This window comes from Oryctolagus cuniculus, chromosome 16, assembly GCF_964237555.1.
Source record: "Oryctolagus cuniculus chromosome 16, mOryCun1.1, whole genome shotgun sequence".
In the NCBI taxonomy this organism is placed as follows: domain Eukaryota; kingdom Metazoa; phylum Chordata; class Mammalia; order Lagomorpha; family Leporidae; genus Oryctolagus; species Oryctolagus cuniculus.
In genome coordinates this window covers 36,383,152-36,527,330 of record NC_091447.1, presented here as the reverse complement: position 1 = coordinate 36,527,330, position 144,179 = coordinate 36,383,152, and the positions used below count along the sequence as shown (strand labels likewise).

Sequence of the window (144,179 nt, the reverse complement as noted above, 5' to 3'; positions counted from 1 at the left end):
GCATTTCTGTAGGCTAATCCAAGGCCATGGAGCTGGCAGATTCTGAGTCTAGCGAGGGACTATTTTCTGGTTTATAGACAACACTTTCTCACTGTGTCCTTACATAGTAGAAGGGGTGAGGAGTCTTTTTCTGGCTTCATTTGTATAGTTGTTAATAACACACATGGGGGCTTTGTCCTTGTAACCTAATCACTGCTCAAAGGCCTCACATTTTAACACTTCCATGTGTGGTTCTAGCTTCTGCCTAAAGCAGACCCTGGGAGGCACTGGTGATGACTCTGGTAGTTGAATCTATGAAATCATATGGGAGACTTGCACTTAGTTCCTGGATCGGCCTGGCCTAACGCTGACAGTTGGTGCTTAATTAATGAATCAGAAGATGACAGTTCTCTTTCTTGCTCCTCATATAAACAAAAAGAAAATATAACAATGTGCTTCAACTCTATTTTCTCATTGAAAAATCAAAAGAAAAGTGGTACATAACACAAAGGGCTGTAATTCAAAGTAAATAATCCAACAAATTCTTTTAACTCAGTGTGTGACACACAATAAGTGTTCTATAGATGTTAGGTATTTTTTAATAGTTAACATAGTATGGGATTGTGATTAGAAATTAAGTCTTTTTTATAAAATAGAGTTAAAAAGTTCATAAAAAATGTAACTAGAATATTAGTTTACTTTGTTACAAAATATTTTTAAATCCAAGCATCGTTATTTCATAATACCGATTTTGCATGAAATTTTTAAAGACTTCTGAAACATGTGAATTTCAAGATTATTTAATTAAAATATTTCTTTTAATTCAATTTTAACAAAATTTTAAGGGTACGATTGTATAAGTATATAGCCCATCATCATTTTTATGACAAAGAGAGAAAAATCAAATCTGATTAAACGGAAAGGCATAATTATAATATACAGAACTTTTGCTAATTATGTTTTCTCTTCCTTGGGTACAGTGAACACAGAACAAGTAAACCAGTATCTTGTTTCATAGGCTAATTAAAAAGAAAAATAATATAATGTGTATTCTGTTTGGTATACTTAAGTAGCAAGTAGTCACTTCCTTGACTATAAAATCTGAGGATTGGATCTGCTGGGGAAACAGGCATTGGTCACTGGCCTTTGAGGGCGTGTGGATCTCCAGACTGTGAAGAGTGACTCAGCTCTGCAAACCAAAGAAATCTCTGTGTGTTTCCTGCATTTGGCTGCCTGTGAGAACTTTCTGGTGAGAGTTCCCACAAATACTGCCAGGAAATAAAGCAGCATAGATTTTTCTAATTAAAAGAACCCCTTGTTTTAGGAAGCATACCAATGAAGCCCTTGGTTTAAATTCCCTTTGAATAACTACCTTGTAATTTGGAATGCTCATCAGGAACTATGTGTCATTAAGCAGCACAATGTAACTTTGTAAAGGATCCATTTAGAAATTACATTCCATTCTCTGCTTGTCTTTTCTGGGAGGAGAACCCAATATTTAGGGGAAAGTTACTTTATTCCTTAAATTCTGCTCTAATATTTATTCTCAGGTGTGAGTACAAATTATTTTTCTTGTTTTGGTCTTTTTATAAAGATATAGATATACATTATGACAGTCCCAGATCTGATAATGATAATGTTAACTTTATATTTTCAACATCTGATAATTGTTGGAAACAGAATTGGTTTAATAGATTTGGGAACTCAGAGAAATGCTATATTATTTAATATTATAATTATATTTTTAGTTACATTAAGCACAATGAATGCGACAGAATTATTTTGAAAATGTATGTTTTTTTGGAAGGTAGAGACACACACATACATACATACATACACACATACAGAGGGAGAGGGAGAGAGAGAGTGGGCGGGGGAGAGAGAGAGAAAGAGAGAGAGAAAGAGGGAATATGAACCCGTATCCACTGGTTCACTCCCTAAATGATCAAAACAGCTATGGCTGGGCCAGGACATAGGTCAGAGCCATGAACTCAATCCAGATTTCCTACATGAGTGGCAGGGACTCAGGTACTTAACTCACTACCTGCTGTCTGCTGGGGCGCATTGGTAGGAAGCACATGATCAGAAGCAGAGCCAAGATTTGAACCAGGTACTGTGGTATGGGATGTCTGCATCCCAAATGGAATCTTCCCCTGTGCATCCCTTCCCCTGTGTTTTTGACATGCACACAAAATCAGATCTGTATCTATACTTTAAACCTCATCCATGAAATTAGATACTTCATCACTCTGCCTTTCTCTTTTTCTTGGTCAAGAATGACAAATACTAATATGCTCCCATATGACATTTTCCCTAATAGGACACAGAAAATTATAATCACAGTATTTACAACCATAGCTGTTTCTTATCTTTCTTTTCACTACAATCACTATTTCTATTTCTTTTTTAAAAGATTGATTTTATTTATTTGAAAAGCACAATTATATGGGGGAGGGGAATGAGAGAAAAGGAAAGAGAGAGATTGATCTTCATCAATCTTTCATGAACCTCTTTGGGGTTCACTCCCAAATAACCACAATGGCCATGGCTGGGCCACACTGGAGTCAAGATAAAGAAGCTTCTTCCCAGTCTCCCAGGTAGGTGTAGGGGTACAAACATTTGGGCCACCTTCCACTGTTTTCCCAGGCATATTAACAGCGAGCTGGTTTGGAAGGGGAACAGTCGGGATTTGAACTGGTGCCCATAGGAGATGCTGGCATCACAGCTGGCAGCTTTACCACTGTGCCACTACATTGTCCCCACTACTTCTAATCATTTACTTTCATCACTTTTGGGTATAATCAGGTATTTAAAATCAGAATTCAATGTGTATATTTAATACTGTTGAGACAATAGGAAGAATAATTTGCATATAGAAAATGTATTGGCTGGCGATGTGGCTCACTAGGCTAATCCTCCGCCTGTGGCGCCGGCACACCAGGTTCTAGTCCCAGTCGGGGCGCCGGATTCTGTCCCAGTTGCTCCTCTTCCAGTCCAGCTCTCTGCTGTGGCCCGGGAGTGCAGTGGAGGATGGCCCAAGTTCTTGGGCCCTGCACCCGCACAGGAGACCAGGAGAAGCACCTGGTCCCTGGATTTGGATCAGTGCAGCACGCAGGCCATAATGCACTGGCTGTAGTGGCCAATTAGGTGATGAACCAACGGAAAAGGAAGACCTTTCTCTCTGTCTCTCTCTCTCTCACTATCTAACTCTGCCTGTCAAAAAAAAAAAATTAAAAAAGAAAATGTATTGTATTTGCCATCAAAAGACCTTTTAGTCTTGCAAATAGTTAAAATTGCCCATTATAGCAATAGATAGTAGAAGGGAGATTTGTGGTGGGGGGCAGATTCTCAAGCCTCCTTTCCTCTTGGTTATATATGAAAAAAAAATAAAAAATAAATAAATAAAATTCCCCTATGTCACATAGGAACTAGCTGTCTTTCTCTGCTTAGTTTATTAAATTCATTATATCATGAAAAAATGATCATTGTTAACATAATAGCCCAGGAATACCATGTCTTCTAAACACTGATTTAATTACTCTGTTAGGAAAAGGCAGTCATTTCACCTAAAACATGAATCTCAATAAATTATTTTAAAGAATTACTGATTCTCGGGCCGGCGCCGCGGCTCACTAGGCTAATCCTCCACCTAGCGACGACGGCACACCGGGTTCTAGTCCCGGTCGGGGCGCCCGATTCTGTCCCGGTTGCCCCTCTTCCAGGCCAGCTCTCTGCTGTGGCCAGGGAATGCAGTGGAGGATGGCCCAAGTGCTTGGGCCCTGCACCCCATGGGAGACCAGGATAAGTACCTGGCTCCTGCCATCGGATCAGCGCGGTGCGCCGGCCGCAGCGCGCCAGCCGTGGCGGCCACTGGAGGGTGAACCAACAGCAAAAGGAAGACCTTTCTCTCTGTTTCTCTCTCTGACTATCCACTCTGCCTGTCAAAAACAAAAACAAAAACAAAAACAATAACAAAACAAAACAAAAAAAGAATTACTGATTCTCTTGTAAATACTGTGTTTCATTTCTTCATGGAGAATTAAACTTCTTTGGAAGTTTTCAAATTTGTCTTAGGCATTTCCAGAATAATAATGTAATATCATTAATTTTCTGAGTCTGTTCAAACAGTATAATAAATAGCTTACTCTTTCCACATTATCAGCACTTTACTATCCCCCAAATTGTGTGTGAAACCTAAGGGCAAACAAATACAACAATGAGTGTGTGTCTTGATTAACTCAACAAAACTTGCTATAAAAATAAAATTGTGATTCTAATTTTACGCTATTTTTGTCTGTATGGGAGAATCCTTATACTTTAACTTGTAGATGAAGTGAGTGGTATTATGCATTTATACATTTGTTTATATGTGAGAGAATCAATTTCTTTTGTTTTATGCCACATAGTATGTGGTAATTTGGTACAGCAGACTCAAGAAACTAATGCACTTGGCAAAAGGGACTTGGCAGAAGTGATTAATTTCAGGATTTTTAGAGGGTACGATTATCCTGAATTACCTGGGTGGGCTCAGGTAATTGCTGGGGTCTTTATAAGAGTGAGAAGGAAGCAGGGGAATCAGAAGAGATGATGGAAGCAGAGGTTGATGTGACCACTAACTAAGGGATTTAAGCAACCTCCAGAAGGAAGAAAAGATTTTCCTTTAGATTCCAAGAGGAATTTAGCTTTACTATGATTTTAGCTTAGTTTGATATACTTTTGATCTTGTAAGGTAATAAACTTTATCAGTTTTAGTTACTAAGTGTGTGGCTATGTTTCACAGCAGCAAAAGGAAACTAACACAGATTCCAAGATTCTCCTTCTATGGCCCTATATCCTTTCTGTCACCACTTGGGTCCCACTTGATTCCCATTACTCAAGAGTTGCTACGTTACACCAATAGCATTTTCTCATTGGTACTACATCTTATATAAAGTGATAATTTCAGTTTGCTTCACTGAGAGGGTAAAGAAGTAGCTGGAAATGCAGGTTTTCTCTCAGGGAATAGACATCAGGCAGCTGATTGTGCCTGTAGAGTGGAGGTTGGAATTGTAAAAGTGGTGGCAACTTTTCCTTCTCCCTTTGTGAAGTCATTCCTTAACTGTTTACCAGTTAATTAGCTAATTAAATAGTGTCTACATCAGATACGATGGGAGCTACTGGGCACATGAAGATGATTAATGCACATCTCTCCCTGGCCATGGGTTCATGGTGTGGTTGTGGGAGGAGGTGGTGGTTCACAGAGAGGCGAGCCACATGTTTGAAGTGAAATGAGGAATAACACGATGGAGACCATCAATTGAGTGCTGAGAAGCACAGTGTGGTCCACCTCGCCTCACTGCACCAGAGAGGGGTCGAAAACTTTCAGGAGGACTTTTCATTTGAGCTGAGTTCTAAACTGTGACAGACATTGACCAAATGTAAAGTCAAGGAAAAAGTTATGTTTCACCCTAGAATGGTAGGAGAACTGGGAGCAGTTGTGTATCACTGAAGTTTTGGATGCATGAGGAAATAGATAAAGAAAGAACACAGACACTAAAATCAATAACAGAGTATGAAGCTCTTGCTGGTCCTATTGCCAGATTTCTAAAGGAAATGAGAAACCGGTATCAATATAGCCCCAGCCTATTTGAATCTCTCAGCCCTTGTAGCTTTCCTTTTTATCCTTCTAAGATTCAGCTTGCAGTGTTTCTCGTAGAGCTCCTGAATTGCATCAAGCTTCTTACTGCTTTAGGACTCGTATGCATATGTCCCCTCCTCACACTCTCATTGTGTCCCCAGTGTCCCCGATGCATTTATCTAGATAATTCTCACTTACCACTCACAGTCAGTGTCTCATAACCTCAGATTGCCCATGTTAGCATGTTCATTCAGCTGAAACATTGATGTGAGCCCAGAAACTATGCTTATTTTGGGGTTATGATTTAGTATTGAAAGCAAGTCAATATGTATTTACTAACCCAGAAAAGGACTCTAAAGAAACAAAACAGGAAGTTACACATGGCTGTATTGAGCAAGTGACAAACTGAACTTCTGTGCATGGAAGGAAGCTGTTGGCATGAAGATGGTGAAAGCAAGTCCAGGTTGTTATCTTTGCCGAAGGAGAAGTTGTACTGGAATAGTCAATAGTCAAGGAAGAATTTACTTGAAGCAGAGTCGGGTAGAGAAATCTCAGCAAAATCTGTACTCAAGTCTTCAGAAGCAAAGGGTAGGAGACTTTTTTTTTTAAGGCTTTTATTTAATGAATACAAATGTCTATATGTGCAGCTTTTAGGGATATATAGTATTTCTTCCCCCTATTTCTACCTTCCCACCCACACTCTTCCTACCTCCCACTCCCTCTGCCATTGTATTTTCCATTAAGATTAGTTTTTAATTGACTTTATATACAGAAGAGCAACTGTTTACCAAGGAGAGATTTCAACTATTTGCACCCACACAGACACACAAGTATAAAGTACAGTTTTAAGATAAGTTTTACTGTTAGTTCTCATAGTATAACTGAGGATAGAGGTCCAGCATGGGGAACAAGTGCACAGTGACTCCTATTGTTGATTTAACAACTGACACTCTTATTTATGACGTTAGTGATCACCCGAGGCTCTTGACATGAGCTGCCAAGGCTATGGAAGCCTTTTGAGTTCACAAACTCTGTCGGTTTTTAGGGCCATAAGCAAGGTGGGAGTTCTCTCATCCCTTCAGAGAAAAGTGCGTCCTTCTTTGATGGCCCCTTCTTTCTACTGGGATCTCATAGAGATCCTTCATGCAGAACTGTTTTGCCACTATGTCTTGGCTTTCCATTCCTGAAATGCTCTCTTGGTGTTTGCAGTCAGGCCTTAGGGGCTGATTCTGAGGTCAGAGTGCTGTTTAGGGTGTTTGTTATTCTATGATTCTGCTGTGTGGACTGCTTCCCATGTTGGAATTTTCTCTCCTTTGTTAATTCTACCTATTATCATTACCAGGCACTTGGTCTAATTTATGTGATCCCTTTGGCTGATGGTTCTATGTATATGATCAATTTCATACTTAATATGACCACTTTATCACATAATATGGGATTAATGCCACCCAGATATATGGGATTTGGAATCCCATGGCAAGATTTTGAAACTAGATTTGATATGTGAATATAGCATTACATCACAAAATGACTTTTACCTACTTTCTCAAGTTTTTACCTCTTGTATATCCCTTATCTACTTATGTTAATTGAATACCTACTAACTAAGACATCTGACATGATTATTTTTATGATTACAATAATACTGAAAGGTTATCTTTATCCCCAACATACAAACAAGAAGCTTGGGACTTGGTGATTGAATTAGTGATGTGTAACCATACAATTAATAAATGAAAGTTTTAGCATCAAAGCAGAGTCTCCCTGGCACCAAATTTTTCTGTATCTCCACTTTCATATTTTACTTTTTTAAAAGATAAAAGGCTTAATTTCATTGCTATAAGTATATTTTAAGCTTCCTGAAAGTAGAATTTTCTCAAAACTTCTTTTCTGATTATGCACCCCCTTGCCTGCTTAGTTCAGTGTAATCCTACACAGATATGATTTATAAACTATGATATAAAGTATTCATTTGTGACTTTTATATTTTATAAGGGTTAGCAATATTGTTCTTTCCTGGAAAGAGGAAGATCTTTAGGAATGACTTCTAAAAGAAATACTGTGTTGACATTTTTATTTGCTACACACTTTAAACTTGAAATTCAATATTTTCTGCAAATATTTTTCATAAATGTCAAAATTAGCATTTGGCATAAAGTTATTTTGGAAATAATTAAGCAAGGTGGTGAACTGTGCGTAAAGGGTAATCAGTTTGCCAAAATATCATTGTTCCCTAGAACTTCAAATCTGACTTTGAAAATATTCTTTTATTTTTGATTATTCAGTATTTTCTGGCATAGACTTAAATAATATTTGCTTCCAAGAGCAAGCAAATGTGACTACATGTAACATGCAGATTAGTGACTTCCTTTTCCTACTTATCAAATCTCTTACTAAAATGGGATTCGGGGATTATTTTCATTTTTAAACTAAACTAAACCCTGGTTATTTGGAAGAACAACCATGACAGTAATGCAAATCTCATTGTATGTAATATGAAATCTTAAAATCTCATCTTATTAATTGATAAAGAAAGTCACTTGAAGAAGAGATTTAAGGATTAATTTTTAAATCACTTTTTAATCTTCTTTTTCATTTTTCATTACAGTGCAATGAAAATTTATAATGAAAAATACAGTCCTTAACCTTTAAAATCTATATTATTTCAAAATGTTTAATTCTGAGGAAGACAAAGTTGTATATACCAGAGAAACAGATAAAAATGCAGAAATTTATAGCCAACTAATTTTTAAACCACATACTATACTATTAAACTTTAAAACACAGAAATTTCAAGACAATGTTATTTAGATAAAAATTATGCATTGATATTGTGATAGAAGTTGCCATGGATATGGAAGAAGGTCTTTGACTAGACTTACCCAGTTTGCTTCTGTACAAAATGTGTGAGTCAAACTACATATTTGATGATATTTAATAACCTCCTATTATCTTAGAATGTACATATGTTCACTCCAAAAACACTCTAATTATCTGGCTAATACTGTTATAAAATATTCAACTGATATATATATATATAATTGATTAATATAAATTCAAACACTTTTTGAACTTGATATGTCTAATTTAACTTAAAACTGGCAATTTGGAAAGATCACATTGACAGCCTTGACAAACTGACTCCTTTCTGTCTTTAAACTAATGCTCTTGTTAGCAAAATGACAGCTATAACAGGAGATAAGGTTGTTTGTCAGACCTTTTAATTCATGACCTGTTAAGATTATCTGCCAGTCCATGAGATCCAGGTCATTGACAAAAATCAAATTAAAGTATTGCTCTCTCAAACAAGCTATTGTTTCCAATGGCTTTGTGCCATCATTAACTTGAGAGGGAACTGCATAGAGGTAAAGAAACAGTTTTCAGGCTGAAAATGTTTCTGGATGAGGTCTTTGACTCTTGGTACTTCACATGGATCTGTGGTTGGGGGTGATCTTACTTTCAAAGAGCTTTTGAAGGTATCACAAGCCTAGCTTGTTAAAGCCATGCCAATTTGACACACAAAGCTCTACTTTGCACTCAGATTTGTTCCTATATGTATCACTCTGGGAGAAATGTGCAGACCCACAATAAATACACTCTTAAAGACAACTTCTGTTATAAACACTAAGGATAAGTGATGCAGAAAATGTCTACATCTTCACATAACCTGTCAAGAAAAATTCAGATACCAACTCTGAACTGGTAAAATGACATCATTTTACTTGTATTTGTTTATCTTTGGTTTGTTTCAGTTAGAATAATGCCCTCCATCAGGTTCATCTATGTTTCTGCGTGTAAGCTCTTTCTTTATTAAGATGGAATAAACCATTGTATATACCACCACTTCTTTATCCTCTAGTGCATCAGTGGACACTTAGAATGGGGGGGGGTCCCAAGATGGTTGTATAGCAACAGGTCCATCCAAGTCATGTGGAGCAAAATAGATAGTTAAAAAGGAGAGAGGGTATACACCAGAGATAGAGCCATGGGAAATTGATGACAGGAAGTCCAGGAGAACAACAGGGATTGGACAGATCCATGCTGAAAGAGCAAATGAGAAAGGGAAGCAGCGGAGGCACAGTGGAGGCATGAAACAGGAAGGCTGGCCTCAGCCTCCAACAGAGCAGGTTAGATGGGAAATCGTGGGTCCACAGAGCTGCAGGTAGCAACGGAAGGGGAGCTTGGTGGACTGCATTTGAAGTTTCATGCAGGAAAAAAGAGAAGGTATAGAGGAACAAATACAGAGGTCGGGCACAATCCTACCCATCTATGTCCCCCAGCTCTCCCCAACTGGACCTGCAGCAGGCTGGGAAGCCATCGTTTGTTACATTTTTGAGTGTAAGCAGGGGACTGCTCTCTGCCTCCCATACACACACTCATCAATTGCAGGGGCTACCTTACCACGACCCCACCCAGGAATGAATACTACAACTTTTTAGAGTAATTTCTTCCCCACCATGCAAACTGTACAACAAGAAGTCATGAATACTGTAAACTTGAGCTCATTACATCCATTAGTGAGAAGCGAGCCTGGCCCAGTAAGCAGGGTTCCATGCACCAGAGCTCATACCTTCCCCCACCATGATTGAGAAGTGAGCTGGGCTCCAGTAGGAGAGGTTGCGTGCTTCTAGTTGAATTGCACAGGAGCAGCTCATTTCAGAGGGAAACCTCACTACAAACACAAGGACACAAATTAAAGTGAAAAGCAGCCATACAAAAAATTACACAAATGCCAAAAATAAAGGAAAAACCCTAAATAAGAATAAGGAAGACACTACGAGTTTCCCAAAGGAACACTACAGCACTTCTATGATAGAAGATGAAGATGAAGGTTGAGGATATACCAGAAATGGAATTCAAAAATTAGTCATATTACTTTGAGGAAATCAGAAGCAAATTCATGATCTAAATGAAGAGTGCTCCCAAGAAATTGAGATATTAAAGAGAAGTCATAATGAAATACTAGAAATGAATTCAATAGATCAAATAAAAATGCAGCGGAAAGCCTCAAGAACAGAATAGGTGAGACAAGTGAAAGAATATCAGAATTAGGAGATAAATTTCTGAAAATGTTATAAGCAGATCAAATAAAAGAAGAAGAAATTAGGATACTGCAAAACACAACTGGAGATCTAAAAGATTCTATCAAATGATCTAGCATATGGATCCTAGGAAATCCAGAAGGATTAGAAAGAGAGAAAGCATTAGAAGGCTTACTTCATGAAATAATAATAGAAGACTTCCCCAATCTGGAGAAAGAAAGAGACATCCGAGTACAGGAAGTACACAGAACTCCCGATAGACATGAAGAAAAAAAAATCTTCACCACAACACATTGTAGTAAAACATAAAGAAAAGATCTTAAAATGTGCACGAGAGAAATGCCAAATCACATTCAGAGGAAATCTGTGGGGAGCAACTCGGACTAGACTAAGTTACTCAAATGAAGACTTATTCTGTGCATCTGCTCTCCCCCAATATGGCGCTGAGAGAAAGAGACCAAACAACCTCTACGCAGCTGCCTCATCAGTTTGACAAGCTGCAGGAGCTGATCCTGCTCCTGATTGGAGGAGAGCAGCGTACTCGGCGTGTGGGTAGCAGAGTTGGGATTGGTGGAAGAGGACTATAAAGGAGGAGAGAGACAACATGCACCAGGGAACATCCAGATAACACCTGTGCAGCCCCCGAGAGAGCCGGCCGGCAGTGTGCCGCTCCCCCGCGGAAGTGGGGAAAGTGGCAGGGGGAGCCGCCCCTCCACGGAGGTGGAGGGGTTGGCAGCCAACCTGGGAAGGACCAGCAGCAAACACGGGAAGGGCCGAGCAGACGAAAGAACAGCGCAGGGTCTAGTGTCATTCCTCCGCGAAGAGGGGGAGCGACAAAATCCAATTAGACTCATTGCAGACTTCTCATCAGAAACTCTACAGGCAAGAAAAGAACAGTAACATATATTCCAAGTCCTAAGAGAAAAAAAAGCTGTCAACCCAGAATACTGTAACCTGCAGAAGTAAAAGTAAAGTTCTTCCACAACAAACAGAAATTGAAACAATTTGTAACTACTCACCCAGCCCGACAAAAGAAGCTTAAGGATGTGCTACACACAGAAATACAGAAACAGGAACACCACTACAAAATATGATGAATGCAGAAAATGACCCAGCAAAAGTACCAAGGAAACGTAAAATACAAAATTAGGACGATTTATGAAACATGGTAGGGCAAAGTCAGTACTAAACAATAGTCACCCTGAATATAAATGGTCTTAACTCCTCAGTTAAGACACAGACTGGCAGAATGTACTAAAAAGAAAACCCAACTCTTTGTTGCCTATAAAAAACACATCTTACCAACAAAGATGCATGCAGACTGAAAGTGAAAGTATGAAAAAAGATATTACATGCTATCAAAAACCAAAAAAGAGCTGGTGTGGCCATCGTAATATCAGATAAAATAGACTTCAACACAAAAACTATTAAAAGAGACAAAGAAGGACACTATATAATGATGAGAGTATCAATCAAACAGGAAGATGTGACCATTATAAAAGTATATACACCTGCCGGCGCCGTGGCTCACTAGGCTAATCCTCCACCTGTGGCACTGGTACCCCGCGATCTAGTCTCTAGTGGGGTGCTGGTTCTGTCCCAGTCACTCCTCTTCCAGTCCAGCTCTCTGCTATGGCCCGGGAAGGCAGTGGAGGATGGCCCAAGTGCTTGGGCCCTGCACCCGCATGGGAGACCAAGAGGAAGCACATGGCTCCTGGCTTCGAATCGGTCCAGCACTGGCTGTATTGGCTATTTGGGGGAAGGAAGACCTTTCTCTCTGTTTCACTGTCTAACTCTGCCTTTAAAAAAAAAAAGTATATACATCTAATTAAAGGGCACCTGGTTATCTAAAAAAATGTTGAAGAATTAAAAGGTGGATAAAGACCTAAATATAATAGTAATGTGGGTCTTTCAGCAATGGAGAGATCAACCGGACAGAAAATCAACAAGGAAAGAACAGAGTTAATTGACATTATATACTGAATATACCTGGCAGATATCTACAGAGCCTTCCACCCTACAACCACAGTGCATGGAACATTCTCTAGGATTGACCACAGGCTTGGCCATAAAGCAAGTCTCAGCAAATTCTCAGCAGTGCATGGAACATTCTCTAGGATTGACCACATGCTGGGTCATAAAGCAAGTCTCAGCAAATTCAAAAAACTCAAAGCCATACAATGTATCTTCTCAGACCACAGTGCAATGAAGCTTCAAATCAGCAACTTGGGAATCTCCAGAACATACACAAACACATGGAGACTGAACAACACACTCCTGAATAGAAGAAATTAAAACAGAAATCAAAAACTTTTTGGAAATAAATGAAGAAGACAATACAATATATCAAAACTTATGAGATACATCAAATGAAGTATTAAGAGGAAAGTTTATAGCAATTGGTGCCTACATCAAGAAATTGGAAAGGCACCAAATAAATGAAACATTAATGTATCTCAAGAATCTAGAAAAACAACACCAAACCAAAACCAAAAACTAGGAGAAAAGAAATAATTAAATTAGAATAGAAATCAACAAAATTGAAACACACAAAAATTACAAAGGATCAACAAAACTAAGAGCTGTTTTTTTGAAAATTTAAACAAAATTGACACACCATTGGCCCAACTAACCAAAAAAGTCAAGAGAAGACCTAAATCAATAAAATTAGAGATGAAAAAGGAAACGTAACAACACCCACTACAGAAATAAAAAGAATCATCAGAAACTACGACAAAGAGGTATATGCCAAGAAAATGGGCAACCTAGAAGAAATGGACACATAAACCTACCTGATTAAGCCATGAAGACATAGAAATCCTAAACAGATCTAATATGAAGATGGAAATTGAATCAGTAATAAAATCCCTCCCAACAAAGAAAAGCCTAGGACCAGATAGATGGTTTCACCACTGAATTCTACCAGACATTTAAAGAAGAACTAACTCCAATTCTTCTCAAGTTATTCAAAACAATTGAAAGGGAGGTGATCCTCCTAAATTCTTTCTATGAACCAACATCACCTTAATTCCTAAATCTGAAAAAAGATGCAACACAAAAGAGAACTACAGACCAATTTTCCTGGTGAACATAGACACAAAAATCCTCAACAAAATTATAGCCAGTTGAATCCAAAAACACATCAGAAAGATCATTCACCTGGAACAAGTGAGATTAGTGAGATTTATCTCTGAAATGCAGGGATGATTCAACATTCACAGATCAATTTGATACATCACATTTATAATCTACAGGACAAAAACCATCTTATTATCTCAATAAAGGCACAGAAAGCATTTTATAAAATACAGCACCCTTTCATGATGAAAACTGTAAGCCAATTGTGTTTAGAAGGAGTATCTTTCAACATAATCAAGGTAATTTATGACAAATCCACAGCCAGCTTCCTATTGAATAGGGTAAAGTTGGAAGCATCCCCACTGAGATCTGGAACTAGACAAGAATGCCCACTCTCACTACTGCTATTCAGTATTGTCCTGGAAGTTTTAGCCAGAGCCATTAGACAAGAAAAAGAAATAAAAAAGATTAAATCATTAAAGAGGAAGTCAAACTATCCCTATTTGTAGATGGCATGATTCTTTACATAGAGATTCTAAAAGATTCCAAGTAATTCCAAAATTATTGGAACTCATAGAAGAGTTTGGTAAAGTAGCAATATATAACATCAATACACAAAAATCAACAGCCTTTTTGTATATACTTATAATGCCACAGTTGAGAAAGAACTTCTAAGATCAATGCCATTCACACTAGCTAAAAAAATCCAAAACCTTGGAATAAATTTAACCAAGGATGTCAAAGATCTCAAAGATTTCTACAATGATAATTACAAGATATTAAAGAAAGAAATATGAGAAGATACAAAAAAAGGAACAAACTTGGAAAAATCAATATCATCAAAATGTCCATTCTTCCAAAAGCAATTTACAGATTCAATGTGATGCCAATCAAAATACCAAAGACATTCTTCTCAGATCTAGAAAAAATAATGCTGAAATTCATTTGGAATCACAGGAGACCTTAAATAGCTAAAGTAATCATATACAACATAAAAAAAGTTGGAGGCATCACAATAACAGATTGCAAGACATACTACAAGGCAATTATAATCAAAACAGCCTGGTACTCATACAAAAACAGATGGATAGACCAATGGAACAGAATAGAAACACAAATCAATCCAAGCATCTACAAACAACTTATATTTGGCCAAGGAGCTAAAGCCAATCCTTGGAGCAAAGACAGTCTCTTCAACAAATGCTCTGGAAAAACTGGATTTCCACATGCAGAAGTATGAAGCAGGACCCCTACCTTACAAAATAATCCATTCAAAATGGTTTAAAGACCTAAATCTACAACCTGATACCATCAAATTATTCGAGACACCCTGCAAGACATTGGCACAGGCAAAGAGTTCCTGGAAAGACTCCAGAAGGACAGGGAATAAAAGCCAAAATTGACAGATGGGATTACATCAAATTGAGAAGTTTCTGTACTGCAAAAGAAATAGTCAGGAAAGTGAAGAGACAACTGACAGAATGGGAGAAAATATTTGCAATTTATGCAACTAATGAAGGATTAATAACCAGGATATACAATAAGATCAAGAAACTCCACAACACAAACAACCCAGTTGAGAAATGGGCAATGACTTAAACAGTCATTTTTTTCAAAAGAAGAAATCAAAATGGCCAACAGACACATGAAAAGATGCTCAGGATTAGTAGCCATCAGGGAAATGCAAATCAAAACCACAATGAGGTTTCACCTCACCCTAGTTAAAATGGCTTACATACAGAAATCAACATACAACAAATGCTGGTGAGGATGTGGGGTAGAGGTACTCTAATCCACTGTTGGTGGGAATGTAAACTGGTAAAACTACTATAAGATAGCTTTTTTCCTCTTCCTTCTTAATACCATTGGTTGGACTTTTACTTAACAAAGAATTAATCACATTTGTATAAAGCCAAGTGAAATAGATTCCAGTAAAAAATAAGAGTGGGCCTAGGCTAATCCTCCGCCTAGCGGCGCCGGCACACTGGGTTCTAGTCCCGGTCGGGGCGCCGGATTCTGTCCCGGTTGCCCCTCTTCCAGGCCAGCTCTCTGCTGTGGCCAGGGAGTGCAGTGGAGGATGGCCCAGGTGCTTGGGCCCTGCACCCCATGGGAGACCAGGAAAAGCACCTGGCTCCTGGCTCCTGCCATCGGATCAGCGCGGTGCGCCGGCTGCAGCGCACTGGCCGCGGCGGCCATTGGAGGGTGAACCAATGGCAAAGGAAGACCTTTCTCTCTGTCTCTCTCTCTCACTGTCCACTCTGCCTGTCAAAAAAAAAAAAAAATAAGAGTGGGAATAAGAGAAGGAGGAGCTGTAAAGTTCTACATACATTCCTACAGACATACTTATACAGATATAGCTAAAATTGCCATGGGACTCCAAATAATCCATTAAGCTGGGTGGTAATAACGCCATCTTAAGTGTTAAAGTGACCATATTAAGTGTTAAAGGGATCATAAAGATAAGAATTAGTGCTAAAGGGATCATTTAAAAAGACCAAATGTCTGATAATAACAATACATAGAATTAAAAAGGAGAAAATATTCCAACATGGGAAGCAGCCCACATGGCAGATCATAGAATGACAATTGCTATAAATAGCACTCTACCTCAGAATTAGCATCTCTGGTATTCCCATCTGCTGAAAATCCCATGAGAGCATTTCAAGGATGGAAAGCCAAGACATCGTGGCTCAATGAGTTGTACTATTAATATTAACTGTAAAACTTGTTCTCAGCTTTTATATTTTGTGTATATGTATGCAAATTGTTGAAATCTTTACTTAGTATAGAGTTGGCTTTCTGTGTATAAACTTAATTGAAAATGAGTCTTAAAGGAGAATGGGACTGAGAATGGGAGAAGGGGGAGGAGGAGATGGGGTAGGAGTGGTGGTGGGAAGGTGGGCATGGTGGAAAGAATGTCTATATTCTTAAAGTTGTTCTTATGAAATTTGTACTCATTAAATAAAAGGTTTCTTTGGGAAAAAATGGACACTTAGATTGTTCCATATCTTGGCTATTTTGAATTGTATTTTGACCTCATGTTTGATCTGTATTTGCAAGAAAGTCTATAGGGATAGTGGGTGGAGAGGATGAAACAAATTTTAAAAGAATGAGAATAATTGTACAGTACTGGAAATAAAATAAGTTATGTTCTATTTGCGTGATTTTGGAGGAAGTTGTCATGATTATATCAAAAATGAAAACAAATCTAGTGTGAATGAGTTAGGCAGTCAAAGGAATATTTTTAGGGAGTAGGAGGAAGGTCAGGATCATAATTGTCTCAGGCTGGAGAAATGGCTGTGTTACAGTTTACTCTTTGAGCCAAAAACAAACAGAAAAGTGAAATATTCCTAAGTAAGAGAGTAGTTTACAATTAAATACTAAAAAAAGAGCAATCCCTGGAGACCTCAGATAGTTTATCTTGCCTTTATTCTTCTCTGGATGTCTAAGATGTTCATGGTTGTGTTATTTACTTGTTTAATGCATACATCACTCAGTTATTTGGAGGTGTGAATCCTTACATTGTTATTTTGCCTACTTTATCCTTCTGTAATTGTCCTTGATTTCCCACCTTCCCAGTTCAATGAATTTATGCACATATCAAACATACTTTGGGAAAAATTTTTTTCTTATGATTATTTTTCTGAGAACCATATCTGAACTTAAAATGTTGTCTTGCACATATTTGTTTGAATTTCTGTCTCTCAGATTCTAAAGCCAAAGATAACATTTGATTATTTGCTGATTCAGTACGTCCTATAAAAGTGATACATATGATCACAACAATTACTCTTTGTTTTATAGGCCAACTTATATTCAAAAAATTATCTCATTCTCATTTATTCCCTGATTATTACAGAAATCCCAACACTTCCCAAGGTAACTGATAGAAATATTGGTTCATAATATTAATTTTTGGTAATGCATCTCAGTTTTGTTGGGTAAATGCAATTATTATGAACAAAGTGTAAGCAAGAAAAAATATTTTTAAATTATATTGGATGAGTAGAAATTTACCCACAGAAGTTTTTCCTTGATCTGATTTCACTTTTTTAAACTTCCCTTAATGCATATATTTCTTGAAATTATACTTCACCATTTCTTCAACTGCCTAATTGTCCACTTATTCTTTGAGGCTTTTTTTCCCCTAATTTGACAACTATTCCTATTTTTTACCAAAACCATTCTCTCGTAGGCCAGGTATAACTTGCCAAACAGTACCATCATTAAGTATTTCACAGTATTTTGACATATTGTGGACTTCTGTTCTTATTTACTTGACCTTTGTAATCCTGTATTTCAAATATCTTTTCTATTTCTGTGGCATACAGGGAGATTCTCATGGGCTTATTTTGCTTTTACTCCTGTTTTTACTGAAATGAGCTTTAGTAGTTTTGTCTTCCAAGGATTTTGTCAATTTCATCTAAGTTGCGAAATGTTTTGTCATAAAGTTGTATGAAGTATTTTCTTATACTTTTAATATATGCAGAATATACAATAGCATCTCCTGTCTAATTTTTAAAGTTAATAATATTTTTCTTCATTTTTCCCTTGGGTACATAACTGAATAGAAGCTGAAACAATTAATGAGAGAAGATACAGATTGACAAATATGCCTGCTTCTCCCTTCTCAGTGGGATGATACTAAAATATTTCTAGGTAGTTTTCAAAGGTTTCCTAACAAGATTGAGCAGTTTATTATTCCTCTCAAAGTGTATTCTATTGGTCTTTATTTCTACTCTGTTTTAATTTTTGTACAAGCTTATTTGTGATAGTTTTATTTTTGGCTTTTAACTGAAAGTAAGACAAAATTTCATAACCAGTGTCAAGAAAATCCCAGTGATATCATTAAGTAAAAATAATAGAAAAAATAATTTCCAAAATTAACAAATCTCTTTTATACAATCCTTACTATGTTATACATGGAAGGGTCAATATCAGCAGTACTTACCCTATAGAAGCATAACAACCAAAAAGATAAGGCTATTTTAAGCTCACAAACTGGGATTCTGTTACTCAATGAAAGCATGGAAACTAGGCCAGCGCCGCGGCTCACTAGGCTAATCCTCCGCCTTGCGGTGCCAGCACACCAGGTTCTAGTCCCGGTCGGGGCGCCGGATTCTGTCCTGGTTGCCCTTCTTCCAGGCCAGCTCTCTGCTGTGGCCAGGGAGTGCAGTGGAGGATGGCCCAAGTGCTTGGGTCCTGCACCCCATGGGAGACCAGGAGAAGCACCTGGCTCCTGCCTTCGGATCAGCGTGGTGTGCCAGCCACAGCGCGCAGGCCGTGGTGGCCATTGGAGAGTGAACTAACAGCAAAGGAAGACCTTTCTCTCTGTTTCTCTCTCTCACTGTCCACTCTGCCTGTCAAAAAAAAAAAAAAAAAAGCATGGAAACTAAAAAATTATTTTAGAGTCAAACAAATATTTAGAGAAAGGCAAACAAACAAAAAACAAACAAATGGATAGAGAGCTCCTATCTGCTGGTTTACTCTCCAAAGAGCTGCAGTAGGTGGGGCTGGGCTAGGGCTTGAGTCAGGAGCCAGGACACAACCCAGCTCTCCTGTGAGGTTGGAGATGGAACCCAATTATTTGACATCTAATCACTGCCTATTCCTTCCCCAATGTCTGCACTGGCAGAAAGAACCCAGGCACTCAAAATATGGGACCCTTAGCCACTAGGTTAGATGCCTACTCCCTAAACCTAGTGATCTTTGAATAAAATAAATGTTTTGCTACTATTGTAATTGTCTGAAGGTGAAGTTTGTGATATGTAGAATCCAATTATTATATAACTCAAAACTATTTCAAATCCAGGGTTATTGTGGCTCAAGGAAGTTTGGTAACTCATCCATATTTACGTGCAGCCCATCCATAAATGATGTTAACACTGGTGATAAAACTGAGAATGAGAATTAAGGTTCTAAATTCTATGTCAAATTTTACATGAAAAGACAGGATTTCTCTTTTTTATTTATTTATTTATTTATTTTTTTGACAGGCAGAGTGGACAGTGAGAGAGAGAGACAGAGAGAAAGGTCTTCCTTTGCCGTTGGTTCACCCTCCAATGGCCGCCGCGGCCGGCGCGCTGCAGCCGGCGCACCGCGCTGATCTGATGGCAGGAACCAGGAGCCAGGTGCTTTTCCTGGTCTCCCATGGGGTGCAGGGCCCAAGCACTTGGGCCATCCTCCACTGCACTCCCTGGCCACAGCAGAGAGCTGGCCTGGAAGAGGGGCAACCGGGACAGAATCTGGCGCCCCAACCAGGCTAGAACCCAGTGTGCCGGCGCCGCAAGGGGGAGGATTAGCCTAGTGAGCCACGGCGCTGGCCAGGATTTCTCTTTGTTGGTCAGGGTATTTCAGTGTTTCATTCAATTCAAATACTAGATCCATAGATAGTTTACTCTGAGATCATATAAGTTACCTTTGTTTTCTGTTTAGACCATCATGGTAGAAGCTACAACTGTGTGTTGGAATTCAAAAGAATAACTACCTTAGTATAATATCATTTGGTTCAATGAAGTATTCACTGTTTTACTCTTTTTCTTTGCTCAAAGATAAATTGCAGGATTCAATACGAATTATGATTAAATGAGTCAATGGCAAGTGATTTGGAAAGTAATATGAGGGAAGTTTATTTGTGGAAAACTATGCTAAATATCATAATTGTTTTGTTAAATAAATGCTCTTGAGTATCTTTGGGAGAAAGAGAAATAAAATTGATAAAAAAATACACAACATAATTTTTTCTTTTTCCACAATATATAATGTAGGTTTTCTGGGCACATTGGCTTCTACCAACTTCTAACTCATTATTTAGCTCTGAGGAAAAAAGAAAAGACGTAGAGGTGACTATAATTCATCATTTAAAAATTACATTCTATTTAAATCCTGGTCATGGATTGGTAGAATTTACCTTCTGCTTCATTCTGATTTGCTTTTTCTTGGGTGGGGATAACAATGTTCATTTTACACTCAGCTCCAGCATATTTTGAAAACTTGCAGGAATTATTTATATGTTTGGAATGAGATGGGCTCAGTGCATGTGATACTCTTGAGAGGAAACAAAACAGAGTTATAGAACAGAGAGAGCTGTTCTAGCTTCCTGGCCGCCAGCCTTATTTACAGTAAAGATTTTTAGCTTTTCTTTCCTCAGAGTGCATTCAGAACCAAACCAGCTTAAGAGAATGAATTCATCTCCCTAAACTATGATTTATAAGCAGGTTACGATCACTCATTCAGACGTGGCTGCATCCTTTAAGCACAGCAGACAAGAATACAACCCTATGAATTTGCTACTGTTGAATATATAACAACAAACAAACAAAATAAGCCAATGATAAGTTGCCAATTGCTTCCATTTAAAAGCACTTAAAAGGAGCACTCTTGAATAAATTTTCAAGAATGAATTTGTCTACTATTGGCATTCACTTAAGTTTTGGGGACTTCAAAATGTACAATATTTAAATATTCAAAATAAGCATGAGTTTTAAATATACATAAGCACATATACCCAAATAAAAAGGCACATTTACTAATGTGCAAAAACATTGACAATCCAACATTAAATGCACATAATTCCATCATTATCTCTAAATAAAATCTGCATTAAAATATTTCAATATTTCTTGTGGTGAGAAAATCATTTTGCAGTAAAATGATAGATAAAAAGGGTTCTGGAGTGAGAAATTTGAAAGGCGACCCTGGTATATTTGTTGCTGTAGGTATGAGATAGCCCCTTGAGACTAACAGACACAGAACAAGTGTTTGGCACAGAGGTGAAGATGCCTCTCTGGACATATGCCACCCAGATGGAAGTCCCTTAGTTCTAGTCCTGGCTCAGCTTCTGATTCCAGCTTCCTGCTAATGTATACCCTAGAGGCACTAAGTTGTATCAAGTAGTTGGGTCGCTGTTACCTCTGTGGGAGATTGGGTTGAGTTCTGGGCTCCTGACTTCAGCTTGGCCCAGTCCCAGATATTGCAGACGTTTGTGGAGTGAACCAACAGATCTAAGATTTCTTTCTGCCTGTCTTTCTCTCTCTTCTTGCAAATAATAAAAAAGGTTTTAGTCATGTACCAAAAGGACACAACATCTGATGGAGGGCAGGTATTTAGCCTATCAGTTAAGATGCTAGTTAAGATACTAATTAAGGCATCTGTCTCTGGAGAAGGTACTTCATTTAGCGGTTAAGAATAGTGCATCCTATATCAAACTAACTGGGTCCAAGTACCCACTCTGCATCTGACCTGACTTCCTTAAAGTGCATACACGGGGAAGCAGCAAGTGTTGGTTTACTTAGTTGAGTCCCTATAGCCCATGTGGGAGACTGGGTTGAATTCTGGGCATCTGACTTTATCCTGGCCCAGCTCTGACTGTTGTGTGAGCATTTAGGGAGTGAACTATATATGGAAGATCTCTGTCTGTCTCTTTACCTCTCTAAATAAATAAATTTTAATAGATTTTTAAAATGTTTTTTCAAGGTCAAAATCACTTTTTTCTTAAGAAAAATTTATTTTTTATTTATTTGAAAGGCAGAGTTACAGAGAGAGAGAGAGAAAGAGAGGAAGTGAGAGAGGGAGAGAGAGGGCTCACATCAACTGGTTCACTCTCCAAATGGCCACAATGGCAGGAGCTGGGTCAGGTTTCAAGCCAGGAGCCAGAAGCTTCTCCTGAGTCTTCCACATGAGTGCAGATATCGAAGGACTTGAGCATCCTCTGCTGCTTTCTCAGGTGTCTTAGCAGGGAGCTGGATGAGAAGTGGAACAGCCAGGCCTAAAATCAGCAACCATATGGGATGCCAGCACTACAGAAGGTGGCTTTACTTGATATGCTACAATTCCAGCCTCCAGGATCACTTTTTAAAAATTTGTCAGCCTAAAAGATGATGGGGAAAGTCATTTCTTCTTGTTGAGCCAGGGAGTTCAAGATCTTCCATCTGCTGGTTTACTAACCAAATGCCCACAACACCTGGCTCTGGCCAAGCCAAAGCCAGGAACCTAGGTATCCGTCTGGGTCTCTCACATGGGTGGCAGAGACCCAGGTGCTTTGGTCTTCATCTGCTGCCTTCACAGGCACGTTAGCAGGAAGTTGGATCCAGAGCACGTTAGCAGGGACTTAAACTGGCACATCAGTATGGGATGGGGGTTTCCCAAGTTGTGCCTTAAATGCAACACTTCAGTGTCTGTCCCTTGCTTTTTTTTTTTTAAGATTGATTGATTTATTTGAAATTCAGAGTTACACAGAGAAAAGGGGAGGCAGAGTGAGGGAGAGGGAACGAAGTCTTCCATCTGCTGGTTCACTCCCCAGTTGGCCACATTGGCCAGAGCTGTGTGGATCCGAAGCCAGGAGTCAGGAGCTTCTTCCGGGTCTCCCACATGGGTGCAGGGTCCCAAGGGCTTGGACCATCTTCTACTGCTTTTCCAGGCCATAGCAGAGACCTGAATCGGAAATGGAGCAGCCGGGACTCGAACTGGTGCCTATATGGCATACTGGCACTGCAGGCAGTGGCTTTACCCACTATGCCACAGCGCCAACCCACCTTGTTTTTTTAAATAGATTTTTTTTTCTAGTGTTGAGATTTTTGAGCCTCTTCTATATCTGTGACATTAATGTTCTGCCAGATGGGTAGTTCACAATTATCTTTTCCTATTCTCTCTACTGTGTTTAATTCACTTGACTGTATACTTTGTTATGCTTCTTAGGTTGATATACTCCCATTTTTCTAATTTTTGCCTTTTTTCTTTGCTTTTGGGCAAAGAATTTATTTATATATATATATATATATATATATATATATATATATATAAATGATCTCTTGAGATGTTTTTCCTATATTTCCTTCTAGTAGTTTCATAGTTTCAGGCATTACAGTTTGGTCTTTGATATTGACTCTGAGTTGATGTTTAGATGGTGTGAAGTATTGAAGTGTCTGTCTTCCCATATTCACATCAAGTTTTCCAAGCACTGTTTGTTGAAGAGCTTATCTATTTCTAGTGTATGTTTTGCATGCCTTTGTAATCAGTTGCCTATAACTCCATGGATTGCTTCTGAGATTTATGTTCTATTCCATTGTTCTTTGTATGCAAGTACCATGACGATTGCTTTGTAATAGATCTATAGTATATCTTGAAGTCTGGTATTGTGATACTTCTAGCTTTGTTTTTTTGATCATGATTGTTTTGGCTACTTAGGAATAATCTCTCATATTCATGGACTTCTATTTTTTTCAGCAAAACACATTGATCTTTTATTCCAATCTGCACAAAATTTGTGCAGAACTCTCATATTTCATGATAACCAATCACTGATATTCATAATATAGAAGTACCTGTTTACAGAGACAGACCGTACCTGAACTAGGTCCTGAAAACCCATAGCTTGTGGGCAAGTAAGGCTGTCAAAGCTAATGGATGAAAAGAATGCACTTAGTGAGCTCAGAAAATGAACCATGTACATATTTTATAGAAATATCTCAGTATTTTAACTACAAAGTAGTGGTTGATTTTATTTTTTGAAGATGTATTGATATATTTGAAAGGTAGAGTGGCAGAGAGAGAGTGAAAGAGAGAGGTCTTCACTCCCCAAATGGCCACAACAGCCAGGTCTGAGCAAATTTAGAGCTGGGGGCTGGGAATTCCATCCTGGCCCACATACTTGGGCCATGTTCCTCTGATTTCTAGATACACTAGCAGAAAGCATGGGTCAGAAGCAGAGTAGCCAGGACTTGAACTGGCACTCCAACAAGGAATGTTGATATCTCAAGCAATGGCTCAATTCGCTGTGCCACAATGCTGGTCCCAGCAATATATTTTGATGTGTGATTTCATGTACTGAAACCAGAAATCTGGGTCTGAAATTTTTAAGGATATCATGGAAAAATGTCAGGAAAGTACACAAGACAGATAAGGCAGGTAATTAAAAAGGGGAACCATGTGTAATGCTACAGGCCATAAACTCAATAAAGGATAAACTACAAAAATCTGTAACAGGGAAAAATGAAATAATGACTATAAGAATGTAAATTAGAGAAATAGAAAGATACAAACAGAGGTTGCATTTGGCCTAGAAGTGAAGATACCGGTTATGATGTGCTTGCATCTCCTATTAGAGGGGCTGGGTTTTATGGCCAGTTCTGCTCCTGAATCTTGTTTTATAACAGTAGACCCTGGGTGGCAGCAGTGATGGCTAGGTGAGTGGGTTCCCTTATCTATCTGGATTGTGTTCCTGTATCCTAGGTTTGGTTCCTGATTGGGCCCACGGCCATTGTGGGAATTTGATAGTGAATCTGCACCTGGAAGTGGCCATGTTCTCACTCTTGCTCTCTCCATCTATCTCTGTTTGCCTCACAAATGAATAAAAATTTAAGAAAAAATTTTAAGACATACAACAGAACAAATTAAGAAGCCAGAAGCTGATTCACTGAAGAACTGAAAAAAAAAATAGGCAATAAAGAATAAAAAAACACTAATTATCAATATCAAGAATGAAAACATAAAGATATCACCCATGTAAGAGATATTGGAAAGTAATACATGCTCATTTATTGGACATTTATTTCATATTTTGGGTAAGCAATCAAAAATATATTTTTAGGGGCTGGCACTGTGGCACAGTGGGTTAACGCCCTGGCCTGAAGTGCCAGCATCCCATATAGGTGCTGGTTCAAGACCCGGATCCTCCACTTCCTGTCCAGCTTTCTGCTATGGCCCGGGAAAGCAGTAGAAGATGGCCCAAGTCCTTGGGCCCCTGCACTCACATGGGAGACCGGGAAGAAGCTCCTAGCTCCTGACTTCGGATCAGCACAGCTCCTGCCATTGCGGCCATCTGGGGAGTGAACCATCAGATGGAAAACCTCTCTTTTTCTCTCTCTCTGCGTATCCTCTCGCTGGGTAACTCTGACTTCCAAATAAATAAATAAATAAGTAAATCTTTTAAAAAAATATCGTTTTTTATAAATACATTTAAATAGTTGTTTGTAAAATCTGTAGTTGAAAGTTAAAATCCGTACTGAGTGATATTAAAAAAGAAGTGAAGGCTGGCGCCTCGGCTCACTAGGCTAATCCTCCACCTGCGGCGCCAGCACACCGGGTTCTAGTCCCGATTGTGGCGCCGGATTCTGTCCTGGTTGTTGCTCTCTGCTGTGGCCCTGGAAGGCAGTGGAGGATGGTCCAGGTCCTTGGGCCCTGCACCCGCACGGGAGACCAGGAGAGGCACCTGCCTCCTGGCTTCGGATCAGGTGGTGCGGCCGCAGCAGCCATTGGGGAGTGAACCAATGAAAAAGGAAGACCTTTCTCTCTGTCTTTCTCTCACTGTCCACTCTGCCTCTAAAAAAAAAAAAAAAGAAAAGAAAAAGAAAAAAAAAAAGAACTGAAGAAATCAAAATACCAGTGGGATTTATTTTATAAAATTAAAAACTCATAAATTTATATAGAAGGCAAAAGTAGTAGAGTGATTAAAAATAAAATCAGAACAAATATGTAGGACTTGCAATATGAACTTTTAAAAGTTATTATTATGCCGGCACCGCGGCTCACTAGGCTAATTCTCCGCCTTGCGGCACCGGCACACCGGGTTCTAGTCCCGATCGGGGCGCCGGATTCTGTCCCGGTTGCCCCTCTTCCAAGGCCAGCTCTCTGCTGTGGCCAGGGAGTGCAGTGGAGGATGGCCCAAGTGCTTGGGCCCTGCACCCCATGGGAGACCAGGAAAAGCACCTGGCTCCTGGCTCCTGCCATCGGATCAGCGTGGTGCGCTGGCCGCAGTGTGCCAGCTGCGGCGGTCATTTGAGGGTGAACCAACGGCAAAGGAAGACCTTTCTCTCTGTCTCTCTCTCTCACTGTCCACTCTGCCTGTCAAAAAAAAAAAAAAAGTTATTATTAAACATTTGTAATCAAGAGGAATGATATTTACAAAATTTTGAGTATGTCAAAGGAACAGATCATACTTTAATAATCTACACTTATTTGAAAAAATGATTTTGAACATAAATTGAAAAACAGTTCCTTGGAGAAAGGACTGATGAAGGAACATTTGTGCATTATATACGAAGAGCAGAATATTGATTCATTTTAAACTAAATAGAACAATTAAAATCGCTCACCGACATCAATTTAAAAGATAAAACTATAAACTTTGTTCACTAAAATGAGGGAAAAACAAAGGATAACAATATTTTTAGGTACAACACCAAACTTACTATTGATAAAATATAAAGTTGAACTTTTGGACTTCTTAAAATTAAAATTATTTTGCAATGTAATAAAATTGTTTTATACACAAAGAATTCTACAAACTCAATTATCAAGGTAATGCTGTTACCATAAAGTAAATTTTTACACTTAATATTTTCCATCTTCTGCATGTTTTGAGGGACTGATTATTATGTATATAAAGTAGTGCTTGAAAACCTTCGAGATTCTTGAACAAGTCGTACATTTAAATACTTATTTAAAACAAACTATAGCCAATGGTATGAGATACTAGGAGCACCCTAATGAAATCTTAATAGAAGACTAATAACAATTTTGAAATGGGCAAAAGACTCGAATAGGTATTTAACAACAAATACAAAGTGGTTAAAAAATAAGCACATGGACAAAAACCTACATCATCATTCTTAAGGAAATGTAAATTAATGTATGATGGGACATCACTAAATATTTTTTAAAATGACTTTGTTGCTTCTTTTTAAATTCAGCCAACAGTCATTAGATAATCCATTTAGCTAAGGCATTATTCCAGATATTATGGAAATACAAAAGTGAATAAAATGTATTTCTTGAAAAAATAATGTAGTTGATAATAAAAAAATGAAAAGAAACCTTGCAAAATGCTGGCAACAATGTGGGACAACTGGAATTCCCATACCCGTTTTAAGGAATTTCATTAAAATTATCACCTTGGTGTAGTTTTCTTCTGGTTCTTCTGATTGGGTTTTATTGAGCTTTCTTGATTCTGTGAGATTGTATTTTTCATCATATTTGGGAAATTCGGGTCAATATTTCTTCTAGCAATTTTTCTGTTCCCTCCACACTTCTCCCCTTGAATGGTTTCAATCATATGTCTTTTAAGGGGCTTGAAGTTGTTTGATAACTCACTAAAACAAACTTTTTCATCACTTTAGTATTTATCTTGAGTAATCTGTGTTACTCTCTTGTTACGTTCACTAACTCTTCTCCTGCAGTGTTAAATCTGCTGTAAATGTCAGTCCAGTGTATTTCCATCATCATAATTTCAATTTGGATGGTTTTTATGTCTTCCATATCTCTCTTTACCATAGTCAAGCCATATTTTACTCTATTTTTGAATGTGGATTGTAATTACAAGTTTTGAAAATGGGTTGTCCAATTGATCTCTAATTGGTGTAATTTCTCTGTCAATTTATTTGAGTAACACTCTTACCCACCGTGGATCATAGTTTCCTATTTTGTGCAGGTTTGTTAATTACTAAATACTACACATGTCAATTTTGCCTTTTTTGGTGCTGGATAATATTTGATTCTGTTTTCATTAAATTTGATTCTGGAAAATAACCAAGTACTTGGTGACATGGACCAGGGGATTGAAATAAAGGAGGAAGGATGATGTTTCATCCAGATAGCATAAGCCTTAAAAGAGAAAACTTTGTAGGCAAAGGCTAAGGATATCTGTGCATTGATGTATTTGTGTATTACTGAGAGAGTGACTCCATGTCTCAAATCTAATTATCTAGATCCTGGGAGAATGGAGTAAATGTACTTGGAGATAAAATAGTGAAAGCCATTTCCTTGTGGGATAAAATTTCATTCAACACAAAGAAATGGAAAAATATTTGAAGATGAGTGTTAGAAAGAAAGGAAATTAAATATGAATTTAATGTAAATTAATAGGTCAGATAAACCGAATAATATGAAAGACAAAATAAATAGAAAATCAAAGTACATTTTCTTCAGCTTTTTAAAAAATATTAAAATCAAAACTTGTCTGCGTTTATATATTTAATTTAAAATATATTTCTATAATTTTGTACATTCTTTAAGGTCATTCTTGAACAGATAAGATGTAAACATGTATTTTACACCTTAAAATTTTTCCCACCTACTACATAAGCAACTACATATACATAAATTTAATTATTTTGTAAACAAAATCAAGTATTATATAAGTAACATTATACATAAATTAATTAGGCAATAGTAAGTTAGAAGTTTATATAGTTTAGCCAAGATTAAAACTTTAAAGTGAAAACATTAGATTTGCTGCACTATACTTTCTTCAGCCAATTTCCAAAGAATCACATAAAAGATTACAAATTTAGGGAACTGTGGTGAAGTACAAACAATGTAAAGAAATAGAGTCCAAAATGAACGCTTAAAAAAGCAAAAATTTCTATTAAAAATAATTCCTTTTCAACAAAAACCAATGATTAAATTTGTCAGAGGCACTTGTAACACAGATCCTTTTAACTTTATTTCTCAATAAGAATTTCCCTAGGGGAATGCCTTACTGGGCCCCACTGGCAACTCTGCCCACTAGCATTGTAATGAACTGTACCAGAGGGTCTGCTCTGCTGTCTAGTTAATGCTTTCTTTGCCGGCCATCATGTATCATTGTTCAGCGAGTGACAGCAGTCAGGTTATTAAAGGTGTAGGTATTAAATTAACAACAGTAGTAAACATTGTAGCTGTACTTCACATCTCAGCAGAACCAATGAAGTGGGTGACACTGAATCCATGCTGATATGCTGCAATGACAGATGGGCGTCATTTAACACAATACATCAGTGGGCAACCCACGTACCACAGCTGTCCTCCACTAAATGAATTAGATCAGGGTAATTAATCTAAGGCAGAAAGTATTACTAAAATGGGTCCTAAGCAGAATTAGAGAAGAATGAAATCTCCTGCTGAGAAATTTAAAGAATTTATGCTTTAACAGTTTTAGTGCTGATAAGTTTTCCAGAAGGTATTTTACTTCTTGAAACATATTTCTTTTGTTGAGGAACAATACACCATTTGGATCTAGAATGAATGATACCTATTCCTTTATCTCTGGACTGCACACACACACACACACACATACACTACCTAGAAATAAGGATACAGATGGGATAGGTCAATGAGTTTTTTAAACTAAAATGGATTCCATAATCTTTTATCACATATGTTTGCTTCAGATACAACTATCTCAACACTGTTGGTTACATTGATAGAATATAATTCAGACATTAAATTCTCATTTTGTATAGATCCAGTTCAGACAGATGGATAGATAGAGGGATAGATGGATGGATAGATAGGTTCATTCTGACTAGACTTCCTGCCAGATAAGAGATTAGATTAAAAGGTGGGCTTTCGTGTGTGCAAGGCATACATTCTTAACCATTTAGAAGAATATAAATGTTCAATTTATTTTAAAAATCTAAGATATGTTTAAAATGTGTGCAATCACTTAGCATCTCCTTTTGCTCATTTATAGCATCTCTCATTTAGGACCAAAATACTTAGATTATAGTAAAGTTTCTTCCTAAAATTGCTGCCTAGTATTTTTATGATTTTAAATATCTTATTTTTGATATGTCTTTTAAAAAGAAAGTACTCTGTAAATTATGTTTAAAAGTTGCCAATAGATCAAACCCATGATGTCAACAAAATTCAAACACTATTATTTAAAATCATCAAGTAAATAAAAACATTCTTTCTAATGGTTGGCATTAAGTCAATGTGTGTCTAATTTTACTTTTATCAAACTTAAAAATCACAGATCGTAGACATAACTTTCTAATTCATGAATACCTACAGATTTAATCTCCGATGCTTCACTGTGCAAAGTTCTGATACTTTTCTACGAAGCCTATTTAGAACAGTTGTGACCATTGATCGAGCAGAGCATTGTCTGCTCTATTGTTAGGGTCCCCCTATAGTTGTTGCTATTTTTTAAATTTTCTTTCCAGAGGCTTCTTTGTTCCACCTATCATGCCAAGATGGAAAACCTGCTGCTAATTACTGCAGTTGGATTTTTTTAAACACAGCAGGGGCTATCCAAACACCACATCCTCCCGTTTTAGAGAATGTGATAGCTTCTTGTTCAGTTAGAAGCTCTCCACTCACCTGAAAAGTATTGTATGTTCATGGTAGAAGTATAGCAAGCTGCAGCCAAAAGAAGCTACCACATGCACAGTATCTGATTTTCAAACTTCATTATCTTGATTGTCCGTGATTAGAGTAAATTGTACACTAACTGCTGGTCACATTTTAGTACTAACATGGTAAAGACTTTTGTAGGACAGAAAAATACAAACACACCTCAGTATGGAAGGATATTTAGCCTTACTATTTAATTCCTAAAACTTAAAAATGCCCAGGCATGCCAAATTACAAGATAGTCATAATCAATTGCCTATCTATTTAAAACAAATAAATGATAAAGTCAAATGAAGGGACTAGACTATTGAATTCAATTCCACTGAATGAGAACTCTATTAGCTGTTATTTCAACATGCAATAGCTTTTATATAGTGACCAAAAATCATTTTGTGTTATTTTGAATTTCAATAAAGCAAACTTTTATGAATTTATGTTTCCTTTTTCTTCCTTGTATCTCCAATCTGCCTCGAAGTAATGGCTATGATATTTTGAGTTCCTCATTTTGAATGAGCCATGATCAGAAACAATTCAAAGATCAATTTTAGTTATTGCTACCTATTCTTTATGTTCAAGAGCTCTTAATCTATTGCATCCTCTAATGTCTCCATATAGTTTAAGTTCTGCCCTGTGATACATCGCAATAATAAAACAGTGCTAAAACTATCTTGATTGTTATAACTTGTCATGTGATAATATGGAGTACTGTCCATTGTATGCAAAGCTGACATTGAGTCACCAATATTATGATGCATATTTTTTGTCTTTTTCAAATCCTGAACTTTGTGTTTAAGAACTTTTCTGTTTTTTTTTTTTTTAAGATTTATTTATTTACTTGAAAGTCAAAGTTACACAGAGAGAAGGAGAGGCAGAGAGAAAGAGAGGTGTTCCATCCACTGGTTAACTTCCCAGATGGCTGCAATGGCCAGAGCTGCGCCAATCTGAAGCCAGGAGCCAGGAGCTTCCTCCGGGTCTCCCATGTGGATGTAGAGGCCCAAGAACTTGGGCCATCTTCTACTGCTTTCCCAAGCCATAGCAGAGAGCTGGATCAGAAGTGGAGTAGCCGGGACTTGAACAGGTGCCCATATGGGATGCTGGCACTGCAGGCGGTGGCTTTACCCGCTATACCACAGCACCGGCTCCTCTATTTTCTTATAATGACAATATTATTTTAACTAGCTGAATTTGAGTTTTCTTATCTATAAAATATGAAGAATAACCTTTCATAATGTTGAATCTCAAGGGAGAAAAAGAGCATGATTTTTCCATACTTTAATACTTTACTAGTTAATGAAGAGCAGTCTCATAAACATTTTTACTGCTGAAGACACAATGATTTGGGGCCGGCACTGTGGCATAGCTGGTGAAGCTGCTGCCTGCAGTGCCGGCATATCATATGGGCACTGATTCAAGCCACAGCTGCTCTAATTCGAATCCAGCTCTCTGCTATGGCCTGGGAAAGCAGTGGAAGATGCCCCAATTCTTTGGACCCTTGCACCTGTGTAGGAGACCCGGATAAAGCTCCTGGCTTTAGATCAGCTGAGCTCCAGCTGTTGAAGCCATCTGGGTACTGAATCAGCAGATGGAAGTCTCTCTCTCTCTTTTGCTCTCTCTTCTTCTGCCTCTCTGTAGCTCTGCCTTTCAAATAAATAAATCTTTCAAAAAAAAAAAAAAAACCTCCACCCTGCTTGTAAAAAAATATAATGACTTGTGCAACACACATTTGTTAAATGGTTTTTGCATGGTGAAATATAAAACATCAAAAGACAATAACTGCTTTTTGCAAACCTGTTTTCCTTGGTGACCAAAACTGTAGCCTTCTTAAAAGATGCTGTCCTGTGTGAGAAGTTGTCACACAGTGACTATTGTTGTTTATTTAAAAAATACCACTCTTATGTATGACATCAGTAATCTTCCAAAGCTGTTGACATGAGCTGCCTTGGCTATGGAAGCCTTTTGAATCCAAGCTCAACAAGGCCTTAAGCAAAGTGAAAGTTCTCTCCTCCCTTCAGAGAAAAGTACCTCCTAAAGATGCATCACCCTTGGATTCTTCTTCAAAGAAAGTTGCTAAAAGGAAAGAAGGAGGAGGAAGGAAGCGAAAAGAGGAAGGGGAAAAAAAAAGCAAAATCACCTTCAAGAAGCAATAACAAAGAGCAGCCCTTGTATGACTGTTGAGGAACACTTCTCTTAGTTTTCTTTACTCCATTCGTTTGTTCTTTTCATTTTTCTTTCTTGGATAAAACAGAACAGGGGGCAGGAAGCGGGGTGGGGGAGAATCCATGGGAGGGTGGATATAATAGGAAGAATGACTATGTATGTGATGTTATATTTATGAGATGTAAATTTTTAAAAAAGATGCTTTCACCAACTGCACAGTCCTACCCTCCACTCCTACAAACCAAAAGCAGAATCAGATCGAGTTAAATGCAATTGTTACCTATCACAGTGCCATTTCAAAGACCAATGGTTACATTTCAGGTATATTTGATGCATATACGCTTATTTTCTTTATGGATAATAGCCATTAAAATGGTGCTTAAGCATAAAGGTTGATGAATGGAATCCCATTATGAAATGATTACATATGTAATAGTATTCATAATTCAGCAGGTAAGCTTTGAACTTCAAATTATTGGAGTACCAAAGACTGTTTTCAACTGCTGTGTCCTACAGCTTGATTTACCTAAACTGAGTAAGAAAAAGGTACCAGTTTCAGGCATTTTTTTTTGATATTTGCAGGTACTCCAAATTATCAACTCTTGCATATCACAAATGATAAAGATATCAGAAATAAGAAGATAGCATTTTACTGTAAAAAGTATAACTATGTGAGATATTAAATAAGTGAATTTGCTTAGCTATAACAGTCTCACTATCTATCTGTCTATTTATCTATATCAAAACATCATGTTCTATACCTTAAACATATATAATAACTTTGCCTCTCTGTCTCATTCTCTCTCTCCCTCTCTCTCTCTCTCTCTCTCTCTCTTTATCTCTCTCTCTCTCTCTCTCTCACACACACACACACAGGGAGAGAGAGAGAGAAAAGAGCCTCAAGAGGTAAACAGATGTAGGTTTGCATACTACCTGTATGATTGTGGGTAAAATATTTCTATATATTTGGTTCCATTGACTTACCCAGAAAATGAGAATAAGCAACTTGCAAGACCACTGTCAAGATAAAAGGACAATAATGTCAGTGTAGCACAGTCTGCAGATGTCTGACCTGTAAAAAGGTTCTGTAGCTATTGTTCATGATCTTTAAATACAGGGGTGAAACAGGGGTAAAGTTAGCAAGTGGGAAAAGCTTCCTTCTGTTGTGACATTACCAATGTTTCCAATCCCATTCCATATACCCATCGTTGTAGTCTTCTTACAAAATGTATATAGAGGTTGTCCACAAGGCATCTGAGTAGATGTGTGATGTCACCATAAACTGAGATAAGCAATGTCAGAAAAGAAGACTAAAAATAGAGAAGCCTGTTTTTAGTGAAGTAAAATATACATGTTTAGGTAGAATTATTAAACACACATTTATGGGTGTTGTGGAATATTAGTATATGTAGAAGTTTATAACGGCTTAGAAATAGATGGAATTATTCAGAGAAAGTACACAGAAAGCATAAAGAACTAGAGACCAAATTAGAAATATGGGTATCATACGTGGAAAGATGAAAATATATGTACATGTGTGTGATTTGATGGAGAGGTTGGTGCCATGAAGGGGAAGAATTGGTGTCCTGACCCTGAGAAAGGAAGCTAAAATGAAAAGGCCATTGTGACACTAAATTTAGAGAAGATAACTCAGAATTTCACCTAGGGTATTTTTAAACTTTTATTTAATAAACGTTAATTTTCAAAGTACAACTTTTGGATTATAGTGGCTTTTCCCCCCCAAAACCTCCCTCCCACCCGCAACCATCCCATCTCCCACTCCCTCTCCCATCCCAATACATAGGGTATTAAGAGCCAATTACATACGACAATATGAGGGATTATTATTGAGACTAAACGGCTGAAGGGGAAAGGACTAAAACGGTATTAGAGCAGCAATTAGAGTGCACACTGAGGACTTGCTCCATGGAGATGTGGAAAGGGTGAGACAGTAGAGCATAGTGCGCTGAGTTCATTGAAATAAAGAAGACAATGTCCTTTACATTGGTATTTATAACAATTTTGATGAGGAACTGAGAGCTATAGAAACAAAAAAATACCTGTTACATATCAACTTTGAAGTATGCTATTCCCGCAGTATATCACTCTGTTTGACCCTGAATTAAAAGAGATGATTACATATTTGCTGATTTTTATATGTTTAGATGACTTTTGAAGGAAAATATTTTAAGCGTAATTCATCATTTAAAATCTGCCAAAATATAATCATTAATCATTATAAAAATATTCAATTGTCATGCATGCAATTTTGAGAAAGATCAAGAATAAAATAATGGATACACTTGTATTAAAATAATATGAGTATTAAAAGCACCATTTACTCAAGCAGTTTAATTACTTGGGTTTGGCTATATATTCAATCAGTTTTGCTTATGTGTTCACGTGCTGTTGCTGGAGAAAGAGGAATACGATTATGAAAAGCAGATGTTTGATGAAGGCAGATGTGGTGTCTAGAGTTCAGCATCGCTTCCCTCTGCACATCTCTTATCTCTCACAAAATTTCACTTCTGAATCAACAACGATTTTCTGGTGATTGTTGACAAGAAGGAGTGAGCTATTTGTCTTAAAGTCAGTGGCCTGGGGACGGACTTCCAACCTTTAGAACATTCCGCATTCTTTATGTACAGTGAGTCAGGATCCTCAGGACTTACATTTCCTTTGTCTAAACTTTTAGGAGCATTCTTACCCAGTTATGATTCACATTAAAATGTTATTTCTGGTAAACTGTGTATTACACATAAAAAAGGAGTTAAGGAATGTTTAGTTGAAATAAAATTCCCAGTACATATACCAGAAAAAAATAGAATTTGTCTCTAGGTCTCGAGAGATAATTTTGCCTATTAAAATACTTTATAAAAGTATAAATCTAGGTATATCTACTTTAATAGTGTGTTTTGCAATATTATATATAGCCACTGATTATCACTTCAATTAAAACGCAAGTTAGTGATAAGTTAAAAATTTGTTCTCTTCAACTTGTGCTAAGGAGGTATAATAAAAAAAATCATTTCAGGTTAATAGGACAGGTGAGATGGACATTTTTCTTCCTAAAGATGTCTTTTGAATCTATACGAGTGCTTGTTTTTAATATCCATTAATAAAAGAAAGACCTGTGCAATGCAAAGGAAGTATCTTTACATACACGTATATAAATGTACATATACACATGTGAGTATATGTGGTTATATACAAATAAATATACTTGTATGAATATATGTGTGTGTATGTGTGTGTATATTCCTTGTAGGAACTGGAAATATGTATAAGAAAATATAATTTAGGGGTCAGCACTGTGGTGCAGTGTGTTGAAGCCCTGCCCTGCAGCGCTGGCATCCCACATGGGTACCAGTTAGAGTCTCGGCTGCACCACTTCCAATCCAGCTTCCTGCTAATGTACCTGGAAAAGCAGTAGAGGATGGCTGAAGTCATTGGGCTCCTGCACCCACATGGGAAACTTGGAAGAAACTTCTGGATCCTAGCTTCAGATCAGCTCAGCTCTGGCCATGTAGCCATCTTGGGACTAAACCAGTGGATAAAAGACCTTTCTCTCTCTGTAATTCTTTCAAATAAATAAAATAAATCTTTAAAAAAGAAAATGTACTGTCGCTCCCCTTCTTCGCGGAGGAACGACACAGGACCCTGCGCTGTTCTTTCGTCTGCTCGGCCCTCCCCGGGTTTGCTGCTGGTCCTTCCCGGGTTGGCTGCCGATCCTTCCACCTCCGTGGAAGGGCGGTTCCCCCTGCCACTTTCCCCACTTCCGCGGGGGAGCGGCACACCGCCGGCTGGCGCTCTCGGGGGCTGCACAGGTGTTCCTTCAGATAGATGTTCCTGGTGCATGTTGTCTCTCTCCTCCTTTATAGTCCTCTTCCGCCAATCCCAACTCTGCTACCCACACGCCGAGTACGCTGCTCTCCTCCAATCAGGAGCAGGTCCTGCTGTTTATTGGTTGAACTGGAGGCAGCTGTGTAGAAGCTGTTTCCTCCTCTCCCAGCGCCATATTGTGGGAGAGCAGATGCATAGAATAAGTCTTAATTCCAGTAACAGTCTAGTCCGAGTTGCTCCCCACAATGTACCTTCTTACTTTAGGAAGTTAACTGAGAACAGTAATCAAATCTTCCCATCTTCCTTTGAGGACATTAAAGAATATGAGAAATTAAATAGCATCCTTATACAATTTACGTAGCTCATGAAGAAGTGCTGCTATTGAATGTTCCATCTTCAGAACAATTGCTGGCATTGACAACCTTGTAAACTAATTGGGGGTACACTCAGGGAGAAACAGGCTTAGAAAGCTTGATCGTCTCAACAAAGCCAATGGAAATTTTTGCAATAGAAAGGTACTTCAAGAAGTTTGTGGAAAATGAAATTAAAAGTATGATTTTTGTGCAAAAGAATTCTGAAGTCCATGCATAAGAGAGGCATGCAAAAGTTCATGTAAAGTGCATATTAATTTTCATTATTTGTCAGAAATGTGATCCTAGGTTATTTTACCATGCTGTCCATAAGTTCTCTCATTGTCCAATGCATTTGTTTATATATATATATATATATTTTATTTTTTGACAGGCAGAGTGGACAGTGAGAGAGAGACAGAGAGAAAGGTCTTCCTTTGCCGTTGGTTCACCTTCCAATGGAACCGTGGCTGGCGCGCTGCGGCCAGCGCACCACGCTGATCCGATGGCAGGAGCCAGGTGCTTCTCCTGGTCTCCCATGGGGTGCAGGGCTCAAGCACTTGGGCCATCCTCCACTGCACTCCCGGGCCACAGCAGAGAGCTGGACTGGAAGAGGGGCAACTGGGACAGAATCGGGCGCCCCGACCGGGACTAGAACCCGGTGTGCCGGCGCCGCAAGGTGGAGGATTAGCCTAGTGAGCCAAGGTGCCGGCCTAAATGGATTTGTTTTATTTCATTACCATCAAAAAATTAAACATGAATATACGTATTTATGCAATTCCACTAGCATAAGTTCTAAGATACAATAGGAGCTCAAAAAAAGGAGATTCCATTCTGCTTCTGTCCTTTCCCTAAATGATAGTTAAGTTGTGAATTATCGGTGATCCCAAAAAGCTCAGTGACAAATAGAAATTGTGTCACTAATAAACGTGAAAAATTCACAAGCATTTACAATTTCATGTAATATGCAATTATATTAAAACTATTTCCATCAGAATCCTTCCTATTAACTTCTGGCTTTTTTTTTTTTTTTTTTCCTTTTGATTGGTTCCCTTCAGCACAGATTTGACCTGATTGCTCATTGCCATAGCATGGTAAGTAACTTAGCTAGTTCGTTATGTCTTTTTCTCTTGAAGGGCGTTACGCCAACCTATAGCTACAATGCAGAGAATTTGTTTTCTCCTTCTTGATCAACTCTATCTAGGTGACAACATGTTTAAATTCATGGTCTGTTATATTCTTTTATATGCATAATGAAGGATTTCATTCTGATAGCTTATTATTAAATTGGTATTAATGCAAATTAAATAAGAACGCATTGAGTACTTTCTGTAAGCTTGATAATCTACTAAAATCTTGATCCTGAGTGTATCACAGTCTACAGTTACTTTTGTTTCAATTTCCATATTATTAATTAATCTACTTCCTTACCATAACTATGTAGGTAAGCAATACTGTGCATTTACTCAATATGTGCTGTAGAGCAGGACTTTTATTCTCTGAAAAACAGTGCTGGTAAGACTGGTGTAGCTGTTGAATCACACACACATACAGATCTATCATGTTGTATTTAATTCTTTTCTTCTAAGGTAACCTAAAGGCACTATATTTTTTACAGAGAGATTAACTTGTTGGAAAACAGAAGCTATTAATCTCTCCCATAACAGGCTGCTGAATCATTCACATTCATTCTGTCAATGTAATTTTACAACTGTTTCTACAGTTCTTGCCAGAATAAGATGTATAAGCATTGGAAATGCTAATAGTTTCAGCTGAGTGTTCCTAATTATGTCTTTAGTTCATATTTGCTTAAGGCTTTTATGTTGCAATAATCCCCTCTTCAGTTGCTTTCTTTTCCATAACATACTTGGTTGGTGCTAGAAGGATGTCATTCTTTGGCTATTAAGTATCAACTTATCCTGCTTAATGGGATGCTTCAATGGAATATGTTGAAGAAATCAGTGATCAAAATATATGGACAAAATGATGTCTTTTCAACAAATAATTTTTCTGACTAAGAGGTAGTTATTCATTTTTTATCATGAAGGGATGCTGAATCTTATCAAATGTTTTCTTGGAATCTAGTGAGATGATCATATGGTATTTGTTCCTCATTCTGTTAGTGGGAGTTAAGACATTTATCAGTACAGGTATGTTTAACTATATTTGCATCCCAGGGATAATACTACTTGACCATGATGTATGATCCTTTTGATGTGATACTTGATTCAGTGTGCTAATATTTGGTTGATAAAATTTGCATCTATGTTCATTTATTTATACATTTGGATGTTAGTTTTCTTTCTGTTTGGCATCTTTGGTTTTGGTTTTAAGGTTATGCTGGCCTCATAAAAACTGCTTGGGAATAGAAGCAAGAGGAGGAAGAGTGGAAGTGTGGGTGGGATGTCGGGTAGGGTGGGAAGATCGTGGTATGCCTAGAGTTGTATTTGTGAAATGCATGAAGTTTGCATACCTTAAATAAAAGGTTTCAGAAGAAAAAGGACATTTTATAAAATAAGTTTGGAAGAATTGTAAAGTTTCGGAATAGCTTGAAAAGTATTGTAGCTAGGTCTTTATTACTTTTAAACATTTAATTTCAGAATATTTTGAAATTTAGAAACAAAAATAGCTAAATGATATGGAATTCTCGTAAACCCAATATTTTTAACGTACGATATTAGTGTGATATATGATCTATAAACCACACCCAACTTTTCCTATTATTAATATCTTTTGTTAGTATATCACAATTAATAAACCACACATAGCTTCCTTTATTTTTTGTATCCAAACTCCCCCTATTGCTTCCATCTCTCCCAGCCTCTAGTAATCACTATTCTTTGTCTTCCTTTCTGTTGGTTCACCCCTCAAGTGACCACTATCAGAAGCCAGGAGCCAGGTGCTTCCTCCTGGTCTCCCATGCGGGTGCAGGGCCCAAGCACTTGGGCCATCCTCCACTGCCTCCCGGGCCACTGGAGAGAGCTGGACTGGAAAAGGAACAACTGAGACAGAATCTGGTGCCCCAACCAAGACTAGAACCTGGTGTGCCAGAGCCGCAGGTGGAGGATTAGCCAAATGAGTCACGGCGCTAGCCCACTATTCTATGTTCTAATTCAGCTTTCCTTTAACTCCCAAATTTGAGAAAGGACTTGTGATGTTTGTCTTTCTGTGTCTGGTTTATTTTACTTAACATGGTGTCCATCCATTTTGCTACAAATGACAGGATTCCATTCTTCTTAGGGTTTAAGAGTAGTGTGTGTGTGTGTGTGTGTGTGTGTGTTTCAGAGAGAGAGAGAGAGAGATTTTCTTTATCCATTTATCTGATGATGGGTACCTTGGTTGATTATATATCTTTGCTCTTAGGGAGCTGCAATAAACAAGGTGCAGCAGGTATCTCTGAATACAATGATTTCTTGTCTTTTGCCTACTCAGTAGCACAGTTGCTGACTCACAGGGGAGTTGTACTTCTAGTTTTTAAAGAAATGCTATTGTTCATAATAGCTGTACCAACTTATATTCCTACAATAATGTCTAAGAGTCCATGTTCCTCCATATCATTTCCAGACTTTGTTACTTTTGCTTAGATAATAGCCAGTCTAATAGGCATGAGATAACATTTCCTTGAGATTTTTGATTTACATATTCTTGATGACTAGTGATATTGAGCACTTATTCATTTTTTTGTGTACATATAGTTCTTTTTTGAAAACTGCCTATTCAAGTCCTTTGACTTTTCTTAATTGGATTGCTTGCTTTTCTTGTGGTTGTTGAGTTCCTAAGTTCATGATATATTCTGGCTATCAGCCTATTAATGTATAAGGACGGTGGAAAATATTTTTTCCTTTTTGTCAGCAGTCTCCTCACTGTATTGATTATTGCACTTGCTGTGCCAAAGCTTCTTAATATGGTATAAATTCATTTATCAAGTTTTGCTTTTGTTGCCTATGCTTTTGAGTTTTGTTTTGAAATCACTGCCTACATCAATTTTTTTTTATTCTTTATTTTATTTTTTACAGGCAGAGAAGACAGTGAGAGAGAAGGACAGAGAAAAAGGTCTTCCTTTTCCATTGGTTCACACCCCCCCCCCCAAGGCTGCTGTGGCTGGCGTGCTGTGGCCTGCGCACTGCGCTGATCCAAAGCCAGGAGCCAGGTGCTTCTCCTAGTATCCCATGCGGTTGCAGAGCCCAAGCACTTGGGCCATCCTCCACTGCACTCCCAGGCCACAGCAGAGAGCTGGACTGGAAGAGGAGCAACTGGGACAGAATCCAGAGCCCCACTGGGACTAGAACCCCGGGGTGCCGGCGCTCTGGGCGGAGGATTAGCCTATAAGCCGAGCCGCCAGCGTACACCAATGTTGTGAAGTGTTCACTGTGTTTTCTCTTCTAGTAGAATTATAGTTTCTTGTCTTACATTTAGCTCTTTGATCCATCTTGAGTTGATTTTTGTATATGGTGAGAGGGAGTGATGTAATTCCATTCTTTCTTTCTTTCTTTTTTTTTTTTCCTTTTTTTTTTTTTTTTTTTGACAGGCAGAGTGGACAGTGAGAGAGAGACAGAGAGAAAGGTCTTCCTTTGCCGTTGGTTCACCCTCCAATGGCCGCCGCAGCCAGCGTACTGCGGCCGGCGCACCACGCTGATCCGATAGCAAGAGCCAGGTACTTATCCTGGTCTCCCATGGGGTGCAGGGCCCAAGCACTTGGGCCATCCTCCACTGCACTCCCTGGCCACAGCAGCGAGCTGGCCTGGTAGAGGGGCAACCAGGACAGAATCCGGCGCCCCGACCGGGACTAGAACCCGGTGTGCCGGCGCCGCAAGGCGGAGTTATTAGCCTAGTGAGCCGCGGCGCCGGCCCCATTCTTTCTCATATGTATATCGAGTTTTGCCCTCATGATTTATTGAAAAGAGAACCCTTTATTCAATGTATGTTCCTGGCACCTGTGTCAAAAATTGGTTTACTGTGCATAATTTCTGGGATCTCTATATGCTCCATTAATTTATGTGTCAGTTTTTATGGTGGTATCATGCTGTTCTAATTGCTATAGCTTCATACTACACTTTAAAATTAGGTATTGCAACACCTCCAGGCGTCCTTTCAGGCTCAGGATTACTTTGACTGTTCTGGGTCTTTTGTGGCCCCACAGGAATATTAGGATTTTTAAAATTCTAATTCTATAAAGCCTAGTATTTTCATATGGGTTGCATTAAACCTACAGATTGCTCTATGGAGTTTATACATTTCAGTGATATTCTTTGAACTCATAAAAAGGGATATGCTTTCATTATTGGTGTCCTTAATGATTCTTTTCATCAGTGTTTTATAATTTTCATTGTAGAGATTTTCACTTTTTCTAGAAATTGATTTCTAAATATTCAATATTTTTGTGGTTGTTTTGAATAAGATATCTTTTCTTTTTAGGAGATCATTATTTTGCTGTATAAACATGCTGTTATTTTGAATGTTGATTTTGTATCCCATGACTTTACTAAATTAGTTTATCAGTTCTAACAGTTTTCCTTTCTTTGGGTTCAGTATTTAAATATTTCCATATTAAAAAATCATGCCATTTTCAAACATACATATTTTTACATCTTTGCAATTTTTATTTCTTTGACTTTCTTAATTCTCTTGATAAAACTTTAGTACTATACAGAATGATTATTGAGAGTGGTGTATTTTTCCAGATCTAAGAGGTGATTCTGTCATCTTTTCCCAATTTCATATGAAATTGACTGCTGGTTTGCCATATATAGCCTTAATGACTTTGATGTGTGTACCTCCTATATCCTAATTTGCTGAGGGATTTTTATCATGAAGGGATGTTGAATATTATTCTGGGTTTTCTCTGCATTGATTGAGATGACCATGTGGTTTGTGTTCTTTATTCTATTGATGTGATTTTTGACAGTTATTGATTTGCAAATGTCGAACCACCCTTGCATTTCTGGGATAAATCCCACTTGATTCTGATGTATGATTTTTTTTATGCCATTTTGGATGTGATTTGCTAATTTAAAGATTTTTGCATCTGTGTCTATCCAGATCATCGATCTTCACTTTCCCTTTTGTGTTGTCTTTGGTTTTGGTATCAGACTAATGCTGGCCTTACAGTATATTCATATGGATAAATTAATGACATTTATAAAAATCCTTAAAACCGTATCAATACTTTTCATGTACAATGTTATTTGGCATACCAAAATCCATATATTACTGCTAATAAGTTTGTGTTTGCAACCTTAAGGGAATAATAGTAGTAAGGAATAATTTTGCATCCAAAAAATAACTGATTTAGAGACCAAATAATTAGACAAAATTTTGGAAATAAAGGTTATTTTAGTTAAAAAAGTTGGTCAGATTTCTATAATTTTCAATATTTTCATATAGTTTAAGGAGCACTGGAGTTAGTTTCTTTTTAAATGTTTTATAGAATTCAGATATGAAATCATCAGGTCATGGAGATTTTTTTTTTGTGACTTTTAATTATTGCTTCAATCTCAAGCTAGTTTTTTTTTTTTTTTTTAAAGCTTCATTCATTAATTTGAAAGGCCGAGTGGGGGGCAGATAGAGAGAGAGAGAGACAGATATAGAAAGTCTTTCATCTGCTGGTTCACTACCCAAATGGCCACAGCTGGGCCAATCCAAAGCCAGGAGCCAGGAGCTTCCTCTGGGTCTCCCATAGGTATACAAGGACCCAAGAACCTGGGACATCTCCCACTGCTTTCCCAGGAACACCAGCAGGGCGCTAGTTAGGAAATTCTGTCATTTGCCAGAAAATGGAAGGACCTGAAGACATCATATAAAGTAAAATAAGCCAAACATAGAGAGACAACCACCACATGTCCCCCCTCATTTTGTGAATTAAGGGGAAAAATAAAAATAAAAAACAGAATGTTTACTAGAGGTTGTGAGCAATGGGAGAACAGAAATAATGTGGATAAAAGAAACCAAATCATAGTTACAGTTACTGGATCATAGCTATAGTGGGTAGACTAGAGTTCACCATAACCTAGCAGGTAATATAAGAATAAACAGTGCAAAAGAGTTCCAGGTATCCAATCATAAAATAACGTTAAGGAAAGAGAGGTGTTGATTGCCGTGTTTGGTTAGTACAGGTTGTATACACATATTGAAACATATTGTAGTTCATAAGAAAAGGTCTCTTAGCCTGCAAAAGTTCATGGATAAATGGAATTAAAAGACCATATAATTTTGGTGCAATTTTTTTTTTCATTAGTAGAGAATTTTATTTAAAAGTGTCATCTTCAACTGCAAGGATGTCCGTTAAACATCACAATTAAACATGCCAAAGGAGAAGCCATGTTGTCAAAATGCCCACTTAACCCACCCAAACATCTCAAACCCACCCTTTGCTGACCTTCTATAACCCCATTTTTTTAAGTTTTTTTTTGTTTGTTTGTTTGTTTGTTTTTAAACAAGAGAAAGTAGACAGATCCATGTTGGTAAATGCTAACTGTCCGTATTCACATAGAGACACAATGTAATCTCTGAGCCCAATATACAGAGAAAGGAGGAGAAAAGCTAGAATTCTATGCACTACTACACAGGGGCCTGGCACCCTCCAGCTTCCAGCAGAGCCGGGAGCAGGAGGGTTTCTTTTTCCCGCAGAGCACGGTGGTGTTGATTCCATACAGTTTTTGTCGAGACGAGAGGGATAAAATGAATTTGGAACAGAAAGGGGTAGAGATTCTTTTCCCATTGTATTCTGCTTCAGGTATTTTCCCCACAATAAGGTGAGAACCATGGTGTAGAGAAAAGAGACCTCAAAAACAGGGAGACTGAGCACAAGAGGGAAAAAAATAAAAAGAAGACGGCAATTTGCTCCCAGGGACTGGAGAAAATTAAAAAAAAAAAAAAGTTGGAATCCATCAGTGTTTTCTATTAGTCATCTTCTCCTTCATCCTCTCCCCTTCTTCCCCTTCATCCTCATCCTCATCTTCCTCCCCTTCATCCTCGTCGCCTTCCTCATCAATGTCTTCCAACCCTTCTTCTTTATCATCATCATCTTCTTCTCCTTCCCCTTCTTCATCATCCATATCAGGAACCAAGTAGTACTGTAATGGATTCGGCCAGATATCATCCTTGATGACCTCTCCTAACTCATCCGCACCTGCGTCAGAATGGTCAGTAAACCAGGTGAAGAAGCTCTCTGGCTCCTCGTGCTGCCTCTTCCTGCTGGCTTTGTTCTGCGTTTGACTTGAACGTTTTGTCAAATTCTTTCCAGATTTCCATTTGATGTTGGTGGACTTTGAAGATGGATCACCACTCTCATTCAGATGAAATTCTTTGGAGAGAACTTTATTTTCAAAGTAAGGATTTTCATCAAAATAAAAATCTATTCTGTAACCTGATTTAATATCTTCAAATTCTGTCACTTCCACTCTGGTCAGATAATGCAGCGCCTCTTCATCCTCCTCCCCGAGCAGGGCAGACACTTGTGGATGGTTGACAAATGTTGTTACCCCAAAATCTGGGATTTTGGCGATCAGTTCTGACCTCTTCTGAAAAAATGGTTGGCGGAGTTTGTTATATTTCTGTTCTACTTTCAAAATCTCCTCACTGGCTTGTTCATTAAGTCTGTCTATTTCATTTTGTACTTCATCAATATGTTCAACTGCTTCTTGTTGTTCTTTTTCTGAGGTCTCCTCGGCCCCGTTGTGGTTGGAGTTGAGCTCCTTCTTACTGACTTTGGCCGCCGGCGCCGACAAGGTGCTGCTCCGCGGTCGGGGGCGGAGCGGGGAGGGGGAGAGAAGGGCAGGCGCGGGGGGGCGGCTTCCCCTCAAGCCACACGCGCGGGCGCTCGCTCGCTTGGTCCAGCCGCCTCCTCCCGGCGCTGCTCGCTCGCCCAGCAAAATTTTTAAGTTAGTTCATACGTTTTACTATTTTTTTTGAACTTTTTGAAATGCCTTTGTAGTTCTTTTAGTGTCTGGACATTAGTATGTTGAAGTGTTTTATCAGTACACTTAGTTATCCTACAGTTACTTTAGGTCCACAAAGCAAAGACATAAGACAACCGCGCAGAACTAGTTGAGGATCTGCTGAAAAGGAGCTCAACATTAGACAATGTAATATGCATGCTTCATGAAACTATAGAATGAAGGTAATTTCAGAATTTGTGAGATTCTATTACTAACATGTTTGACTTTTAAAGTGCTAAATTCACATTTATTTTCATAGATTTGTCTCGAATGTCTAATTTTACAAATCAATTTTCAGTTTTTCAAAAGCTGTTCTTTGTAAACACTGTTTAAGTTTACAAAGGTTTTTATAGTAAAATATTTTCTTGAGAACCATATTTTGTTTACTTTTTGAATGCATGTAAAATGTGTTTAGTATTTGAATATGACAGTAGAAACCCCAAAAAGAGATATGTGATAAGCAGTCTTTCACAACATATGTCTTTTTTTTTTTTTTTTAATTTGACAGGTAGAGGTATAGACAGTGAAAGAGAGAGAAAGGTCTTCCTTCCATTGGTTCACCTCCCAAATGGAAATTGCCAAATTCTACAAGCATCCAGGCCATCCTCCCAGGCCACAACAGAGAGCTGGATTGGAAGAGGAGCAACCGGGACTAGAACCCAGAGCCCATATGGGATGCCGGCGGAGGATTAACCAAGTGAGCCAGGGCGCTGGCCCCAACATATATCTTACTTGTATTCCTTTCTTAATATCTACTAAGAGATTTTGTACCTCTTCTATAGTAAAAACATCTATTTTTCACATGGAAAAGGGTTTCAAATATGTAGTTCATTAGATACTTAATTTTCAGGATTGTTGTTTATCCAGAGAAGTACCCTCATAGATAATACACTATGACAAGCTCCATGTATTGTAGTTTTATAGGCAAAATAGAAATTTTCTTTTAGCCTTAAAACTGGGCAAACCAATTGGAGAATTTGGAAAATTGAAAGAAATTGATTTTTTGAAGTTTACAATATTGTATTTACCTAATAAATAAAAATTGCTTAGGGAAGATATCATTTCTCTTTTTAGGTATCTTATTTCATGAGTATCTTCCTGATGCAATTTTTTACATAAATTTGACACTAAATATGTTTGCATAGTGAAAATAAAAATATCAAAACATCATACACTATCCTATACATATGTATAACTTTTATGTATCAGTTAAAAACAAAATATTTTTAAAGGGGGTTATTTAAAATTGTAGATATTGTTACCTTATCTAGGAAGATAGAATAAATGACATTATTTGGAAAATACAATGACTACAACTAGAGACACTGATAGAAGTAGGAAAAAGAAAAGGAAAACTAAATTTTATCACAGGTATGTGTTCTGGATGAAGCAGTGTATGTAGGTCTCATTTCATCCAATAAATTTCATAAAGCTGTTATTAAACACACACACAAACATGTACAAGCATAATTGCATAGTTTTGTTTGCTGATCTGAATTATGATTTATTCTAACATAAAGGGGATATTCATTTATTGAAATGGGAACCAGAATTTTGGTGCAAAGGGTTAAGCTTCTACTTGCCATGCTGGCATCCCATAGGAGTTGGGTTTGAGTCTTTGCTACTCCACTTCAAAATCTGGCGTTTTGCTAATACACCTGAGAAAGCAGCAGGAGATGGTCCAAGTGCTTGGACTTATGCCACTCATGTGGGAGACCAGGATGGAGTTCCTGGCTCCTGGCCTTGGCCTGGCCCAGATTCAGCTGTTGGCAGGCATTTGGAAACTGAGCCAGCAAGCACAAGCTCTCTATCTCTGTCTCTCCCTCTCTTTTGTTTTGCCTTTCAAACAAACATATAAATAACTAAATAAGTCTTTAAAATGTTGAGGAAATACAGCAGTGAAATTCGTAAATAGTAGGAGATAAAGAGAATACAATGTAGGAAAAGGGCAGAGATAGTAAATGTTAAATTGGAGAAGATGGAGATAGTTGAATGATGAAAAGGATTGAAGGGGTACTCAAAACTTGAAAGGAAGAAGTAAAATATCCTGTTTACAGAAGATATGATATTATTCATAGAAAACCTCAAAGACCACAAAAATATCTCAACTAATAAATGAATTTGCAAAGGTGAAGAAAACAAAGTAAACACACAAGTAAGTAACCTTGATACATAATAGCAAAATTATCTGAAAAAAAAATAGAGAAATCAAATTTCCAAAAGCTACCAAGCATATGTAGGAATAAACCTAACTAGAGGTAAAAAAATTTCTGCAGTGAAAGCTGTCAAATATGGATGAAAGAGATTGAAGAGGACATAAAGCAATGCAAAGACATACAGTGTTCATGAACTGCAAAAATTATATCAAGTTCATGTAATAATATTCAAGAGATTTGAAGCATCCCCCATCAAAATACCGATTATATTTTTCACAGAATTGGAAGATCTATCAAAATTTCTGTGACACTATAAAAGACTCAAAATAGCCAAAGCAGTCCTCAACCTATAGAATAAAGCAGTGACTGTCATTGTGGCCCAGTGGGTTAAACCGCCATGTGCAATGCCAGCATCCCCTGTGGATGCTGGTTGTTTCACAGCTATTCCACTACCCATACAGCTACTTTCTAATGGCCTATAAAAGTTCAGAGGATGACCCAAGTGCTTGGGCCACTGCCACCCATAGATGAAGACCTGGATGAAGCTCTTGGTTACAGCGTGGACTGCAGCCATTGCAGCCACTTGGGCAATGAACCAGCAGCTCTGACTTTTAAATATAATTTTTTTAAAAAAGCAGGAGGTATTACATTAACAAAAAGCTAGAAGAAATGATTTTCACTTTCACCATAAATAGTATAAAATATTTAAGGGGATAGAAATATTTACTTCGACTGGTTATTACCCAATGTATGCTTGTGTCACAATGTGACACAGGATCCTGTATGTACAAATTTTTCGTATCAGTTAATTTTTTTCAGTTTTTAACTTATTTATTTTTAAGGAATACAGATTTCATATATACAACTTTAGGAATGCAGTTATTCTTCCCACCATACCCGCCCTCCCACCTTTCCCCCTCCACCTTCTCCTCTTCACAGTAGCTTTCTCCATTAAGATTCAGTTTCGGTCGGCGCCGCGGCTCACTAGGCTAATCCTCCGCCTAGCGGCGCCGGCACACCGGGTTCTAGTCCCGGTCGGGGCGCCGGATTCTGTCCCGGTTGCCCCTCTTCCAGGCCAGCCCTCTGCTGTGGCCAGGGAGTGCAGTGGAGGATGGCCCAGGTGCTTGGGCCCTGCACCCCATGGGAGACCAGGAAAAGCACCTGGCTCCTGGCTCCTGCCATCGGATCAGCGCGGTGCGCCGGCCGCAGCGCACCGGCCGCGGCGGCCATTGGAGGGTGAACCAACGGCAAAGGAAGACCTTTCTCTCTGTCTCTCTCTCTCACTGTCCACTCTGCCTGTCAAAAAAAAAAATTAAAAAAATTAAATAAAAGATTCAGTTTCAATTAACTTTGTACCCAGAAGACCAACTCTATACTAACTAAAAATTTCAACAAATTGAACACATATTCACAAACACACACACACACACACACACCTGTTTGAGAACAAGTATCACAGTTAACTCTCATAATACAACTTTGCATACAGAGGTCCTGCATGAAGAGATAGTGCACAGTGACTCCTGTTGTTAATAAACAAGTAATACTGTTAAGTATGCTGTCAGTGATCACCCAAGGTTTGTGACATGAGCTTTCTAGGCTATGGAAGCCTTTTGAATCCACAGACTCCATCAGTATTTAGACAAGGTCATAAGCAAAGCAAAAGTTCTCTCCTTCTTTCAGAGAAAAGTACATCCTCCTTTGATGGCTACTTCTTTCCGCTGGGGTCTCACAGAGATCCTTCAGGTAGAATAATTTTTGCCACAGTGTTTTTGGTTTTCCATGCCTGAAAGTTTCTCGTGGGCCTTTCAGCCAGACCAGGAAGCTTTAAGGGCTGATTTTGAGGTCAGAGTGTTACTAAAAGTGATTGTCATTCTATGAGTCTGCTGTGTGGACTGCTTTCCATGTTATAATAGTCTCTCCTTTTTAATTCTGTCCATTATAATTACCCAATACTTGGTCCTATTTATATGGTCACTTTTTCAGTTAAGATGACATTTTTTATCATTCAGCTTAATAGGATTTGAGTTCCCATGACAAATTTTTAAACTGGATCCTTAGAAGTAAGTCCTGTGGAATATATGTAGAACTATATAGCTTTACCATTACAAACTGCATCCTTCCTTTCTTATTCCCATGCTTATTTGTTACTTAGATCCATCCTCAATTGACATTATACACATATGATTAACTCTACGTTAAGTAATGAGTTCAATAAGCCATATGAAGAAAAAATGAAATATCAAAAAAATGTTTCTCGACAATCAAGACAAGGACAACTCAGGTCATCCCTTCTCTAAGTGTCAATTTCACTTCTTCAGATTTCATTTTAGGTACTCTATTCATTCTCCTAGATCAGGGAGAACATACGGTATTTGTCCCTGTGGGATTGGCTTATTACACTAAGTATGATGTTTTCCAGATTGATCCATTTTGTACAAAATTTATCAGTTAATTTTTAAAATGTATTTATAGAAGGGTAAACACTGAGGGTTTAGAACAAAGAGTGTTAGATATTTATTTTTAAGAGTGTTTTAAAGTATAATCTCTATTTATCCAAACTTGAAAACACATGAAGGCTGGAAATGCATGCTTTTGGTGTAGTGATTACCACGAAGGTAGCCATAAAGTTTGGGAGAAAGAGCCATCAGGACCCACCAAGTACAGACAGTTGGAACCAGAAGGATTCCAGTTCATCAGAAAACTGCATTTTATTGGCATTTGAAGACTAATCCTGAAGACACATAAGTTAGAATGCTAGTTCAATTGAATGTATGTTTTCACATACTCTATATGTGTGAGTAATGAAAAAAGCATATTGCTGCTTTTTGAAAACCTCAAGCATGTTTTTTAAAAAAAAACTCATTGTAAGAGGATCACACAAAATCTATAGTTGTTTTGAAGATGGAATGATATGTCGAAACCACATTTATTCTCTGAAATTCAGTATCGCTATAAGGAACCATTGCTATATTAGAAATGGAGGGGTCCAAAGGGAAGTACACTGGTGGAGTAGTGTACTGGCTTACATTCTAAGTAAGGAGCTTGTGTAGCAGAGTTCCATATTCACCAGCATTCTCTCACATGCTGTTCTTTTTATTGTTATTCCACTAAGGGTGTGCTTTTGTCAAACTTGAACCTCATATTCCTTTTCAGTTAAGGTCTTGTTATAAATTTCTTTTACATTGAAAACAAAAATGAAACTCACAATATTTGTCATCTTAGCTTTTTGTTGAAGTTTGGAGGAGGATGTTGTGTATCTTATTTATATTCATGGTGCCAGGATATTAGAAGTTCCAAAGTTATTTTGAGAACATTTGCAATATCAAAGAATAAGAATGCTATCTCACAAGTTTCTAGGAATGCCCAAATTAAATAAAAGCAAATTCTATAAAGACACTCCAAAATAAATAGAAATCTGGATAAAACAAGATCAGGTAAAACCACTGAATCAGCAATTAAAAATATTTCCATAAAGAAGACCCAAGCACACTTTACCTTAGGGAGTCCATCCAAAAATTAAAAAGAAGCAAAAAGGAAATTGCAATTGTGTTACCAAGTAGAGTAAATAAATTTAGTATACACGATAAACATATTACACAAATGACAAATGTCCAGCCATAATTTCATTTAAAATGTAAATTAAGACAAAATTCCTCTTATCATAGTGGAAAATTTCAAAATCATAAGACCACCATATCCTAAAGTATAATGGAGTTATCACTGCACAGGACCACTCCACTGTGAAACTAGCGGGTCTTGTCTATAGGTAAACCACTTGCTTCGTGACTAAATCTCAGGCAATGAGACCAATCTGTGACAAAGTCCTTTTGCTTCCTCAAAGCAGCAAAAATGTGAATAAACTTCATTGTGTAGACTGCGAGTTATACTCTGTCTGGGAGCAGGATAGAAATGAGATCAGAATACAGGATTTTATGTGCTTAAAACTATGATCTTGAGTAGTGTTTTCCCATTTTACCTTTCAATAGCTGTTGTTTCCTATCAATATCTATATTGAATAAAATACTAAGACCTCTACCCTCACAACACGCAATTCATTTAGACACTTGCATACATTGAGAAATATTAAATTCATTTAAATTCTTAAAATTTATCAAACATTTGCTATCGAATTAATTTGTTCATATGAAATAATATAGCTACAGTTATGAAATCTGTGTAAATGATCTTTAATTCTATAGAAACCTTGTCCATACAATGAAACTTCATTATGATTCTCTTGCTTAATGATTTTATTGAAGTCATTTTTTATTTGTTGACCCATTTATTTAATGAAGCATTAAGCCTTTTACTATAATGTAAATTTAAAATGTTAATCTCAAGAATTTTTTAAAAAGAAAAATAGGCAGGAAGGAAAGGTAGTATCACTATATTCTCAGAACTGTGTGTGTGGACTGCATGGAATCTGTTTTCTTTGTATTAATATCACATTAGCATAAGAATGAAGAGAATTGTGTTGTAGTAATTATCATCCATTTGTTCTGATCCTGAGAGTGTATTGTTCCCATAAATTTCCAAAAAATCCTTTTAATTTTAAACATAGGAAGAAATTGAAACAGTACACAAAATAAATGACAGAAATAAATATCTAAAATTAACTATATTCTAAGAATAACTTGTCACTATATCCAAAATCACATTTCTCGATACAGTTTTTGCCTTATTCTCCCATTTTCTTATAATTGCTATTAAATCTTTAAAGGGTGAATTCTCTTAAATTAGTGACCAGGGGAAATATAATTATGAAAAAGTTATTCTTCAAATATATGCATAAAACATGGAATTCTATTAACCATTATTATTTGCAGATTTATGATAGCTAGAGATTTGAAGATATATCAATTGTATATAAATGTAAATACATACGTGTATATGTGTGTACAGATATATATGTGCATATATAAATATATATGATTTTCTTCTAATTTGATGTTCTCAATCCTTGAAATCCTCAAATTAAGATATCATTACAGGGGAAGTATTTAGCCTGGCAGTTGAGGCCTCTCTTGTGTTGCCCATGTCCCACACTGGGATACCTGGGTTCAATACCTGGCTCCATCTCTAGTTTCTAGCTACCTGCTGATACAGATACTGTGAAGCAGTGGTGATTCTAGAAGTGATTAGGTTCCTGACACTTAAATGGGAATTTTGGATCCATTCCTGGCTCCTGTCTTTGACTGTAGCTCATCCTACGGTTGAGGGCATTTGGGGAGTGATTCAATGGATGAGAGGGTGCATGCATGCTCTCTCTGCCTCTGCCTCTCAAACAAGTACATGCGAAAAGTTTGACTCTACAGTTACAGAAATTTAGAGCACACAGTAATAAGAGGAATTCCTGAGATAATAACTAGCAGTTAGTAACAGCCTACTACTGAAAAATTTAGCCCTAAAGAGTAAACAACATGAAATACAGGAAAACAAGAATTAGTTTACCAATAGCTTACTTCTTACTATTAGCATTTTCCCAGCTCATCCTGATAACTCTGAATTCAGACCTTTTTGCCAAAAAAAAAAAAAAGCTTCTCTAAGGGGATGCAAAAGATATAGGTAAAAAATAGATAATAAATAAATAAAGCTGAGAACAGTTTAAAGGAGTTATTTGACATTAGCAATGGGACTGACTTACAACATGTGATGTCATAATAGGTTAACTGACCTGGTGACTTAGGCAGCCATGAACCAAGATCCTTTAGGGACCTCTGCCCAGGGGTTTATCACTCCCAGTGAGGGACAGAGGAAGAGAAACTAAAAGCACATTACAGTGTTTGTTCTCCTGTAAGTTCGTTTTGGCATTTTGAGGAAGCTGCTTAAAAAAATCAGGAACCACAGAAAGGCGACTTAGGAGCTCAGTTTGTGGAGAGGGATGGTCTAGGAGAAATTTAGAATGAGGTACTCTGGCCTTGTGCTAAGCGCTACAGCACAGGCATCACTAATTATTTATATCCTGCTGTTAAGCGTAAAACAGGCTTGACTGCCCTTGTAACAGCTGCAATCTCCCCACGTGTGCAGCACCATGAACTTTGTGTGTGAGCGCTCCTGAAGAGCTTTCGGGGGCACGGGGCACCACAAGCAGGTAGAATCCTTGTCAGAAGAGGCTCCTGAAGAGTGCTGGTGCATCGGCAGCAATTAATGCAGGTGGTATTTTAGACAAGGGAGCTAATGAGCTTTAATATGCATGCAGGTGAGGGAGTGCTGAATCAGTAGAGCCATTAATGAACCTATGACAGCCTAATTAGCTACAATTTAAAATCTATGGAATCTAATCAGAGGCGCTGAACACTGCTGCAAATCTGTGTATGAATGAGTCTTTCTAAATACTCCAATCTGTTGCTTAGTCACTGATTGATAGTAATTGCTTTTTTTCCTCTATTGTGTATAGGAAAATGCCCAATTTCATTCTGATAGGGGAGGACACAATATTGAAGTTAAATGCCTAAGATATTTAGCTGCTTAAGTTTAATCAGTAGATGTTAAAAAAATCAAAGTAAAATTAATTTTTAACTCTGAATTTAGATAATTTAAAATACACCACAAACTTCTTATATATTAAGCTGGCAACAACAATGTGGTTGTTCATCAACTACAACTAATGTCTCTGAGAAGCAAGCAATGATACTGAAACATGTAACTATAAAAATGCAATCATTAATCCATAATTCATCTCAAAAGGGCTTGTTTGTGTCAGTTAACCGAGATGACAGGGCAATGTTGAATAGTGAGTATTGAAATAAAGAAGTTGGTTTCGGAGGCTAACACAACCTATTACGTCCTCCTTTAACGGGACTTAACTCCATGTTCTTTGAGAAAATAAAAGTAATTTTATGAAGGCTTGAAATGATACTATTTTGTGGTGCCTATTTAGTAATAACTGATGTATAAAAGGTACTAGACGTTTTTCTGCTCTGACATTTCACCCTTAGATGGTACAATTCATCGGAGAACCTTAAAGAACTTTGTAGGCCCTGATTTATTGAGTTTTTGAATACCCCTGGAAGACAGGTCAGTATGGCCATCTCGTTTTACAGTCAGCTCAACCGAGCTCCATTTGCTGAAGGTCAAAAGTGAGTCAAAGCAAGAACTATAAAAAGAGACTCAAGAATGCCCGAGTGCTACTCTCTTACTTTTTCCATTTGATAAATGGTGTGTCTCAAAATTCTGACATTGCAGATAAAAATCTATGTATCTAATTTTTGAATATAAACAGAAAAAAACAAGCAATGCAGACATTCTAGTTGTGATTTATTTTAAAATATTGATATTTGGTGCAAAATAATGATATCAGTTAAAAACTACAGGAGAACTGTCTTATTTCCTAATTGCTGTCAGTAAAAGTGATTGCAAAGTTTTGTTCCTGTTAGATTAGCAGACAGGGTACTAAGGTTGAAACCTAAAGGAAAAAAATGTTTTCTATAGTTAGGAACCTCTAGAATAAAATAAAGAACAAAAGAAAATAAAAGGGAGAAGGGAGAGACAGAGAGAACACAACACAGATAACTGCTCCCACCTAAAGAACTTCAGATGTGTTCGTGTACCAAATAGATGCTGTTGATGTAAAAAAGATTTAAAACATAAATATAGTCCTTTAAATTTTTAGTAGAATATCTATATAAAAGGACAATATAGGAATGTATAAGATACAAATAACTCAAATAGTATATCAAAATAATCTTGTATTATGTACCAGCATTTCTGAAAATTCTTTTTACTAGTTTAAAAAAATGGACTACAAGGATAATTTTGTGAATTCTTATATTTAAGTGAAATTCATCAGATTTCTGGCCATATGGATTATTTTCTCTTTCAACTTGAGTAATATTATGGTAATATTATATTTATTCTTATTTAAATCGCTATGTACTAATCTACAAGATAAGCCAATCTTTTTTAAAAATACATATATATATATTTATTTCTTTATTATTTAAAAGGCAGAATTACAGAGAGGCAATGGAGAGAGAGAGAAAGGTCTTCAAACCGCTGGTTCACTCCCCAAATGGCTGCAATGGTGAGAGCTAGGCTGATATGAAGCCAGGAGTCAGGAGCTTCTTCCGGGTCTCCTTCACAGGTGCAGGGGCCCAAGGACTTGGCCATCTTCTACTGCTTTCCTAGGCCATAGCAGAGAGTTGGATCAGAAGTGGAGCAGCTGGGACAAGAAACGGTGCCCATATGGTATGCCAGCACTATGGGTGGCAGCATTACCTACTACGCCACAGCGCCAGCCATATGGCAAATCATCCTTAATGCAGGTAATTTTGAGACTCCTCCTCATGTGACATTACTTACAAAGTGTTCATGTGTTTGAAAAGCCAAAAAAAAGTCAAAATTGGCATATTAAGAAAATCTTATTCTTCCCAAGGAAATCTTAAATCTTTCAAATTTGGTCATTGTTTTTAGCTAGAACAAATGGGTCACACTTTGTTTTGTTTTCATATACTGTGATGTACTATCAGTCAGAAATGGTCTAGTGTGCCTTGGATTGGTTTCTCCTTCAGTTATTTTTTTGTGCATATGGGGTGAGAATATTTTCCATTAGTGCATTCTTCATAGTTTCTTTAATTACATGTATTATTAAATATCACATATAACAAAAAAATCACATATAGCATTCATGTACTTGGCCCATGTACATTTGATAAGTAGGGGCTAGTATTATGGAGCAGCAGGTTCAATTGCTGCATGCAAAGCAAGCAATCATATCAGAGTGCCAGTTAGAGTTCCACCTGTTCGATTTCATACTCATCTCTCTGCTAATTTGTCTGGGAAGGAAGCAGATGATTGCCCAAGTCCTTGGGCCACTGCCATCAACATGGGATGCCTGAATGGAGTTCCAGTTTCCTGGCTTCAACCTGTCCAGCTCCAACCATTGCAGCTATTGGGGTTTTGAAACAGCAGATGAGAGATCTCACTCTCTCTCCCTGTCTTTCTCCCTCTACCCTCTTCCTTCTATCCCTCCCTGCATTGACTGTTTATCACTCTTAGTTTCAAATGAATAAATCTCAACAAATGTTAATAAGTAACACTACTATATGCATTTCAGTGGTTTAGCAAGTTAGAATTGGGAGATTTCATGTAAAACACCATAAATGAAAACATTTTGTGTTTGTATACTTTTTGCTCAATAAAAACATGAACATTTTATATCATTTATTATTATAAGATTCTATTTGTCTTTATTATAATCATAGCATTCTTCAATTTATAATAATATAGACATATACATTAATTAATATGATATAGGGGTTATGGGTGAATTTATAGTGGAGAACTCTAGATTACATTGGATTTATTTGCTTTGAATAATAATTCATGTTTTACTACATTCTCTTTATATAGATTAACTTATTTTAGCTACTGGGTTCATATGCATCTGAAGGTGAATAGTTATACTAGAATATTCAAAATCATATTTTATTATAAACTGTTATAACTATGGCTTTATTATAATTTTGAATATTGAGGCTATACATATGAGCTGTTAAGTTTTAGCATTAAGTAAAGCTTCACATTTCTTGAAAGTATTATACCTAGTATAGAGTCATTATTTCAGTAAATCACTCAATTCATTAATTCAATAAATGAATACAAACATTCAGTTAGAAAACATTAATTTTCTTATTATATGGCAAGTATTGTAGTAGAAGATACATGTATTGAGACAAGAGTCAGAACAGAATAGGCTCCAATTAGGATGCACCAATATTAGTCTAGGTTATAGATGTAGCTGGCTTAGCATATGGTGGTAACAACAGCAACTGGAACAGTTGAAACTTCAGTATATTTTGGTTTTAAAACCCATATGGCTTGAGGGAAATTTGCCTGTACTAGGTGAGAGAGAAAACTATGTCCAGAGGACTCCTAGGTCTTTGCCAGATAAAATAATGTATAAAGGTTCTGTATAATCAGAAGATAAATTTAGAAAGAAGAAAACAATCTTGAACTGTTTTCTAAGTAGCAAGTTTGAGGACCAGGAGACATGTTCAGTGATGTACAACAAGCTTAGAAAATAAATGTGGTCAGTAGATCAGCGTATTTATGATAAATAAATAATATTTAATAAATGATTATAAATAGATCATGACAATGAATGAGATATTCTGAGAGGAAGACACAGAGTAAAAAGAATTTCCAGAAATATAAAGACAGAAAACAGATCAAAAAGATTTTAATACAGGGCATTCAGAGATATAAAAAGGGGACAAAGAGATTGTGATTCATGAAATCTCTGGGGAAGCACAATGCTAAAACAAGAGTGATCAGTGCCCAGTGCTGCTAAGAGTCCAGGGTAGATGAGGTCTGCCCCGTGTCCACTGTGTTTTTATGAGATCAGTAGTTAGCACAGCAAGAAAACTTGAGTGATATTTGGCAGAGGTTCAAGTGAGATTTCAGGATGAAAAATTAGGGAACAGAGTTGTGGTATAGTGGGTAAGCCCGCCACCTGCAATGCTGTCATTTCATATGGGCGCCGGTTTGTGTCCCGACCGTCCCACTTCTGATCCAGTTCCCTAGTAATGGTCTGTGAAAAGCAGCGGCAGATGCTTCTAGCACCCACATGAGAGATTTGAAGGAAGCCCCTGGTTCCTGGCTTCCCCTTGGTCCAGCCCCAGCTGTTGTGTCCACTTGGGGAGTGAACCAGTAGATCTGAGCTCTCTAACTTTGAATTTCAAGTAAATGAATAAATCTTTGACCCAAAATTCAAAAGATGAAAAGCTAAGTTATTTTTACTATCCTTCTTTCCCTACAAACTTGCTATAACTAATAACATAACATAACAGGTACACATATATGAACACATGTGAGCACACACATGGCTACAGTAAAAACAAGGTCGTAATATAAAACTACCACTAGGAAATCTCCTAGACAAAGAGTTCAGGATATGAGTCAGAATAAGTGTGAAATTGAAAGCTCATACATACTCTTGGAGTTTCAGCATGAAACAGACTTTTTTAATAAGATTTTATTTGTTTATTTGAGTGGTAGAGGTACAGAGAGAGGGAGAGACAGAGAGAGAGGTCTTCCATCTGCTGATTTATTCTCTAAATGGTCGCAACAGCAGGACCTAAGTTGATCTGAAGCCAGGAGCTTTTTCTAAGTCTCCCACGTGGGTGCAGAGGCCCAAGGACATGGGCCATCTTCTTCTGCTTCCCCAGGGCATAGCAGAGAGCTGGATGGGAAGAGGAGCAGCCTGGACACAAACGGGTGCCCATGTGGAATGCCAGCACCACAGGTGGAGGCTTAATCTACTTTGCCACAGCACTGCCCCAAAACAGACTTCAAAAAAGAAATATCACTGGCTGGCACTGTGGCATAGCAGGTAAAGCTGCCGCCTGCAGTGCCAGCATTCCATATAGATGCAATTCAAGTCCTGGCTGCTCCACTCCTGATCCAGCTCTCTGCTGTGGCCTGGGAAAGCGTTAGAAAATGGCCTTAGGCCCCTGCACCCCTGTGGGAGATCCAGCAGAAGCTCCTGGCTTCTGGCTTCAGATCAGCTCAGCTCCGGCTGTTGCAGCCATCTGGGGAGGGAACCAGTGGATGGAAGCCCCCACCCCACCACCGCCTCTGTTACTCTACCTTTCCAATAAATAAATCTTAAATAAATAAATAATAAACATCAAAAGATTGGAAAGGCTGTTCAAATTACCTTTTGACTGGAGCAATGGTAATAGATCATAGGTAGGTCACAGAGAACAAGGTTTGTAGATAAGCACTTGAAAGTGAAAAAGGAGAGTGATTATTTAGGTGGAAAAACAGCCTAAATTGATGCTACATACGTTGCACTTTTTACCCAGGCAATGCACACAAAATTATAAAGAACTCTATGTAGATATTAACCAGAAAATACAAGGAAAAAGACATATAAAGAAATGTTATAGAAAGAATAATCCAAAAAATAAAGTTTGCCATGATCACAAAGGATTGATAAAAGGCATAGGTTATGAATCATCTCAAATAATTGGGACAATAATTTTTAGAAAAAGATTTAAGTCAACTAGGAGAGGAGGAAAAAGCACTGCCAGTGCTAATGTAAAAGTTGCAGAGGAGAAATGTAACAATATGCCGAGATCAAAAACACAGTATTAAAACTCAAATATACTAGAAATGGTGGAACAAATATTTTAATGATATAAGAAACTCTTATACTAATAATTGTAAAATATTAAAACATATCATTGGTGCTCAGGAAGAGGAAAGAATAACATATATAATAGAAAATAACCAAAGTTATAATGGTAGACAAATTTCCTACAATAAAAATTTGAAAATGTGTGTAAGTGCAAAATGTTTACCTAGAAAAGACTGATATAAATGTTTAAAAGTAATATGTATTTTAATTTACTTGTTAAAAATAGTAATAAAAATGTAGACATCATAGTTGGAAAAACTAATTACATGCTGTTAAAACACATTTGATCCATCATATATTCCATTGTGCTGATACTCAATGAAGAATATAGTGGGACAATGACTATTGTTTTAAGTGAAATGAAGTATTAAGCAAGAAACTTTATGAGGCAACAGTAATGCAACATATGGTTTATGTGAAAATATATTTAAATTATATATAAAAGCGAATGTAATTTAAAATTCTTAAATTTAACTTTAAGGAATATTCTTTTTCCATTCACCATTAAGAAATCTTTCCTCAGAATTCACAAAGCATTGTTATAAACACATTTAAAAATGGTAACCTTGAGATGATGGACACGTTGCTTAGTTTGATTGTGACATTCATGTCACAATCCATATGTTAACCAAACATCATGTATTTTTTAAATGTGTACTCTTTTCTTTGTCTATTACATCTCCATAAAGCTATACAAAGAGAAGGTTCAAAATAACTCCATATGATCTATCTGTCACGAAACTTATATAACCAGTTATCTTTCTATTTGTAAGTATGCATTATGAGTTATGTGAACTTAAGGTTACCAAAATTTAGGTTATTTTCAGTTGGTGGAATGTGATTATTTTTGTATCATTATTAATCATTCAAAATGCTTATATGAGAAATATAAAATTATTAAAATACCATAATTAATTTTTCAAAAAAGAAATCTAAAATAAGAGCATATAGATATCAAAGATAAAAGAGTTACTGTGTGAGACTTTCGTGTGCAGAGATAGACAATGTGTGGGTGAAGGTAGCTGTCTTACTCTGTTCAGGCTGCTATCACAAATGTCAGAGACTGCAAGGCTTCTACAGTGAACATTTATTTCTTAGAGCTTTGGTGGCTAGAAGTCTACTAGGAGGCCATGTGATGGTGGAGTTCTTGGTGTGATCCCTCTCATTATATGCCTAGATGAATTTCTTGGCATATACTTGAAGAGGGAAAGACACTTGGTTTTCTCCTCTTTTTTTGCCAAGGTATGAGTCCCATCATGAGAATTCATGGCCTAATATAACCCTTTTTCTCATCCATAGTCCTACCCCATGACCATCTCATTGTGTGTTAGAGTATCAACATATGAACTTCAGGGGGACACAAACATGTATTCCAAACATAGCTTAAAAATGAGAACATATTCAGTGTATTTAATACCAACAGAAAGAGGTAGAAGTTCAAGATACATGGCACAGAGTGGGTCCTGAAAAATATTACATCAATTGAATTCAAATTATTTCAGAAAAATTTCTTGTGATATTTACTATTTGATAGTTCTGAATCAAAGGAAACAAATCTGAAATGCTCCCGATCATCATTGGCATGTAGAAACAGTAATTCAAATCAAATATTATATATATATAATATATTATACAATTTATATACTGCTTGAATTTTATAATGTTCCATTTGCAGAATTTTTTTATTGGTATTTTTCAGGGATTTGTTGAATCTAAATAAAAGTATTCAAGAAATTGAGGGAACTATAAATATAATTCTAATTATACTATACTGTGAAAATTAAAACTTAACAAAGAAAAATTACTTTTTTCTAGAAATCTATTGACAAAAAGTCAAAAGTAAGTGCTGAGGGGCTGACTTTGTGGCACACAGGGTTAAGCCATTGCCTGCTTTGCTGGCATCCCATATGGGTGCCATTTTGAGTCCTAGCCTCTCCACTTCAATACAGCTCCCTGCTAATGCACCTTGGAAAGCAGCAAAAGATGGCCAAGTGCCTGGGCCCCTACATCATTGTGGGATATCTGAAAGAAGCTCCTGGCTCCTAGCTTCGCTTGGCTCAGCCTGAGCCTTTGCAACCACTTGGAGAATGAAGAAACAGATCGAAGACCCCCCCCCCCCCCGTCTCTCTTTCTCTCACTCCTTCCTACCCCCTCTTAGTAATTTGGTCTTTCAAGTAAATAAAAAAAAAATTTAAAGCATGTGCAGAAAACAGTAACATGAAAAAAATCGGACCTCAAATAAAATAAATAAATCTTTAAAAAAATGAAAAATGAAATCCAAAGTCAAAAAATAAGATCAGTATTTCACCAAAAAAAAAAAAAAAAAAAAAAGGAAGCAATAGGAGTCAATCCATTGACTTTTGCCAGATTATAAATAAGTGGATGTGGTCCTGTCTGCTGTGAACAGTGAGTCATTTAATTAGATGCTTTAAATCTCAATAAACACATAAGTAGTGTGCTTTATATAAAGCCTATGAGCATTTGCTCAAGAACAGAGTGGGTCCTTAAAGGATTTGCACGCGATTTTGATGAATGAGTCCATGTAATACCATTAGCAGCTAGAAAAATGCAAATATTCCATTATTTAAATACATGTTCTCCCTTACATGTGGGAACTAAGATTAAAAACAACACCACCCCTCTTCCAGGCCAGCTCTCTGCTGTGGCCAGGGAGTGCAGTGAAGGATGGCCCAAGTGCTTGGGCCCTGCACCCCATGGGAGACCAGGATAAGTATTTGGCTCCTGCTTTGGATCAGCGCAGTGCGCCGGCCACAGCACGCCGGCCGCGGTGGCCATTGGAGGGTGAACCAACGGCAAAGGAAGACCTTTCTCTCTGTCTCTCTCTCTCTCACTATCCACTCTGCCTGTCAAAAAAAAAAAAAAATTAAAAAACAACAACAACAACAAAAAGAAAATACCTGTGTATATCAGTACTGCTATAAATAGTTTTGTCAAACTTTAAAAAGAAATAAATTGTACCCAATAACTTTTGCTGGTGTTTCACAATATGCTAACATTCACAGCAGATGACAAGTTTTTTCAAATATTTCAGTAGGAGAAATGAAACATGAGATGGTGTGGCTATTTATGAGGCATACTGTGACACAAAGAACCATAGCTAAGATCTGAATTAGCAAAAGCAATGTCAATTTCAATGGAAAAACAAAATCAAGGAAAATGGATAAAACATATTTTTAAAAAGATATGAGTTTATGCAAAGCAGCTTGTATCCTGATGCCCAACTATACAAAGCTTAACAATTGTACTAATATCAAAATTAGGCTAATACAAAATTACAAGTAGTTGTAGGTGGGAAATATTTCTAATGAAATAAAGGTCAAAATTATCAGATTGGGCAGTTAATGTTTTGTGTATTTTAAAAATTTTAAATATTCATACTACTTTTCTTTATTAAATTATTTTGAGGAAATCTGTTTCTGTGTAAATGTTCCCTAATTTAGTTACTATCCATTTTACTGTTTATATAAGATTAGGGTCAATTTTACATGATATTGATATATGTAATATTAACATAAAATATTGGTTTTTTAAATAAGCCATATATATTTTTGTGTATAAAATGTTTTTGTGTGTCTGACACACATAAAAACAATAATTTTATTTTTTTAAGGATTGATTTATTTCTTTATTTGAAAGTGGTACAGAGACAGAGGGAGAGACAGAGAAAGATCTTCCAGCCATTGGTTCACTCCCCAGATGGCTAAAACAGTCAGGGATGGACCACACTAGAGTCAGGAGCCAATCTTTATTTTGTTCTCCCTTGTGGGTGACAGGGGCCCATACACTTGGGTCATCTGCTGCTGCTTTTCCCATGCCATAAGCAGGAAGCTGGATGGAAAGTGGAGCAGCGGGAACATGATCTGGTGCCCGTTTAAGATGAAGGATCACATTCAGTGGCTTTACCCACTAAGCCAGAGTGCCAGCCCCAAGAGCAATAATTTTAATGTTGTGGTCACATACTGTTATTTAAAAGCAAACAAATAAGGAACATAACATCATTAAAGAATTCAAGTGAGGTTGTGTAGCAAAATATGTTTTTATTAGAATGAAGAATTTCTGCTGTGATTCCTACTGTCAATAGACATCCAACTTTGGGGGAAAATGTGCACCATCTTTGCTTTTTCTGAGTCTACTTAATTAGTACCTACTTTCAGGTATAGTTCTCATGGGCACTTATGAAGAAACATTCCACCCTAAATCGTTGTCATTTGCTTATTGAGAAGAACTGGGGACAAAGCCCTAAACAATAAAATTAACAGATAGCATATTCTCTCCTGTTTCTTTGGTGGGTTTTCCATGGGTTAAGCATAAAAAAAAAATAGAATAACCTAGTGCAGGATACTAAAAAATATAACTTCAATTTAGTAGAGACCTGATTGGGAACATCTTATCATACGTAACTTTTATAATGACCTGATGAAGTCCAGCATTAGTACTTTTTTATCTAAAAATGTGGAGTTATTTGATATTAAAAGCAAATCCCAGAAAGGAGAAGCAACTTGACTGTGTCTATTGGATAGTCACTGGCCATGTCAGGTGATCTAATTCTTGGCCTAGGATCTTCTTTCACTAGACTCGTATTGCCTTGTTACCTTCCACGTTTTCCAAAGAGATCAGAGTTGTGTTCAGAATTAGAGAAAGATACAGATGTTCTCACACAGAAACTGGGGTACCCTAGTTCCTTGTTGGGAGCCAAATGATAGTATTGATTTTGTTCTCAATTGTCACAGTGTTTTAATGTGACAACCACAGAATTGGCTAGTAAATCACACGGTTGAAAATAAACTTCCAAATTGAAAAACAATAATTTGTCCAAAATCACTGAGATCAGAAGCTGTTGAAAGCATGAGAAAATTTATTTAAAGTATCTGACTTTTCAAAGACTCAGCACCTCTGTCTAACCAAACATACCAGACAGCCACTGCATAGACTTGCATTCCTTTTTTAAATTTCTGTTTCTCTTAGATGTGAAGATATCCTGTAGGAATTGAGTCCGCTCATACTGAAGCGTCAGCACTGCTGTTGCCATTGAAAGAGCTATATTGAGAAGTTTATTATGCTCATCTGAAAAGCAAAATCAGTGATTATGAACAACTTAAGGGACAGCTGAAAGCAGTTAAATCATTTACTTGTAATATTTCTCAGATCTTAAAATGCCATGATATATAAAACACATTCAGTCATTGCAGCACTTTTACACTCAGACGAACCCCCCAGAATCCATGGGAACTTTTCATTTAATCCCTTTCTCCTTATTCTGTCATGAGACAAAAGTATTCACAACTAGACAGTTTCCAACTTTCTGCTTTGAACTGGAGGTTTAAATTCACAGACTGTTTCAAACCCAGAAAAACAAGCAGCATTTTAACAAGAGATCTTATAAGATATTGTTTATCTAGAATCTTAAAAGACCCACTTTACTCTGAAGATCTTAGACAATGTAATGAAGACCTGACTGAGTCACTAGACTAAGAAATTAGCTTATCAGCTGACTCAGTTTGAATGTGTAGAAAATGCAGGAGAGGGCATAATAGGCATATCTAGTTTACTTACCTATTAGCATCTTTCTGTAGTACAAAGGCCTGGTCAGTAGAGAAACATCTTGCTTGATGATTCAAGGTTCCAGAATCAGCGACGTGAGTTGCCAGAAACTGCTGAATATCATAGAGTTGAAAATTCTAATTTCTTTTAAAGCAGTTTCTTTTTTTAGAAAACAAATTGCAGAGAAAAATAAGATTTATTTATTTGAGAGACAGAGTTACAGAAAGAAGGAAAGACAGACAGAGGTCTTCCATTTGCTGGCTTACTTCTCAAATGGCTACAACAGCTAGAGCTGGGCTAATCTGAAGCCAGAATCTTCTTCTGGGTCTCCCACTTGGGTGCAGGGGCCCAAGCACTTGGGCCATCTTCAGCTGCTTTCCCAGGCCATAAGCAGAGATCTGGATTGGAAGAGGAGCATCTGGGACAAGAACTGCCACCCATATAGGATGCTGGTGCTGAAGGCACAGAATTAACTACAATGCTACAGTGCTGGCCCCTGTCTTTGTGTTTCTAAACCTATTGTTCCCCCAATATCTTTATCTACATATATTTCATCTCCTTCAGTTAATTTGGATACAATTTTCTCTAATCTCATTGTAAAAGCTTTCACTTTTTCATGGATTCCTTTCTTTGTTACATTTAAACTTTAACAGCATTATAGGTTGATGTCTTCAGCATTGTTTTCAGAACTGTCCAACAGCATGTGAGTGACTCATCTGAAATTAGGTGACTTTGTCTCCATATGTCTTCCCTGAGCCTAATGCATATGCAAACAACTGCCTAAACAGTCTCTTCATGGCTGTCTAGTAGATGGCTTCTCAGGTTGGCTTTGCTAGCCATAAAGTAAATACAAGGATATGTAAAATGTTACCATACTTGGCTTAGTGCTCTGATACCACTCTTTTGAAATTACAATTTTGAAATCTAGCCACTACGTTTTAATTTTACACTGATCCTCCTAAGAATCTAATATCGTTAGGGACTCCAGGGACCCCTGGAAAGGAAAGGTGTAACAATCAGGAGCCCTTAGAGACAGGAAAAAAAAAAAAAAAAACGCAATGCAATCTTTAGATGTTGAATTTGCAAAAGTCTTGCCCATCTCTGACCTGCCTGAGCACTCTGCCAACTTCTATGCCAAATATGGTATTCCAATTTCAATCCTCCGATTGGCTCATGTGAATACTTTGTTAGCATCCACTGCCTCCTTTAGAAAAGTCCCTTGTCGCAGCCTTTCATCTTCATCCCCTTCGGGCAGCCCCCCAGGGACTGGGAGCTTTCTCTGCTTTTTTCAATAAGCTTCCTTGGATTTGCTCACTCTTCCTTGTCTGTGTGCCTCATTCTTCATGGTCATGAGCTAAAGAAACAGGCAGAGAGGAGAAACTGTAACATTGAAGACTGCAACACTCTTCATAAAACCTGGCAGGGAGGAGAAGCTGGGAGCTGATGGAACAGCAGAGGCTGTACTACACAGAGCTACTACACACGGGCTTTGCTGTTCAATCTGGTGAGAATAATGGCCACATTTCTCAGGGACAAGACACAGACTCGAACAATTGGAACAGAAGACTCCTCCTGCCACTAATCCTGCAACAATATTACTCAGCCAACCCTGATTTCATACTATCAACAGATTGGATTCTTACCTGCTAAACTAATTCTTCTTCAAGTAATCTTGTTTCTCTAACTGCCCACAGTATCTATTCTACTTCTCAGGTGAAAATCTAGAAGTCACATCTGATTCTTTGCTTTTCCTACCATTCAATATAACAAAAAAATTCTCTATGTTCTTGCATTCACATTTTCTATTGTTATATGTAATACAGTCAGCTTTTCCTTTACTATATACAGAGCTGCAATACCAATTATAAAAAATACTGGATGACCTGGATATAGCAATAACCTTTTAACTTCTTTCTCCATTCTTATATCACTATAGGCCCTTCACAACCAAGTATTCAAAATCATTCACACAAATTGTAGTCAGACAATATCACCACCCACCACACCAAAATTTCACTATAAGGCCATCATTGTATTTATTTGATTGTAGGTCTTTTCTTCTGTGTAACTTAAAGGAAGACTGCATAAAGTAATGATAAAACTTAACCGATGGCTTATCATGTGCAAAGACATCTTTATGGCCTTAATATCACAAAAGGAGATGGGAGGGAAGATAGCTGTAGTGGAGTGCTATTTTTGTAGACTACCAAAAGCATGCTGATTCTAATAATAAATGGATGCCTTAACATACTTATTGAAATTCTCAGGAAATGGCAAGAAAATGGTACACTAACATATTTAACAAATGAAGGTAGTAATGGGGGGATAGAATAATATAACGTATAAAAGTTGTAAAGAAATCAACTAGAAAATGGATGCAAATTCATTAATTACATTAAATGCACATGATCTAAACATTCTAGTCAACAGGCAAAATATAAAAATAAAAGCCATGATCTAACTATATGTTGTCTTCAGTGGACATTCTTTGGATTCAACTGCACCAAGTTTGAGAGAGAAAATATTTATGTATGTTACAAACAATCTAAATAGAAATGGATTGTGATGTTAATATCAGCTGAAAAGACTATATAACTGGAAACAAAATTAAAATGGAAAAGGTGTCAATCCATCATGAAGATGTAATAGGAAAAGAAATAGGAAACATCCAGATTGGGAAGGGAGAAGTTAAACTATTTCTGCTCACCAATGCATACCATGACCTCATAGGAGAAAACAGTAAGAGGGATATTAGCAAACCCTTACAACTCATTTATGAGTTGAATAAGTTTGAAGAATATGAGGTCTATATCCATTACTATTGATTGTAGTCATAATGCTACATATTAATGTCTTGTACTTATTCACTTTATGAGTGAAGACTTGCATCCTCTAATATCTTCCTAATTCTCCATTCCCTATTCCGTATGCCATGATAATCACCACTCTATTCTCCTGTTTAAGTTCATCTATTTATCCCTTAAATTCCTCATGTCAGTGATATACTTTTCTTCTTGTATCTTACTTATTTAACTTCTCATAATGTTCTCAATGAATTGTATGCTTGTTTGGGCCAATCATTTATAAATACATATACATATTAAGACATCATATTTTACCCTAAATATATATATAATTTTTCTGTGTCAATAATGCCTCAATAAAGATTGCAGAAAAAGAGGAAAATAAGCATGTAAAATTCAACTGTATTTACAAACATAACCTAAAAATTTTAAAAATTCATATTTAAAAATGATTCACAAGAAACATTACATTTTAATGAATTAAAATATTGCTAGGTTCAGCATGAGTTACTAAATTATGTATTTTGGTTGGTGGTCTGCTGGAAGCAGTTCATAATGGCTTGTGAAAGCCAATTGTTAGATTTTTAGGGGATTTTGAGCCAACTGATATCATCCCAGTTGTTTGGAATTGGCCATAGTATCATTTATTCTAGAGAAACATGCATTGTTTCCAAATAAATGGTGCTTGACATATGAAGCTGATAACTAACCGTTTATTTGTATATAATAGGTTTTAGTTTCTAAAGACAGGATTAAGAAAATGTAAAGACATTCCTTTGAAAGAACAGACTTGAAAAATACGTGTTTAATAATAGAACTTTATCCACAACATGCAGAATCTATTAACAGACAACAACACAATAGAAGGTTGAAAATCCATCCATTTTAAATCTTACAGATACTTGCCAGCACTTTCAGGGACACATGTTATTTGCATGGCATTATACTAAATACTTTCACATATTATTGATTGAATTCTGAAGAATCATGAAGAAAGGGAAATTAATAAATGACAAAAGTGGACAGAGATAAAGAGAGAGAGAGAGAAAGAGAGAGAGAGAGGAATGAATCTGAATCCTATAATGTATTTTTTTTTTGTCTGTTAAGGAAATTTTGAACGAGACATATTAAATAACTGGTCATCCAGTCACTGACTTTCTTCCTCTTTGAATTCTTGCTATAAACACATAAGTTTAAAGAAAGTATAGAGAAATATTTTTCCAAATGTTGAGATTAGTGGTTTTGATATACCTGAATTGAAGACCAAGGGAAGACATGTTGCCCAAAATTTGGAGATAAGCTATAATTAAATCTATGAAAGATCTTTTAATGCTTTTATTCATAACATTGATCATATATAGCCTCTATAAATAGGTTCCAAAATGTTTCACCTGGCACACATATTGTTTATAATGAAAAAGATAATGTTAAAGTTTGTAGCAATACTAAGTTGAAGAATAGGCTAATGGTACATTTTTTTTCTTTCTTTTGTTCTTTAATTTTGAATGTATATTTTAAGAAAATATTTGTTTGAAAGGAAGAATGACAGGGAGAAGGAGAGAAATACAGAGAGAGATTGTCTATCTGCTGATTCACTCCCCAGATGGTTGCGATTCCCAGGTCTGGGCCAGGTCAGAGACAGGAATTTGATCCTTGTCTCTCATGTGCATGTCAGGGACATAAGTACATGGATCATCTTTTGCTGCCTTCCCAGGTGCATGAGCAGGAAGCTGGATTGGGAGTCAGCAGGGACTCCACCAGACACTCCCTTATAGAATGCTGGTGTTACAAGCAGCAGCTTAACCAGCTTTGCCACAATTCAGGCTCCTTACTTTAGTTTTAAATTCTAAGGTTTTGAACAAATCAACTTTAGAATGGAATTTTCATCAAAAAGTTGATAAAACATGTTGTAGTCTCTAACGCTTTTAGATTTACACCTCCTAACCTTCAGTATGTTTCCAAATTAACTTTTCAGCCAAGAGAGTTCTCTAAAATAGGACAGACTTTTATCAACTGCAAGTTCAATCTTGATGTAGTTCAGCTATTCTATTCTTCACTAGCCATTGTACCATGGAAATTGATTGACACAGCAGATATGTGGCACTTTTTGATAATTCCCTAACCATTCCTGATTAACATGCATGACAGTGCTGCACTTTCTCTTTGAATTTTTAATGAGAAAAATTGTTAGTAGTAGTCAGTACATAAGAAATATGGGTGCTACAGAGACATTTAATGTTCAGAGTGATGTTTGCCCCTATTCTGTGATTGCTGCTGTTGTAATTCCAAAACCTTAAGTTGGTTATTATCCCTTAATGGTAGAATAAATTAAATGACCAGCCACATATTCTACGTTATAACAATGTATATTATATTACCTTTTTTAGTTACCATAAAATATATAAAGGAGTTAAATAGCCTTTAAAAAATGCCAGACAACATATATCCCATGTAACTGTTGTCATTATACTTTTTGTCATTTTCTCAGTATTATTATTTTAGAATCCTTTAAAATTAAAAGATAACTATGATGGAATTTATCTCAAATCTTACATTATCTATCCACTTACAAGGCAAAATGTCGCAGATGTAAAGTAGTAGCCTACAAAAACCACGAGGCCTAGCATTGGAACACCCTGCTTTCCATCACCTGGTGACAATGTAGCTGGACATACTGCTCTGGTCTTCTTTTTCTGATTTATAAAACGGGGATAAATACATTGACACATCGGAAGGTGTTTGGTGTATTCTGCTGTGATACCAATGTGAGGCACTTGATAAACAATAAAGCACTGTGAAAGTACCAATTATTATTATTTATATCATTACAGGAAAATAACAGTAGAAAACTCAGAAATATCCAAGATATTTAATGTGTCCACTCCACATAATTGCTATCCTTATAAAACACATTTTTTCCCCTACTATCAATCTCTGTTCCCAATGTATATATCTGCCTTGATTCTAATCTACACCTTAAGTAAAAGGATATGTTTTTAGTCATTTCTAATCATGTAGACAATTTTGAAATTAAATCTGTACCAAGTGGGTTCTTACAAAGAATAATTTCTATAAATGATACCAGTGTGTCTTTGTATTTAATATACCTTTTCATTTTCATTTTCCATATCTTTTAAAATTTATGAATGCAAGCAACTCTTTTAAAACTTACAGCATTTATTTATTACTGAATTGAGGCTGCTTGCTTACTTTTGCAAGTAAAAGTAGTGAACAAATCATAACATTTATTGAGAATTTTGATAGTGAATAGACAATTCTTGAAACTGGGTGGGTGAGGCCAATTCTATGGCATAGCGGGTACAGTTGCCACCTGCAGTGCTAGCAGGCCACAAGGGCGCTGGTTCGAGTCCCAGCTGTTCTATTTCTGATCCAGCTCTCTGCTATTGGCCTGGGAAAGCAGTAGAAGATGGCCCAAGTACTTGGACCCTTCACCCAAATGGGAGATCCAAAAGATATAAATAAATAAATCAAAAATATCAAATAAATAATAAACCTCTAAAAAAGAAGAAAAAAAGAAAATTATACATGGGACACATTTGCAAAATATCTAACTCATGTACATCCAATAAAAATAACTATTCACATGTTTATAACCAGCATCACATAACAATCAGGAGGTGCAATTGTCCATTTTTGACATTTTACCTGGTGGTGTTTTATATTTTCATTTTAACTTTTTTGCCACTTATGAATGTATGTGGAAGGCCTAGATTATATTATCTATTTAAAATGCAGTTAGGGAGCTGGCATGTAGCCTAGTGCTCAAGACACTAAAGAATCCATGTCCCACATCTAAGTGCCTGGGTTTGATTCCTGGGTGAGGCCTGGGCTCCTGACTCCAATTTCCTGTGAATGTAGGCCTTGAGGCAGCAGGAAGGCCCCAGTAATTGGTTCCTGCCACTCACATAGGAGACTTGTATTGTGTTCCTGACTGCATGCTTTAGCTGGTCTCCATCCCTGGCTGTTGTAGCAATTCGGGAGTGAACCAGTGAATGGAGGTGTTTATTTTCTCTCTCTTTCAAATAAACAAGTACATTTTAAATGTATCATAATGATACACTTTAAATGTAGCATCATAATTTTGAATTTGAAATTCTCAAAATATATGAAGACGCACTAGTGCAGGTATAATATAAACTACTCTAAACTTTTGTGATAATCAGACTCTGACAAAAGGTCAACGGTTTGATAACACTGTTGAAAAGACATGTACAGTCAGGTTCATTGATGTCAAATCCTGTAGACAAGGACTTCATTGTTATTGTTGAATGACACTTGTCCAGTCAGAAAGCAAATCAGTTCCAGTGAGATCAGAATAAAGCAGCAGGAGATCATTGACCTAGAAGCTGGATCATATTGCAAAGGCTGCATGGCCTGGGGTTGTTCATGAGAAGGCATTGGTCACCATGTGATGCTATTGTAACACAGCATGCCTGGGTCTTTTTGCAAAATGAACACTAACATTATGCTTGCAGAAAAGCATGGTAGAAATAAAAAAAACCTTATATTTTATTTAATATATCTATAATAGCAAAGGAAATAAAAGAAACCATTGTGAAATTATCAATGATAAATTGCAGTACTCTCCCAATGTTAATGTTCTTGAATTTGTCAAGATTTAACTTTATAGTATCTTTAACTATTCAAGTAAATTTCAAACAAAACTACACACACACTTTTTTTCTGTCTCCTAGACATGCACAAACCTACACATATCTGCAGACACCTGATTAATTGATATAACCTATTGTCTCACTAAAATGTTTTGCAAAACAGTTCTAGTGGTTTCCCACAAATTATCAAGTTAAAAACAAGTGTATCAATTGGAATAGGAATACTCAGGGAGTCATCTAGAAATGTAATAAAGGTAAATTACAATTTACCTCTGATAACGACTGAGCACTTTGTCCTCTAGTACAAAGACGATGCTGTTCTTAACTACATAAAGATTATTTTAGGGAATATTCAGGCTAATGTCATACACATTTTACTGTCCAGGGGAATGTTTAATTGAATATTAATGAAATAAAACTATTTTACTATATTACTAAAAGAGCATGTGAAGTCTCACACTAAACTATTTAGTGGAAAATGGCAATTTAGTGACTGTAACTTTTCATTATTATAAGATGCTTTCAAAGTATTATAATTCTTGAAGAATAAATTTTGTACATCTAGTAGAAAGAAGGATACATCTCCAGTGGGTTCCCATTATTTTTGTAAAAGAAATCATTCTTTTGTGTTCTTCCTCACTTTCTTTGTGACATGAGAAGAAAATACAGGAATAATACAAATAATCAAAAAAAGTATTTTACATCCAGGCTTATTTGAATATTTTTAATATTTTTTTCCTCTTCCAGAACTTCTAGCCTCAGAAAATTCTTGCTTACTTATAAAAAACAGGAAGTAGTTTCTATGGCACCGGTTTTAATATTTTATACATAAAGGTGTACATGAGTAAAGTGCAGTATCACACTCAGGAGAAAGCAACCATTCAGTTGTTGCATGAAGGTAAGAAGTGGAATAAACTCTGTTTTGTAACATGAAATGATCATGCTAATGGAGCCAGATGACTCCCCCTGGTTATTTCTGTGTCTCAGTGTCTTGACAGAGGACATACAATTCTGTAAGACTTCCAAATTAGCTTTTTAAATGAGAATGATATTCAGGAGATAGCTGCAAAGGGAAAAAACATAGCCTTACAGAAGAGAAGGTGACCTGTGTGCCTTTATTTAGTCTGGAGTTCGTGGGTGATTTTCCTTCAAATGTAGTCCAGTCATCCAGGTTGAATTAGTGATAAAGACGGACAGTGGCATGGATGTGGCCTGTAGGAGCAGACTTAGCCACTGACCCAGTGGCCTTTCTCTTGTTTCCATTACGGATGCAATAGTTCCCAGCGGGAAGGATAGGAAAGAGGCAGAGGAAAGGCTTCTTAGACCTGGCCTCCAAACCAGAGTGAGTCTCCTCGAATAGGGAGGGAGTCAGCAGCAAACACAGGACCATTTTCAGGTAGTTTGAGTTTCATTCTAAATGAAAACAGAAAATACAAGTATGCTATATTGCATCATGCATGATTAATATTATCTTCCAGTTTGACTTTTTTTTCCAGTTAAGCACAATCAAAAGAGAAGCTGAAAGAGTGCAGTGATGCCTTCTTCGGTGATGTCAGGAAAAGAATCAAATGTCCTTCTTTGGCTTTGTTTGCGTTGGTTGTGTGCATGTTAACAATGGAAATGCAACAAGTAAAGGAAAGTCACTGAAAAATACTGGCAATACCGGAGATCCACATGGGGTGCCATGGCCATCCCAGGTGGATGCACAGAATGTGTCCTGTGTGCATCCAGGTGAGTCTGGGTTCACCAGTAAAAAACAAGTTGCAGGGTAGGAACTAAGTGTTTTCTCTTACTGCTTTGAAGTTTTCAAAATAAATTCACGCTTCAGGAGAATTTCTGTTTAAAATCTGACACCACACAAAATCCAAGATGATACAATGCAATGGGTTCCATTGGCAAAATGGAGGATTCGTGGGCTTTGAGGTCCATATGTGTTTTCAAATCCATATCCATTTAAAAGCTCACTAATCTTGGGGATATAACTTAAACTCTGTATCTTCTCATTTTAAATTGAGACAGTAATACTAAACTGCCTTATGGTGTTCCCCTGAGAATCTCATTGGATTTCATAGAAATTATCAAGGAAAACTGTTCTGATAAATGCTAACAGCAGTGGAATCCCAAATTGAAAATCTTAAATTGTATATTAATAAACAAATACTGTTTGCATAGTACATTTTCTTAGCGTTTCTATTGCCTGGAGAGACACTGATATATGCAAAGTGTTCTTGGGTCAAATTAAGAATTCCTTCATACATGAAATCCAGTTAGGTATAATCAGATTTTCCAAGATCATATTTCAATTAGAAAGCTTCTAACACAAATTGATAGAGGCTTAGATTTCTCCAATTCAAAATAATTACTTTTCATTTTTAAAAAAGTAGTTAGTAGCAACTGGATTCTAATGACACTGCCTATTGGATAATTAGATAAAAACTCAGCTGAAATTTTAGCATTTTTATTTCAATATACTGCTGATAGTTTGATGAGAAAGCTAAGCCCATATTTAATTTTTCAAACTAGAGAGATGATTTATTGCTATTTTTACACATGTATTTGTGTACATATAAAAATGTTTTCAAAGTTTCTCAACAAAGCCATTGTTCCCTCCCTAAAATCATGAGTATACTCATAAACTGTTTTGAGAGCTGACAGGTTATGATGATAACTGTTCAAGCTCCAGTTCTATAACTTTTATGGTAAAATAAATAAAAGTCTATTGGATTCTGTTTATGCTGGATTTTATGTTTCTGTCTGAAGCACTAAACTCTGACTTGAGGATGCACAAAATTAAATAGCAGTTTAACACAGGGCTTATGGTAAAATTTAAAATGTCATCATTTTGGAGGAATATGATTTTCTCACAAACCCATGGCATTTCAAGATAATGCTGCATTTTTTAATTTGTATTGCACCAGTGTTAAACACATAATTTGAGTAGAAATGGAAGGTGGATTTTGCATAATGTTCTAAAAATTCTTTGTTAAATTTTATTTAAGTTATATAAATTCCATGCATTCCATATATACAGATTTAGGAGCATAGTGATTCTTCCTGCCATATTCTCTCTCCCACCCATGTTCCCACCTTCATCCTCTCTCACTTTTCCCACTCCTATTTTTTAACAAAAATATATTTTCACTTTACTTTATATTTATAAGATTAACCCTATTGTATGTAAAAAGTTCAATAAATAGTATGAGAAAAAAAAAAACACTGTTCCTCAACAGTAGAGATAAGAGGTGTTATAGATCATTAAATCTCAAAATGCGATTTTCACTCCTATATATTACATTTTAGATACTCTATTAGTTACCACAGATCAGGGAAAACATATAATATTTGTCTTTTGGGGACAGGATAATTTCACTAAGTATAATGGTTTCCTGTTGCATCCATTTTGTTGCAAAGACAGGATTTAATTTTTTAACCACTGCGTAATATTCCATAGTGTATACATGCCATAATTTCTTTTTCTAGTCATCATTTGATGGACATTTGGGTTGATTTCATTTCTTAGCTATTGTGAATTGAGATGCAGTGAACGTGGGTGTGCAGATAACTTTCATATGCTGATTTAATTTTGGTTAAATAAATTTACAGGAGTAGGATTCCTGGTTCATGTTGGTAGATCCATTTTCAGCTGTCTGAGATATCTCCAAACTGTCTTCCACAATGACTGGACCAGTTTACATTCCTACCAGTGGTGGATTAGGGTATCCTCCCCCAACCCCATCCTCACCAGCATTTATTGTTTGGTGACTTCTGTATGAAAGCCTTTTTTAATTGGGGTAAAGTAAAACCTCAGTGTGGTTTTGATTTGCATTTCCCTGATTGCTAGTGATCCTGAGCATTTTTTCATGTGTCTATTGACCATTTGAATTTCCTCTTTTGAGAAATGCCTGTTCAAGTCCTTTGCCCACTTTTTAACTAGATTTGAATTTGTTAAGCTCTATAGATTTGTGGATATGAATTCTTTATCAGCTACATAGTTTGCAAATATTTTCTTCCATTCTGTCTGTTGCCACTTCACTTTGTTGAGTGTTTATTTTGCAGTACAGAAGCTTCTCAGCTCAATGTAATCCCATTTGAAAATTTTATCCTTGATTACCTATGCTTCTGGGTTCTTTTCCAAGAAGTCTTTGCACGTGCCAATGTATTGTAGTATTTCTCCAATGTTCTCTAGTAATTTAATGGTGTAAGCCATAGATTCAGGTCTTTGATCCATTTTGAATAGTTTTTTGTGTAAGGTATAAGCTAAAGATCTTGTTTCATACTTCTGTACATGGAGATCCAGTTTTCCCAGTGCCATTTGCTGATTGATTTTTGTTCCTTTGTCAAGGATAAGTTGGTTCTAGATGCATGTGTTGATTTCTAGAGTTTCTATTCTAGTCCTTTGGTCTATATCAGGTTGTTTTGATTATAACTGCCTAGTAGTATGTCTTGATATCAGGTATTGTAATGCCTCTGTCTTTGTTTTTGTGGTATAAGATTGCTTTAGCTATTTGATGTCTTTTGTGTTTCCATATGAATTTTAGCATCATTTTTTCCAGATCTGAAGATAATATTTGTGTTTTGATTAGGACCTCATTGAATCTGTACATTGCTTTAGGTAGTATGGACATTTTGATGATATTAATTCTCCCAATCCATGAACATAGAGGATTTTTTTATTTCTGTGTCTTATTCTCTTTCTTTCTTTTTTTAACTTTTATTTAATGAACATAAATTTCCAAAGTATGATTTATGGATTACAATGGCTTCCCCCCCCATACCGTCCCTCCCACCCACAACCCTCCCCTTTCCCACTATTCTCTTTCTTTATTTAATGTTTTGCAATTTTCATCATAGGGATCATTGACCTCCTTGGTTAAATTTATTCCAAGGTATTTAAGTTTTTTTTAGCTATTATGAATGGGATTGATCTTAGAAGTTCTTTCTCAGCCATGCCATTATCTGTATATACAAATGCTATTGATTTTTATGTGTTTGTTTTATATCCTGCTACTTTACCAAACTCAAAACTTTAACCATGACAAAAGCAGCCTGTGGCTTTTATATCTCTCCCATTAGACTATGTTCTGCCTTTGTTTCCTATACATTTAGAAACTTTCAATGCATTTTACCATTTAGCTTTTACATTAAAAATCAAACAGCCATAGATACATGTGTTTACTTCTAGGGTCTCATTTTTATTCCACTGGTCTATGTATCTGCTAATCCTGTTTGAATTACTGTAGTTTTACATTTTTTTAAATACAGTGAATGTGAAATACCTCCAGCTTGGTCCTTTTGCTCAAGATTATTTTGACTATCCTGCTGTTTTTTGCTTCCTTACAAATTTTGGAAGATTGCGTTCTTGTCCTGGGGAAAATGTCATTGCTATTTTGATAGGGATTGCACTGAATCTATGAATTACTCTGGGTAATATGGACCTTTTAATAATTTTGATTCTTCAATCCATGAGTATGAGATAGATTTCCAATTCTTTATGTCATCTTCAATTTCTTTCCTCCATGTTTTATTGTTTTCATTGTCATATTAATTTATCTAATCTCTTTCTTCGCTATTATTTGTATTAGATGGGATTACATTTTTCCTATATAATTTGCTACTGGTATATAACAATGATACTGAATTTTTTTAGATTTATTTATTCATTTGAAAGTCAGAGTTACAGAGAGGAAGAGGAAGAGAGAAAAACACACAGGTCTTCTATCTGCTGGTTCACCGCCCAGATGGCTGCAATGGCCAGAGCCATGCCAGTCCGCAGCCAGGAGCCAGGAACTTCTTCCAAATCTCCCACCGGGGAGCAGAGGCCCAAGTAGGCCATATTCCACTGCTTTCCCTGGCTATTGCAGGGAACTGGATTGGAAGTAGAGCAGCCAGGACTTAAAGCAGCTCCCATATGTGATGCTGGCACTGCAGGTGGCACTTTACCCACTGCTCCACAGCTACAGCCCATGATACTGTTTTTTTTTTTTTTTTTAAAGATTTATTTATTTATTTGAAAGTCAAAGTTACATAGAGAGAGGAGAGGCAGAGAGAGGGAAGTCTTCCATCTGCTGGTTCACTCCCCAGTTGGCTGCAATGGCTGGAGCTGTGCCGATCTGAAGTCCGGAACTAGGAACTTCTTCCAGGTCTCCCACTCGGGTGCAGGGGCCCAAGGACTTGGGCCAGCTTCCACTGCTTTCCCCGGCTATAGCAGAGAGCTGGTTCGGAAGTAGAGCAGCTGGGTCTCGAAACGGCACCCATATAGGATGCTTGCGCTTCAGGCCAGGGCGTTAACCCACTGCGCCACAGCGCTGGCTCCCCAATACTGATTTTTGTACCTGACTTTGTGAAGTGAAAGTTTGCTAACTTTACTTATTATTTTAACAATTTTGTGCAATCTTTGGGATTTTCTATGGATGTCTAAGATCATTTCATTTGCGTATAGTTATGATTTGATTTCCTCCTTTCCAAACGGAATACTTTTTCTTTCTTTTTTTTTTTTTTCCTTATTGCTGCTAGGATTTTCAGTACTGTGTTGTATAGACATGGTGAGAGTGGGCCGACATATTTCAGGTGTTAGAGAAAACCCTTCTGTTTATCCTCATTCAGTATGTTAGATGCTGGTTGCTACATATGTCTTAATATGTTGAGTTATGTTTCTCCCACATTTAATTTGTTTAGAATTTTTATCGTGAAGACATGATGGATTTTATCAATAGTCTTTCATCTGTTGAGATGATCATATGATTTTTTATCTTTCATTCTATTGATGGGAAGTATCATGATTATTCATTTGCATATGCTTCATAATTCTTTGTATCCTTGAAATGAGTCCCACTTGAGTATGATAAACTATTTTTGTAATGTGTTATTAATTAATGCCATGTTAACATATGGGATTTACAGGATGAAAGCAAGAGTTGAAGATACTTATATTTGAATGTATTGGTAATGACTATCTATCAGTACTTTAGAGAACGGGTCACCTTCTCAGTCATTCTGAGATGAAGATGATGGTGATTGACGGACAGCATGAATATCGTGGCTAGATTCATGGTCATGGTTGTGCAGTAAGAACAAAAATGGAATCTGGGGTCCAGTGCTGTGGTGCAGTAGGTTATTCCTCTGCCTGCAGCTCCAGCATCATATGGGCACCGGTTCTAGTCTCGGCTGCTCCTCTTCCAATCCAGCTCTCTGCTGTGGCCTGGGAAAGCAGTAGAGGAAGACCCAAGTCCTTGGGCAGCTACACCCACATGGGAGAACAGGAAGAAGCACCTGGCTCCTGGCTTTGGATCAGTGCAGCTCCGACTGTTGCAGCCATTTAGGGAGTGAACCAACAGATGGAACACCTTTCTCTCTGTCTCCCTCTCACTGTCTGTAACTCTATCTTTCAAATAAATAAATAAGAATCTTAAAAAAAATGGAATGCAGGTGTTGTGACTACCAGGCTAGCTTACATAGCAAAGGAGGGCTAAGCATAATTATTCCAGTTACTGAAGAAAGGTAGTAGTAAGTTTGAGAAAGTTTTTCATTATATAGGAAATTGCTGTCTTTACACTTTTTAAATTATATTTTAGACACGATGCAATTTTTTTTCAAAAAAACTACTTTCACTACTATTACACCTTCCAAGTTGCATTTTAATATATAGAATTATAAAGTAATAATCCAATGAGGAGCTGAAATTAATATTAAATTTAAAAATGTAGGAAAGGGGCCCCCAATTCTATATATGATTTCTTTTTACTTTAATTTTATACTACAATATGCTTTATACACACATGCATATACACACCTATATATATACACACATTTGAATGTATACACACAGAGACATTTATTTATATGATGCCCAGTGAAGACCTTTTTAATTGACCTATTTGTATAAGCCTTAGCAATTAAACCATGCAGCCTTTGGGGGAAAGTAATTACTAAAGGATTAAAATTTTGTTAGATTTCCCGTAAGTACAGCATGGAAATTGTTGACTTGAACTTCTTAGTTTTCTGCAAATGTAGAAACACTTCAATGAACATTTAATATAACAGTTAAAGACTAAACAATTTTTCAATCATATGCAATATGCCACTTCCTTTTTTTTGGAATACAGAATTATTTTCAGTTTTTAGGTTTTATGTATTACATATGAGGTAGACAGTGAGCTTGACACAAAACAGCAAAAAACAATCATGTCAAACATATGTCCCCAATGTTATGGATCACTTGCTTATGACACAAATGGCAGTACTATAGATTTTAATGCAATGCAGCACAAACTGAAAAAAGATATTTCAGATATGTTTCCATAGGGAAGCTAAATCATTTGTATTTTATGAACTAAAGCTAATTGAAGATGACTGATATTGAACAGATAAAATCTCTGTTTAACATTCATTCATATATATGTATATATATAAGTTTTATGAATTTATTTGAAAGGTAGAGCATCAGAGAGAGACAGAGACAGTAAAAGACAGGGAAACATAAAGAGATAGGTGAGAGAGAGAGAGAGAGAGAGAGAGAGAGAGAGATTGATTTTCTATTGCTGATTGACTTCTCAAGTGGCTACAACAGCCAGGGCTGGGTAAATCTGAAGCCAAGACCCAATAATTCCATCTGGGTCCCCTACAGGGGTGGCAAGGACCAAGCACTTAGACCATCCTCCATCACCTTTCAATGTGCAATAGCAGGAGGCTGCATTAGATGACAGGATCTGGGACTCCAACCAGCATTTTGTTATTGGATGCCATGGTTGTTAAGTGGCACCTTAACCTACCACGCTACAACACCAGCCAAAGAGATTTATATGTTTTTAAGAGAGTTAAAGGATAGGAAAGAGAGAGATGGGATAGTTTCTACTGGAGTCAGAAAGAATAGAAATCCTATGTAGAACTTTCAGATGTTTCAAGCATACAGCCTTAAAGGAACCAGCTAAGAGTTGCACAAAGCAAGTGTCCTAAAACCTGACTGCTAGAACACTGAAAATTTCTAAGATAAAAATTAATGAAAGGAAGACTCATAAATGTGTCACAGGAAGATAATTATTACCTCAGACATGAGCCATATGCTCTCCTGTGGATTGCACATTACTATTCACAGGTATAATGTTCTAGTTTATGAGTTAGGCAAAAAGATTCTAGTTTATGAGTTATAAATGAAATAAGTACAGAAGCTGTGTGTTGCATGATGATAATTAGATAACAAAAATCCTTCAGACTTCAAGATTTATCTTTTTTTAGCTTTATTTGTTTTTAAAATGTGCTTTTCATTTTCAGATATTAATGTTCAGTCACAGTTTTGACTTTTATAAATCATATATTTGTGGCAATAATTTTCCCCAGTAAATTTCCTGCTTTTATGTGAATTACAACCTTATATATATACATATATATATACAAACATATATATACATACATATATGTATATATATATATGTGTGTGTGTGTGTGTGTGTGTGTGTGTGTGTTTTCTATAATATCCAGTGATCCAAAGACTGTGATTAAAATTAAATAAATAAATATTTGGAGTAAGTAAATTATTTAGAAAACCAAGTGACTAAATTAAATAGCTCTTAACTTTCTTAATATGTGTGCTAAGATAGTGTTAAATAATAATAGCTTTAAATCAAAGCAAGTGTTCAGTGATCCCAGGCAAATTAACCCATCAGAAATGAACAAGCTTCCAAATACTGACCAACCAGATGAACATGACTCAATCAACATCAAAATCAATGAGGTGAAAAAGTCTGCCTTCAGTGAAAATCAATGGTGGTGAAAATGGACTTCCTTGAACTTGACTTTTACAGATTTGGAGCCTGCCTTGAATAACAGAAGTGTATTTCAGCCACAATCGACTCCTGCCTCCTCCTAGTTCTGTTACAATCCCTTAGAATTTCACAACAATTTCATGTTATACTACTTGGAATCTCTTACTCAAGTCAGAAATTTCAAGGTTGTGGAGTGAGAGCATCATCTCTCAGCTCTGAAGAGTGAGAAAATCTGCATAGACAGAATGAGCACATCATAACAGAGTCCTTAGATAAATAGCTTACCTGTCCTTTAACAAATTTCTCCAGTCATGTTTATCCACTTTCAGCTCTGGGAAAAAGCAGCAGAACACATTTTTGCAAGTTAGCTTGGGATAGGAATCTTTGGTGTCCAGCATGTACAGTGCTGTTCTGGCCCCTTGGTTTTCTCTAGAATAAAACAAAACAAATTTGTTTTGTTTGATTATAGCCATGAAGTTCAATCTAGGCTCTTGAAGAAGCCTTGTGTTGAAAAGCAGGCTGCAGGCTTCCTGCCCATTGCTTGGTCTTGCAGCCTGATCTCTCAGCAACTCCTGCTGTTCACTCAACCCTCTCCCCTGAAGTCAGAACAGAAAGCCCTTGGGTTCCACATTCTGCATGCTAGGAGAACTAGACTTCTCTCCAAACATACATCCAGATGCAACATTTAATTTTTATAAAATACCAACTTGAATAGTGTTTCAATCAAAATTCACTAGACCTCAAAATAGTGTAATTCTTATTGAAGCTCTTTGTAAATTGCAGCTTGTAGTTTATATTTCTCTGAAGTAGACATTGCTGCTTGCACTGTACAGAACTAAATATTTTAGGCTTTGTGGGCCATATTGTCTCTGTCAAATTGCTTAACTGTGCTGTGAAGCTGGCCATTGACAACAGTGTATGAAGAATGAGCACAGAGATTTGAATTTCATAAGATCAGGGCTGGCGCTGTGGTGTAGCACTGCCTGCAGCGCTGGCATCCCATATGGGAACCAGTTTGAGTCCCAACTGCTCCACTCCCCATCCAGCTCCCTGCTAATGCACCTGAGAAAACAGGTGGTTAGCTAATATAGGAAATTAGCACATGTAACAAGAGATATAGGGTTCTTTGGTAATTTGTTCTTTTGGAATACTCATCACTTTGTGTATTTGAAGGGCATTCTAGTTTGAAGGGAAATCAGGGTGTCAAAGTAATGTGCTTTCCTTACATACATCTAGTCTTGCTAACCCACACATCATGGGTTCTTCACAATGTAGTGATCATGAGGCCTTGTGAATGCTATGGAAATGCTTGGGGTGCAAGGAACAATCAATATGCATCACATATCTTCCAGGTGCATGCGACACTTGTCTGACTGGATTTCACTTACCAAAGTTCAAAGATGTAGTTATTAAAGCATTTCAAGGTGAAGTTGGCTCTCTCTGGCTAAGACCTATTTTCTTGGTCCCTCAGCTACTTCAACGTTTGCTTTGTCTTGGAGAAGTCCCTTACTCCATAGTCTAACCATAGTCTCTCTCTCTCTTTTTTTTTTTTTTTTTTTTTTTTTTTTTTGACAGGCAGAGTGGATAGTGAGAGAGAGACAGAGAGAAAGGTCCTCCTTTTGTCGTTGGTTCACCCTCCAGTGGCCGCCACGGCTGGCGCGCTGCAGCCGGCGCACCACGCTGATCCGAAGGCAGGAGCCAGGTGTTTCTCCTGGTCTCCCATGGGGTGCAGGGCCCAAGTACTTGGGCCATCCTCCACTGCACTCCCTGGCCACAGCAGAGAGCTGGCCTGGAAGAAGGGCAACCGGGACAGAATCCGGCGCCCCGACCGGGACTAGAACCCAGTGTGCCCGCACCGCTAGGTGGAGGATTAGCCTATTGAGCCGCGGCACCGGCCACCATAGTCTCTTTAAGGAAGCAACATATACACTAAGTAGGCAAGTGTCTTACCATCTGTCATTTGTTATCTTTATAGGTAAACTAGTCTCTTTTATTTATTTCTTTTCTCTCTCTGCCTCTCTTTCTCTCTCTGTAACTCTGCCTTTCAAATAAATAAATAAATCTTAAAAAAATAAGAGGAAGGCATCAAAGTATTCCTTCTCTTGGTCCCCATTATGTGAAGAAAAACCAGAAAGCAGCCTGTTTCCAGCTTCAAGCTGGAAAGAGAGTTTTCGCTAGAAAGTGACTCTGTCAGCACCTTGATATTAAATTTGCCAGCCTACAAAACTGAGAGAAACAAGTTATTCCTGTATTAGCCACTCAGTCCGTGGTATTTTGTGGCAGCATGTGCTACTACAATATACAAGCTTCAATTATGTGATGAGTTGGGTATCATATATGTGAATATCACTGCCATGCCATCTTTGATTATTACTGCGTTGTCTCTATTTATTTATTTAAGTGATGACTTCATCTGCTGAGTCACAATACCAGCTCCTTTTAAAAATATTTATTTATTTGAAATGCAGAGTTACAGAGAGAGAGAGAGAGAGAGGTCTTCCATCTGTTGGTTTACTCCCCCAGATAGCTGCAATGGCCAGGGCTGAGCCAATCTGAAGCAAGGATCCTGGAGCTTCTTCCAGGTCTCCTAAGAGGGTAAAAGAGCTCAAGCCATCTTCTACTGCCTTCCCAGGCCATAGCAGAGAGCTGGAGAGGAAGCGGAACAGCTGGGAATAGAATTGGCACCCACAGGGGATACCGGCACTGCAGGCGGGGGTTTTACCCTCTACACCACTTTACCATCCCCTCATTTTGTTTAAATGCCAAATTCTAGCCATATTCAATAATTAGGTATTTGATGTTTTTCTGTTGTATTACACACTGAATACACAGAAATATCAGTGAGAACTAGCTAGTGTGAAAGCATGATTAAAGTTGCTGATATTTTATACACACTCATAGAAACTTTGACTCCTACACACACATGACTCCCACACTCACATTTAAATCCTGTGGAATTAAAAATGTGTCATAAAAATTTAAAAAAGAAAAACATGATCAGTTAACACTGTGGATGTTTAAAAAATCTTCACATGCCTAAATAATCAAATAAATGTATTTAATTCTAAAGAATTTTTTGGATTTTGAATTATCTTTAGTTGAATACAATAGTACAGTATTCATATATATATATATAAATTATATATTTACAAAAGTTAAAGATGTTAGCTTACACACACATATATATATTTATCTGCCCATAGAGGATCCCATAGTGTGTAAAGTGTTAAATTTGGTTATTTTTGTGGACTTACTGATTTTCTACTTAATTAAAATTATCTTCAGTAAGATATTTATTGGACTATATTATAGAGAATATGTTCCAGAGTGTATTTTTAAAAGACCCATTGTGATTTTAGTAGTCCCTAGATATTTAGGTTTACAAGTATTTTATTATGCTGTTATTTGTTTAGGCTCAACACTAGGCATCAGTAAATACAAATATAAAGACAAATCATCTATGAAGTGAATGTTTCTCTTTATGAGCCTTCAGATGAATGGTATTGAAACATAACTCACACATTCTCCCTATATGCCCAGTCACCCAGTGGTGTTATTTTGCACACAGGGTGCTTGTAAACGTGCGTGCTCTCAGCAGACGGTAGGCATCTCTTCGTCCACAGTGTTTGTGTTAGCAGAGGATCCCATTCAGTAAAAGAAAGTCTCACCATACTGTGGAAACATATTTCTAAGTACCGTGTCGGACAAATATTTTCAAAGCACATCAGGGTGTTAATTTAAAATATGCCTGGCCTACAAAACTGAAGGAAAGCACAGCTCTCTTCATTCAGCTTGGTGCTAAGTCTGCCCATGGGCTCAGCTTCAGTTGTCCCAACCACCTCGTAGTGCCAGCGAAAGCCTTGTGCTTTCTGCTTCTGGAAAGTACAAGACCTTTTGCCTAACTAGAATCTATCCCTGGTTCTTTAAAGATGATATATTTTTGAGTGATTTCGTCTTTAATTGGAGAGGTCAGTATTTGAAGTCACTTCCTCAAGGTCCTGTTACCATGTTACTCCAGGAAGTAGATAACAGTTATGTGTTGATTTTTCTCTACTTAGTGTAAAGTGAAAATTGGTTTACAGCAGTTCCATATGATAGAGAATACATCTTTCCGGTGAGAGGGAAGAGTGATAAAGAAGTATACATTTCCTTTTGTTTCATATGGATACTCAAATTATTACCGGTGTTTTTCTATTAATATAATGAAATAGAGCCTAGTTTTAACTTGAAGTAGCTGAAAATAATGACCAAGGAACTGGGTATGGAAAACATTGAGAGTTTCTCAGCAAAGGAAGCAAAGATTACATGACATGAGCAGACAGATATCAGAATAGAAGTCATGACTCTAACACGGCGTCTTGTCCAAGTCCCCATTGGTGATGCCCAGTGGAACACTCCTCAACTGAAGCATTTTCCCGTAGGTGTGCAGACAGCAGCAGTGACTTTAGCATGTTGTCAGGTGCGCTCCACAGTGTAACCTGACACTACTGAATGGCTGCGTGTGCAGATCTGCAGTGAAAGCTGGCTGAGTGAAGTCTTTGATATTTAGCCAAGAAAGTAATGCTGGTCTCCATCTTAAAATAAGTGGAGAATTCCACTTCCATATTATCTTTTTATGTTGTCATACAATATAAATACAAAAATACAAACATAATTACAAAAACTATCAATTAAAAATTCTGAATAATATTTGACTACTCCCCAAAGTATGGTTAGATTTTATTCAATACCATTTTATTAAGGTTGTTTCTTCTCATTCATTACATTATGAAAATAGGAAATTGGCAGTTTCCTATACTGCATTAAGGTGGGTGCTTTCTTATATCTTTCTATATCAGGAAGGATATATATGGCATAATTAATGATATTCTAAGCATTAAACCTATTCAAGTAGATTGAACATAATAATGATAAATATTAGTACTGTCCAAATACCTATACAGGAAATAATGTTAACATGTGTGGAAAAAAGTTTGGTGGGATTATGATACATATTATTGGAATGAAATGCCTACCTACTCTGTGATTACTATTCAAAGCCTTTGGAAAATTATAGATCTCCAAATGTATTTTTAGTTCATTTTCCGTAGAAATCTTCACACCCACACACATCGTTTTTCTTATATCTAAGTGTTTTTTAAAATTATATGGTGCAATGAAATTATAATGGTAAAATCTCAGGTTCACATTTTAATGGAAATAAAAAACACAATATAAAACATATTTGAGAAAAGAGTTAATTTTATATAAAGTGCTGAAAATTATGAATCACATCAAGAGTCTGAATTTAAAATATTTATGTATGCAATATATGGATCCAAATTATGTTTAAAACTCATCAACAAATTAATATTCACTAAGCTATAAGAAAATTTTCCTTCAACAGAACAAATTAATAATGTTGATTAGAATAATTATCTGATAAAGTAGTGTAGAATAATCTTAGTATACTGTATAAAATTTGCATCTCAATAATATGGTCCTGCAGAACTTCACATGATATTTATCTTTTATTAGGAGTCTTTCAAATGGTGAGCAAGGGAAAGCTGTTTGAACAAAGAGGTCTTATGAAAATATGAATGGAAAAGACAACTGGTGTAGAACACAATTAAATCACAACTTTGCACCAGAGTGTTCTTCTTTGAGGACTGAAACCGTTTTGCGTGTGCTTTATTTGATGCTGACATTTTCATGGAAACCATGAAAATGCAAATATGTGTCATATCACAGTTTACTAAAGGGACAGAGTGACAGCAGGTCTTTTACTGTACTAATTAACAGTGAATCATAGTACCATCAGTGACCATTGTCTGTTGCTATATGAAAATCTATGTACAAGGAATAATTTAACAACATTCCATTTATATGAGTATAGAGATAAGTGGGAACAAATAAAGCACCAACAAAGTACAACCTACTGAAAAAGAGATACTTGTAATAACTGAAGGTAATTCAAGTAAACAGCTTGTATAGGAATACATCACAGACGGGTTGTGTATCAGTCGTTAACATTTGAATATGTGCACTCATATTCATATTGGCTGGAAAAAGCCATTTCCTTGTATTCAGTAAATTATTCCCACAAAAATGGGGTTCCAGGTAATCTATTATAGGGAAATCATGCAGAATAGTTAAGGTACATTATCTTATCATGGTGAGTTTAATCTTACAGGTAAATAAAATATCAATATTGCTCTGTTGAAAAGTGTCAGGTTGGGGCCAGCGCTGTGGCATAGTTGACTATGCCTCTACCTTCAGCACCGGTATTCCATTTGAGTGCCAGTTTAAATCCCAGGTGCTTCTCTTCTGATCTATCTCTTTGCCTATGGCCTGGGAAAGATGTGGTATATGGCCCAAGTACTTGGGCCCCTGCACACACATGGGAGACCTGGAAGAGGCTCCTGGCTTCGGATTGGCCCAACTCTGTCCATTTCAACCATTTGGGGAGTAAACCAGTGGATGGAAGACCGTTTTCTCTATCCTTTTCTATGTCTGTAACTCTACCACTCAAATAAATAAATAAAATCTTAAATGAACAAAAATTCCTGAAAGTTTCAAGATACCATTTATACAGATGGCACTTGTCACTCTTGAATCACAACACAGACTCTTCTACACACTGGGTAACTGTATTCAGTGGCCTTTGCAACAAGAATAAATACTTGAGAATTCAGGGGTTGCCGTAAAGAAACTACCTTGTTCTAGGAAATGTTAGAGAAAGCATGGCAGGCAGAAAGCACAGTATGTGCAAGAACAGGGAACCTGGATTTATTGTAGGTTCAGAAAATGATTGCTATAGTAGGAAAGATTAGAGACACATACTGGGATGGAGAGTTAGGTGGGGTTTAATATGGAGCGTTTTTAAAGTTTTTTTTTTTTTATTTTAAAGGCAGAATTACAAGAGAGAAAAGTAGGGGAGAGAGAGAGAGAGAGAGAAAGAGAAATAAATATGAACAAGAATATCTTCCATCTGCTTGTTCATGCCCCAAATGGTCACAACAACCAGGGCTGGGCCAGGCCAAAACCAGGATCCAGGAGCTTCATCTGGATCTTCCATGCAGGTGCAGGGGTCCAAGCACTTGGGCCATCTTCAGCTGTTTTCCAAGGTGCAGTAGCAGGGAACTTGATCAGACGTGCAGTAGTTGGGACTAAAACCAGTGCTGGTGTTGCCGGTGGTGGATTAATCCGCTATGCTATACCAGGCCAGGCTGCAGGTTCTTGAACAGTTGAGCTATTTTTATTGAATGTAATTGGGAGAATGAGGTCATCATTTCATACTTGAGAAAAACATCCAGCAACTATGTTAAAATTGAATGAAGGATGACACGAGAGAGAGAGTGAAACAAATCAGGAAGCTTGTCAGATTTGAAGCAAGAAACAATGAGGGCAGGAACCTTGTCTTTTTCCTCATTATATTCCCAGTGATAAGTATAGTACTTGCAGTGAAGAGTAGATCTAAGGAGTGGACAGGAGGAGTGACCCATGATTTATTTAGAATATAGAGCAGAGGCCGGTGCTGTGGCACAGCGGGTTAACGCCCTGGTCTGAAGTGCCGGCATCCCATATGGTGGGATGGGTTTGAGACCTGGCTGCTCCACTTCCTATCCAGCTCTCTGCTATGGCCTGGAAAAGCAATAGAAGATGGCCCAAGTCCTTGGGCCCTTGCACCTGCGTGGGAGACCTGGAAGAAACTCCTGGCTTCTGGCTTCAGATCGGTGCAATTGAGGAGTAAACCAGTAGATGGAAAACCTTTCTCTCTCTCTGCCTCTCCTCTCTCTGTGTAACTCTGCCTTTAAAATAAATCTTAAAAAAAATAAATAAATAAAAAGAACATAGAGATAGAGCAGACAGACAGGACTTACCGATCCAAAAGAGGATCAGAACATTCAAGACTATGTTTGTTTGTTTGTTTGTTTTGAAATTCCTTGTTAGAGACAGACAGACACAACACAGGGAGTGATCATCCATCAGCTGATTCACTCCCCAGGGGGCTGCAATGGCCATCACTGGGGCCAGGCCAAAGCCAGAAGCCAAGAGCTTTATCCAGATCTCCCACGTGGGTGGCAGGGGCCCAAACTCCCGGGTCATCCTCCACTGCTTTTCTCAGGCCATTAGCAGGGTTCTGGATCAGAAGTGGAGCTGCTAATACCTCAACCAGTGCCCATATGGGATTCTGGTGTAGCAGGCGGCAGTACTATCTTCTATGCCACAGTACTGGTCCCTCAAACTATGTCTTATATCAGGCAATATGAAGTGTAGTGCAACTGTGGTGTTGCCCAAAGCCCAATTTCTATTTTTGCAATAGCCTGGAAACCCAAACTGTTCTAGCTCATTCACTTTCCACAAATACACAATACATTTCTCAGAATATACCCAAACAGTGTACTCTAGGTTCCTATATAGCACAGTTTCATCTGGAATTCAAGTCCAGTGTGCTGAGCTGGCTTCTTATTCCCACACAATCTGCATATGCACATCTTCCAGACTCACTGTTAACCGGCTTCATATTGCTAATACAGAATCTCTCATGGTGGGACCATTTACACCGTGGACATTGGCCAATACTCAAGATCCGCTTTCTATGCCTCTTTCCCTAAAAGTCAGTGTTTGCCAGAATCCCTCTGGTTATGTGAAGTCATCTGTATTTCTCCTTTCCTCCTTTCTTTCTTATTTTACTCAGGAATTTTCTCAAGCTATCAAGCCTCAGCAATCAGTATTTCAAAGACACCACCCACAGAGGAACAAAACAGAACTGGCATCAGAGTCAAGAAAATATACCTTTCCTTTGTTTTGTACTTTCCCTCACAATCTCAAGTTCCTCTTATTGCAGGATTTTATTATAAAAGATCTCATATCAAGAACTGCATGGATCTTTACACCTCGTCTTTCAACCCACAAAGACTCGGGCCCTGTCCTGACCACCCAGGGTAGGTCCTCACCATTGAGTGCCAGCTGTCCTCTTGTTACCAAGCCTCTGTTACCCAACATGTATATGCCACCTTCAGGAGCAGCAGCTTTCATGGAAACAGCGTCAAAGTATAGCAAAAACTGCAACAAAAATCTAAGTACATTTTCTAAATATTTTTGTAGGAGGGTAGTTCATACCTCCGCCTCAGCCAGCTAAATGCCTTAGCATGTCATTCCTATGGTGAGGGAGTATGTGATAGAGTGACAACCATAATCTGAGCTCATACATGCGAAGTATTTAATATGACATCATACATTGTAAATCTTACAAACAATTGCGTCAACACTATTAATGTATGGTTAAGCAGGCATTATTTGTGCCTGGTTTTATAAACAACACTCCTTCAACATGGTTGAAATATAAAAGGTAAAAACTAATGATAAATGCAAACTTTGCAAAATGATGCCTTGTTACTAGGTAGATGGTATACTTGGAGGAAGAAGAAAATCTTGCAACAGAATATACACTTTTGTTTCTGGGTTTGTTTCTGTCTTCAGATTTCCTCTTGTTTATTTGTGAAAAGATGAGAAAAACTTCTTCTTACACAGTTTGTGATATTTATGAGCTTATAAGGACATAAAACGCAATACCATACATATGTTTATAGTGAAGTATTCATACTAAAATTAAGGAAGAAATATAGCGTTTTTTACTTTTAAATATTCGTTTATTTATTTGAACTTTAGAGTTACAGAGAGAGACAAGACAGACTGAGAGAGAAGGAGCGAGATCTTCCATCTACAGTTTCACTCCCCAGGTTGGCTGCAATGGCCTGGGCTGAGCCAGGCAGAAGCCAGGAGCCAGGACTTCCATCCAGGTTCCCACATAGGCACAGGGGCCGTCTTCCACTGCTTTCCTAGGCCATTATCAGCAAGCTGAATTGGAAGTTACGCTGTTGGGACACAAACCAGTACCCATATGGAATGCCAATGTCACAGGTGGAAGTTTTACCCACTATGACACGATGGCAGCACAAAACATATTTTAGACAACAAAATTCATAGCTGTAGCACTGCACCTAGGCATTTACCAGTGTATCGCACCATCCCTGATATGCTCATATTGCATTGAACAAGAAAATGACCTTTTTAATGGAGATGAATGGCTATCATGTTAGCGTGAATAGGACAGCCGAGATTTGCCATAATCTGGTTAATTTGAACAGTACAGAAAGCTACCAGAGAGCATGATATATATTCCATTTTCTTAGTGGATCTGTTAATAAAAATGACCAATTTTTTAAAAATCCTCATTTAATTTTTAAAAGTTAATTGTTTTTTTTTTAAACTTTTATTTAATGCATATAATTTTCCAAAGTACGACTTATGGATTACAATGGCTTCCCCCCCATACCGTCCCTCCCACCCACAACCCTCCCCTTTCCCACTCCCTCTCCCCTTCCATTCACATCAAGATTCATTTTCGATTATCTTAATATACAGAAGATCAGCTTAGTATACATTAAGTATGGATTTCAACAGTTTGCTCCCACACAGAAACATAAAGTGAAAAATAATAGATGATTTTTTTAAATAAATAAATAAAAGAATTTTAAAAAATTAAATGTTTTTTGGCCAGCACTGTGGTGCAGTAGATTAATCCTTTGACTGTGGCTTCAGCATCCCATATGGGCACCGGTTCTAGTCCCAGCTGCTGCTCTTCCCATCCAGCTCCCTGCTATGGCCTGGGAAAGCAACAGAAGATGGTCCAAGTCCTTGGGGCTCTGCATTCTACCTCTCAAATAAATAAATAAATAAATAAATCCTTTAAAAATTAAATGTTTAAAAAACTAATCTTTTCAAACATTAAAGTGTAAAAAATTACTACAAAGATTTATAACTATAATAGACAAACAGTGGAATAATTTTCCTGTTTATTAGGGGTTTTGTAAAGACTTATTTATTTATCTGAAAGGTAGACTGATCAAGAGAGGGGGAGACAGTGAGAGAGATTTCTATCTGCTAGTCACTAAGCAAATGGTTTCAATGTCCAGGGCTGGGCCGGGCCGAAGCCCAGCGCCTGGAATCCCATCTGAGTCTCCCACACGAGTGGGAGGGGCGCAGGTATTCTGATCGTCCTCTGTTGCATTTCCCAGGAGCATTAACAGAAAGCTGGATAGGAAGTAGAGCAGCTGGGACTAGAACCGGTATTCATATGGGATGCTGGCTTCCATGACAGTGGCTTAGCCTGCTGTGCCACGACCCCAGACCCTATATTTATTATTTTTATAAATCTAGGGAAGCTCCCAAATCAGCCTCAGATCCCTCGTCTTGAAGTATGAGGTGTGGGTAATGTTCTCCTCATGTATTTCTGTGTTGGTTGAGAAGAAGAATATTAAAACAAAACCAGTTGCTACCTAACCAATTTGTACCACAAAATTGTCCAAAATGTCAGAGTTTATAAGCTGTATTCTATTACAGCAGATTTCTAATGTGAATTTCTGGTTTATTGTAAATTATCACAATTGTTTCTTTTTCTTCCCCCCACTATTGTCCAAGAAAAGAAATATCACTTGATCTTAGCCAAAAGGCTGAGAAGCGAAGAGAAAAGAAAGATCAATTTATGAAATCGTGAGACATTCAATGAGTATAAAATCTAACCTTAGCATACTCATAAAACCTTTATTAAATTTTTTGGTTGAATCATTTTATGATAATTAGATTTATGCAAATGCTATCTAAAATTTGTGTTGAATATTTTCACATCTTACATGTGCAATAAACTATATCTGGTAGAGCAATTTATTTTAAAATGTCTAGGGGCAAGCATTTATCCTAGAGGATAATACACTGGTTAGAATTCTTTATCCCACATCACAGTACTTGGGTTGGAGACCCCACTCCTGTTCCTAACTCTAGCTTTCTGTTAAAGGGATCATAGGAGGCAACAGTAATGGCTCAGGTAATTGAGATCCTGCTGCACTTGCGGAAATTCTGGATTGAGTTCCTAAGTCCTAGCTTTGGCCTGGCCCATTCCTGGCCATTTTGGACATTTGATGAGTGAGCCAGTGATGAAAGCTGTCTGTAACAGATTCCCTTGTTCTCAATCTCATTCTCTTCTCTTTCTTTCTTGACTTTCTTTAACTTTATTGCATTATCTTTCTGTCTCCCTTTCTTCCTCTCTCTTCTCTGTTTTTTTTTTTTTTACTTTCTCAACTAAATAAAGATATTTAAAAATTCCTCAGATCATGACTAATTATTTTTTTCCATAGAATTTTAACTAATGTGTTCTTGTCTGAGTTAAATCGCAATTCCTAATTTGAAGTTTTGGCAAGTGTGAAAGATGGTACAATTCAATTATTAATTAATTGATTATTTATTAATTATTAAATAGTACTTCTTATCACTCTCTTTCTTCTGAGAACCATATTGAAATTTTGTAATTATGGAGCTCAACAGACAAATACTAATAGTTTCCTTTTCTAATTATATGGAATGATAGCTGATATTATGAAAATCATTGATTCAGTATGTAAACTAATGTAATTATGAATTTAATGAGTTGTAGCAATTCACCTTATGTATTAAGAAATTATGGAATTACTTTATAGGTCATATTTATCTCTATTACTTTTAAAATGATTGCTATACAAATTTAATTGGCTACTAATATACAGAACAAAACATAAATAAGCTGAAAGCATTTAGTTTTGTCACAAAGACAAAATAACATTTACAGTTGTTTTTTTTTAATTTATTTATTTATTCGAAAGTAAGAGTTACACAGAGAGAGCAGAGGCAGAGAGAGAGAGAGAGAGAGAGAGAGAGAGTCGTCTTCCACCTGATGGTTCACTCTCTAGATGGCAGCAATGGCCAGAGTTGCACTGATCCGAAGCCAGAAACCAGGAGCTTCCTCCAGGTCTCTCACATGGGTGCTGGGGTCCAAGACTTGGGTCATCTTCCACTGCTAGCCCAGGCCAAAGCAGAGAGCTGGATTGGAAGAGGAGCAGCCAGGACTAGATTAATGTTAAACATTAAAATAGTAATTCTTTTAATTCTACTTCTTTATACCTTTCATAAAATAAATCCATATAATATATTTACTGTTGATGGAGCCTTCTAGCTAACGTTGTTTCATCCAGTATAATGGGTAATTTTATTGAATCTATCAATCTATTCTTGTTCTGATGGATAAATGAGTTATTTAACTTTTCATTATTAAGAATAACACTGAGTTATTATTTTTCAATGTCTTTTCAAGCACGTGAGACTTAAACTGAAATTGTTGGGTTGTATGAAAACATACATGCATACATTTTTACTAACCACTATGTATGTTCCATGTGAGTTTCAGCCAATCCAAATCCAATCTTTATTTTAGACATTTTGCTTTAGTACTATCTTCCTGGGTTTTTAATTAACACTCTCTAATGACCAGTGAGAATAAACATCTACTTATATTCTTAGCCTATTGTTCAATTTTTTTTCCTTTTTGATTGTTGATCAAATAATGTCTCATAGATCTCTAGTAGTTACTCATCTGACAGAACTAAACCAAATGTTAATGGACCCAAAAGACTATATAAGTTCCCATAGAATATTAGTGGGATACTTTAACAACCAAATTTTATCAATGGACAGATCCACCAGACCAAAAAAAAAAAAAAAAGAAAGAAACAACAGAGCTAACCTGCACTATTCACCAAATGAGTCTAATTAATATCTGTGGAACATTTCATTCCACAGCTGCAGAATGCACATTCTTCATCAGTACATGGAACATTGTCTAGTATAGACCATACGCTTCGTCATAAAACAAGTCTCAACAAATTCAAAATTTTGATGGAAAATCAGTGGGAATATCAGCAAGGGATACAAAAAAGGTCAAATACTGTACAATACTGATACAGACATTTCTTTCTTGTTTATGTTTATTTTTTCCTTTTTTCATTTTTAGCTCACACATATAAAGGAAAACATGTAGTATTTTTCGTTCTGTGTCTGGATTATTTGACTAAACATGATGTCATCCAGATGCAAATATTTCGATGCAAATAGTGGAATTTCATTCTTTTTATTGCTGGATAATATTCTATTCTATATATATACATATATATATATATATATACGTATACACATATACATACATACATACAAAATTCTCTTTATCTATTCATAAGATGATGGACATCTTGACTGATTCCTTATTTTTGCTATTTTGAACATTGCTGCTGTAAACATGTTGCTGCGGACGTCTCTGATACATGTTCTCATGACTTTGTGGTTTGTAACAAAGAAGGAAGGAAGGAAGCATAGGAGGGAGAAAGAGGGGAGGGAGAAGTATCATTATATTTTTATAATTGCATCTATGAACTATATTAAATTTTTCTCTTTTTATTAATACTACATTAACACGAAAATTGATGGGAATTGTTTTGTAGTAGTTACCATGCATTAGCAGTGATCCAGAGAATCTAATGTGTTAATAAATTGCTTAAAAAAGAAAAATCAATAAAATTCATTTCAAGCAGATGAGTAGAGAATAGCTAAAATTTCGGGTTCTACTTAGTCTTTTTTTATTTTTTATTTTTTTATTTTATTTATTTATTTATTTATTTATTTTTTTGACAGGAAGAGTGGACAGTGAGAGAGACAGAGAGAAAGGTCTTCCTTTGCCGTTGGTTCACCCTCCAATGGCCGCTGCGGCCGGCGCGCTGTGGCCGGCGCACTGCGCTGATCCGATGGCAGGAGCCAGGAGCCAGGTGCTTTTCCTGGTCTCCCATGGGGTGCAGGGCCCAAGCACCTGGGCCATCCTCCACTGCACTCCCTGGCCACAGCAGAGGGCTGGCCTGGAAGAGGGGCAACCGGGACAGAATCCGGCGCCCCGACCTGGACTAGAACCTGGTGTGCCGGCGCCGCTAGGCGGAGGATTAGCCTAGTGAGCCGCGGCGCCGGCCGTCTACTTAGTCTTGTTATTTAAAATGAAAACAGTATAGTGATAAAAGTATTTTTAAATATTTTTTCGTAGTCTAACACACAAAGTATGCTTAGGTAAGTATTTAAAATTTATACAGTTTGTGAGAATAACGCTGAAGATTTTATATATTTTTCCATCTTAAAACTTGAGTGATATAAAGTGTTTTGACTGAAGCTGTCATGTGCCTGTTACTTAAGATTACAACAGTGAAAGGGTGTTAAGAGTCAAATTTGAGCCGGCGCCGTGGCTCAATAGGCTAATCCTCCACCTTGCGGCGCCGGCACACCGGGTTCTAGTCCCGGTTGGGGCGCTGGATTCTGTCCCGGTTGCCCCTCTTCCAGGCCAGCTCTCTGCTATGGCCAGGGAGTGCAGTGGAGGATGGCCCAGGTGCTTGGGCCCTGCACCCCATGGGAGACCAGGAAAAGCACCTGGCTCCTGGCTCCTGCCAGGATCAGCGCGGTGCGCCGGCTGCAGCGGCGGCCATTGGAGGGTGAACCAACGGCAAAGGAAGACCTTTCTCTCTCTGTCTCTCTCTCTCACTGTCCACTCTGCCTGTCAAAAAAAAAAAAAAAAAAAAAAAAAAAAAAGAGTCAAATTTGCTATAATGTTAAAAGAGATTTCCAACACTTACAGCAATATTGAAAATCAGAAGTGGAAAAATCAAAGCTCTGTTCATGCAGCTCATGGAATGTAGAACACATATTAATAGACTCCATGTCAATACTAATATTTAAGTTTACATTTCATTTATTGACTAAGCCTAATGCCAATGCCACAGTGTTGTTATTTTGAGTAGTAAATGATTCAGAAGTGGTTCAAGCTTGGCAATGACTACAAGAAGATAATACTGATTTCACCAAATCTATACTGCATTGTAAATCTCAGCCACAATATGCCACTTTGATCTATTACCTAAAATCACTTTATCAGGAAACATGAAAAATAGCAACTATTTTATAATTTTGCCATATGTATGGGTATGTATCAACAACTGCTAAGTACATTTGTTGTTACTTTGCACCATATAATTTTCACAGAAGTTTTAAGCTTTATTCTTCGTGATATGTGACTTATTGCAAATGACAATGTGTGATGTGAATTAAGTCTGCATAACTGCCATGAAACGTTTGAAAACAATTTTACAATCTTTATGTTGGAAGCATAACTAAAGATGTAAAGAAAAATCTGGTTTCCCAGAAGATGATGCCATTTCTCCTCACATATACACATCTGCTTTCACTTTTCATGTTATTTATGAGGATTATTTGACCAGTAAAAGATTTAAAAATTGTCTACTTTGTTGCAAGTGTGATATATGCATTTTCCTGTCACAATGTCTTGGCAGGTAAATATTATTAGACATAGCTAAAAATGAAGGGACAAGCTCAGTGATATTAAGCAATTTGATCTGATCGCTAACTTCTAAAACTGCAGTGCCAATGTTATTTCTAGTTACTACTTTTTCTCTCTGTTAGAAACTCGTGGCACATTCAGTTATTTTGAGGATACTTTAATAAAGGGATTATTTACAAATATAGAGATTAGTTACGAAAATGAAGAGATGGGTAAATATTCTCCAAGTAAAGTATCAGGAGAGAGTCATTTGTTAATATGTACTGCGTGGTATCTGTAGCCATTAAAAGAGGAAGGCAAAAATATCGTCATCTGACTGTGAGGCAATTGATAAAGATCCTAAAAGTCCTCTTGAATTGCTATGAGCATTTCCTGCAGGTGCCTCATATTTATAATCTGGAGTGCATGGTGGCCCACTGATGCAATCTTTGGGTATAGATTGGATCCACAGGGACAAGTGGTATTAATCCAATGTATATGATATATTTGAAATGATTCGTGGAGAATTTATTTTAGCAAGAAAAAAGCTATTGTTAGATTGTATGCAAATTACCACAGTTATTTTGGCTGTTCATATAGTAAATAAAAGGAATATTTTAATATAAATCTCATAAGAAATACTGAGCTTACTAGTTAATAATTACAAGTTATAACGCTTTATCAAGGCTGAAAAGAAAAAAGGCAACATTAATCCACAGGTTTTGAGCTATACACTGAGGAAATCAAGAAGTGTGCTTTCTTAATTATTTTTGCTTATGTATCTTATAGGCAGAGGCAGACAGAGTCAGACAGAGAGATCAACACTGCCCATCCACTAGTTGACTCTCCAGATGCCCCCAACAGCCAAGACTGAAAAGATGAAGAACTCATTGCAGATCTTAAATGGGTGGTTGGCGTCCAACCACTATATATATGGAGAATTTTAAATATTAGTATTGACATGGAGTCTATTAATATGTGTTCTACATTCCATGAGCTGCATCAACTGAGCTTTCATTTTTCCACTTCTGATTTTCAATGGATGCAATCACTTGGACCATCACCTTCAGCTTCCCAGAGTGCCCAATGGCAGGATGTTCAAATGGACACAACTCAAAGGTAGGGACTCCATTACAATACACAGGCACCTGAAGCGTGAGCTTCATTAAGCACAAACCCAGTGCACACCTAAGAGGTATGCTTCCTAAAGCCTCCACTTGGTAGCATTTTCCATCCGTTGCATTATTTGTTTTTTTTTTTTTCCAATTATCCAGAAAGCACAAAACCCATATGTTGGAATGAGGTAATGGAGTTACAGAACATTTCATATGATGCGTTTTCATTTCAGGAAATGTTAGTCAACTGGAAGGTGACCAGGAGCAGTCAAACCAACACTCTCATTCTTTTAAGTACTTGTGCCACAATGACCATGTAAGGCTAGAAGTAATCTTCCACAAATTATTAAGAAAATATTACAGCTTCAGACACCACTTACAGTTTTGTAGTGATAAATTGCATGGCTCTGTGTGTGTGTGTGTGTGTGTGTGTAACTGGCTATAAGTGTACACTGATGAACTACCTGGTAATGATGGCCGTCCCATTGTTACTGGGAAAAGACAGATGCAAATGTATCTTTTTATTTTAAATAGCAGAAATACCACCCTATGACTCATAAAAACATTTTTAAGAAGAAATTTGAACTTGATATATATGCGTTTACCTTTAAGATATAGTTGTTATTTAAAAGTGTAAGTAACTGTGCATTCTTGTGTAAATGATTTTATTTATTAATGTTCATTATATTTGAAGAGCAGGGATGGAGGCAGTAAGCAAGCAATGGGGATGCTTGGCCTGGGCAGGAATCAGGAGCCAGGAACTCCTTCCAGATCTCCCATATGGCTGGTGATGACACAACTATTTGAGTCGTCATCTGCTACCTTCTCAAGCTATGCATTGGCCGGGAGCTGAATTAGAAGTGAAACTGGGACAACAACCAGGCTCTGAGATCGGCAATGTGGGCATCCTAAGTATTGTTTTAAAAGCTGCACCAAATAGCCACCCCAGGTAGCTATGCTTTCTCTAAACTAGCACAAGGGAAACAGGTTGAAGTATGCAATCAGTGGATGACTGAATTCAAAAGAATATAATAGAACTACATAAAATTTAACAGTGGAATTCAAATATAGTGATAAATGTAGGAACAAAAAAACACCCCACATCTCTGATGCAGAGGATAGGCAAGAAATTTTCAGGTAATAGATAAAAAGAGAAAGAACTTTTAAAAACAAAATGATGTAAAATAAAATCAAAGTAGGTAACAGAGAGCCATACTGAAATTTAAATTTTTTTAATTTATTTATTTTTTAACTTTTATTTAATGAATATAAATTTCCAAAGTACAGCTTATGGATTGCAATGGCTTTTTTCCCCCCAGCATAACTTCCCTCCCACATGAAACCCTCCCCTCTCCTGCTCCCTCTCCCCTTCCATTCACATCAAGATTCATTTTCAATTCTCTTTATATACAGAAGATCAGTTTAGCATATATTAAGTAAAGATTTCAACAATTTGCACCTACACAGAAGCACAAAGTGTAAAATACTGTTAGAGTACTAGTTATAGAATTAAATCACAATATACAGCACATTAAGGACAGAGATCCTACATGAGGAGTAAGTCCACAGTGACTCCTGTTGTTGACTTAACAAATTGACACTCTTGTTTATGACATCAGTAATCACCCTAGGCTCTTGTCATGAGTTGCCAAGGCTATGGAAGCCTTTTGAGTTCACTGACTCTTATCATATTTAGACAAGGTCGTAGTCAGAGTGGAAGTTCTCACCTCCCTTCAGAGAAAGGTACCTCCTTCTTTGATGGCACGTTCTTTCAGATATTGCATTTAGGTCATTTTTTTTTTTTTTTTGCCAGAGTGTCTTGGCTTTTCATGCCTGAAATATTCTCATGTGATTTTTAGCCAGATCCGCATGCCTTAAGGACTGATTCTGAGGCCAGAGTGCTGTTTAGGACATCTGCCATTCTATGAGTCTGCTGTGTATCCCGCTTCCCATGTTAGATCGTTCTCTCCCTTTTTTATTCTATGAGTTAGTATTTTCATACACTAGTCTTGTTTATGTGATACCTTTAGCTCTTAGTCCTATCATTATGATCAATTGTGAACAGAAATTGATCACTTGGACTAGTGAGATGGCATTGGTGCATGCCATGTTGATGGGATTGAATTGGAATCCCCTGGCATGTTTCTAACTCTACCGTTCGGGGCAAGTCAGCTTGAGCATGTCCCAAATTGTACATCTCTTCCCACTCTTATTCCCACTCTTACATTTAACAGGGATCACTTTTCAGTTAAGTTTCAACACTAAGAATAACTGTACATTAATTACAGAATTCAACCAATAGTATTAAGCAGAACAACCAAAAAATACTAAAAGGGATAAAGTATTAAGTTGTTCATCAACAGTCAGGGCAAAGGCTGATCAAGTCACCATTTCTCATAGTGTCCATTTCACTTCAACAGGTTTCCTTTTGGGTGCTTTGTTAGTTGTCACCAATCAGGGAGAACATATGATATTTGTCCCTTTGGGACTCCCTTATTTCACTCAGCATGATGTTTTCCAGACTCCTCCATTTTATTGCAAATGACCGAATTTCATTGTTTTTTTTTTTTTGTTGTTGTTGTTGTTTTTTTACTCCTGTATAGTATTCTATAGAGAACATATCCCATAATTCCTTTATCCAGTCTACTGTTGATGGGCATTTAGGTTGATTCCAGGTCTTAGCTATTGTGAATTGAGCTGCAATAAACATTAAGTTGCAGACCGTGTTTTTGTTTGCCAATTTAATTTCCTTTGGGCATATTCCAAGGAGTGGGATGACTGGGTTATATGGTAGGAATATATTCAGGTTTCTGAGGAATCTCCAGACTGACTTCCATAGTGACTTAACCAGTTTGCATTCCCACCAACAGTGGGTTAGTGCCCCTATTCCCCACATCCTCTCCAGCATCTGTTGTCTGTAGATTTCTGATTGTGAGCCATTCTTACTGGGGTGAGGTGAAAATTCATTGTGGTTTTGATTTACATTTCCAAGATTGCTAGTGATCTTGAACATTTTTTTCATGTGTCTGTTGGCCATTTGGGTTTCCTTTTTTGAAAAATGTCTATTGAGGTCCTTGATCCATCTCTTAAGGGGGTTGTTTGTTTTGTTGTTGTGGAGTTTCTTGATCTCTCTGTAGATTCTGGTTATTAATCCTTTATCTGTAGCATAGTTTGCAAATATTTTTTCCCATTCTGTCGGTTGTCTCTTCACTCTCCTGACTGTTTCTTTTGCAGTACAGAGACTTCTCAATTTGATGCAATCCCAATAGTTGATTTTGGCTTTGACTGCCTGTGCCTCCCGGGTCTTTTCTATGAAGTCTTTGCCGGTGCCAATATCTTGCAGGGTTTCTCCAATGTTCTCTAATAATTTGATTGTGTTGATCATAGATTTAGGTCTTTAATCCATGTTGAGTGGATTTTTGTGTAAGGTGTAAGGTAGGGGTCTTGATTCATGCTTCTGCATGTGGAAATCCAGTTTTCCCAGCACCATTTATTGAATAGACTGTCCTTACTCCAGGGATTGGTTTTGGATCCTTGATCAAATATAAGTTGGCTGTAGATGTTTGGACTGATTTCTGGTGTTTCTATTCTGTTCCATTGGTCTATCCATCTGTTTCCATACCAGTACCATTTGTTTTGATAACAACTGTCCTGTAGTATGTCCTGAAATCTGGTATTGTGATGCTTCTGGCTTTGTTTTTGTTGTACAAAATTGCTTTAACTATTCGAGGTTTCCTGTGTCTCCATATGAATTTCAGCATCATTTTTTCCAGGTGTGAGAAGAAGGTCTTCGGTATCTTGATTGGTATCTCATTGAATCTATAAATTGCTTTTGGGAGCATGGACATTTTGATGATGTTGATTTTTCCAATCCATGAGCATGGAAGAGTTTTCCATTTGTTGGCATCCTCTTCTATTTCTTTCTTTAAGATTTTTTAATTCTCATTGTAGAGATCTTTAACGTCCTTGTTTAAGTTTATTCCAAGGTATTTGATTGTTTTTGTGGCTATTGTGAATGGAATTAATCTTAGCAGTTCTTTCTCAGCCATGGCATTGCCTGTGTATACAAAGGCTGTTGATTTTTGTGCATTGATTTTATATCCTGCTACTTTGCCAAACTCTTCTATGAGTTCCAATAGTCTCTTCGTAGAGTTCTTTGGATCCCCTAAATAAAGAATCATATCATCTGTAAGAGGGATAGTTTGAGTTCTTCCTTCCCAATTTGTATCCCTTTACTTTCTTTTTCCTGCCTAATGGCTCTGGATAAGACTTCCAGAATTATGTTGAAAAGCAATGGTGAAAGTGGGCATCCTTGTCTGGTACCAGATCTCAGTGGAAATGCTTCCAACTTTTCCCCATTCAATAGGATGCTGGCGGAGGGTTTTTCATAAGTTGCTTTGATTGTTAAGGAATGTTCCTTCTATACCCAAATTGCTTAGAGTTTTCATGAAAGGGTGTTGAATTTTATCAAATGTTTTCTCTGCATCTATGGAGAAAATCATGTGGTTTTTCTTCTGCAGTTTGGTAATGTGGTATATCACATTGATTAATTTGCACACATTGAACCATCCCTGCGTACCAGGGATAAATCCCACTTTTTCCTGGTGAATGAATTTTCTGATGTGTTGCTCTATTCTATTGGCGAGAATTTTTGAGGATTTTTGCATCTATGTTCATCAGGGATATTGGTCTGTAATTATCTTTCAATGCTGCATCTTTCTCTGGCTTATTTATTAACGTGATGGTGGCTTCATAGAAAGAATTTGGGAGGATTTCCTCTTTTTCGATTGTTCTGAATAGTTTGAGAAGAATTGGAGTTATTTCTTCTTTAAATGTCTGGTAGAATTCAGCAGTGAATCCAACTGGTCCTGGGCTTTTCTTTTTTGGGAGGGCCTTTATTACTGTTTCAATTTCTGTCTCAGTTATGGGAATATTTATGTTTTCTGTGTCTTCATGGTTCAATTAGTTAGATTGTATGTGTCCAGGAATCTATCCATTTCTGATAGATTTCCCTGTTTGCTGGCATACAATTCTTTGTAGTAATTTCTGATGATTGCTTATATTCCTGTGGTTTCTTTTACATTTCCTTTTTCATCTCTGATTTTATTGATTTGGGTCTTTTCTCTCATTTTTTTTAGTTAGTTGAGCCAATGGTGTTTCAATTTTATTCATTTTTTCAAAAAACCAGCTCTTCGCTTGGCTGATTTTTTGTAATTTTTTTTTGGATTAAATCTTGTTTATTTCTTCTCTGATTTTAATTATTTCTCTTCTCCTACTAGATTTGGGTCTGGTTTGCTGCAGTTTTTCTAGATCCTTGAGATACATTGAAATCTCATTTATTTGGTGCCTTACAATTTCTTGATGTAGGCACCTATTGCTATAAACTTTCCTCTAAACACGGCTTTTACCGTATCCCATAAGTTTTGATATGTTGTGTTGTTATCCTCATTTACTTCCAGAAAGTTTTTGGTTTCTCTTTTGATTTCTTCAATAACCCAGTGTTCATTCAGGAGCATGTTGTTCAGTCTCCATGTGTTTTCATACTCTCTAGGGATTTCTGAGTTGCTAATTTCCAACTTCATTCCACTGGGGTCTGAGAAACTGCATCATATGATTCTAATTATTTTGAATTTGCTTAGACTTGCTTTATGGCTTAGTATGTGGGCAATCCTAGAGTAGGTTCCATGCACTGTTGACAAGAATGTAAAGTCTGTACGTGTAGGATGAAAAGTTCTGTAGGTATCTGTTAGATCCATTTGGGCAATAGCGGCGTTTAAATCTGTTGCTTCCTTGTTGTTATTCTGTCCGGTTGATCTGTCTATTTCTGAGAGTGGAGTATTGAAGTCCCCAGTACTATTGTATTGGAGTCTAAGTCTCTCTTTAAGTCCCTTAACATATCTTTTAAATAAACCGGTGCCCTGTAATTAGGTGCATATACATTTATAATAGTTACATCTTCCTGTTGAATTGATCCCTTAATCATTATATAGTATTCCTCTTTGTCTCTCTTAACAGTTTTTGTGTTAAGTTTATTTTGTCTCATATTAATATGGCTACGCCCACTCTTTTTTGGTTTCTGTTGGCATGGAATATCTTTTTCCACCCTTTCACTTTCAGTCTGCATGCATCTTTGTTGGAAAGATGTATTTCTTGTAAGCAGCAAATAGATGGTTTTTGTTCCTTAACCCATTGAACCAATCTGTGTCTTTTAACTGGAAAATTGAGGCCGTTAACGTTCAATGTGACTTTTGATAAGTAGTAACTTTGCCCTGCCTTTTTCCCAAAGATATTTTCTAATATATGCTTTGAACTTCCTGTGATCTTTTGCTGTGAGGTTTCCTTCCTTTACCTTTTTTCACATTGATGGCTGTATTTCTGTGTTTCTGTGTGTAACACATCTTTAAGAATCTTTTGCAGCGCTGGACTAGTGGTGACAAATTCTTTCAATTTCTGTTTGCTATGAAAAGTCTTTATTTCACCTTCATTCACAAATGAGAGCTTTGCAGGATATAATATTCTGGGCTGGCAGTTTTTCTCTCTTATCACCTGTGCTATGTCTCGCCATTCCCTCCTAGCCTGTAGTGTTTCTGATGAGAAGTCTGCTGTGAGTCTAATTGGAGATCCTCTGAGAGTAATCTGACATTTCTCTCTTGCACATTTTAGGGTCTTTTCTTTATGTTTCACTGTGGTGAGTTTGATTACAATGTGTCGTGGTGAGGATCTCTTTTGGTCATGTTTATTAGGGGTTCTATGAACTTCCTGTACTAGGATGTCTCTGTCCTTCTCCAAACCCAGGAAGTTTTCTGCTAGTATCTCACTAAAAGGGCCTTCTAATAATTTCTCTCTCTCCATGCCTTCAGGAACTCCTAGAACCTGAATGTTGGGTTTTTTTTTTAATAGTATCCTGTAGATTCCCAACAATATTTTTTAGGTTTCTAATTTACTCTCCTTTTCTTTGGTTTGACTGTATTCTTTCCTGTTCTCTGCCTTCTAAGTCCAATATTCTCTCGTCTGCTTCACTGACTCTGCATTTACGGCTCTCTAATGCATTTGTCATTTGATCTATTGAATTCTTCATTTAATTTTGATTTCTCTTCACTATCACAATTTCATCTTCTACTAGTTTCTTCATTTCATTTTGATTCCTCCTTAAGATTTCATTTTCATGAGAGAGACTGTCTATCCTGTCCAGTAAGGATTCTGTAGTTCAAGAATTTGTTTTTGAGCACTTCTAGATGTTCTTATCATAATTTTTTTGAAATTCATATCTTGCATTTCTTCTATCTCATCATCTTCATAATCTTGGTTTGGGGTATCTTGTTCATTTGTGGGCATCATAATGTCTTCCTTGTTCGTGTCCTCGGTTTCTGCATTTGTTGCTTGGATTGTGTAGATATTCTTTGGTTTCTTCCCTCACTGTGGTGTTTTTTTCTCATTATATTGTGACTGTATTAAGTGGACTGTTTGCTTTTGATGGACCCTTAGAAGCTTGTGATGGGTGTGGCCAGAGAACTCTGGTTCTTCATGGTTAAGCGTGTGCCATAAGTAACACACCCAGGTTAGGCATGGTAAATCTCTCTCTCTTTTTTGTTTTGTTTTGTTTTGTTTTTAATTCAGAAGGGAAGTAATTCCGCACTGCTGAGTGTAATTGAAGGCAGTCAGTGTCTGATCTCTGGCTCCTGTGGGTATAATATTCCTCTGCTCTGTCCCAAGGACCACACAAAGGATCTGTGCTATCTTCAGTGTGAGCTCAAATTCCCCTGCAGTCTCCCACCGTGTTGCCAAGGTTACCGAGTTTGGAACGTCTCCAGAGGGTACTCCATGAGTTCCCTCACACACCGTTTTTTTGTTTTTCAGTCTCAGTTCATTTGCTCCACACCTTCACTAGGTCCTAACCTCCTGTTATCTCCCCCGCCCCCCAACCCGTAGTCAGGTTTTTCTGCTTGGCTGATGGCGGGAGAAGTTTTTACGTATGTCCAAAATGGCGCCTGCTCTTTGTCTCCCTCGCCTTTGTAATGTGAGTGGAGAGAGAGACTTGTGTCTGAACTGGTCCCTTTTATTTTATTTTTATTTTTATTTTTTTCCCTCTCTCCTCTAATTAGTCTGGTGAACTTTCCCCCATGGGACTTCAAGCCTTGTTCCCTCTAGGCTTTCCCTTCCACTTTCCCGCCAGTGTCTCAGGCTACTGAGGTTTTTTCTCACCTTTCTTTCCAGCACTGGTGCGTAGATTCAGTGGCTGGGTTCCCGAGACATGGCCGCCTGTGCGCTCCATGTAGGTCCACCATGTCCCACTAGTTCTGGGAGAGTTTCCTCTGCTGTTTCTTCCCTATCTCTTCCCTGAACCTGCAGTATCTCCACTTTTATTAAAGTGTATTTTCCGGGACTATCTATGTGTTCCCTCCCTATTCTGCCATGTTGCTATTCTCCCTAAAGGACATATATTAAGTGAAATAAACCATGAACAAAAAGACATGCACCATATATTCTCACTCATACATAAAATAAAAGTGACCTGGGAAAGACTTTTGCCACAGCAAAACAGATGCCATATTAGAGTTCATGGGTTTGAGTCTCAGATCCAGTTCTGATTCCAGCTTCCTGCTAATGTCCAAATATTAGATTTTTTTTTAAATGATAGGAGAGATTTGTTCTGGCAGGGGATTACCTGTTGATCTGAGAGGCAAAAGGGGGATATGCAAATAAATAATCAGATATGGTAACCATGGTGATACTATTTTTTTTAACTTTTATTTAATGAATATAAATTTCCAAAGTACAGCTTATGGATTACAATGGCTTCTCCCCCCCCCATAACGTCCCTCCCACCCGCAACCCTCCCCTTTCCCACTCCCTCTCCCCTTCCATTCACATGAGGATACATTTTTGATTCTCTTTATATACAGAAGATCAGTTTAGCATACATTAAGTAAAGATTTCAACAGTTTGCTCCCACACAGAAACATAAAGTGAAAAATAATAGATGATTTTTTAAATGATGATTAAATCAGATCAGACCTATTGTCATGTTTAATCCCAGTGAGAGTCAAGTTAGGAATTGATAATTTCTTTTTCTTTTTTTTTTTTTTTTACAGAAGATCAGTTTAGTATACATTAAGTAAAGAGTTCAACAGTTTCCACCTCCATAGAAACACAAAGTGAAATATACTGTTTGAGTACTCGTTACAGCATTAAGTCTCAATGTACAGCACATTAAGGACAGAGATCCTACATGAGGAGTAAGTGCACAGTGACTCCTGTTGTTGACTTTACAAATTGACACTCCTGTTTATGGCATCAGTAATCTCCCTATGCACCAGTCATGAGTTTCCAAATATTAGATTTTTAATATGTGATTGATAAATCTTAATTATTTTTTGGCCTAGATAAATGTAATAAAATCATTGTTAAATTCTAGAATTATAATTTAAGACACAAAAATGGTGAAACATAAATAATGAAAAAATGACAATAAATTTAGCTAAGGAAGAGTCAAATAATGTAAAAACAAATAAAACACCATTATGTCACTAGCAAAACAAAATAAAATCATTAGAAGAAATAAATGAATTTGGAAAAAGGCATGGAGAAAGACAGTAGTCAAATTACGGAACACATACAAAATATTAAGACTTGTGACTTCTTTTGCTTAAAAGTGATACTGATTGCACTAAAAGTAAAGTTTAAATGCATACTACTTATGGAAAAATATTTTATTTTAATAAATAAACCTGGAAAGCAATAGAATCAAGTAAGCAAAAATGATGAAACAGAGTAGATTGCCACAAAATGTCATGGATGATAATCATGTGTCTAGATGTAACAGAATGATTAAAAATATCCAAGCCTTGAAGAACAGGAGACATGGTTGACAAGAAGTAAAGGAAAAACATGTTGATTAAGGCAGGTAAGGCAATTTTATATTGATGAAAAATAAAATCCACAGCCCAGTAGAAATAGTAAAGAGCCACTTTTTTTTAAAGAATTATTTTATTATTTTCAAAGAGTTACAGAGAGAGGTAGAGACAGAGAGAGAGGTCTTCCGTCCGTTGGTTCACTCCCTAGATGGCTGCAACAGCCGGCACTGCACTGATCGGAAGCCAGGAGGCAGCAGCTTCTTCTGGGTCTCCCACGTGGGTACAGGAGCCCAGGAACTTGGGCTGACTTCCACTGCTTTCCCAGGCCACAGCAGAGAGCTGGATGGGAAGAGGAGCAGCCGGGACTAGAACTGGCACCCATATGGGATGCCAGCACATCAGGCCAGGGCTTCAATCCGCTACAGCGCTAGCTCCAGAGAGCCACTTTTAACTTGAGAACTTGAATTGAAATTTCCCAGGATTAAATTGATAGATATACTTCATTGAAGCAAATGCATTGTTATTAATCATAGAGTGAATCCTAGAAAGATAATAAATAATTTCTAAGCAGGTACATATAATAAATCTAATGAGATTAGGCTAATCGAGTGAGAAGAAATTAATGTTTCTCTTAGCATTGGTTTCCATTATGCTTGGAAGATCACTAAGGAAAAATTATTTCCTGTAGTCAATAATTTTGATTATAGGTATCTGTGCAAAGGTAGTCATTAAAAATGAGGAAAGAAATTCACACATAGAATTGTCTCTTCCAATATTATTCACATGGCAGATATGGAAGCAATTTGCAAAGTTAACATAAATGGGATTAAGTAGATTTTGGTTTAACATGCACAACATAAAATTATTAATCAAAATTATGCAACTAAAACTTTAATGACATGATAGCACATTAAAACTATAAATGTAAAAATCAGAATGTAACAGCATGGACTCACTTAAAGACAATTATATTAGGGCATTTCAACAAGTTCATGGCCAATGAAATTAAAAGATAAGCTTATCTTGGTGCAACAAATTTGAGAGTCATATATTATTGTATAAATAGTTATTCTTGACCTCATTTTATTTACTATCTTTCATCCTTCGTAGTTTAAATTAAATGCAAATATTTAGTAATTTTTGAATCAATAACATCATTTGGTTTAAAAGCCATAAGTACTAAGCATGATTTTTGTTTATTTATTTTTGTTAGGCATGATCTTCTTTCACTCTTCAGCCCTCACAGAAATTATCATAGTTATTCAATGGAATTTTACTGAATTATTTAATGAATTAATGAGTTTAACATAGTGAAATATTGGTTTTATCCATTATTTATTAACATTATAGTTGCTTAAAAAAACGAAAGAAAAACCTAGATGTAACTGTTAGCCGTTAGCTGGAAAAGGATCCTATGTGTACTGGAAACACGGACAGTGAGGGGCTCTATTCTGAGAGACTCAGAGCCGTCTCTGTGCCTCTCGCATACAGAAATACAAATGAAAGAAGAAAGATAGGATTTCGAAATAAATAAGTCTTTGAAGTCTTCAGAGAGAAGAAAATCCAAACTATGTTTTAAAACATCCATAGCCAGGTAATACCAATGGCTGCATCAGTGCAGACCAAGACTTAGCCAGAAAGAGCTCTGGCTGTGACCCATAAAGGCACTCACCCTGAAGGCCTTGTTGTGGACCCAGGCATCCGTGACCAAGGCTCTGTCCTGTTCATGGCTGACTTCTTGCCAGAAAAGGATCTCTTCCATTTTCTGTCTGTCTGTCTGTTGCTCTCTTTCTCTCTCTCTCTCTCCCTCTGATCATAAACCCTATTATCTTTTTCTTTCTTATTGTGTGATATATGTTAAGCAATATACACAGTTATTAACATGTGTATGATTGATATAAGTTGGTGATTGTCATGACTGCATGTGACTAACCAATTGACCCAGTGACCATCAAGAGAAACAGAGTCCCTGAGGTCACTGCTGTCAGTGAAGTCAGCATAGCTCACAGCTAAATGAATGTGGGGTTCATTCATAAAGCTTAACATTGAGGGGAGACAATACTCACGGAAATGACCTGTTTCTTTCAAACTGTATCTGCTTGCCATAAGGAATGTATCTTCTTTTTAAAGATTTATTTATTTATTTGAAAGTCAGAGTTACACAGAGAGAGGAAAGGCAGAGAGAGAGAGAGAAGTCTTCCATCTAATATTTCACTCCCCAATTGGCTGCATAGGCTGGAGCTGCGCCGATTGGAAGCCAGGAGCCAGGAGCCTCTTCCGGGTTTCCCACGCGGGTACAGGGGCCCAAGAACTTGGGCCACTGCTGCTGCTTTCCCCGGCCATACCAGAGAGCTGGATCGAAAGTGGAGCAGCTAGGTCTCCAATGGGTGCCCACATAGGATGCTGGAGCTTCGAGCCAGGGTGTTAACCCACTGAGCCACAGTGCTAGCCCCAGGAATGCATCTTTTTATTGCATGTTTTCCTGACTAGGTCAGAAACAAAAAAATAGGTGGGTTATCACTTTTAATTTCTAAATACAGAATAACATACGCAGTTTAAAATTTCAGTACAGGATTTCATATTATATATGACTGTTCTCTCAATGTGTCTTTTCCATCCCGGTTTGCCTATTACTAAAAAAAATGAACTGTGTTTACAATTGATAATTTTATTTGAATCTCTCTTTTCCTATGTAAAATCGTGAAAGAAATATTCATATATAGTATTACATATACTAGTTTGCTCTTACATCCTCTCTTTATTCCACGTATGCACACTTTCTATTACTGTTAATGAAGGTTTTGTCTGCGTTTTGGGGGTGAATAGCTTCCAACAATTCTCTGAAAGTGCATGTGTTGTTGAATTTTTCTTTCCCCCTTCTTTTCCTGTCCTGTGTTGCTTGTTGAAGAAACAAATTCCTAGGGTATCACAATGTGCAGTCTTCCAAAGGGACCTTCTCAGTGCTTTCACAGTCTCATGTGACACATCATGGCTAAAATCACCTCTGGTAACGCAGCCCATTAGAAGGCAGCTGGTGTAGTAGATTACTGTGTGATGGTGAGCAATAAGCGTATCATTACCTGTTTCAAACTCAGAATCACTCTAAAGACATAGGCAGCACTCTTAACATTTAAAAAACCAATTATTTTTAAAATCTTTTTTACCAACTCTATAATTTTTTATAAACAAAGAAAATTTTCTCAAGAGTTTTTCAAATGAAAGAAAACAAAATTTTATGGAAATCTTTGTCAGCACAGGCTGCTCATCAGAAACCTTTCAGAAATTTAAGCAAAATACTAATGCCTGATACGTGTGCCTCCTCATTTATCTCCATGCCCGAGTCATACTTTGCATGAGCATGCTCTTCAGTTTATGAGCTGTCAGTTATCTAACTCAAAAATGAATGATGCGAGATAAAATATTGATTTAACCACATAAGGAATAAAATCATGGAAAATGCCATTATCATAACCAAATAGTCCTCACCATGACTCTTGCACTCTTAAACTTTACAGGTTGCATATGGGGAATAAAAGTAAAAGTAAAATCTGGTTACACATTAGCTAGTTTTGGAGAGAAAGGCAATGTATATACCTAACAATATAAAAACATTTTCCATCAACAATATATTAGGGTAACTTTTTCCCAAATCCTCACCAGTATTTATTATTATTTTATTTGTGGATGATAGCCATTCTAACTGGGAGGAGATGAAACCGCATTGTGATTTTTATTTGCATTTCCCTAATGGTTAGTGATCCTGAGCATTCTTTCATATGTCTGTTGGCCATTTGTATTTCATGCTTTGAACAATGCCAATTCATGTCCCTTGCTCATTTCTTAACTATATTGTTTGTTTTGTTGTTGTTGAGTTTATTGAACTCCTTATATATTCTGGATATTAATCCTTTATTAAATGCATAGTTTGTGAATATTTTCTCCCTTTCTTTTATTTGCCTCTTCAATTTAAGTGTTTCCTTTGCTGTGCATAAGCTTCTTGGCTTGATGTAATCCCAATTGCCTATTTTTGCTTTGATTGCCTGTGCTTCTGGCGTCTTATCCAAGAAGTCTTTCCCTATGCCAATGTCTTGCAGAGTTTTCCCAATGTTTTCCTCTAGTAATTTGATGGTATCAGGTTGTAAATTTAGGTCATTGGTGATTGGCGCATTAAACTTGTGATTATAAAGTAAATTGAAAATATGTTATTGCAAAACTTAATAAAAAAGAAATGAAGAATGGAAGGTTGAGGGAGGAGAAAAGAAAGTGTGGTAGTCTTTAAAATTTTATCTATGAAAAATACATGAAATCTGTTTTTTTTTCATAATAACACAAATTTAAAAATTTAAAACAAATTCCCACCAAGATTGAAGCACGGGCCAATTCCATCAGAAAATAAACAAGATAAAATGGCAAAGAAGTCACATTTCTTCTACATTTGTAAATGATCATTGATCAGCCTAGAGTGGGGAATATGGTAGAAAGTCCATGTTTCTCATTCTTATTTCCAAGTCTTTAATTAGTCATTTTATTGTATTTTTTTCAATAGAAATCTCTCAACTATACTATTTCAGTTGATTTTTTTCATTCACATAGAGGGAATTGCTAGTCCATTCCACTTTAAAGTTAAAATTACATATATTAGTTAGTCAGTTAAATTCCTTGTGATTGGCAAAATGTTTCTTTATATTTTCTACTGTATTTTCACTTTATGTGTCAGGTATAAAACTTAAAATTTCCTGCTTTTAAGAACACATAATGGTTAGAAATGTCAGTGTTGATGGAAGTTGTCAGTCTGTGCTCATAAAGTGCTTCACTGACCTTTAATTTTGATATGAATAAAGTTTGTTGTCATGTTCATGAAGATTAAAAGGCTTGGGATATTGGAAATGGAGGCTCTGTATTCACTAAAAAGGACTAGCTTTCTCATGGCATTAAATTTAACCCCTTTCTGTTTAGAATTGATTCACTCATATTCTTATGATCAAAAGTCATTCATCCTTATTTCCAACTACTCACTATCTGTAGCAAACTGTGAGTAATGTTTATATATCTTACTTATTAATTTCCTGGTGATTTTTTTTGCATAAATATTCAGTTTTCAGGAACTATACAAAAAAACTTGAGGGAAATTTTAATACAGTGACCATTATGAATAATTTATTCTGGAAAAGGTGAGCACTATTAGAGGTCTGTCCCCAGGGGAGTTAAACCGACTCAGGTAAATGAAGCATCTCCCATGGCACCTTGGAAATTTCCTTCCTGTTTGTCACTTCTCGCATCCTGACATAACTCACACTAAGTCACCAGGAACATTTCCTCAACTCACCCTTGATTGAAACCTGTATTGGGAAATAACTACAATATTCACTTAACAATTCTGGCTCTGATTCCTCATTCCATTTCTTAAATGATACACCTGATCCCAGCTCCCATCCTGCATCCATTCTTGAGCCTTGATGTTATCCTGACTGGTTAACATTTTTAATTTTTGTGATTCATTTATTTGAAGGTCAGATTTAGATAGAGATGTTCCATTCACTGGTTCATTCCCCTAGATGGTCACGATGGCTAGGGCTAGACCAGGAGGACATCAGGAGCCAGGAGATTCATCCGTATCTCCCATGTAGGTGGCAGAAGCCCTAGCACTTGGACCATCTTCCACAACTTTCTCAGGCCATTATCAGAGATCTGGATCAGAAATGGAGCAGTTGGGACATGAACCACAGCCCACAAGATGCTAGCAGGGCAGGTGGCAGATGACCTGCTATGCCACAATGTGTGCTCCAACATTGTCCTCTTAACATGCAGAGAAATTTCTATTCTTCAGTTTTAATCTTTTTCATAAACAGTAGAAAAGTATTCTCTAATTTTACATTGGTCACTAATATTTAAGCCTCTGCTATTATTGTTAGAACTGACACTTAAATAGCATTCTCAGTGTAAGTTTAAGATACTTGTACTACAGTTACTACTAGTGTATAAAACATAGTTGAAAGTACTGCTAGTATAAGGTTGTATATTATTAGCAGATGAAAATCTTTCCCCGTTTTATCCTCTGTAAGCTCCAAAGTAAAGGAACTTACTTATGACCAAGGTATGTGAAATAGCTCGTTTTTGATAAGCTTATCAAGATCTGGGGAAAGAGCAAGCAAAAAAGTAAGCCCTACAATTATTTCACTGAATAGGTATTCTTTTTTTATTATTATTTTTATTTTTTTATTTTTGACAGTGAGAGAGAGACAGAGAGAAAGGTCTTCCTTTTCCATTGGTTCACCCTCCAATGGCCGCTGCAGCCAGCGCACCACGCTGATCCGAAGCCAGGAGCCAGGTGCTTCTCTTGGTCTCCCATGCGGGTGCAGGGCCCAAGCACTTGGACCATCCTCCACTGCACTCCCGGGCCTCAGCAGAGAGCTGGACTGGAAGAGGGGCAACTGGGACAGAATCCGGTGCCCTGACCAGAACTAGAACCTGGTGTGCCAGCGCTGCAGGCGGAGGATTAGCCTATTGAGCCGTGGCGCTGGCCCCTGAATAGGTATTCTAATCCATTCTGTCTTTGTGCACCTTCAGAATCTCCTAAGACACATATGCTTGGTCATTTGATAGTATCCCATAAATCTCAAACACCCAGTTTTTCTAATTTTTTTTTTCTTTTTTGTGTGTCTGATTGATTTATTTTTCAGATTTGTCTTCTATCCTGGATAGTCTTTCTTTTGCCTCACCATATCTTTTGTTACTGCTTTCAATTCTTTTTTATTTGATTGATTTTCTTCCAGAATTCTTGCCAGCAGAATTTATTCTCCATATCATGCATGAATTTCTTTAAGTCATGTACTTGCTTCTCTGTATTTTTGAATAATCTTATGATCATTCTCATGAATTCCTTTTCAAGCTTTTCATCGAACTATTCATCTTCACATTCTAATATCAAGCTGTTGGTGCATTCCCTTTGAGGAGTCATGTTGTCTTCCTTGTTCATGTTTCTTCTGTTTCTAAATTTATTTTTAAGCATTTGTGGAAATATTTTTTGGGTTTCCCCTCTATTGCTTAGTGGACTTTCTGCTACTTCAGTGATATCCAGAGGTGTGTGGTGGGTGGGGCCAGGGAGCTCTAGCTAGTGTTCAAGGGTGCAACCAGAGTCCACAGTAACACCAAGTTGGGTGTGGTTGATCTTAAGGGTTCTCAGCAGTGGGAGGGTATGATTGTGTCAGCCAGCATGATCACAGCCTCACCCACTCTGTGCCAAGGTGAATCACCTGCCCAGGGTGAGCCCACAGTGGCTATGAACCACACCCACACATGTGCATGAGCCACCCAAAGATCTATGCAATCTTCAGTGTACGTGTTGAACCCTCTGTGATGTTCCACCCCAGGCACTTTGGGAACTCCGAATCTTTGGAGCCAGACATGGTGGTTACCCAAAGACCCAGTCACACCCACCTGATTGCACTTTCACAGAATTCTCACAGCCACAGTGTGCAGGGCTCCCACAGTCATAGGAAGCAAGGGATCAGCCCAGGAGCCTCCCCTATCACCACAGAGAGCTACAGCAGTCACAGAGTCCGCTCCATAAAAGTTGGTTGGTGCTCTGCCTTGGCCTGTTGAGTCTGGGCACCTTAATAGAATGAGGGCAGGGGAGCACTTCCCATGCCTGAGTGAGTACCCTGACCCCTGCCAACCCTCCAGAACAGATTCAAAATCAGTGAGGACCACAGATTGACCCTCATATAAAATCCCCCAGTCACACAGGCCAGAGCAGCTTCTGCTCTCCGTGGTAAGAGTGTGCTTCCTTCCTGCTAGTTGCAGGGCTCCTTCATTGGGCCAGGGAAGGAAAGCAACATGTCATCCTTTCATGGGGCTGGGGGGATACCCTGCCCCTGCTATTGCTTCAGGCTGGACTCAACGTCAGTGGGCCCCGCGTGATTCCCCTTCATGCTGTTTTATGAAGTATCTAAATGTGGAGAAACAGTTAAGAGTGGAAGCATAGACTTTTGCATCCAAAGAAAAAGAGGAGTGCAGAGAAAAACCCTTGTTTGGCTCTGGATCTGAATACAGAAAAATGAAGGTTATGGGGCCGGCGCCGTGGTGCAGTAGGCTAATCCTCCGACTGTGGCGCCGGAATCCCATATGAGTGCTGGTTCTAGTCCCAGCTGCTCTTCTTCCAATCCAGCTCTCTGCTATGGCCTGGGAAAGAAGTAGAAGACAGTGCAAGTCCTTGGACTCCTGCACCCACATGAGAGATCCAGAAGAAGCTCCTGGCTCTTGGCTTCAGATCGGCGCAGCTCCAGCTGTTGCGGCCATCTGGGGAGAGAACCAACGGAAGGAAGACCTTTCTCTCTGTCTCTCCCTCTCACTGTAACTCTACCTCCTAAATAAATAAATAAAATCTTATAAAAAATGAAGGTGAGACTGGATTGGATAGTTATACTGTCTCAAATATTTATTTGTGGACCTCAGTAAAAAAGTGAGAATATAATGAAAGGCCTTATTTCTCCTTGAAAGAAAATTCCTGCTTGTGAATGAAAGTTAACATATTTGCATGTAACTCCTGGGGATTTACTGTTTATGGTAATAATTACTCATACTTCATGGAGGATGCTATGAGCATACGTTTTCACCTTTTAATTTGATTGTGCTAATCATATAAAATTAGGGAATAAATCTGTTAATGATAACAGGTGTGCTTGTTAGTATGCTTAATGGATATTTTGATTAGTTCATATCCAAAGTATACAAACATTTTTGATTACCTGTATACAGTACAACTTTATGACACAACCCCAAGATGAAGTCATACAGAGTTTCTGAATTGCAATTTACAAAAATCCTTCAGGTTATAGCACGCCTCTAAGCGAAGGGAAAAGTAAAAACTGCAGGCAGTGTCATATAGAGCTTTAATTTGAAGACTGATTGCCTTCTTACAAGTATTTAAGTGAGCTCAGTTAGCAGCCTTAGATAAAAGTTTAGAATCTTAATTTTTTGTCTATTTTTCATCATAAAACATTCATAATTTCCTGTATTGTACGGAGAATTCAACAGTATTTTCAGAGTTACACAATTAGATAATACCATTAATACTTGTTGACAGCCAAAATTCTATAATGATCAGATTTGTACTATGTTATATGAATAAATACTAAAGCATAATAAATACCATGTTCTTGAATTTATTCTATTTTACTTAAATAATACACTTTAAACATTTATGTTTCCAGGCAATTTTCACTCTTTAGAAATATTTATTTTTATGACTTATGTGGTTATGAAATAGTCTTTAGAGAGATGTGACAGGCTCATTGTTATTATAAAGCTCTACATTTATTGCCATATTAAGCAACAATAGCTTTGCATATTCTAAAACATCCATCCATCAAACTTAGAAGTAAATTATTGTTGAAAGTTATTTTTCTCCTTTTTCTTCTCAAAACTAATATGTTAATCCAAAGGAGCATATAAGAATCTATCACAAATGCAGAAACATGCCATATACTGAGCTAACTATAATAGAAAAACTTGTAATTCTACAAATATCTACTCTATTTATTTATTAAAATAGCAGAATTTTCTGAGAGAGAAGGTGAGAGAGAGCAGGAGAGAAACCTTTCCTCTGCTGGTTCATTTCCCAAATAGCTGTAACAATCTGCGCTGTGACAGGCTATAGCCAGGAGTCTGGAACTCCCTCCTGCTCTCCTGCATAGGTACAGGAGCCCAAGCACTTGGGCCATCTTTCACTGCTTTCCCAGGAATATTAGCAGGGAGCTGGTTTGGAAGTGGAGCAGACAGGGCTGAAACAAGTACCCGTATGGGATGCTGGCAGCACAACCTGCTGTACTATAATGCAGGCCTCAAATCCCAACTCTTTATTCTTGTGCTAGGGAATACTTGAGGATTTCAATCTTTATGAAAAATAAATAGGATGAATTGTTATGAGACCACACTTCACATTTCATCTAGTGTAGTGAAAAATTCTTGCTCAAGCATTTTGCTTAGTGAAACTATGCTAATGAAAAGTAACAATATATTTTGAAATTCCAATTTTGTCATCACTTGTTCATGATGTATAAAACTTCTCTCCCACGTAGACTTCATTCATCCATTCTTTCTCATTTAAAATAGGAACAAATCCACTTATTTTAAGCACAATCAGCAAACATATGGTTAAAGCAAATACTTGACCAGTGAGTGGAAGCCAGCGTCACTATTGTTACCTTCTCTAAAAGTTCCCTGTTAAGAGGTATATGAAACCCTAAAGATGTCAATGCTATCATGATGAAATATATCAGCTGGCATATATCTATCTATCTATATATATATATCCCTAAAATCATAATAAATTCTAAGCAGTTTTGTTTTCATAGCAATATAGCAGATCTACTAAGTTATAAGTGTTAAGACTCATGAGTTACAAGATCCTAGCTTCAGCCTGCCCCAACCTTGGCCATTGCAGCCATTTGAGTAATGAATCAGCAGATGGAAGATATCTTTCTTTGTCTCTCCCTCTGCTTGTTACTCTTTTTCAACAAATAAAATAATACTTTCAAAAGCTAATAACTAAATGAGATTGTAGTTACAGGATTAAAAAGTCAACCTAAAATTTAGTTGTGTTTTTAGATATGAACAGTGAAAGCAGAGAGAATGGAGAATAAGTCTATATTATTAACAATAAGGCACAAGCTTTTAAAGAGCAGACAGAGGGGGCATAGCTAGTTCAGGGCAACATTAATTCTATATGGTAAAGCTGATACTGCTGCCTCTTTGCTTCTCCAATCAGCTTGAAGGTCATGTAGCCTATATAGCCTTTTAGGTGGTCTTTATGGGTCTGGGCCACACCCAGGAGCTATTTACCTGTGGGGGTGGGGGAAACATAATCCACATCTCCCAAATGAATTGTAGGAACCCAATTATTTGAGTCATCATTGTTGCTTTCCAGGGTATGCATTGGTGGGAAGATACAATCAGGAGCTAGAGCTGGCAATCCAATCCAAGTACTCCAATATGGGACGGGGTGTCATAACTACTAGGCTAAATGTCTAGCCCACATTTTTCTTAAATATTAAATCTTGCAATCACAATAGCAGGATCTCTATTTATTTATCCTCTTTAATTAATCAATGTTTTGCATTTTTCATCATCACCTACCAGTAGCCAGGTCATGTGTGGTGGTCCCAGTGTGCTGATCCCTCGACCAGGGTTTTTCCAGGGGTGCAAGGTGTGCCATACCCCCTTAACCTCCTGCATGGGCTAGGCAGGCAGTCTCTCAGCCAGGCACAGGATCACCCACATTGGAAATAGGAGCTGCTCCCCTCTCTCTATCAAGTGTGCCTCAAATAAGAAAATATGAACAAAAAATAAAAACATTTATGTTACCCAAAAGCTATTTATGAATTCAATGTAATCCCTGTCAAATCATAATGAGATATCACCTCACACCTATCAGAATGGCTATTATCCAAAAGAAAGCAGCAAATGCTGCAAAGATGTAGAGAAAGGAGAAGTCTCATATACTGTTGGTGGGAATGCAAATTAGTGCATCAACTGTGGAAAAAGTATGCATATTTCTTTTAAAAATGGAAATGTTCTTGCCATATGATACAGTAATCTAATTACTGAGTATATACCCAAAAGACATGAACACATTGTGTCATACAGATGCTTGCAATACCTTATTTATAGCAGCACCATTCACAATAGCCAAAAATGGTATCAGCCAGTGTGTTCAAGATTAGATGAAAGGATAAAGAATATGTAGTGTATATATATATATATATATACACATGTGAATTATATATACAATGGAATATTACTCAGCTATAAAAAAGAATGATATTCTCAGTTGCATCAAAACAGTTTCAACTGGAGGACAAAAGGGAAGGGAGGCAAAAAGGAGAAAAACAGAGAGCTGAATTATGGTTGCCAGGTGCTGAGTGGAAGGCAAAATGTGGAGCTGCTAGTCGATGGGTATAAATGTTCAGTTATGCAAAAAGATTAAGTTCTACAGAGCTGCTACATAGCATTATGCCTAAAATTAGCAATATTGACTAGTATGCTTAAAAATGTGTTGTAAGTCCTTGTCTCTTATCACAATTTTTAAGTCTATATTGATTCAGCCACTTTAATTCTCCTTTGGTTAGTATTTCCATCCTGTTGCTGTCAATCTCTTTGTGATTTTTGGATCCATGTTTAGTCTGTTTCATAAAGAATATAGTTAGATCTAACTTTTAATGTATTTTGCCAATATATTTCTTTTAATTAATTTTTATTTACACTTAATAACTTAGAAGGAAATTATTTTTATCATGTTTTGCTATTTTCTCTTTATACCTTTTTTGTACCTCAATTGCATCATTACTGCCTTTTTCTATTTAATTGATAATTTCTAGTCACTGCTTTTTCTCTCCTCTTTGTTTACATACACATGCATTACATACATTTTTTCTTAGTTATTACTCTGTGCCATACAGTTAGCATCTTAATTTTATAAGAATCAAGTAGAATTCACATCAGCTTATTTTAATAGTATACAAAACTCTGCTGTTTTCCATTTCCAACTCTATTCCTAACATTGGCATTATCACAAATTATATCTTTAAATCTTGTTTGCCTCTTAACATTAATTTATAATTATTATGTGTATTTATATTTAGACTACCTGGTGAAAAAAGAGGAGTTAGAAACTGAAAATGCTCTACTGTCTTTATATTTACTTGTTGGAACTAGATTATTTTACCACCATTATTGTCTCATTGGATAGGTGCACATTCCGCTGTAAGGGCCCTTGATTTTATCCTGAGGGACTCGTTGCAGTAGTTCTTGCACAGCAGGTCTGCTAGTGATGCACTCTTTCAGTTTTTCCTTGTGGATATTCCTAAAGTGTTCCCTGTACTTTGGAAGGATAGTTTTGCATGAGATCGTCTTTATAAACTATGCAGTATGACACTTTTTGGACTTAAAAGAATGATTTATTCTATATTCATCCACTTTACCTTAGAAGATTCCTTTTGTACTTTATTAGACACCAAAGATCAGGGAATGAGTGTGAGCAAATTTGACATTTTGAAATTTTATTTTTGTTTAAAGTCCTTGTCGCTACTGTTCAGGTACAGTGTGATTTTTTTTTTTGATTTGTTCTTAGTATTCATTGAAATTTTTGCTTAGTGTCAGGTTAAGTTTTTTTTGTTAACTTTTATTAATGAATATAAATTTCCAAAGTACAACTTATGGATTACAATGGCTTCCCCCCCATAACGTCCCTCCCACCCACAACCCTCCCCTTTCCCACTCCCTCTCCCCTTCCATTCACATCAAGATTCACTTTCAATTCTCTTTATATACAGAAGATCAGTTTAGTATACATTAAGTAAAGATTTCAACAGTTTGCTCCCACACAGAAACATAAAGTGAAAAATACTGTTTGAGTACTAGTTATGGCATTAAATCTCAATGTACAGCACACTAAGGACAAAGATCCTACATGAGGAGTAAGTGCACAGTGACTCCTGTTGTTGACTTAACAAATTGACACTCTTGTTTATGGCCTCAATAATCAACCTAGGCTCTTGTCATGAGTTGCCAAGGCTATGGAAGCCCCCTGAGTTCACTGACTCTGATCATATTTAGACAAGGCCATGGTCAAAGTGGAAATTCTCTCCTCCCTTCAGAGAAAGGTACCTCCTTCTTTGATGACCCATTCTTTCCACTGGGATCTCACTCGCAGACATCTTTCATTTAGTTTTTTTTTTCCCCAGAGTGTCTTGGCTTTCCATGCCTGAAATACTCTCATGGGCATTTCAGCCAGATCCGCATGCCTTAAGGGCTGATTCTGAGGCCAGAGTGCTGTTTAGGACATCTGCCATTTTATGGGTCTGCTGTGTATCTCATTTCCCATGTTGGATCATTCTCTCCCTGTTTGATTCTATCAGCTAATATTTGCAGACACTATTCTTGTTTATGTGATCCCTTTGGTTCTTAGTCCTATCATTATGATCAATTGTGAATAGAAATTGATCACTGGGACTAGTGAGATGGCATTGGTACATGCCACCTTGATGGGATTGACTTGGAATCCCCTGGTATGTTTCTAACTCTACTGTTTGAGGTAAGTCAGCTTGAGCATGTCCCAAATTGCACATCTCTTCCCTCTCTTATTCCCACTCTTATATTTAACAGTGATCACTTTCCAGTTAAGTTTCAGCACTTAAGAAGAATTGTGTATTGATTACAGTATTCAACCAAAAGTTTTAAGTTGAACCAACAAAAAAATACTAAGAGGGATAACATATTAAGTTGCTCATCAACAGTCAGGGTGAGGGCTGATTAAGTCACCATTTCTCATAGTGTTCATTTCACTTTAACAGGTTTCCTTTTTGGTGCTCAGTTAGTCGTCACCTATCAAGGAGAACAAGTGGTATTTGTCCCTTTGGGATTGGCTTATTTCACTCAACATAATGTTTTCCAAATTCCTAACAGGGATCACTTTTCAGTTAAAATTTAAACACCTAAGAATAATTGTGTGTTAATTACAGAGTTCAACCAATGGTACTAAAAAAAAAAATACTAAAATGGATAAAGTATTACATTGTACATCAACCGTCAGGACAAGAGCTGTTAAGTATGATTATAAAATAAACCGAAAGTATGTCATTGTAAAAATTAAATAAGAAAGGAGGAGGGGTAGTAGGAAGGGAGGGGAGGATGGGAAGCATCACTATACTCCTAAATGTATATGTATGAAATTTGTTCATCTGCTATAAATAAAAAATATTTTAAAAAGCACAGTCAGCATTATATAAGCAAATCTTGAGAAATGCTGAGTTAACCAAAACTATATTACTAAATCAAATAAGACATAGGACCTATATAGTAATCTTTGAGTAGCATTTTTTAGGAAAGTGTGGCCACTTGACACAAGTAAGAGAAAATAACCATTTTATTTGAAAAAAAAATTCTTTTATGTTTCTGTGTGCAAAAAACTATTTAGTCCACTTATGCCACTCCTTTATCTGCTGTTGTCATATCATTCCTAAATTTAGTTAACAGGTCATTAACATCTGCCAAGAAATTTATTAAATGCATATCAAGATAACAGAGCTTCACCCCTTTAAATTGAAAATATTACACTTGTTAATCAGAAAAAAAAGCATTTTGAGTTATTACATGTCAAATCTTTTTACAAATTTCTGTAATGTATTTGTAAATTCTCATAATAGTCCCCCTGGTTAACATTATTATAATCCTCTTTTGTAAATTAGGAAGTTAAGGCATAGGAAGATGAGATACTTTACTTGAAATCAAACATTTTGGTGTCTTCAGAATGAAGATTCAGCCCTTAGGTGCTGTGTTCCAATGTTGGTATGTGACATAGACATGATTGTCAGTAGTACTTCCAATTATGCTACCATTTGCTGCACAGTTTGATTTGTTATTTGACAGAATATTTTGAGAATATTTTTCAATGTTGTACTGAACTGTAGACAAAATATCTACATTATCAAGCCCATCTCTTAGACTATAGTTTGCATAAGGTGTAAGTTTAGAATATGTTCTGAAATAAGTTTTAGAAAATGTAGAAAGGATGAATAAGAAGTCAGTGAATCGAAAGAGTAAAGATTCAATGCATGTCTCTGAAATAAGATGACTTGATTTGAAAATTAATCTGACCCATGTTATCTTTCAAAAATTTGTCATCTCTCCTTTCTTATTCATAAATGATACATTGAATGTTCTGGCAACAAATACTGACACTGATAGCTATCATTTAAATCTCTAATTCCCTCTATGTTTTTTTTTTTAAACCAAGGCATTATCCATTTCTGATTTTCAACCAAGTTGCCTGCTATCTAAAATTTTTTGAATATCATGAACACCTCAAAAATCTTGAGCTGAATTTTTTCAAGACTCTGGGAAATAATCATTTTGGCTCGAAGACAAACTCATTAGTGGAGAGACTTGGTCCCTCACCGTCTTCTAGCTTATCTCAGCCTTCAGTTCCCTCTTTCAGATGTTAGTTCTGTGTTTTCAACCTGATATTCAGTCTTCTTGACAGAAAAGAAAGGGACATAATAGGAGATGAGTAATTCTACTTTCTCTTATCTGTTAACATTACAGTATGAGCTTGAATAGAGGATCTGATCCTCCCATTATCTTTTTCTTCTTTTGGCTGTGTCCTCTGGATATCACTTTAAACCTTTTTTAGGATTTCACTAATTCACTCAATAAAGTTCAATAAGTTGTAGGTATTTGATATAATAAGGCAGAAAGTCTTAATGCCTGATTGAAATGTGACAAAGCATATCTGAATTAAACACAGTCTAAGTTGAGAAGTTCAATTAATAGAAATGAATGGGGCAGGTTTTTGATCTAGTTAAGGAGTCATTTGGGATGCCTGAACCCCACATCAGGGTGCCTGGGTTCAAGTCCAAGCTCTGCTTCCATGAGACAGCAAGTGATGGGTCATGTAGTTGGATCCCTGCCACGCACATGGGAAACCTGGGTTGAGGTTCCAGCTTGGGCTTCAGCTTGGTCTGGCCCTGGCTGTTGTAGACATTAGGGGAGTGAATCAGCAAATGGGATTCATTTTTTTCCTCTCTCTCCCTGCCTCCTTTTCTTACTCAAATAAATACTATAGAATTTTTCAAAAGCATAATGAATGAAATTTGAGGCCATGGATATGAGAATGCAAATGCTCTGCTAGTGGAATCAGCTTCAAAGAGATATTAACTTCTAAATCTGATGTGTCAGTTTTTCTATGACTTCTTTTGTGTGTATATATGTGTGTGTATGTATATAACTTAGTATTTGACTTCAATTATTATATTCAACCTTGACTACAAGTACAACAATAATCCCTCTTTGTACAACTGTGCTTTCGTCTTCAAATATAGCTTATTTTCTCCATATATTCCAGAGCCTTTGAGTATTACATTTATTCCTTTTCTGTTTAGTTCCATGCTTAATAAAACTGATGAGTCATTCTTCACAATGTCTTCAATGCTTTTGTATTATTGTCCATTTATTGGAAGATAAGACCAAAACCCACTCCTGGAGGAATCTAAATGTGCACATGTAGTGTGCTGTGAAGAAAAATCTCACTATTGGACACATTGGTGATCATATATTCATGAACCTGTTGTGTTAAATTGTTATGGCTGCCTTAACAGATGCCAGAAATGAAGAGACTAAACAAGAGATATGTTTTGTTAGGTCTGGGGCATAGTAGTCCAAATCAAAGTATCAACAGAGTTCACTTCCTTTTTAACACATTAGGTAAAGGTCATTTCCACCCTTCTGCTTTGGGCTTAGAAATGAGTCTCTTCCCCAGTATCTCTTCATATTACTTTCCCTTTGTACATGTCTGCTTGTTTACCCAAATACCCTTTATTTTTTAAAGATTTATTTATTTATTCGAAAGTCAGAGTTACACAGATAAGAGAGAGAGAGAGAAAGAGAGGTCTTCCATCAGATGGTTCACTCCCCAATTGGTAACAATGGCCGGAGCTGTGCCGATCTGAAGCCAGGAACAAGGAGTTTCTCTGGGTTTCACACATGGGTGCAGGTGCCCAAGAACATGGGCCATCTTCTACTGCTTTCCCAGGCCAAGGCAGAGAGCTGGATCGGAAGTGGAGCAGCCGGTTCTCGAACTAACGTCCATATGGGATGCTGGCACTTCAGGCCAGGGCGTTAACCCGCTGTGCCACAGCGCCGGCCCCGGAATTTCCCTTTTTAAGAAGAAAACCTGGTATATTAGACTGGGATCTACCTACACTAATGACCTTGATTTAACTTGATTACTTTAATAAAGTTTCTAACTGCACCTAAGGCCACATTTCAGGGTATTGACAGTGATGGCTACAATGTGTCCCTTTTGACAGGAACATAATTCACTCCATACTAATAACCTAAATAATGTTTCTGGTGTGGGTCCAACACTGTAAAGTAGAAAAAAAATTTTTTTCCTTTGGCGTCCATCTACTTCTCTCTCTTTTCCCATTAGCATTTATTTCTCTGGTTGAAACCATCACCTGTGCTGTGAATATCTTTCTAAGGGCTCTCCATGCTTTCACCATTCTGTTCCCACTGCTTCTAAGAATCCAGATAGGATGATCTTACTAAGCTTCAGATGTAATGTTGACATGTGCCATTCTAGTCTTCAAAACTTGTTGATGACTTTCCATCACACTTAAAATAATGTCCAAATATTCTTTAGAGTGCTAGTAGCAAGGCTGCAAAACCTTGTCTCTCTGCCACATTTCCTTCCTTTGGGCCCATTCTTTTCACAACTACCCCACAACCATATTGGTCTCTTAAAGATTATTCCAAAAGTCTACATACCTATACTCCACTATTTCATCTATTTCATGACTTTTTCCCTAACATTGCTCTCTCGCTCTCTCTCGCACACTCTGTCATTATGCCATACCTAGCACTTACCTATCCTTCATGTATGAGTTCAAATATAACTTCTATAGGCTTGCCTTTCCCAATTGGTGTTCTAAAGGGGTTGTTATTACCTTAAAATTTTCCATGCTCACAGAAGATTTCTCTTGGTATCTATACCAACCTCCCTTTGTTATATGATTATTGTCTCCTTATAAATTTGATTTAATATGTCTTGACTATTATAGATTAGAAAAGTGTATTAACCCGCTGATGCCTAAGATTTCATTTAGTGATTTTTACCAGTTCTCAGAATACTTAGCTACATTATGAACAGTTTTTACTTCCACTTAATCAAGAACTTCTATCTGGTTACTAGTAGTCAAAAGAAATATTTAAGCTTAAAGCTTTTTCTGCTTTCTGAGAAATTCAATGACTTCTTGCTAAGTAGTTTAAATTTTGGGGAGAGGAGGCGCCTAATCTTTTATCAATTAAAATATTTTATCTATAAAAATAACCTTATGGTGATTTTTATAATATTTTGTTACTTAACAAAGTCATAACCTCAAGACACTGAAGCATTTCTTAGGAATCCATAAATTTTATAATTTTTTTAGAAGTGAGATAAAGAAAATGCAGATGAAATAACAATATACTATGAAGCTGACAAAGAAGTAGAGAAGCAAGCAAGTGAAAGATTTAAAACAGCGCTGGTTTGGAACTGCAGTCCCTAGGTGGTCCAACTCGAGCAGAACATTGCCACAAGGCACAGGACCCCAGCATTGTCAGAAACCACTCGAGTCATCTGCCATTTTGTCAGATGCAGGAGCCTCCCCACCTCGTAGATGAAGCTCATCACAGCCTTGACAACGTTGGGTTCCACATCATTAGTTTCCATTTGATTCTATAGCAACAAAATAAGAGAAAATTAATTATCGTAGATGCTGGAAACCAAATAGCAGAATTAAAATCCCAGCATTCTCATTTAATGGCCAAGAAACAAATTACACTATTATAGCTGAACAGCTTTTTAGCCTCCTGCACTGGTTTTGGTATTTTGTACAAATGTAGAGCTTATATTCTGAAATAAACAACTTTATTAAAAATGAATCTTGGAACATTACTGTGAAGAGTTTATTCAGTGATTCTCTCCAGTATGTGAACTCTCATGAAGAAACCACTTCTACATTTCTGGGAAAAATTACTTACCTTCCCTCTGTTTGCTGAGTAAACAGAGTAACTCTTTTACTTCAAAATCATCTCTGTATGGACTCAAGCTGGTGAGACAGACTGGTAAACACTGGCACCATCAAATGGTTATACACTCCATTCCAATTTCACTCTAAGGCTGATGAACATAGGGAGGTAAAAGCAGATCCTATTTTAAATGGAGCTGATCCAGATTGCTGGCTCAGACTAAGGTCAAAAATCAGAAAAGATGGGAAAGGAAAAGGCTGTAGGTAAACAATGTTTTCAAGAATCTCTTTCAGCAGAGATGAGTCCTAATTCATTCACCTTAACTAGGAAGTTCCAAAAGACAAACTCTTTGGAAGAAGTGCTTCATATAAATGACTTGTTTTCATTTCCTACCCTTCGTTCACCAGTAAAAATTGTATTTTAAGCTTTATTAGCAATTTGAACACAAGAGTATGTTAAATGGGAATTATTATACTCAAAATGCTTTCAAGTCTACCACATGTTCTTCCAGTTTTGTCTTTAATAGAAAACATTATATTTGTATAGTGGGTGTGTGACTAGTTTGGTGTTGCCATGTCCTCCACTGTGAAGTCTCTCTCCAGAAAGCTCCTAAAAATTCCAGTCCTGCTCTGAGTTGGCTTCCAAGAGATATCATGGATGTTTATGCGGTGCCTTTCATAGAATACTTTTTCACCTGGTGGCCAACCTAATGCATACCTGTGGGACCCTGAACTAGGCACCCTTCTCCCAAGAAACTTGTCTACCCTAGAAGATGCTCTCCAGGTTCTTGTTTGGTCAATGTCCAGTTTATTTGTACTAAGATAATCACTGTCTAGGGAAGCCCTAACTAGGAAGAAAATTAGATGAAGTGTAGCATTCAGGTGAGACAAAGGGGCGGGACACCAAGATATATGGAATGGCAAAGGCATTTTCCCATATTTATTAAAATCTGAGCATAATTCAATAACTTATATATATTTACAGGGTACAAAATGATGTTTTGATTTATGAATACATTGTGGAATGATTAAATCCAAGTGATTATGCCAACATCACCTCAAATATTTCCTTCTTTTTGTGAAGAAGACATTTGAAATTTCCTTTCAGTAATTTTGAAACATACAATGCATTAGTATTTATTATATTCACCATTGCATGCACTAGATCTTAAAAAATGAAAATATTACTGATTCTCTGAGATTTTATACTGTGTGACCATTGCTTTCTCATACCTCCCAAACTCAGCCTCCATAGCCACACATGCCACCTTCTAGTCTCTGAAGAAGCAATTTTTATTACACAACCCAGAGGGAAGAGCACAGCACACCTCAAAGGGCCAAAGGCAAGGGGGAAGCAACAGGGACATTCAAGCAATGCATGAGTGGAGTCACACGGAGACTGAAAGGTGCTCACTGTCACCCATCTGTGCATTCCACACAGGATGCGGCAGTCAGTAGGAAAATCATGTCCATTTGCATCTGGTATCTTATACAAGGCATCCATCACAGGGTAACCAAGGCTACTTTTAAAAATTCATGGAAAATGGAATTTAAAAACAATTTATTTTGTTGCAAAAGATTTTGAAATGCATGCATAAATTTTATAGTATGTGCTTTCTACAAACTTTCTGGGGTACCCTCAGACAAAGCAAACATCTGTGAAGCTGTTTACAAAAAAAAAAAAAAAAAGACCAAGAACTACTGAGATTCCACTAGTCCCGTTATCTTTGCCTCCCTGCCACCTCACTGACAGTTTACAAGCAGTTTCTTGTGTTGGATATGCTTTATTTAGACATTTCAGGAAATGAAGAGTCGCAGGCTCAGTTTTTAGTTCTTTGCTCTTCATACAGAAAGGTGACTTTTTTGTCCCATTCCATGGCTTTAAGAATCATCCCTATATCAATGATGTAAATGTCCCAGTCTAGCCCAGACATCTCCATTGAATTCAAGACTAGTATATACAACTTTTATTCAGTGTATCCCCTTGGCAATCTAAAAGCTATTTCAAACAGAACATGTCCCAATCCGTAATCGTGACACTGTCCTGAAAACTCTAAACTTTTGTCTATTTAGCAAAATACAATTCCATTTTTCTGGGTATTATAGAAAATCCTTGGGTCCATTCTTTATTTTTGTAATTTCTTCACCCTATGTCCAATCTGTCAGTAAATCACATTTACCATTAGTGTATTTTCAGAAATTTGGTCACTACTACTCTCTACAACCACTGACCAGTTGGTTTAAGTATTTGCATATCTCACCTTGATGGCAACAAAAATGTTTCTTATTTAGTTATTAGCTCCTCCTTAAAATTTTCCCTAGGCTGTAATCAGTGATATTTTAAGTTAAATCACATTATATCTTATTTTATTATAGTTTTACTGAAAACTCTCCAGTCACTTTGCATCTTACTGAGTAAAAAATGCAAGGTCCCAAGTAGATAATGTAGCTACCATCTCACCTTTTATTTATCTCTCCTGCCACTCCTGTCCAATCTCACCCAACCCCCTTAGCTTCACTCCACCCACACCAACCCTTTTCCATAGCTCAAACACACCCATTCCATTTTAGGATGAATGCACTTCTGCTTCCTTATGTCTGAAATACACTTTCTCCAAATATTGACATATGGCTCACTTCTTCAATCAATGTAGCTCTGTGATCATGTGTCATCTAAAATAAATATATGGTCACCCACATGGCTGCTTATCCCTTCCCATTTTATTTTAATATTTTACCACCTAAAACATGTGTTCTTTACCTTGTGCCAACACATACACATGCCCATTTCTTGCCTTTAACTATATTATTATTTCATATTATAATATTTTTATTATTATAACATTATTACCAGAAACCAAAGTAGAGTTATTGCATTAATCTTTCCAACATAAAAAGGAAATAAATTATAATTCATCCAATGAAAACAATCATGATAATCTATTTTAGGAATAAATGATGCAATAGCAATTTAAATGATTAGAAATTTTATAATATAAATTCATGGTTATCAGTGCATTTAAAAATGTTAGATTGGTAATAACATGTTAGGCTAATGTCTCTATTCCCACAATCAAACTAAACGCAGGTCCTGATCTTGTATAAAACTAGTATTATTGGGATGTATAGTCACAATCCTGAAAGATTTGGGATATAGACATTATAATATTGTTTAGTTTAATTATTAATCATATAATTACATACTAATAGTGAAACTATTTAGGCAGAAAAAATTTTTGCATTTATATACATGTATATTTGTATGTGTTTTATTACTAAGTCACATAAAATGGTTTAAGAAAACAAAGAAATATCTATAAAGCATTCATTTAATCCTCTTAAAAGCTTTGTAAGTTCCATATCTGGAGGCACAATTGTATGGAACCTGATTTCCATGTGAATCCTCATTATTTTATTCTTTGTGAGCTTGGGTCAACTCACATAACCTCTTTCAGCTCCAGTTTCTTCATTTTAAAATGGAAATAATACTTTGTAGAGCATTTGGAAAAATCAGAGAAATGTTTAAAAAGCTCTCAGCCCATAGGTTGTCTTCAATAAGATATAGTTCCCAAATACCCGCAGTGTTGAGATAAAATTATTTAGGTAGGTCAGTTTTATCAATCTCTTATATTAGAAATAAATAAATTTGACTTTTTCTTTGCAGTTTAAAGATAATGAATGAGAAGTACTCTCCATGGCTGTATCTCCAACAAAGCAGATAAATGAAAATTTGTAAATATTCATATCAAGTCTTTCAGTGGAAAAAAATGGAAAGTGGGTCATTGAATAACTGCCTAATTGTAGTAATCGGAAATGATACCTAAATTTTGTTTAAAGATTTGTTTATTTATTTGAAAGGCAAAGTTACAGAGAGGGAAAGAAAGAGAAAAAGACAGGTCTTCCATCTGGCTGGTTCACTCCTCAATTGGCCACAACGGCCAGAGCTGCACCAGTTCGAAGCCAGGACATTCTTCAGGGTCTCCCACACGAGTGCAGGGGCCCAAGGACTTGGGCCTTCTTCTACTGCTTTCCTAGGCTATAGCAGGGCTAGATTGGAAATGGAGCATCTGGGACTTGAACCAGAGCCCATACGGGATGCTGGCACTGCAGGCGGCAGCTTTACCCGCTATGCCACAGTCCTGGACCCAAGAAATAATACCTAAATTTTTATCTAAGCTTTTAAGACATGCTTATTTAATGAAACACTAAAACTTATAATGTGATATTTAAACATAATTTTCTTTCTTTAGATTTTGATTCTTAGAGTACCTGTATCACTAACTCATTTTGGAATATTTGTTTTTGTGGATTCTCTGTTACTTTGAACCTCTTTTGTTAGGAGTATACTCTGCACATATTCTAGCTTTCTCCTTATTGTTTACAAAGATCCTTTTGGTTAAAAACACTCATGAAATTCTCTGAGGAACTTTCTGTTTGAACATAATTTAATTAACTTCTAAACTGCAATATAGCAATTAGTTTTCAGGGGACCCACCACTCCCTTGACCCCAAGCATTAGAAAAAAAAAAAAATCCGAGGTAGCCAAAATTTTTATTTGCTTAGAACTTCAGACAAGGAATTGGCCTACAATAAACTCTAGCCTTCTTGTACTCCTTTCTGTATTGACTAAACATGTTTTTGTTAAATGCTATCTTTGGCAAATTAATCATCCACACTTACCATATTCAAATGTATGAAATACCCAAACAAGTTACTCTCATTCAAAGTGACAAGATACATTTTTTGCATGTGGTCTGTGGGATCTGACTCATTGCTTTCTAGCCATGTGTTGTATTTTTCTACACTTTTTATTGGAAGCAGTTAATTGAATATTGTCATAATTGCAAGTTTTGCACTATTCTACATGTCAAGACAGGATAGTAAATGACATTAAAGTTGCTTAAGTATTTCTAAAAGTTCCATGGTAGTGAATTTTGTTCTTAGGAAGTTTCCCGAGTATTTAGGAATTGCTTCAGTTTCCGAAAGTTAAACATCAAAAGCCTATATAAAGTATAGGATAGAAGATGAATCTTCCCCCAAAGTAAGATGATTGCGAGACTAAGAATAAGGTGAGGCACATTAAATTCATAAATGATCTCTTTTCCAAAATAAGCAAAGGGAGAGACTTGTACATATAAAACAAGGGTTCATATCTTTCAAGCCTTGAGTCACTGGAATCCTGTACATAATCAGAGATCCATCAAAAGAAGTACTCTTTCCTGGACTACATCAGGACCATGGAATTAGTGTGGAAGCCCAAGGTGAAGAAGCAGCTTGAACTTTCATCTCTAAGAATCACAATACATTAAACAGGAATTTACATGTGCAGAATATTACATACCCATTCTAAAACATCAGGAGTGCTAAGTAAGACTTCAAGAGAGACTAGATTAACTCTCACTGCAGCTTGGGAAGAGATCCTTAGAGGCATGCAGATGGATATCCACACTATAACTGTGGTTAGACTGTGTGATGACTGAAAGTATCCCTCAAAATTTGTAAATTGAAGTGTTAACCCCCAAAGTGATGGTATTTAGAGACAGAGTCTTCTGAAGATAGTGAGGTTTAGATGGGCCGTGAGGGGCCCTAAAAGTTAGGAATGGATTCTCACCCGGAATTGAATCGGCTACAGCCTTGCTTTTGGACTTTTTATAATCCAGAATGGTATGAAATAAATACTGTTATTAAAATCACCTAAAATACAGCACTTTGCTACAGCAATAGCCCAAACAGACTAAGGTAGACTGGTTAAGAATTTGTGAGATCCAATACCAAATGAAAATGCAGGACTCCTAGCTCAAAAACCAGGAAGAAAATTACTATTAAAGATACTGAAATACATACAGTTTTTTCTTGTCTTTTGGTGCTCCTCTCTCAACTTGTTATGTTGTTTTTATATTGTTACTGTTCTAGAAAATATTTTAAATTAACATGGATTTTAAGGATGTATTTCTTTATTTGAAAGAGTGACAAAGAGTGAGAGCAAGAGTGAGAGGGAGAGAAAACCTTGCAACCACTAGTTCACTCCACAACACAAGAGCCAGGTCTGGACCAGGTTGAAACCAAGAGCCTGGAACACCATCCAGATCACCTGTGTGGGTGCAAGGGCCATGCATTTGAGCCATCCTCTGTTGCCTTCCTAGGAGCATTAACCAGAAGCTATAATAGAAGCCTAATAGTAAGGACTCAATCCCCCACTCTGATATGGGGTGCAACAGCACTTTAACATACTGTGCCACATTAATGGCCCTAAATTAATAAGGATTTTATTGTTCATCTTTATGTCATACAATGACAGTTGTAAATTCAAATAGAAGAAAATTTAGTTTTCAAGTTGAATCACCAGAATTATATAGCATGTATTCTATAGCTCATATGTGGATATGTGTTTTAATATGACAGTGGAAACTCTGCAAAATTAGCCCCATTGTTTGTGTTCTATCTCTTAATATAAACATATTTTACCAAAAAGTCTCTCCTTGTAGCTTTCTGAGAAAGGAAACAAACCTATGGATTACTGTATTTTTGCCTTTTCTTTTTATATCATTTTCAGTATGAGTGGTTGACTAATATGAATAAGACAGGATGCTGGCCGGCGCCGCAGCTCACTAGGCTAATCCTCCGCCTTGCAGCGCCAGCACACCGGGTTCTAGTCCTGGTCGGGGTGCCGGTTCTGTCCCAGTTGCCCCTCTTCCAGGCCAGCTCTCTGCTGTGGCCTGGGAGTGCAGTGGAGGATGGCCCAAGTGGGCCCTGCACCCGCATGGGAGACCAGGAGGAAGCACCTGGCTCCTGGCTTTGGATTGACGCAACGCACCAGCTGTAGTGGCCACTTGTGGGGTGAACCAACAGAAAAGGAAGACTTTTCCCTCTGTCTCTCTCTCTCACTGTCCACTCTGCCTGTCAAAAAAAAAAAAAAAGAAAAGAAAAAAAGAAAAAAAAAAAGAAAGAAAGAAAAAGACAGGATGCTACAGGGTGTCTTGGACACTTATGTTTCTTAGAATGCCACTGCCTTCAAAATAAGCCCGGTTGAAATGGAAATCACAGTCTCCTGGGCTTTCGTGATTCCTGTTTATACAGTCATAGACATGACACACCTGGTACTTGCTTAAGTATCGCTGAAGCCCCATGCAGGCGGTCCAGTGGAATTTCATGCTCTCAGGAATTACAAACGTTACTTGTTTGTATGATTTGTAGGAGACACACATATTGTTTACATCTCCACTGCTCATGCTCCTTCATCACTTCAGGCTTCATTTGTAAATCATAAATTCAATGAAAACCATTAAGATTTGTGAGATGACAACAGCAGCATGTTAAATCAAGTGAAGAGGCTGTTTGAATACAGAGCTGTGAACAGTGCTGAAGTCTCTGAAGTCTGTTCTGCCTGTGGCATGTCTACCATTCACGTTAGCATGATCTGGCCTGAACAGTAGCACTACCTGGGACCTCCAAGCCTTACCCAACAAGAACTTCTCCTCTTGGTCAAGCTGATACATGTTTAAATTCATATCTAGCACAAGAGTTACTTTGCAATTCCAAGAAGAGCTCTTTCACCCTGAAATATTGAGATTTTAACTTTTCCATTTATAAAACTTGGTCCTGAATATGAGTATTGTATTCATAGTATTAAAAAAACTGTATTAAAATCTTGTGAAACTGGGCGCATTAGTAAATTTCCTTAATTTCAGCAAAATGTAGATAACAACACCACCTGTAGAGGGTTCCTGTGAACATTAACAAATGTAAGTTACCTAACACAGTATTTAGAATGTAGTGCAAATTAAATATCCATTAATATTATCATTATCATTTTAAAATTCAAACTGAGGATTGCTCAATTCAAGCTAAGCAATGTCTCCTCTTGATACATGAGTAGTACAGACTCTGAAATCTGAAATCTTGGAATTCAAATTGTAATTTCGGCCGGCACTGCGGCTCACTAGGCTAATCCTCCGCCTTGTGGTGCTGGCACACCGGGTTCTAGTCCCGGTCGGGGCGCCAGATTCTGTCCCGGTTGCCCTTCTTCCAGGCCAGCTCTCTGCTGTGGCCAGGGAGTGCAGTGGAGGATGGCCCAAGTGCTTGGGCCCTGCACCCCATGTGAGACCAGGATAAGTACCTGGCTCCTGCCATCGGATCAGCGCGGTGCACCGGCCACAGCGCGCTGGCCATGGCGGCCATTGGAGGGTGAACCAACGGCAAAGGAAGACCTTTCTCTCTGTCTCTCTCACTGTCCACTCTGCCTGTCAAAAAAAAATTGTAATTTCTACTCAGTCTGTGGATTAGTTAACATGTTGGAATTATAAACTTTTCATTTGCAAAATGTCCCTAGTAATGATATCTATTTATAGAATTCTTAATAGAATTACATTTGTTAATACTCATAAAGTCCTTAATTGTTCACTGTCATTATGATTTGGCTTATAATAATTAATAAATGTCATGGTTGTTTAACACCTATAAGAGTGCATATGGTCATCACTCTGTTCTCAGAGGTAGAGGTTAAGAGAACCAAGATGGAGACACCAGCAGACTTGGGTTCTGGTGAGGGCCTGTAGCTCACAGATTTGCATTCTATATGTCTTTGCACCCTGGAGGTGCCAAAGAGGATCTCTGGGGCCCCACTTTCCTTTCACCATGGGAATTGTGTTGCAAAGCGTGAATTGTGTGAGATATAGGCATTCAGACCTGATGCATACTTGCATACATTGGAGAATCCCTTTTCTATTTCTGGATATTTGCCAAAACACAACCAAGGATTCTAAGTAATACAAAGTGCTTAGTACCAGCATTGGTCCTAGATTAAAACAGCAATGTCTTAATCTTGCATTTGAAGAAGCATTTATGAAAACTCAAAATAGTTTCAATCAAGCTAACGTAGAAACGTACGAAAACACAACTATGTGCTTCTATTGTTTGAAATAATCCACTTTAAGAATCATAGAATGGACATAAATATTTCTTTTGGAAAACATTTTAATTCTTTTGACCAATTTGCTTCATTAAAGTTAACATAGAAATAGTTATAATGTCCACATAGTGTTGCACGGATTGCAAGTGTTCTATGTATTATTAAATCTGACATTTATGAGTAATGCAAGAGAACGTGTGTTTGTATGTGTGTACAGTTGTGTGCATGTGTGTTTACAATTAGTAAAGACCTGAGGCACTATAAGAAAAAAAACACATCCATGTCTAAAAATGAACAATAATAAATCACTCAGCTAACAATATAACTCACCTATCCAGATTTCTAGTTCAAACTTCCTTATATTGCAAAGCTATAATTGAATTTATTTTTAATCACAGATACTATAAAATAGTAGAAAGGATAAAACTGATATTGATCACAATATTACCTTCAATGAGCTCTAAAAGTAAGTGTGTATGCTTTTTCTATTCCTAATTTCAAGAGAATAGCTGCTGATAAAATTTAAGTGTACAGTTTTTGTTTCCAGTAACCTAAATATCTGATAGTAGCAGACTGCCAAGGTAGGTAATGTTATAATTTGTAAGGAAATATATCATGAAGATATTAAGAGTTGTGGTTTTGTATTTAGAAACATATTCAATTTCATTTGTAAATAAATGAAGAAAATATAAACTATTCTTTTTATTTATTCAGATTATATTCATAAAATTGTTTGACATCCAAAGTCTTGGTGAATCAGAGAAGTCCAGAACTTTCACACTCTTCTAGTGAGTATAGAAGAGAGAGGGTCACTTTGGAGAAAAAAAGATTTTTCAATATCCACAAGAACTCCTATGATCCACTCAGACCTGAACAAAATAAATGGAAAAATACACGTTGTTAGTAATTGTAAAAATGATGAAAACAACTTGAATATCCAACAAGAGATAATATCAGTATTTCATGAAATACTTTTCCACAAATAAAACAACATGGAAAATATTATGTTTTTAAATTGGTGAGGGAAACATTTAAATGTTTTTTCAGTATCTAATAATGTGTGTATAAACATACTAAACATTTAATAGCCAACTATTTTTTGCAAGTTACTATATATTTTATACTAAAAAGTTTCCAAAATGAATTTAGATTCTACTTATAGATTGAAAAATTCATTGAATTAGCATTCAGCTTGTCTAAGGGAAATAAAAATACCACTTTCAAAAGTCTAACTTTAATACTTTCATAGTATATCTACTTATCATATTCTACTTATCATATTACATGTCATAATATTTTATAGTATATCTACTTATCAATTATAACATTACCCATTTTGAAAGTCCTCTACTATCTTTTATGATATTTCTGCCCAAAAGCAGTGAAAAAAATTTACTAAAATAGAATTTTTAAGTTAACCACAATTTTCCTGGGAACTTGGAATTCTTCATGGAGAGAAAGACAAGATAAATTTTTGTAAAAATACTTACTGATTTTACTGGGTTAGTAGTTGATGGAGATCTCTCTCCCTCTTGCTGTCTCTGCATTTCTCTTTGTCTAAACACCCTTTCCTATTCTCAATTGTGTAATGAAAAATGAGGCTGGGAGAATGTCGATATCTTCTGGGAACTCCAGCCCAAGGATGGGGTCAGGCAGGAAAGAGAGTGAAAGGGATGATACTTGGGGTGGGAATGGGTCTAACAACCTGATAATTAATTAATTTATATATATATATATATATATATATATATATAAAGGTATCAAATAAGAGAGTATTTCTGACTGCTTTAATCAGAGACTCAAGGAAAAAAAGTAGTGAATTTTGAATTTAGTCATTCAACAAAATATCCTCATTATCTAATTTATATATGAATCTTTTATCAGGCAAGCAACCTCTGAAATATTCCTCCTGTCATGGACTTTACATTCTGATGGGTTGAGAATAAACCATCTTTACAAATAAGTAAGTGAATTACCAATGTGTCCAGAACTGTGAAGCAAATAAACAGGACTCACTAGGAGGGAAAGCACCTTTAGATAGGGTAGTCAGAGAATGTCAGTGATTATTTGAGCTGGGTACTTCAGAGTTTTCAATAAAAAATAATGCAAATTTTATGAGAAGAGCATTTCAACAGGTATAACATCAAGTGCAAAGCTCCAAGACAAGAAAAATTTTATCTTAGGAAGTAAAATATGTTACAATTCAATGATTTAGCCAAAAATGAGAGCAAAAGGAACCTCGGTAATTAGAAGCCAGATAGTACAGTGTATACAAGGGAACTTCAAGAAATTAATGAAAAATGTGATTAAAAGATGTTTATTTTGGTATGATGTTTTTTGAAGTCCATGGGTAGTTTTTTCCATAATACACCTTTTTCCATGAATCATATAAAGACTTCTTGCATCTCTAATGCTATTACATGGGAGATGACTATGTAAATGTCCCTCAAATTATGTGACATAGAAAATACATTCCATTTACACACATATATGTATCCTCCTACATAAACACACATATAAACCCTGACCAGTGCAAACTCTCTCACAGGATATTCAAACATGTTGTTTTTTGCTTTAATTTCCCAGTGTGGTATGCCATAATAAGGATTTTCACTCAGATGTCGTGTGAAGGATTCTTTCCCTTCTAGGCAAATAGTGTTGCAATACAAATAGAAAGTGTGCAAAACAGCTACAACACTCGTATTTTCAGTAAATCTAAAAATCTGAGAATCTGAGCCAAAAATTTTTTAAAGTGTGGACAGGCATTGGACTCTTACATCCCACATTAGAGTACCTTGGTCTGATTTTCTGCTCTGGGAGGCAATGGTAATGACCTAAACAACTGGGTTCCTGTCACCCACATGGGAGATCTGGACTAAGATATTGGTTCCTGATATTGACCTGGTCAGCCCTAGGCTTTGTAGATATTTGGAAAGTAATTCAGTGAAGCAAAAATCACTCTCTCTCTCTCTCTCTCTCTCTCTCTCTCTCTCTCTCTTTCTCTCTCCTCCCCCTCTCACTTCCCCCTCAAATAAATGGATAAAAACTGAAAGAAAACTTTAGAAAATATGAAAAACAGCAGGAATATATTTTAGACACTTTGAGATCTATGAGATTGGAGTTTTCTTGCTATTTCAATAGTCCTATCATCCTATTGGAATAATCTCATTCCTTCGCTTGTGATTTCTGTTTAAAATGCAAGTCTCTTCACTAAGTTCTGGTAATTTTTTTTTTTTTTGACACACTAGGTTATACCTCTGCCTCCGATTTTGGCTGTAAGCTCCAGGAATACATGAATCCAGCTGCCTGTTAAACACAACTACATAAATGATACTGAATTCTGCATGAAAATCCAGGTGGATGGTCCTCTTCTTCAAACCTCTATCTCTCTGATTTACTCTTAGCTCCCTTAATAACACTTCTTTCCTCCTTGGGAAACAGTCTAGCAACCAGGGAACCATACCAGACACAACCTCTTACCTGCACCTACAAGCTATCTTCAAATTTGTTTATGTTTCCCTTAAACTTCATTTGAATGTAACCGTTTTCTTCTTGCTTACTACCATTTTCTAATTGTCACCATTCATCCCCTAAATTCCGTCTTATCTCAGTAAACACTTCCTACTATCTATTTTTATCATTATTATTCTGATCATTTAACCTCTTGCCTAAAATTTTCAAAGGGTAACATGGCTCATAGAGAAAAAACATCAATGTATCAATGAGAACAAGATTTGGACTGAGGTGGCTTCCATTCACACTGGGTCTACTCTTCCTCCATGCATCACTGTGCCTCCGTTGTTTCATCCGCAGGGACTTCACGTGGGTGTTGATCTCTCTAGCACTTACATGTCCGTAACTTTTCATGTAAATAGTTACTCTTCAAACAACAGATCTCAGATCCTGTTATTTTCTTGACTAGATTCGATTCTCCTATTATTACTATTCACAACAAATGAATTGGCTAATTTTGATATGATTCTTATAATCTTATTTTTAGTGTATGACCATCTTCTTAATGTCATCTGCCACTACAAAACCACTACCATCCTGTTAACCACAGCCTCCATTCGGCCAGGATGTTTATTATCTACTTGGTTTATTTTATTCCTGGAATCTGTTTTACTTATTGGAACATAATGGATTCTCAGTAAATAAGTTGATTAAATGAAGAATGAGATTCATGAAAATAAGAGGAATAAAGAAAAGTTTCTAAAGTTGACTATTTAAGAATATCAACTGTTTATAAGTGGATAATGAGTAGCAAAAATATTCAAAAGAGATTTAAGTTTGCAAAGATAAAAGAAAAAAAACTCCTTTCTATGTAGTAAAAAATAACTTATTAAAAGAAATCTATGGGAATTTTAGATTATACAATACTTTTGGTATATAAACAATCCAAGAAAAGCATAGTGTTACTGCAATAGTATCATATTAACACGGCTGAATATTCTAATGCATGTTTTGTATTCTGGAAGATACATCATCATACGTGATTTTTGCCCTTGGGAAATGGTTAAATATGTTGAAGCCAATACATACATAATGCAAGGCTGCTAGAATTTTATAGCATTAAATGCAGTGACACTGTAGTACTTACAATATACCAAATATTCAGTGCCAAGATAAAATTATGTTGGAAATAACATCATGTGCTTTCAGTAGGAGAAACTAGAAAACAAAAACAATAAATAAAATGTGCATCTACTTTAAAACTGTTAAAATAAATACAGTATAAAATTCAAATTGTGGGGTTTGAAAATACCTGAAGAATGCTTAAAGATCCTAATTAGTAATTGGCATTTTAAAAACTAATGCAGTATTTCCATGCATCTATCATGACATTTCTTCATGTGTTTGAGTATATAATTGAGTTTAAAATATGCAACCCTTATAGGTTGGATAGGAATTTTAATTGCTAACATTCTTTATATCACAGCATTTTCATTTCCCTTAATAAAGACCATTTATATTTCCCTTAATAAAGAGACTCATTGAGGTCTATGAGAATGATTTTATTTTACATATTATTTCTGGTTCTATATTAATTTTTAACTATTTTAAAAATCTTTCCAACTTTCCTTTGTCTCTTTGTTTTACGCTTAAAAGTGTGAATGTTAGACCAAACTACAAGTGTATTATAAATGAATATATTTTAATTACCATAATTTGGCTATTTCCACCATGTGGTATACCATAAATATATAAAATTTTATAAATTCAGAGATTAAAGACATCATTTTAAAAATTAATATTTGACAATGTGCACTGAAGTGTTTGGCAAGTTGTCCAGTGCTAGGAGTTTTAGCACATGTATAGATTCATGTAATCACAACCACAAACAGAAT

At 36.9% G+C, this 144,179-nt stretch overlaps 1 pseudogene; it reads right to left on the bottom strand.

Moving 5' to 3' along the window:
• Positions 1-44,689: 44,689 nt before the first annotated feature.
• On the bottom strand, positions 44,690-112,120 carry LOC100349081 (protein SET-like; annotated as a pseudogene).
• Between the last annotated feature and the right edge of the window lie 32,059 nt (positions 112,121-144,179).